Source organism: Schistocerca cancellata, chromosome 1, assembly GCF_023864275.1.
Source record: "Schistocerca cancellata isolate TAMUIC-IGC-003103 chromosome 1, iqSchCanc2.1, whole genome shotgun sequence".
Lineage (NCBI taxonomy): Eukaryota > Metazoa > Arthropoda > Insecta > Orthoptera > Acrididae > Schistocerca > Schistocerca cancellata.
In genome coordinates, this window is record NC_064626.1 from 1,285,025,659 (window position 1) to 1,285,155,677 (window position 130,019).

General features: G+C 44.6%; 1 protein-coding gene and 1 pseudogene across 1 annotated transcript; both read right to left on the reverse strand.

Annotated features, from left to right (window-relative positions):
• Nucleotides 1-36,761: 36,761 nt before the first annotated feature.
• Nucleotides 36,762-121,483, reverse strand: LOC126147741 (skin secretory protein xP2-like). The gene is made up of 5 exons (XM_049915716.1): nt 121,415-121,483; nt 64,988-65,136; nt 50,232-50,407; nt 41,219-41,277; nt 36,762-37,112 (listed from the first exon to the last, which is right to left on the reverse strand). The coding sequence occupies exons 1-5, from the start codon at nt 121,481-121,483 to the stop codon at nt 36,762-36,764; spliced, it is 804 nt and encodes a 267-aa protein (XP_049771673.1).
• LOC126099682 (5S ribosomal RNA) lies at nt 91,069-91,186 on the reverse strand (annotated as a pseudogene).
• Nucleotides 121,484-130,019: the final 8,536 nt, after the last annotated feature.

Here is a 130,019-nt window from a genome sequence, read left to right on the forward strand (position 1 = left end):
GATACATAAAGATAGTATGTGACAAAGTAAGCTCTCATTACAGATTAACTGACTAGCTTGAAAGCGACAACAAGGATGATACGAGTAATTTAAGCTAACAGACGGTGATTATGAATACAAGAATGGTACCAAGAATCAAGACACGCACGATGTTTTTTATCTCTATCATAAGAAACATAGTACACAAAATTAAACTTTTACAAAAATTTACAAAGTGTGAGTAATAAAATAAACGAAGAATAGAAAATTTACACTTATGTAGAAAATACCATCGACAAAAAAGATATACATTCAAAATGACACATAAGCAGAATAAAATTTCCAGAACAGTTATATAAACTCAAACCTTCATACAAAATAACATAAATAAAACAAGTGAACGAAAACAATTTAATACGGTATAAGAAACATAATTAGTAAAAGCAATGGTCTCAAACCCTCACAAGATTACGTGAGGGAGATAGTGCAAGTAAAACTCGTTGAAGACAAAATAAATAGTGTACTAACAAAAGATCTTAGGAACGCAATGGAAGCATTGGGCCATGCTGTAACAACACCCTATTCGGTATATGAGCATTACATGTAAAGGACGCATAGTACTCGAATCCTCAAGAAATACATACAACAAAAGTGATAAGGATGGGAAACAGCAGTTGTGCCGTACGGTCACTGTCTTCCTGCGTCACTTTGTCACAATTACAAGCATTAGACGCTACCATTCTGTACATGTACACATACCAGATTTGGCTATTGTTCAAATGGTTCAAATGGCTCTGAGCACTATGGGACTCAACTGCTCTGGTCATAAGTCCCATAGAACTTAGAACTACTTAAACCTAAGTAACCTAAGGACAGCACACAACACCCAGCCATCACGAGGCAGAGAAAATCCCTGGCCCCGCCGGGAATCGAACCCGGGAACCCGGGCGTGGGAAGCGAGAACGCTACCGCACGACCACGAGAGGCGGGCTTTGGCTATTGTATATGTTCGCACTGGTGGAAATATATGTTAACATTTCACGATGGCTATACTTTGACAGTGACAATACAGTCCGAAACTAGTCACCACAAATAAACATTTTTGAACGTACAAACTGTGACAGAAACTGAGAAAAATAAAAAAATGTATAACGTTCTTACTTCACCCACGAATCTCGAAGGTTTTACTCTATCTGCAGACGTTCGGTGAAAAATTTTATGCAAAGTGGAAGATGGGTGCCTACAACAGAAGAGTAGATTGTGTTTCTGGTTTGTTAGATTTAACTGACACGAAACGAATCAGAGTAAGATGTTATTGCTGTTTTGATCTTCACTGTGAGGACAGATTTGGTGCAGCTCTACCTGCTAGTTAATCCATAGCAATCTACACTGAGACGGTACATCCCGGAAATGGTTACGAGAAACTTTGAAAACAGGCGCATCCTACTGTGGCGTTAGGAACAGGCGCGGCTAAGCCTTTCAAGTGTTTTGACAGCTGAGGAGGCGGGTCGGCCGTGCAGAAACAACATTAAGACGAACGCATGCGTGAAAGCGCGCCCTCAATACGAAGTGTCTTTTTTAAGTTATTTAATGTTAAATGTCTATCATACAGGGAGCATAATTAAAGTTCCAGTGTCAAAAGGCTGTAGAAAGAGAACCATTACTCAAAAATATGTCACATTTGAACAGCATATTACTGAAATAGGAGGAAAAGTCATGAAAAAAGAAGATAATTTTACCAGTAGGTGCCGCTGTAACCCTTACTAAATTGGAGCGGCTGCAAGTGACAGATGAATCGCAATACGATAGCTACGGTTTGAGTTGTACATTACACCAGCTGTACTGTTTAATGTGCATGACTGCAAAGTTCGGCAGTCGACAGTTTTGGCACTGTTGGTTACTGTTGCCTATCCACCACGGCAAGGTCGTACCACATCGAACGGAAAAAAATCGGTTTTTAATTGTTCTGGGGCCAAAAACCGCATAAAAAGCAAAATGACATCTTTTTTTCGTGAGACTGGCGCAAGATATGTTCAGTACGCTGTCCATGGTTTTCTGCCACAGCCTGAAATGGAGAAACAGCATCTTCCATTACAGATCGGAGTGTCTCCGGGCTCGGGTTCAGAAGACGTTGCGCAATACGTGCCTCCAATTCAGCTACTTTCGTAACTGCCTGACTGAACACATCTTTCTGATAATCCGCAGCTAGAAATCACACGGATTAAGGTCAGAAGACCTCGAGGTCAGGCAGTAAGGAATGACGGTTGACAATTTAGCGTTTCCGAAATGTCTCTGCAGCAGACACATCAGCGGATGTGCGACTTTCGGAGGAGCGCCATCTTGCATAAAAACGGCTACTCGCACATTCACGCTGCTGGAGGTATGGTACGGAGAACACTCTTACAGCTTTTACCAGCGACGCTACAGGCAACGGGGACCGCAGGACTCTTCTCCTCGCAATAATACGCTTCGATAAACGATGCAATCAGCCCGCACCATAAAGCCACCTTTGCAGAATGTAGTGGTGCAAATTGATGTGCGTGCAGATTTTCTGTTGCCCATATTCTGCAGTTCTGCTTATTTGACATGTCCCTGAAGATGTAAAAAGTCACCGTCCGCCCACAGAATGTTCCATGGCCATTTGTTATACACTTCCGCGCGAGCAATAAATTCCATAGAAAACGTTTGACACGCTGGTAGGTCATAAAGCAACTCCTGAACGTGGGTAATTTTGTATAGATAGCACTGCAGGATGTTTCATAGGATTTTTTGCACCGTGATCGCACGCACGTCCAGCACTGAGGTGATTCACCGTGCACTGAACGTCTGCACATCACCGCTCGGCCCCTTCTGCACCGCTGTGGCCTCGTCTTCGACAGACATCGGATCAACTGCTTTCTTCCCTCCGCCACTTTGCACTTCAAAAGAGTCTTCTCGAATTTTTCAGTCATCTTCTCTATACTCGTAGGAAATGTCGGACAAATGCCTTTTTTCATACTCTATAGTGTCCGGAACTTTTGTAGGGCTAAGGGCACACGGTCACCGTTTTTGTACAAGAGCTTTACAAGCAGCGCGCCATCCTTTATGGAGACAGTTATGTTTGGTGTATCGGACGCAAACTGAGCAAAAGCTCTGTGTCGCATGTCCGTTGGTGCGCATAGTCTTATGCTTCCAGCGTGATCTACTGGTCGATTCTTTTTCTCTTTTTTTGTTCAACGACGTTTCCCTCTACGTCAATAACAAGCTGTTTAAATTTGACGGCATTCTGAGCAGTGGTTCTCATCTACAGCGTTCCGAAACTGCAATTTTAACTATGGACACAGTGTATATAATGATGTTTAGAAATTAATAGCTCGGTAACGCCTTAAGCGATTCTTAAAAATTTAGTGTCTAAGAAAGGTCTCAGTGAGTACTATTAAGATGTAATATTAAATTCTTTGTAAATGTTACATATTTTGAATTACAGACCAGAATGTGCATGCCACACACAAAAACATGGATTTTCTTAAAAATGATATACGGTACTTCCAAAGTAGTGGCAGAGTTGCTACGTAGGTATAATTAGGGACGTAGGAGTATAATTAGTTGAACTGTTTATAGTTATTGATAACATAATTCAGTAAAGTAGCGTTTACAAGGACAAAAATAATATTTGTGATCAAACATTTAAGTCAGAGAAGAGTTTACAAGAGAGTGAAAAACTGGTAGAAGACGACCGCGGGGAAGATCAGTTTGTATTCTGGAGAAACCAAGGAACATGAAAAGCAATACTGACCCTCGAACTTGTCCTACACTATAGGCTTAAGAAAAGCAAGTACACGTTTTTAGCATTTGTAGAGATAGAGAAAGCTTTTGACAAGGTTGACTGGAATATACTTTCTTAAATCGTGAAAGCAGGCAGGAGAAAATACAGCGAGCGAGAAGTTATTTACAACTTATACACAGACTAAGACGCGGAAATGAAAACAATGGAATCAGGCAAGTTCATCTGAAACACCACACGGGGCTGGTGCTGCATCCGCCGGATCCAGTCGTTCAGCTGATATTTCCTGTCGAACTGAAAACTGATAACTGCATGTCGTACTTTTTACAGCTACATCTTTTTGGAGGAGATTTGTGGAGGCACTAGAAAAAATTCAGCATATCTGTCTGGAATTGTTCAACAGGTATGTAGTGGATTTCATTAAGAAAGCAATAAAAGTCCGGGAGAAATAAAAAAAGGATTTTAGTTAAGTTTCTAGTTACATCGCTTGCATATAAAAGGCGCTACGCCAGAAATGACTGTGGCACACTTACCACCTTAGTTGACTAATTATTTTATGATGAATACTACACAGAATTTGCGAGAATATATCTTTCTATGATACGCGACCTGTCATGCGGAGCTGCTGGCTGGTGAACATACGCGACTCAATGCGCTGGGATCGCTGGCAGCCAAACAAACGGCAGCTTGCAGCCATTCTCCTTTTTCATGCTGTTGGAGCGTTTAATTATTTTGTAGCATCTGTTATTTTTACCAGTCCAATGGATCGTCGAAAGGGTCGCGCGTGTTTGCCCGCAAGCAGCTCCACATGATCAGTATAAAAAAGGGGCCACAAGACAACTGCTGCGCGGTGTCGACGTTTCGCTGCAAGATGACCCCATCCCTGCGTACAAGCAGTCGATTCGCTGTTGCCTACCAATCAATTACCAGAGAATCTCAGACAACAGCCGACTTCACAATCACCCCTCCGTAATGAAAATATCTCTTCACAAAACTCAGACTTCTCAGAATCGGGTTCAATGGCTTCGGTTTGACGCAAACAAGTCATGAAATTTTGAATCTTTGCTACAGCATTTTCACAAGCTATTGCATCGTTTAAGTACGTTCTTTTTAAGCGCACTCTAAAATTTTCGCAATGGCAAGAGCAGTTACAAGATCTATGGGACTCATTATTCTGGTTGGTTCATTTAGAGTTATTTTCTGCGTCAGGTTTTTCAACGAAAGCTAAAATAATTTTGAAAATCTTGCAGCGAATTACGGGTATGATTTTGCTTCTTTTGCAATATTTATTACAGAAATATCTTTTGTGGTCACCTCTAACATCGCAATATTTGGATAAATCAATTTTTCTGATTCACTAAGCGCTGAAGGAGCATCGGTGTGACGACAAAACAATATCATTTCCAAGAACTCGCAGTTCTAAAAGTCATCGTACCACGTAGTAAGTATGGTTCAAAAGGAAGTGGAAGCTTTTTGCAGTTCCTCATCAGCAGTACAACTCCGTATAAACCAAGATACTGTTGCTTTTAATTCTAAAAAAAATGTTTTGACTCTTAGTGCATTTCGCCCTGAGCCACCAAACTGAAGGTGTGCGCGAAATATGGACTGTGTTTCTTTTGACTGAACGCTAATTTAACTGCTGTAAGCTTGTTGGCTGCGTCATCGGAAAGAGTGTTAGGGTGCCGTGTGTCCCGCCCTTTAAGATAATGAAAATAATTTAAGAAAACACAACAACATAATACGAGTATGAATTAAGCGATGTACATGCTAAAGTCGTGTAATAACATGTGCAAAAAAATGGTTCAAATGGCTCTGAGCACTATGGGACTCAACATCTTAGGTCATAAGTCCCCTAGAACTTAGAACTACTTAAACCTAACTAACCTAAGGACTTCACACACACCCATGCCCGAGGCAGGATTCGAACCTGCGACCGTAGCAGTCCCGCGGTTCCGGACTGCAGCGCCAGAACCGCTAGACCACCGCGGCCGGCTAACATGTGCATTTACATGGCTGTTGAGTCTATGTGAGTCAGTTCAAGAGCACTGATGATAGCTATATTGTAGCTGAAATCTACGTCTGCAGTAAAATAAAGATTGAATGTAAACGATTACTGACTTACTTCCTGTCTGAATTACATCACAGTCGCTGTGCACAACGGTTCCAATGGAATCCAAACTGATGATACGAAAGTAGGTTTGCGCAGTCGATGCACTAATTACAGAAAAATATCGATTCATCAAATATATATAAGCGTAAATAGGGTATCAGTTCGATGCATCGATACATACAGAATGTTTTTAATACATTGATGAATATCATCCACCCCCTTTTTAGGACCTCCAGCATACTGGGGCGAAGTAGCACCGCAACATTTTCTTTAATGAAGTAAATGGTTAGAATTCCGTCGTAAGTTGCATTTATTGGTGGGAAACAGTTTAGGGCATTTTGTTCATTCTCAAACCATCCGTCTTCGTATGTAACTAAAATACAGTCACGTATGATGTTTGGAACAGCCACAGGGTACAATCAAAATGGCAATGCAGAAAGGGTAACATATACTAGACACATTACAGCGAACAGCACGAAGAGAAAATCATTCACCCCTACCAGAAGTAGCCATTAAGTTTCGGTCATCACGTCGACAAACTAAAGTAACGAATTAGTTTTATTTGCAGGCACATGGCTCCAGTCCCAATACCCGTTCAAATCTCCGCGCCGCATTATCGTAGGACACTTCTGGACGAACCAAACTGGCGCTTCCAATTGATAAAGTGAAATACCATGAGATAATTTCTGGCATTTGACGGGGACGAAGCTACAACTCAATCCATACTGAATTGGTGTAAGTGTACGGAAAAAGCGTACCATTATATGACACAGTGGTTAGGTACAGCTTCCAGTGTGGTAAAACGAGTCTGAATGACGCAGAAAGGAGAGTCCAATGGCATGCCAGAGTATGTTGGTAACAGTCAACTGGTAGCTGAAGTATGAGAGTATATAAAGAAGACCATCCACAGGATTTCATAGTTAATCACCCTGAAGAGGGCAGCTGCAAAATCGGCCAAAACGTCTATGGTATAGCTCTTTTACAGATATATAATGACAGTTTTATAATGACTAGCTATGCAGATGACGAAGAAATTGAAGAAATGTATGATGAAATAAAAGAAATTACTCAGATAGTGAAGGGAGATCACAACCTATTGGTTATGAACTGTAGATTAAAACTGAAGAAACTGCAAAAAGGTGGGAATTTAAGGAGATGGGACCTGGATAAACTGAAAGAACCAGAAGTTGTACAGAGTTTCAGGGAGCGCATAAGGGAACAATTGACAGGAATGGGGGAACGAAATACAGTAGAAGAAGAATGGGTAGCTTTGAGAGATGAAGTAGTGAAGGCAGCAGAGGACCTAGTAGGTAAAAAGACGAGGGCTAGTAGAAATCCCTGGGTAACAGAAGAAATACTGAATTTAATTGATGAAAGGAGAAAATATGAAAGTGCAATAAATGAAGTAGGCAAAAAGGAATACAAACGCCTCAAAAACGAGATCGACAGGAAGTGCAAAATGGCTAAGCAGGGATGGCTAGAGGACAAATGTAAGGATGTAGAGGGTTATCTCACTAGGGGTAATATAGATACTGCCTACAGGAAAATTAAAGAGACCTTTGGAGAAAAGAGAACCACTTGTATGAATATCAAGAGCTTAGATGGAAACCCAGTTCTAAGCAAAGAAGGGAAAGCAGAAAGGTGGAGGGAGTATATAGGGGGCCTATACAAGGGCAATGTACTTGAGGACAATATTATGGAAATGGAAGAGGATGTAAATGAAGTTGAAATGGGAGATACGATACTGCGTGAAGAGTTTGACAGAGCACTGAAAGACCCGAGTCGAAACAAGGCCCCTGGAGTAGACAACATTCCATTGGAACTACTGACGGCCTTGGGAGAGCGCGTCCTGACAAAACTCTACCATCTGGTGAGCAAGATGTATGAGACAGGCGAAATACCCTCAGACTTCAAGAAGAATATAATAATTCCGATCCCAAAGAAAGCAGGTGCTGACAGATGTGAAAATTACCGAACAATCAGTTTAATAAGTCACGGATGCAAAATACTAACGCGTATTCTCTACAGACGAATGGAAAAACTGGTAGAAGCCGACCTCGGGGAAGATCAGTTTGGATTCCGTAGAAATATTGGAACACGTGAGGCAATACTGACCCTACGACTTATTCTTAGAAGCTAGATTAAGGAAAGGCAAAACCTACGTTTCTAGCATTTGTAGACTTAGAGAAAGCTTTTGACAATGTTGACTGGCATACTCTCTTTCAAATTCTTAAGGTGGCAGGGGTAAAATACAGGGAGCGAAAGGCTGTTTACAATTTGTACAGAAACCAGATGGCAGTTATAAGAGTCGAGGCACATGAAAGGGAAGCAGTGGTTGGGAAGGGAATAAGATAGGGTTGTAGCCTCTCCCCGATGTTATTCAATCTGTATATTGAGCAAGCAGTGAAGGAAACAAAAGAAAAATTCGGAGTAGGTACTAAAATCTATGAAGAAGAAATAAAAACTTTGAGGTTCGCCGATGACATTGTAATTCTGTCGGAGACACCAAAGAACTTGGAAGAGCAGTTGAACGGAATGGACAGTGTCATGAAAGGAGGGTGTAAGATGAACATCAACAAAAGCAAAACGAGGATGATGGAATGTAGTCGAATTAAGTCGGGTGATGCTGAGGGAATTAGATTAGGAAATGAGACACTTGAAGTAGTAAAGGAGTTTTGCTATTTGGGGAGCAAAATAACTGATGATGGTCGAAGTAGAGAGGATATAAAATGTAGACTGGCAATGGCAAGGAAAGCGTTTCTGAAGAAGAGAAATTTGTTAACATCGAGTATTGATTTAAGTGTCAGGAAATCGTTTCTGAAAGTATTTGTATGGAGCGTAGCCATGTGTGGATGTGAAACATGATCTATAACTAGTTTGGACAAGAAGAGAATAGAAGCTTTCGAAATGTGGTGCTACAGAAGAATGCTGAAGATTAGATGGGTAGATCATATAACTAATGAGGAGGTATTGAATAGGGAGAAGAGAAGTTTGTGGCACAACTTGACCAGAAGAAGGGATCGGTTGTTAGGACATGTTCTGAGGCAGCAAGGGATCACCAATTTAGCATTGGAGGGCAGCGTGGAGGGTAAATATCGTAGAGGGAGACCAAGAGATGAATACACTAAACAGATTCAGAAGGATGTAGGTTGCAGTAGGTACTGGGAGATGAAGAAGCTTGAACAGGATGGAGTAGCACGGAGAGCTGCATCAAACCAGTCTCTGGACTGAAGACCATAACAACAACAATGACGTGGCTTAAAAACCAAGGTAGCTTTATTCGAATGACACTAGCCGTTGAAGCCTACGAACTTACGAGGAGACCACACAGCACTCGGATTTTTGTAGTTTTGTATACTGAATGCTAAGCGCAGCTCAGAACTCAAATATCAAAACTCCCAATGCAGTTGATGCAAGACCGAAAAAATTCTCGAGAAAATTTACTTTGCAGTTTTTCGAGCGTTTTTCACTCTCTAAAAGCAAGCAAAGTTTTCGGTAGGCTATTTGGCTCTGTGGAAGAATCCTTGCCTGTCGAGAGTGTGGCCAGGGTTCAGTTCCCGACCGTCGAAAATTTTTAAAAACGTGCATGTTCTGCTAGCATTTCCGTGAAGCCTAAAATTCGGTAGCACTCGAGACTGGCAATCACTAGATTGCTGGCTCGAGTTTCGATTTGGTCAGTTTGAATCCCTGCGACATTTAAATATAAAATTCATCAGATATGTGCTAACTAATACTTGTCTACCATTGTTTATGAAAAATGCGTCTTCTTATTTCGAATTACACGTTGCGCACAAAATACCAGTTTTAATTGCAGATACAAATTCTTCGTTTATGATCTTTTATAAAAGACTATTATTTACAAATTAAATTTTTGTGGCAAAAATTAAAAGTCAGATACTATTTATTTGTACTGTTTCCATTGTTTTGTACCACACACGTGGTCTCACACGAGTCCGTAAAACCACAGAAAACAATAATTTTCACGGCATCGAGCACACAGCACAAATGCAGCACTTTTAAAATGTTTCTCGTCAACTCACTTGCAGCTGCTATAAAATGATAATTAAATATATGTCCACTAGCGTTTGCCCGATTTATTTAACTTTAAATGACGTAGATATTCGAACTGAATGAAAAGAAAGAAACAACTAGAAAAATAATAACCGATACCAAAATCGAACCAGCGATTACTACTCTCGAGAGTTACCAATTTTTTCATTCTTTTGTATTTTCCGCTTCACGAAAGTGATCGTAGAACGTGGATCTTTGTTCAAAAATTTATGACGGCTGGTAATCGAATCAAGGACGCCTATGTATGAGGCACGCTTTCTATCACGGAGCCACGTGGTTAAGCGAAAAACTGTCTAGTTTAGTGAGCAAAACACGCTCAGAAAATTTAAAATTTGATTTCCTCAGAGTTGCATCGAACAGCTTTTTTGGGCTGATATTTGAATTCTGGACCTCACACAGCATAAATATAAAAATATACGAACATCCGATTTCAGCGTGGTCCCCTTGTTAGAAATTCGGAATTCACTGAAGAGACACACAGTGGCACCCTAACCTGGAATGACATTCACACAGCTCGTCTCCGGGGTTCCACTGCAGCACTCGGCACTGAACAAGGTGCTAACAGTGCTGCCAACCACCGCTCCTTTATTTTTTTGCGGCACTGTAGAGTAAGTCGTTTGGAGAGCGCAGTCCGCCTGTGGAGACACGGTTGGCACACCCTGGCGGCCCACCAAAGCCGTGTCGCGTCTCTGCCAGCGGGGGAGACGCAAAAAAATAAGAAGGGGAGGGAAGGAGGGAGGCCGGCCCAAAAAACCCGCGGCTACAAGCCGCCATCAGCCCGCGGCAGTGTTCCAACTCGCAGCGACCACCGCAGAGGTAGAGGTAGGCGGCCCGGAAACCCGGCGCTGCGGTTTCAACGTTGGCCATTCTCGTCCCGTTCGCAGCAGACTGCAGAGATTTAAATGCTTCTTGCCTTCATTATTCAATGAGAATTTTGGGGCCCGGATGCGTCTGGAACTGTGACGTTTCTGAAGAAAGAAAATCCCCTCTATAAAAACAAACACCAATGATATAAACAACAGACATCACGCGAAAGACAGCTCGCTTTGTTCGAATGTAAGATCCGGAACACCGTACAAAATTGTTCAAATGGCTCTGAGCACTATGGGACTTAACTTTGAGGTCATCAGTCCCCTAGAACTTAGAACTACTTAAACCTAACTAATCTAAGGACATCACACACATCCATACCCGAAGCAGGATTCGAACCTGCGACCGTAGCAGTCGCACGGTTCCAGACTGTAGAGCCTAGAACCGCTCGGCCACCCCGGCCAGCAACACCATACACTAGTGGTTCCCAATCTGGAGGAAATTACTCCCTGAGGGGTCATACGAAATTTTCTAAAGGATAAAAAAGGGGTTCAATAATGTTTGGGTCTCGAAAATGAACTATTTTCAAAAGATCATTATCATCATCATCACTATTTGGTAAACTGTAATACTGATTACATAAGTTACCATGAATTACAATTTTTATTTCAAATATAATATACATCAAAAAAATTTTTGCATCTCCCCGTTTCCGAGAACTCCTGAAGACAGACGTTGACTGCGGATACTGTATCACAGACACAGTCCCTTTGACTGTTCAGAGATGTCACTAAAACCACCCAAAGAAGTAAACAACCATGCATGAGCAGTGCGTATTAGACGGAGGGGGTCAGACAGCCGATCAGTTCCAGTCATTCCACGAGGTAGGAGGTACACGGCTCGTGTTGTCTATAGTTCAATCATGTCTAGACGGTCAATACCGCGGTTCCATCGCGTCCGCATTGTTACTTTGTGCCAGGAATGGCTCTCAACAAGGGAAGTGTCCAGACGTCTCAGAGTGAACCAAAGCGATGTAGTTCGGACATTGAGAAAATACAGAGAGACAGGAACTGTCGATAACATGACTCGCTCAGGCCGCCCAAGGCCTACTACTGCAGTCGATGACCGCTACCTACGGATTATGGCTCGGAGGAACCCTGACAGCAACGCCACCATGTTGAATAACGCTTTTCGTGCAGCTACAGGACGACGTTTTACGACTCAAACTGTGCGTAATAGGCTGCATGATGCCCTACTTCACTCTCGACGTCCATGGCGAGGTCTATCTTTCGAACCACGACACCATGCAGCGCGGTACAGATGGGCCCAACAACATGAGGTATGGACCGTTCAAGCTTGGCGTCAGGCTCTCTCTTCACCGATGAGTGTCGCATATACCTTCAACCAGACAATCGTCGGAGACGTATTTGGAGGCAACCCAGCCACACTGAACGCCTTGGACACACTGTCCAGAGAGTGCAGCAAGGTGAGGTTCCCTGCTGTTTTAGGGTGGCATTATGTGGGGCCGACGTACGCCGCTGGTGGTCATGGACGGCGCCGTAAGGGCTGTACGATACGTGAATGCCATCCTCCGACCGATAGTGCAATCATATCGGCAGTATATTGGCGAGGCATTCGGCTACATGGACGACAGTTCGCTTCTCGCATCGCGCACATTTTGTGAATGATTTCCTTCAGGATAACGACATCGCTCGACTAGAGTGGCCAGCATGTTCTGCAGACATGAACGCTATCGAACATGCCTGAGAGTGATTGGAAAGGGCTGTTTGTGGACGACGTGACCCACCAACCACTCTGAGGGATCTACGCCGAGTCGCCGATGAGTAGTGGGACAATCTGGACCAACAGTGCCTTGATGAACTGGTGGATAGTATGCCACGACGAAGACAGGCATGCATCAATGCAAGAGGACGTGCTACTGGGTATCAGAGGAACCGGTGTGTACAGCAATCTGGACCAACACCTCTAAAGGTCTCGCTGTATGGTGGTACAACATCCAATGTGTGATTTTCATGAGCAATGAAAAGGGCGGAAACGATGTTTATGTTGATCTCTATTCCAATTTTCTGTACAGGTTGCGGAACTCTCGGAACCGAGGTGATGCAAAACTTTGTTGATGTGTGTAATTTTGTAGATACATTTAGCAGCATTTGTGGATACTCTCTGCGGAATTTATTGCGAACAGAATGTGTGCTATAGATGTAATAAATTTAAACATCCTGCATGATGCGCCCGTTTTTCAGCCATCTCATTGTTTATAGCGTCACATCCCCGTAATTATGATAGGTAGGTGGCTCTTACGCCAACAGCTATTGTTGTCTGACTGAGATATGTGTAGCAAGTTTGGTAGAAATCTATCCACTGGTTTAGGAGATGTGGAACATACATACATTTTTATACTATTATACTATGCTATATATACTATGCTATATATACTATGCCCCCGACAGACACACAAGGTGTCCAATCAGGAATGATCAACATGCAGGCATGTAACAGCAACGATCATTCGCAGCACAAAAATCTAGTAAACATGGGTTACGAAATGCATCCGTTAAGAGCTACGAGTAGTTCATCTTCGCTACTGTGAAACATCTCTTCTACTAAGAACTGCTCATAGCTCGTAAGATTTATATTTTAGAGACCATGTTAATTAGACTTCTTTGCTTCGAATGATCGTTGCTGTTATATTCCAGAACATCGACCACTCCTCATGGGACATCCTGTAAACAGAGACGCAGACAACTTCAACACAGAAACGTCAAATACCTGCATCAATGGGCCTTCGTCGCCACACAATATCCTAACGCTGCAGCGAGGTGAGGTGCAGACAGAACAGAGATTTTTTCGAACAGATGCCTAAATTGAAGCAGGATCTATATGAAGTGAATGCGCACACTTTGCTCGAACTTTTATGGGATTCATCAGCTTAGTCTGGCTCGAGTAATGAGTGAATGGGCAAATATCTATTAGGAACACCACTAATGTAGGTTGTGGACATTTGGGAATGTGGGTCCCACGGGAAGCGTGCAAGCGATAAGTCCCCACAGTCGCACCATCCTCTGTGCCCTCGGTGGCTCAGACGGCACAGTAGCTCAGCGTGTTCGGTCAGAGGGTTAGCTGCCCTGTGTAATAAAATAACTCAGTTAATAGATCAACGACGAACTGAAATGGGTGTCTTGCGACGTCCACCCCGAGCAGATGCAACGAACTAAAACGAACAAAATGAGATTAAGAAAAAGAATGGATAGAGCGTCTGCCATGTAAGCAGGTGATCCCGGGTTCGAGGCCCGGCGGGGCATACATTTTCATCTGTCCGCATTGATGTATATCAACAACACCTGTCGTCAACTAATGGTTTCGATTTAATTATCATGGAATCAGGTTCTCAATTGGCAAAATGTATTGTGTGTTTTCCATATAAGAAGAAATGTTTTTCAACATGTAGTATTGCCTTACATCGACAGCATTGTAATCCGAACAACACTAACACCTAAATATAGTTTTTGCTACACAACCTTCATTACAATTTTACTGTTAAGTTGTAAAATAGTAGCCGGCCTGGGTGGCCGAGCGGTTCTGAGCGCTACAGTCTGGAACCGCGCGACCGCTAAAGTCGCATGTTCCAGTCCTGCCTGGGGCATGGATGTGTGTAATGTCCTTAGGTTGATTAGGTTTAAGTAGTTCTAAGTTGTAGGGGACTGATGACCTCAGCATTTAAGTCCCATAGTGCTCAGAGCCATTTGAACCATTTTGAACATCGTTAATACGATACAGGGTGTAACGTGTAGAAGTTCAGATATTTATGTTCACACATCAGTGTGTTGGCTTGTTTTCCTCTGCGCCGAAAAGTCTTCCAACAAACACGTCACATAAGTTAATTTTTAATTTAATTAATAATCAATGAAACAATTTAATTAATTTAGTTAATAACACACACCCATGCCCGAGGGAGGACTCGAACTTCCGCCGGGACCAGCCGCACAGTCCATGACTGCAGCGCCCTAGACTGCTCGGCTTATCCCGCGCGGCGAGTAAGAGTTCATTCACTGTTACGTAACAAGGTTCGGTCTCGACTTTATTAAACTGTCTTTTACGCTATTTAAACTCACATCGAACACCTCGCTGTATTACATATCCTCTGCAGGTATTGCTACCAGGTGCTCTGACGGTGCAGTTTTTAAAAACAGACCAAAAATACTGGAACGTTTATCGCCACTTTCTCCGAAATCTGTTTAAATGAGCTGGTTTTATAAAATTACCAGTTTGTTGACAATGATTATTTCGCACAGTATTTGTAGGCGGTAAATCTCACGACACTGTTCCCGCCTCTTTCGTCTCCATCTGCATTTCACCGCCTTCCAAGCTCGCGCTAAGCAAGTCTTTCCTCTAGGAAGATGAAGTTACTACTTGCGAGTTGGAACTTGGCCCGTTGTAAGCGGGGATGGCGGTCAGAGAGGAGAGCGCTCGGAGTAGAAACCTCAGTTTTCGAACTTCCTCGAAACAATAATGTGCCGACGTTAATGATTAGTTAACTACTTTGTGTCATCGAAACGGAGATGCTGTTTGTATTTCCATGTCAAACAACAGCCTCATCACTCATTTACGAAACAATCGCGATCAAAATAGCGCACCAAATACACAACACAGCAACATCACAGCTCAGCGACAACACAATCGACACCGGAAAATAGTATGTTGTACAGTTGGCAACGGACATCCCCAAACTACTACGGAGCGAAGCCTCCGGAGCGGTGGCGAGTGCTAACAATCGAAACTAGAAGTCCATGAGGCAAGGCTATAGTTCTCACTCATTAACGTATTTGTGATGAACGAGTGCAGCTAAAAGCAGGAAAACATATCACTTGCATCCTGAGTAGGAAGAATAGAACCTATTTCCAGAATTCAAGACAACGGGACGTGTTCTAGCTTTCAAACATCAACCTTTCCAAAAAGTGGATGTTGAAGATATTTCGAGTGAAATGATTCCTTTTTCACTTGTAGTCAGACTGAGCTTGTGGAAGAAATAACTCGATTTGAAAACGACACTTCCTTAAAGTCAGAATACAGCGAAAATAACTTTTGGGAATTAGTGATTATAAAAGCCTACCCTATCATTGTAGAAGTAGCATCGCACATTTTATCGCCTTTTTGGATCAGTTAACCTAGGTGATGCAGCGTTTTCAGCAATAAACATACTGAATTCTACGTGTAGAAATAAACTGACTGATCCGTCAGACTGTGTAATATTGTCTTTGAAAAATTATTCACCAGATATGGCGTATATTTTAAATTTTTTTTTACGCATGTAATATCTTGAAATATGAGTAGTAGGCCTACAACTTTTGTTCGATAAAAAATTATCTTTTAAGGGGGGCAGGACGTGAAACAGACCGACTTCAAGAAGGAGAGATACCACAGGACATTTTAATTTGCACTGTCTATACTTTTACAAGTAAATTCATAAAACTTTGTCAGCATGGCCAGGAAGGATTCAGGATTCACACTCATAGCAGTGGAAGTTACAAAACACGAAAAAATAATATTTTTTAAATTTGAAATTTCATGATTTTTTTCACTTACTGTTGGCTGCATTTGTTGCTATAGGTACACTTTTCTTCATAAGTAATAGAGATTCTTCGATGAATTTTGCACAGCTTACAAACTGTACTTACAGGTGTATGAAACTCTAGAATTTATTTAATCGATGGAAAAATGATGGGCTGTTACGTTTCAAACTTCGTGTTTAGAGAAAACTCGAATTTTACAGTTAATTATCTCAATTTTTTACCACAATTTTTAACAGATTTGGGAAATTCTAGAGTTTCATACACCTGTAAGTATGGTTTGTATGCTGTGCAAAATTCATCGAAGAATCACTCTTACTTATGTTGAAAACTGTACCTACAGCAACAAATGCAGCTAACACGAACAGCTGCTCGCATGAGTTTCTAAAAAGTAGATACCTTAGGGGTTGCGAAGCAACTCAAATCGCTTGATACGGGCAAGTCTTCAGGTCCAGATTGTATACCGATTAGGTTCCTTTCAGATTACGCTGATACAATAGCTCCCTACTTAGCAATCATATACAATCGCTCGCTCACCGACAGATCTGTACCTACAGATTGGAAAATTGCGCAAGTCGTACAAGTGTTTAAGAAGGGTAGTAGGAGTAATCCATCGAACTACAGACCTACATCATTGACGTCGGTTTGCAGTAGGATTTGGAGCATATACTGTATTCAAACATTATGAATCACCTCGAAGGGAACGATCTATTGATACGTAATCAGCATGGTTTCAGAAAAAATCGTTCTTGTGCAACGCAGCTAGCTCTTTATTCGCGCGAAGTAATGGCCACTATCGACAGGGGATCTCAAATTGATTCCGTATTTCAAAGATTTCCGGAAAGCTTTTGATACCGTTCCTCACAAGCGACTTCTAATCGAGCTACGGGCCTATGGGGTATCGTCTCAGTTGTACGACTGGATTCGTGATTTCCTGTCAGGAAGTTCGCAGTTCGTAGTAATAGACGGCAAATCATCTAGTAAAACTGAAGTAATATCAGGTGTTCCCCAGGGAAGCGTCCTGGGACCTCTGCTGTTCCTGATCTATATAAATGACCTGAGTGACAATCTGAACAGTTCTCTTAGGTTGTTCGCAGATGATGCTGTAATTTACCGTCTAGTAAGGTCATCCGAAGACCAGTATCAGTTGCAAAGCGATTTAGAAAGGATTGCTGTATGGTGTGGCAGGTGGCAGTTGACGCTAAATAACGAAAAGTGTGAGGTGATCCACATGAGTCCCAAAAGAAATCCGTTGGGATTCGATGACTCGATAAATAGTACAATTCTCAAGGCTGTCAATTCAACCAAGTACCTGGGTGCTGTATGGTGTGGCAGATGCAGTTGACGCTAAATAACGAAAAGTGTGAGGTGATCCACATGAGTCCCAAAAGAAATCCGTTGGGATTCGATGACTCGATAAATAGTACAATTCTCAAGGCTGTCAATTCAACCAAGTACCTGGGTGCTGTATGGTGTGGCAGATGCAGTTGACGCTAAATAACGAAAAGTGTGAGGTGATCCACATGAGTCCCAAAAGAAATCCGTTGGGATTCGATTACTCGATAAATAGTACAATTCTCAAGGCTGTCAATTCAACTAAGTACCTGGGTGTTAAAATTACGGACAACTTCAGTCGGAAAGACCACATAGATAATATTGTGGGGAAGGCGAGCCAAAGGTTGCGTTTCATTGCCAGGACACTTAGAAGATGCAACAAGTCCACTAAAGAGACAGCTTACACTACACTCGTTCGTCCTCTGTTAGAATATTGCTGCGCGGTGTGGGATCCTTACCAGGTGGGATTGACGGAGGACATCGAAAGGGTGCAAAAAAGGGTAGCTCGTTTTGTATTATCACGTAATAGGGGAGAGTGTGGCAGATATGATACTCGAGTTGGGATGGAAGTCATTAAAGCAAAGACGTCTTTCGTCGCGGCGAGATCTATTTACGAAATTTCAGTCACAACTTTCCCTTCCGAATGCGAAAATATTTTGTTGAGCCCTACCTACATAGGTAGGAATGATCATCAAAATAAACTAAGAGAAATCACAAACGTTTAGGTGTTGTTTTTCCCGCGCGCTGCTCGGGAGTGGAATGGTAGAGGGATAGTATGATTGTGGTTCGATGAACCCTCTGCCAAGCACTTAAATGTGAATTGCAGAGTAATCATGTAGATGTATCAAGTGAAAAAATGATGAAATTTCACACGTAAAAAAATTTGTTTTGTTATGTTTTTGAACTTGCTCTGCTATGAGTGTGAATCCTGACTCCTTCCTGACCATGCTGACAAAGTTTTATGAATGTATTTGTAAAAGTATAGACAGTGCAAATTAAAATGCCCTGTGCTGCCTCTCTTGCTCCAAGTAGGCCCGTTTCACGGCCTACCCCCCTTAAGTATTTTGTGTAAGTCAGATAGTTAATTTTGACTACAGTGTTGTTTTGTGTTTAAACCTTTAAGAACTTTTAAATGAGTCGATCTCTAAGAGATTATATTGCGAGTGATAGATGTCAAGCCTAAAGACGTTGAGCACGCCTACCCCCTCTCTCCCGTCAGCTGGGACCGCCCGCTCCTCGGCTGTCAGAAGCCTTCCTCGGCGGGGTCCCGCGACGCCCTCTGGGTGGCCGCCGCAGCCTGCAGCCTGCCCTACAGTGAGGGCGGCCCCCGCGTTATCGAGTACTTCCCGCCTCGCTGATGGCCCGCTTAATTAGCGACCCGGCGATTAGCGCGTGCCGTGCCGTGCCGCAGACGCTAATAGCACCGAGCTGCCGAAAAATGGACGCCGCCCACTCGAACACTGCCAGCACTCTTCCTAACTTTGCACCGTCCACTTTTCCATTTTACGTGACTTGTTCCCAGCAGCGTTCGCTATATAATTAATTGCCAAAGTCCTTTGTAAAAGGGATATAAAGACAAATAACAGTAATAAACGTCGCCAAAGTTACTCACGAGTATCACTAGTGACGCAGGACAAATGACGAAAAGTAATACATTTACCAGTGGAATTAACGCAACAAATTACTAAGTCATCATCATTTGTTGGTTTCTGTCATACAGCAATAAAGTTTTAATATCTATTTCACGTTTAATATAAGATGCACAGGTGAGTGGCCTACTCCACCAGACACCACGGCGCCTAGAGTATCAGCAACCAAACTGACAGGCTGAGGCCGCGGGTTGCCCGCCTCGCAGGCACACCGAAGCACTACACATCCGACAGGCAATATTGATGAACGGCACAGCAGCAACCACAACATCAAAAACACCACAGCAAAGACACCAGCAGCCACCAAGGGCCACTACCGGCCCACATAAACGTAAGCAAGAGGTCGCTGCAGGTCCCGGAACTATTTTCACACGTCAAACCACGTGATAGAAACTAGTTCCGAGGTACTCATCCGCCGAAGCGCTATAGAGGCCGGCGCTCGGCCGCACATCGGCAGTTCATCGACCGCCAGCAGACATGGATAGCTGCCGCCCAGGCAGCCCGGCTTGGATCTTCTCGCTGATCTCTGGATTAGGCTCGGTCTATCGGAGAAGTCTCTGGCGGAGACTAGTAGGAAATTATTTCAGTTGTTTTGTATGTTATTCTTGTAAGAGGTGTGATTCGAAGACGGATCACTGTTTTCTGTTGGTGTTATACATGGAGAATTTGTTTTGGTTAATTGAACAGTCCAATAATTTTTTTCGGTCTCTGATCGTTAGTTTCTTCTGCTTACACAGACATATCAACAGGCATGCAAGTACTCTGTTCGTGAAATTCCTTATGACTTGCCTGACGACTCCACCTACATTTTGCCAACAACAAGGCGAATTTCCTCCCGTATCTCGCGAATGGTTGGGGGTTATTGGCATACAGCAATGATTTAAGATGTAAAGTTCCACCCTCTGGTCATAGACGGACCAATCGGGCATGACTAACCACCGTGTCATCATTTGCCAATGGAGTCATCGAATGCGGTATAGATGATGATGATGAAGTTTCTTTGTGTGGGACGCTCAGTGCCTTGGTTATCAGCGCCCGTACCAATTCCCTATCTTTTCACTCTCCAGACTCGCCATTTTCCCGAATGATGGTGAAATGATGAAGACTACACAAACACCCAGTCCCCAGGTGGAGAAAATCCCCGCAAAAAAATGTTCAAATGTGTCTGAAATCTTACGGGACTTAACTGCTAAGGTCATCAGTCTCTAAGCTTACACACTATTTAACCTAAATTATCCTAGAACAAACACTCACACCCATGCCCGAGGGAGGACTCGAACCTCCGCCGGGACCAGCCGCACAGTCCACGACTGCAGCGCCCTAGACAGCTCGGCTAATCCCGCGCGGCGTAAATCCCCCACGCGAACAAGAATCGAACTTGGGACCCGTGATCCAGAGGCAGCAAGCTAACCATTAGACCACAAGCTGCGGACGTATTGCTTATGGGGGTCCTGGTGTTCAGCACAGCGCTCTCCCGACGGCTGCCGGGCTCCTCGACTTTGTAACCCCTACTGGTCGGCCAGGCTGCCTCACGAGGCTCAGAGCACCCACTACCAGCCCTCCCATCAACGGAAAAGCTCTGGCAGCTCCAGGATTCGAACCCGGGACCCCCTCATGACAGTCAGCTGCACTGACTACACAGCTACGGAAGCAGACAATGCTTTAAGATAACTCCAAAGTCGTTAAAGGCGACTTGTATAGGCAGCAAAACGGGTAAAATTTTCAGTCCCAGAGCGAAGCTACCTCGCTATTTTACGGCAATGTCGACAGGCGGCGGTCACGATGAAGACATTTCGCCATTCAGACTGGTTCAGGGCGAAAGACAACATCGGCCTTTCTGGCGAGAGAGGTAGCAATCTTCAGCAGAATGTAGTGGGTCAGAGCAGCCAAACAGGGTCACGTCACCTTCGTTATGTGAAAGGCTAACGAGAATGCAACGAACAGTACCAAGAGTTTTTTACGAACCCATTCTATACTACAACAAGCTCGTTAAGCAAGTACGGCAGAAGGAGAACTGCTGATACCTACGTAATAGCAAGCCCTATGCGGTCATGACCAGTGGTGTCGCGTAAATTAGCCACTACTTCGTTCCATAAAGACTCCAGCAGTTTAGCTCACGAGGCAGTCGGTCAGACGGATCGATAATGTACACGAAGTTCGCACTCGATTCCTCGATTGCAGCGAAGTGGCGTCTGACCCAAGTCTCTTGTAGATTTCCTGCACACTACAGATAACAGCTGCTACTGGGAGAGACTGCTACCTCGCCATAATCACCAATCGCAGAATTAGACAATTAGACACCGCAGGCTGCCTCTGGACCTGGAGGTCTTTCCTTCCCACCAGGCTCGGGACACCAGCGTTCCTGATATTCCGGCGTACTGAACAGGGGCTACCTGGACGGCACGCCAGTATCGGCGAACTTCATGGCTACAGGGCAACCGTCATTGCGGTACGACGGATAACGAAGGTCGGTGGTGAGTGGGAGGGGGCAGAGCACATCCCGAGTAGACGTGTGTGATTTCGACGCCCGCGCCGCCGTCACTCACCACCGCGGCGTCGCGGTACGCCTGTGCCCGGGCAGGAGCAAGTGGCGAACCGCCAGCGCAGCAGCTCGCTGGAATGAAGTGTGCGCCGTCAGCTGCCTCGACCGACTTGAAGACCGCTTACGACGTGACATTGAAGGACGATGCCAACCGCGAGTCAAGACGCTACCTGTATTTTTATGGAAATAAATAACTAATTCTGAATCTTCTTTCACCGTGCCTACTGGCGACCAAAAGTCACTAGCGTCCTTCGGAGGAAAACTAGAAAGAAGCGAACTGGGAGAGTACCTCCTGACACGGAACCAAATCTACTTACGCCCTCCCGACAGTCGCCCCTTGCAGGCCATTACACTGGTGCTCATTACTTGTCAGTATTACGTAGATGAGGAAATCCGGAAACGGTTCATGGAGCGACTAAATTGTTACACGGGAAGTGTCACAGATGGTACCATCCTGCTAAAATCACAACTCTCGAACGTCGGTTCCATTTGAATGATGCCACAAAAAATCTCTTATCGTGGCAGCATATTTATTTCTATTAACTGGCACTGCTCGGCCTCCTCATCTTCGAAAAGTAACGCTGGAGATACTGGCCACCCAAAAGCCACACCAAACTCACTGTCGCTGTAGATGCTCTCTCTACTCATGCAAGAATTTTTTGACTCCAAGATACGGCAGTTCCGCTTATTCAGAAATCAATTTAAGCTAAAGAGGGCGTTGTTACTAAAGATGATGTTGCTCGCAAAAAAGTCGTCTTCCTGTCCTCTTATCAGAAACGAGTCAAAAAAATATCTCCTTTTCTCAAGATCGACCTCTTTTAGGTGCTCCGCTGATTTCTGTCAGGTGGTCTGGAGATCATAGCGGAGAATCGCCGTACTGTAGAGTACGTGAGTACTTGGGCGCTGACTCCGCTGGACTAACAGCCACACTCTCACTAACCACCGCAATGTTTTGCACACGTGGGCCACAACGAGGAAGTTCAGAACTGTTCATATTCACTACTGAATTCGTGTCACTGATCTTTGCAGTAAGTCTGCTAATTGTCGATTCATTCGGTGCTTCATTGCGTCCTAGAATTGCGCGAAGACATCTCACAGTTCCTGCGTGACTCTGCGTGATTCGGTAATTGGCAGACACCTTCCAATGTCAGATACACAATTAAGGAATGTGAGAAATTCACACTGAAACAACAATGGGAATGTTCAAGGAAACCGAAGTGATACTATACGGATAATCGACAAACAAAAGTATATTATGTTGTGGGTTGGCAGGAGAGCCAACCCCGTGTTATTAGAGGAAGCCGAAAGGCACGCGTTTTAGCTCACGCAGGCTGGCGTGAAGTCTGGAACAGAACAAGGAAATTAGACTTTAGAAAAACGGACGTAGCTGGTAGAATACTTAACTTTAATCCATTAATGATGAGCGTCGCTTTTGACTGTACATGATTCAGTATCAATAGTAACTGGTAATGGCGCCTTGCCAAATCGTAGCAAATGACGTAGCTGAAGGCTATGCTAACGATCGTCTCGGCAAATGAGAGCGTATTTTGTCAGTGAACCATCGCTAGCAAAGTCGGCTGTACATCTGGGACGAGTGCTAGGGAGTGTCTCTAGACCTGCCGTCTGGCGGCGCTCGGTCTGCAATTACTGATAGTGGCGACACGCGGGTCCGACGTATACTAACGGACCGCGGCCGATTTAAAGGCTACCGTCTAGCAAGTGTGGTGTCTGGCGGTGACACCACATATTACGTGATTCAAATTCAGAGTGCTTTCTGAAGGACAAGTTACATCTCCATTCATTTTTGGCATGTTGTAACACAACGACCCTTCTTAGACACACCACGCTTAGGGAGATATAGGTGTAATCCCATGGAACCTTTCCAACAAAGAGATAAATACTTAATAATTAATAATCCATGCAATTACATATTCTGGATCCTTTCCTAATGAACAAACCATGTGTGAATTCATTTTTGAGCTGCTAATTTTACGTCTACCTTACGTAAATTTGAACTACAGTAATGCTATTTGTCTTGACCACAGCATTTTGTTGATTTTATTACAACTTATGAGTTTCGGCTTCACACCATTTTCAAAAGATCCAAAAGTGTAACAATGTTTTATGGATAGGAAAAAGCAGAATGAATCAGCCTAATATAGATACACATCATCTCGTCAAACTTGAAGTCATGACATGTAAACGCGTACATTTCTAGAGGAGTTAACCAATTACATTCCTTCCTCCTTACGTATCATTGTTACAGAAAATACCAGACACCGCACACCGTAAGGTGCCTTGCACAGCATAGATGAATAAGAAATAGGAGCCAAAATCACAAATGTAAAACAAATTTAGGTAGGCTCTACATACGAAAAGCACTTGCATTCAACCACACTTAACGTGTCACACTACGCAAATGATACAATATCTTCTAAGGGTTAAAAACAGGTCCTACTTACCTGGAAGAAAACAGAAGGGGATTCTACAGACGGTTAAGTGAACAATAGGAACGTATTCTTTTTACAAGGCGTCGATGTCTTGGAAATGTGAAGTCACATTGATAACCGGCGGCCTTCAGACCTTGCACGCACAGAATACCGGACTGTATAAACGCGGTGCGTTCCCTTTTGAGGGCGGCCATATTTGCCTACGCAACTTGTTTCTCTCCCGCCTCTGGTGATGCGGCGGCCGGCGGTCCGGGCGCTCCCCGCAGAGCCCTCTGGTCGGGGGCGGGATGAAACGCCCTGAGAGGTCCGGGCTTTATGAGGTGTCGACCCGCGACGTTTTAATAACGACGCCGCCTTTGTCGGCCCGGGGGCGGCTTTTAATAACATCGGCCTCCGTGTTGTGGCTGGCCGCGCGCCTTTGTAGGGCGCTGTTTTCCTCGACTCGCACTTAACACAAAAGACGCCTCTATTCTCGACTCCGCCACAATGCCTCACTCACTCTCGAAAGATTACGGCGCCGCTAAAGTTGAGGCACGCTCTCGTCGGAGGCGGTTTTCCCGCCCCAAACTCGGGCACTTGGGCCACGCATTCCTTTGCTGGAGCTGCTTCACCTAATTTCAATCGCGGTCGTTCAACCATTTTTAGGTTTTTTATTCGTGCCAGAAGTATCAATACAAAGAAACACGAACAGGAAATTGAAAATACACGTACATAAAACAAGTTACTTAAATTAAACGTCTTTGGGTGTGAGTACAATGGAAGATTACACCACGGATGACCAAAAATGGACCCCTGGAGAGCAAGTGGGGCCTCCTGAAGTAAATCGTACCGGGCGGTAGAGTAAGCGGACTGGACCACGGTTCACGCTTCTCCACAGTAGCGGCTGGTTGTGACATCCGGGGCCGGCCGGTGGGTCCGTGTGGTTCTAGGCGCTTCAGTCTGCAACCGCGTGACCGCTACGGTCGCAGGTTCGAATCGTGCCTCGGGCATGGATGTGTGTGATGTCCTTAGGTTAGTTAGGTTTAAGTAGTTCTACGTTGTAGGGGACTGATGACCTCAGATGTTATGTCCCATACTGCTCAGAGCCATTTGACCCATTTGACAACCGGGAGATTACTTCCGTATCTTCCGACTCCACAGCGTAGGCGACTGATATCACACCACGTATTCGAGTTCTCTTGGTGGACAGGAGGGAGAATTTCAGATGGCTGAGGCAAATGAGGATCATTTACAGCTTGAGCTCTCCACATTTCTCTTGCCTTTGGAGTCGTTCGCAAGATGTTGCTGGTTTTCATGAAGTTTTGCTGGATCTCAGTCTCGAATGGTTGGTACAGGATCATTGAAAAGTAGGCTACTATTGGGGACCATGTCCTGTTCTTTCCACACACACGTCGAATGTCTGGGGGACCAATATGTGGCGACTGCTTTGGACATCTGCTAGACGACGTATGCTCATTCTGCCACTACTAAGAGACTGATTATCACGTTGTTCGTGATGTAGATGGGTGAGAGTCACATGTACGTTTTTTTTTTTTCATTAAACCAAGTGGATGATTAGCCGCCTTTGGTAATAAGTTTTTTTTCTTTTTTCTACTAGAAGTTACACTGTGTGAGACGAAAAGAAATAACTTCAATGTCACCTTTTAAACAAGACTGAATAGTAGACTCTAGGAGAAAATGCTGTCCCTCACCGAGCCACACAAACCAGAGAGCCTCTGAGAAACTTGGGGCCTTGCAGTTCTGGAGCGTAGCAGCTACAGACGTACATTGTTATACTAATAAACCTAAATGTTTCTGAAAACTAAATACTTCACAATGAAAAGCGTTGTAAAGTGAGTGTCTCTTCTTGCTCTTAGTGTAGCCTACTATGTAAGTATATTCTAGGACAGGTTTTACATCCCTTCTTACGTACACAGATCATGAGACAGTTAATATTACTATGTTGCTACCCACGTGGCTGACATTGTATTAGTCTTAAATTTAAATTACAAAACTATGATTTTGATCTTAGTGAATCTCAGTCTGTGTTAGATTTGCGTTCTTGTTTATGCTAGTGTCAGTGCTCTTGTCCTCCATCAGCTCATTCTCTTGTGAGTCTTTTGTCTGTACCTCTGTTCTGGGTTACGGTCACATGTATTTTGCATCCACCGATCAGCCACAACATATCGACCACCGACCTACTATCGATATACTAATGACGGACGTTGTAGGCTAGGCAGACTGTTAAAACAGGACAGGCAGTGAACAGTTGTGGAACGAACAGCAGACTTCAGTGTGCAAGTGTGTCTGAACACAAAGCGCACCGAACACTCGTAACGACGGGCCTGCGCAATGGACGACCCATGCATGTCCCAATGTCAACACCACGATATCGGCAACTACGACCGAAACGGGCACGTTACCACATGCACTGGATGTTGGGGCAGTGGCAGGGCAGTGCATGGCTAATGAATCCCTGCAACCTCTTCATCATGCCGACGGGACGTCGCGAATCCGTCTTCCCGGGGACCAGCTCCTTGACATCTGTACTGCTGGCGGCGGCTCCATTCTGCGGAACATACACGTGTCATTTCATGGGTCCAGTGGAGCTCGTGCGAGGCACCATGACGGCCAAGGAGTATCGTAAACTGGTTGCAGACCACGTACACCTCTTCATGACGATCATGTCTCCCGACTGCGTCACAGGCTCGGGAGGAACACAGTGGCGACTTCCATTTGAAGAGCTGCCCCCCCTCCCCCCCCCCCCCCAACTCGCTAGATTTGAATGCGATCGAACACATCCGAGATGTGATTGACATAACGCCAGAGCTCATAGCTCCCGTCCCCGGGATTTACGGAAATTAGGTGACCTGTGTGCGCACATGTGGTGCCAGATCCCTGCAGCGGCCTACTACGGCATCGTTCCTTCCATGCGGCGAAGCATCGCCGCTGTTATCCGTGCCAAAGGCTCCTATTAGGCAGGTGTCCATAATGTTCAGGCTAATCAGTGGACGTCATATAACGTCTGTGACATAGCGTCGGCAACCTCCTTTCTTGTCTCGCTTTTTAATTCGTCCCTGACGCGAAATATCATGCCGACTCCTTGCATTGGTATTGGTCTTAAATTTACGAGTTGGTGACGGTGTAAAATTGTGTATTCCGGGGAGTCGTATTACCCACTTATACTGCTAGTTATCTTCTGTAAGGTGTTATTTAGTAACGTCAAACTAAAGGCGTAAACACAGGTACTTTCTAAGCATGTTAATGCTTGCCTCAGTCCTGTAAGCTTCAGTGGTGGCACCCCCAGAGAGCACAATATATTGAGTAATAGCGGCACGTATTCACAATGACTGTGCTACGACTGGTTTCGTTTTTAGAACATCTTCAGGTTGCCGAGTTCTGCTTATGTCATGATCTAAACGGTCTAATGGTTACACGCACTGCTAAAGGCCAAATACAGAAACCACGGTCATTGTTTTTGGCTTTGGTCTTTAACATTTCATATGACAACCACATCATTTACATCACGTTTTGCTGTGCCGACGCGCTGCAGCCAGGCAAGTCCGGAACAGTAGATCCGTGGTCGAAGACGTAAGAACTGCTCGGTTCTCCTGCATGAGTTCCTTCTTGGCGTTGCCGTGCTTGGCCTACTCCGTCTCGCAATTCACTGACAGCCCTGTTACTGCAAGCGGTTTGCCGAAACCTTAGGCCCGGCGGCTACGCATGGCTCCTTCAAGTACTGCGGACGTGACGTTTGCCCACCAACTCCCAAAAATAAATAAATAAAAATGATCGCGCTACACGTTATATGGCGATGGATCGAGCATTAGTGACGTCAGATCCAGTACTGCGGCCAGCGAAAACACTACAGTCAGCGTTTGACAATGGGCGAGGAAGGCTCACTGACGTATAGTCTCTCAACGCTGCTGGAAGCGCGAGAAGATCTTATTCGGAAGCTGCCTCTGAACGCTGGTACTCGAAATACAAAGACAGGAAGAAAACGACGCACCACGAAAGAATTATCCGAATCGGACGGATATCGGTAGATATGATCTACATGTGCATAGAAACAAATGAGTACAATTTCAGAAAAAATTGGAAGATTTAGTCAAGGGAAAGAGCTTCACAAATTGAACTAGTCAATAACGAGTTGGTGCATCTCTGTCCCCTGCAAGCAGTTATTCGGCTCGGCACTAACCGAAATGTTGGATGTCCTCCTAAGAGATATCGAGCCAAATTCTGTCCGAGTGGTGCGTTAGATCGTCAGAACAGCAAGATAACACCTGCCCGCCCACGGCGAGGCTTTCTGCTGGTTATCTTCTGGTGTGCCAAACCTTATCTCATCCTGCAAGTTTGCCGCATCCCTCCCTAATTGAGCATTACGGACAGGTCCCTCGATCCAGCTCGGGATCTCGACGATCTCGCGCACCGAGTGGGCAGAATTTGGCTCGATACCCCCAGGAAGACATCCAACAACTGTATCACTCAGTGCCAAGGCGGATAACGGCTTGCATGTGCGGCAGAGGTGGACCAATTCGTTATTGAATTCCTCAACTTGTGAAGCTTCTACTCTTGAATACATCATCCAGTTTTTCAATTTTTCTGAAATATTTATCGCTCGTTTTCTGTAAATGTATGTCACATCTACCGATTTTCGTCACATTCGGATAATTCCTTTGTGGTGCGTCGTTTCTTTCTCCTTTTTTCGCGTTAGAGTATTACAAGAACGTGTCACTTTTAAAAAGCACTCCAAATGTAGTAGATGGCGCTGTACTTTCATTTCAGCATTAATTCAAGCGTTTAACTAAGCTGCGGGAGATTAGGGTCGTCGGGGCCTTCTCTTATTTCCAGCCGCGCGGGATTAGCCGAGCGGTCTGAGGCGCTGCAGTCATGTACTGTGCGGCTGGTCCCGGCGGAGGTTCGAGTCCTCCCTCGGGCATGGGTGTGTGTGTTTGTCCTTAGGATAATTTAGGTTAAGTAGTGTGTAAGCTTAGGGACTGATGACCTTAGCAGTTAAGTCCCATAAGACTTCACACACATTTTCTTATTTCCAACCACGCATCCTTACTGAGTTAACATTATATGGATAGTACATGAAAGGTTCATAATAGTAAAGGTCCTGACAGAAACAGAAGTCCAGCAGATTCCGATCTATATTTTCTAATCGAAAGTAATTTATCTTCCCGGACTTGGCAAGTTTGTCGAAGGGTTCTTCCGCAATTTGCATTCCCCGCCCGCGACGCAGAACAGGTGGCAGCCAGTCCGGGCAGGGAACAAGGCGGGTCAGCCGGTCTTGATTAGCGGCCGCTCGCAGCTAATAACTGCGTCCCATCCCGCCCGTAAATCAGGCGCGTCTAATAAGGCCGCCCTCCCCTATAAATCTGGAGGAAGGGCGCAATAAAAGAGGTCCGCTCAGCCCTTAATTATGTGCCGGACAGCGCCTGCCGGAGCTGCGGAGATTCGCTCTTTCCGCCAATCGCTGCACCGTAATGGCCAGGAAATGGAACAGCCGGCCCCAGTGTGTGTGTGTGTACGTGGGGACCTCTGTGCCGCTGTGATGGCTGCTAGGCACCGGGACTCTAGACGTACGGCAACGGCTATCAAATGTATACGGCTGCGAGCAGCCTGCAAGTTCCTTCCCACCTAAATCGAAACCCGCCACATCATATGACGTTGGTCGGATGATGTAGTGGCACAGAAACAAGTTGCGTTGAGGGAATTACTGTCCGGATGTTCCTCTACATCTTCAAGTACATCGACGCTCCGCAGACACCCGACAGTGAGTTCCGGAGCGTACTTCTGGTCCCCGCTTCCCTGTTGTCCTCGCAAATGGTACGTGGAAAGAATGGTTGTCGGTAAGCCTCTGTATTACACTACTGGCCATTAAAATTGCTACAACAAGAAGAAATGCAGATGATAAACGGGTATTCATTTGGACAAATATATTATACTAGAACTGACATCTGATTACATTTTCGCGCAATTTGGGTGCATAGATCATGAGAAATTAGTACCCAGAACAACCACCTCTGGCCGTAATAACGGCCTTGATACGCCTGGGCATTGAGTCAAACAGAGCTTGGATGGCGTGTACAGGTACAGCTGCCCATGCAGCTGCAACACGATACCACAGTTCATCAAGAGTAGTGACTGCCGTATTGTGACGAGCCAGTTGCTCGGCCACAATTGACCAGACGTTTTCAATTGGTGAGAGATCTGGAGAAAGTGCTGGCCAGAGCAGCAGTCGAACATTTTCAGTATCCAGAAAGGCCCGTACAGGACCTGCAATATGCGGTCGTGCAATATCCTGCTGAAATGTAGGGTTTCGCAGGGATAGAATGAAGGGTAGAGCTACGGGTCGTAACACTTCTGAAATGTAACGTCCACTGTTCAAAGTGCCGTCAATGCGAACATGAGGTCACCGAGACTTGTTACCAATGGCACCCCGTATCATCACGCCAGGTGATAAAGCCAGTATGGCGATGACGAATACACGGTTCCAATGTGCGTTTACAGCGGTGTCGCCAAACACGGATGCGACCATCATGATGCTGTAAACAGAACCTGGATTCATCCGAAAAAATGACGTTTGGCCGTTCGTGCACTCGGTTCGTCGTTGAGTAGACCATCGCAGGCGCTCCTGTCTGTGACGCAGTGTCAAGGGTAGCCGCAGCAGTGGTTTCCGAGCTGATAGTCGATGCTGTAGCAAACGTCGTCGAACTGTTCGTGCAGATGGTTGTTGTCTTGCAAACTTCCACATCTAGACGTGGCTGCACGATCCGTTACAGCCATGCGGATAAGACGCCTGTCATCTCGACTGCTAGTGATACGAGGCCGTTGGGATCCAGCACGGCGTTCCGTATTACCCTCCTGCATCCACCGATTCCACATACTGCTAACAGTCATTGGATCTCGACCAACGCGAGCAGCAATGTCGCGATACGATAAACCGCAATTGCGATAGGCTAGGATCCGACCTTTATCAAAGTCGGAAACGTGATGGTACGCATTTCTCCTCCTTACACGCTGCATCACAACAACGTTTCACCAGGCAATGCCGGTCGACTGCTGTTTTTGTATGAGAAATCGGTTGGAAACTTTCCTCATGTCAGCACGTTGTAGGTGTCGCCACCGGCGCCAACCTTGTGTGAATGCTCTGAAAAGCGAATCATTTGCATATCACAGCATCTTCTTTATGTCGGTTAAATTTCGCGTCTGTAGCACGTCATCTTCGTGGTGTAGCAATTTTAGTGGCCAGTAGTGTAGCTCTAATTTATCGAATTTTCTTGTTGTGATCATTTCGCCCGACATATGTCGGAGAAGATAATACGTTGTACGACTAGTCTCGGAATGTACTCTCTGGAAATTTGGACAGTGAACGTCTCCGTGACAGACTGCGCCTCTCTTGTAACGTCTGCCACTGGAGTTTGCTGAGCACCTCTGTAACGCTCTTCCTAAGGCTAAACGATCCCGTGACGAAACGCACCGCTCTTCTTTGAATCTTCCGTATCTCTTCTATCAATCCTAAATTCAAGGGTCCCAGATTGATGAACAGCATTCAAGAATCGGTCAAACGAGCGCCCTGTAAGCCACTGGACGAATTATATTTGCTTAAGATTCTTCCTGTCAATCTCAGTAGGGCATCTGCTTTTTCTACTATTTGTTTTATGTGGTCATTCCAGTTAAGGCCGCTCCGGATAGAAACTCCGAGATATTTTACGCTGGTTACTAATTCCACCAACTTGTCAACAATGGTGCAGTTGTGCAGTAGTGAATTCCTTGTCCTATGTATGCGCAATATTTTACATTTACTTACGTCCACGGTTACCTGCCAGTTCCTGCGCCATTCATCAGTCCTCCGTAGGCCCTTCTGTAAATCGTTACTGTCTTCTGCCGTTGCTACTTTCTTACATGCAACCGCATCATCTGCGAACAGCCTTCAACACCTTCCGACGCATTCTACAAGATCATTTATATAGATTGTAAAAAGTAACTGCCCTATCACACTTCCTTTGGGTATTCGGGACTGTCGATTTTGTTCTGCAAAGAGCGACGACGTCTTGAGCTGTATCTGCAAGGAAATGTCGAATCCAGTCGCAAATGTGGTTCGATAGTGGGTAAACTCGTATTTTTTTCACTTAGCGCCAGTGCTGGGACTGTGTCAAACGCATTCCTGAAAACGAGGAACACGGCATCAGCCTGAACGCCAACGTGCTCACCGCCGCGGATCTTACGGGGTAAAACAGTTAGCTGAATTTCGCAATGTCTCTGTTGCGGAACCTGTGTTGATTTTCATATAGGAGATTGTCGTTCTCCAAAAAGGTCGTTATACATGAACATAAAACATGTTTCATAATTCTACAACACACTGACTTCAAAGATATGGGCCTATAAATAATGCATCTGTCCTGCGGCCCTTCTCGAAAACGGGAATCACCTGTACTTTTTTCCAGGTACCCACCGTTGGTCCAACGACCTACAGTTAACTAATGCTAGGAGGGGAGCAACTTCTTTCACACAGTCTCTGCAGAATGTCACAAACAGCTCCTTACTTCGCTGGTCTCGCGTGCAGGGCATGAAAAATAAACGAACAAGTGGCTTTGGCTACGAGTGCGGAATGCTATCACACGAATGACGAAAACTGATTTGTGATATAGCATGGGAGAATTTTTAGAACACCTGAACAGCATTCACGGCCACATCAAGTTTAGGATGAAAGTGGAGACAGATGGTGCACTGCCCTCCCTTGACGTCCTCGTTCGACGCAAAACCAACGCGCACCTCAGCCACAGTGTCTACAGGAAACCGACACACACACACACACACACACACACAGATCCGTATCTGCACGCTCTCAGCCACCACCGTCCGGCACAAAAACCTGGCCTTCTGAATACCCTCGTCCACCGTACTAAAATCGTCTCAGACGCAGAAAGTCTGCCACTGGAACTGAGCCACCTCCGAAAAGTCTTCAGGGAAAACGGGTACAGCCACGGACAGGTGTACAGGCTATATCTGGTGTGACACGCAACAAATACACCAACAGTGAAGAGAACACCACCGAAGAAGAAAGCAAATAACTTGTGTTTTTCCCTTTCTGTAGTACAGTGTCAGGAAATTTTTAGCCGGCTCCTGAAGAGATATAATATTTCATCGGTGTTCAGGCCCCCAGCAAAAATTCGTCAGCTCAAGAGGCCTGTGAAGGACGATCTAGGGCTTAGAATGCCTGCAGTGTACAAGATACCATGTCAGTGTGGCTGTTACTACGTCGGCCAGACAGTACGCACTGTGGAGCAACGCCGCACGGAACACGAGAGGTGCTTACGCCTACGCTATCCAGAAAAAGCAGCCGTGGCAGAACACGCCTTACAAAATGGACACCGAAATCTATTCGACGAAACATCTGTCGTTATGAGGACGAAGGGATTTAGGAATAGCGTCACAAAAGAAGCTATTGAAATAAAAACCTCTGAAAACACCATCAACAAGGACGGCGGTTTGCAGTTCAGCACAGCCTGGGACCCGGCTATCGCGATCTTAAAACGGGCGCGTCGGACGCGGGATGAAAACATTACCATATATGGCGAGGAAGAGAGCACCAGTGACGTCACAGCCAGCAGTGCGGCTGTACAGCGACGCAGTCAGTCTTACCACTTGACAATGGCCGGGGAGAGCTCGGTCGAAAGCTCGTGTGATTTTAACCACCTGACCCGGCTAGAAGCCCGACAAAATTTTATTAATTCATATCGCCGCGAAACCATGCATTCATACATAAACATTTATTCTTGGAATTAAAATTTTTTGTTCAGTCGTTTTGTTAGCAGCGACTGTACCGAAGGAATTTTTTTTTATGTCGAGTGCTTAATCTAGGGCCACTGACTCTTCTATTGGTTTCTTGAATTTTCGAGAGAATTTTTATTTAGGCGCCTTACTGCGGTGGTTCAGCCCGACACAAATAAGGACAACATAATTACTGAAGTTAAGCGCTTGGAATTGGAGGTAATCGAAAACAACATATATGTAAATTCAAAGCCTCGTTTTGAGTAAGGGATCTGCCAGAAGTGAGACCTCTGACTTATATGTTGTTCTTCTGTCCGAAGACTGGTTTCACGTAGCTCTCGATGCCAGTCCATCCCATTCCTTGATGCCCTATCCTATCGGCAGAGTCCAAGTTGCGCTATACATTTCTTCTGTTCCAATGTTATGTTATTCGATAATATTATCATTAATAACCTTTCACATTGAATTTAATTTCCACGTCCACGTTCGAGGGAAACTTAGATCCCAACGCCGCTGCAGATTGCTCGAAATTTGTCCCTCGAGCAACATTAGATTGCTTGCTCGAGAGTGGATTCACACGAGAACTAATTTAGTTTTGCTTTGAGGGGGAAAACTAAAAATATCGTTTATGTATAACCACATTTTGCTTGATATTCCTTGAGGCAGAAAAGCTACTGTCCACAAATCAGGTCGTATTTATAAGTCATCGCTATGCTCCGCTTTTTCTCAATGATAATATGCGGACCATAGATAACGGGCAATAGGCAAATTCCAAATTCCTGTATTTCTGGGACGCGTTCGGCACGGTATATTACTGTGGACTTTTAACATACGGAATAGGTTTCTATATATGTGAGTGGCTCTACGACTTTTTTTAAGAAACAGAAACCAGTACATTTTCCCGGACGGCGCGTGTTCATCAGAGACAATCGTTTCGTCATGAGTGCTCCAGGTAAATTCTGTTATTCTCTATGCACAGAAATGATATGACGGACAAGGTGAACAGCGGTCTGCAGCTGCGTGTTGATGACGCTGTTGTGTACAGGGAGATACCGTTGTTGAGTGACAGGAGGAGGATGCAGCATGCATGTATTGTTAGAATACAGTGTTAGAGGTGTGCTACCTGTTACAGTCACATCCATGAAATAGGAGGGATATTCGGAAAGCAAGTTCCGATCTGTCGCGAAATGAAAACCACTGTGAAAATCAAAACTGTTTGATTTGCAATAATTAGCTGCAAGTTACAGTTACTTCTTTAAATAGTCGCCGCTCCGACTTAGACATCTGTCGCAGTGTTGTACCAGCTTTTCAATACACTCGTCATACAAGGCAGACGCCAGTGCTTTCTGCCAGTTCTCTAGGCTCCTCTACGTCTCGTTGTCTGTGCCAGAATGCTGCCTTCATAGCCAGCGGTTCGTGTGAACAGAGATGAGACTCAGAGCCCTGATGTAAACACTGCCCATCGGAAACGCCGCAGGAGCATCTGCATTGCCCCTGCAGAGTGCGGCAGAGAATTTTCATGAACAACGAAACGCGTAACAGTTGTGTTATGTGGGTTGTACGACATCAGGCGAAATCTCACACCAGGCCCTCCTATTTGGCGAGAGACGTAATTTTCTGGGCATCTTTACTTGGTCACTGTGCCCGCAGAATTGACATGAGGGACGTCCCGCGATCGACGAGTACATTAGAAACATAACCGAACACATTTGTGCAAAATTTCATCGGGTTTTGACAGTGATTGCAATTTCGCGACCGATTGGAACGTACTTTCCGAACAGCCCTCATGTCTAAGCGTAACGTTGTGTTACTGATGCTTATCTTCTTATAACCTGTTCTGAGGGCATTATTCATTCCATACAACTGATCCTTTGCCATATCTGGAGACTTGAATTGCTATTCCAAATGTTTTTTTGTTTCTTCTTCTTGAGCCTAAATCCACTGTCCTAATGTCTCGTTAGTAGCCTTTACTGTTAGTTCAAAGTAGAGGCGAAATAGCATCTGGGATGGCTACAACCGTGCCTCACTCCCCTCTGAACTACTGCTTCCTTCTCCCCTCTTCTCCTGTCCTTCGATTCTTATATCCGTAACCCGGAGGTTGCACAAGTAATGGATAACCTTTCGAGGCGGTGTTCAGCACATAAAATGACTTATAAATGTTTTCATCACCTATGCGGGGGCTTCTTCAGAGATGAAACTCAAAGAGGCCACGAAATTTTAGGGTCGTCACTGGCTTTATAGAGAGCACCACAATTGGTAATGTCTGTATAAATCAGGGACTCCATTAGCATTCTACAGAGATTCCAGTCTTTCATCTCTGAAGATGTCGCCCTGAGACGCTGAGGAAACGAATGAATACATTAATCGACAGTAACCTCTCAGCCCAGCACTTTCAACAGAAGTAAACGTCAACCGTGAATGCGTTCACGCACTGCATTCGCTCAGCGTGTTTTACCTTTGATAAGCTTACAGTTGCAGAGAGTGAATGCGAGTCAATATCGTGAAAATCTTTTTCTTACGATCTTTTTTTACTACTTGGGAAACCCGTAATACGAGTGGCCATCTTTTCCTCTCCATTCGCCTGGCAAGTGTTTCCGACGCCGACGCCGCCGAGCTCCGCACACACCGCCTCCCGCTCGCCCGTTTCCAGACGAGACGGCGTAATGGAATGTCAATATTGGCGGCTAATCAGCGCCTCGGCGCGTTTAATTAAGAAGGCGGCCAGCTTCCAGTGCAGCCTCCAGCGGCCGTGTCCAGCACGCCCCCGCTGCCGCTGCGGCGGCAGCCACGGCCGCATGAATTATTAAACGCCAGTCCGCGGCGCTGGCGGGCGCTCTTTGTTTCGCGGGAATTAATGCGGCAGACAATGGCTCCGTCCCATTGTGGCCGTCAATGTCCTTCCGCGGGGACAGGCCGGGCCGGGCCGGGCCGTCCGCTGGCGGGTCAAAGGGCGGCGCAGTTACCACCGGCCGGGGCGCAGATAAGGGCGAAGGGCGGCCGGAACGGGAAACGGAGCTGCAGAGCTTCCTCCCGACTGGCACGCTGCTCTGGCCAGTCTATTAACGTTACTCCAAAAACAAGGCGTAAACTGCGCGATACGTGTGAGAAGAATAAAACCGAGGCTCACGTCACTGAAGTTCTAACAAGGCAACCTCCCCATCGCACCCCCTTCAGATTTAGTTATAAGTTGGCACAGTGGATAGGCCTTGAAAAACTGAACACAGGTCAATCGAGAAAACAGGAAGAAGTTGTGTGGAACTATGAAAAAATAAGCAAAGTATATAAACTGAGTAGTCCATGTGCAGGATAGGCAACATCAAGGATACTGGAAGGTTAGGAGCGCCGTGGTCCCGTGGTTAGCGTGAGCAGCTGCGGAACGAGAGGTACTTGGTTCAAATCTTCCCTCGAGTGAAAATTTTACTTTATTTATTTTCGCAAAGTTATGATCTGTCCGTTCGTTCATTGACGTCTCTGTTCACTGTAATAAGTTTAGTGTCTGTGCTTTGCGACCGCTCCGCGAAAGCGTGCGACCGTGCGATTAGTAGACGAAAGGACGTGCCTCTCCAATGGGAATGGAAAACTTTTGATTGCAAGTTCATATGTCAACCGATTCCTCCACAGGAAAGCACGTCTGATACGTTCTATACGACACTGGTGACGGCATACGCGTCACATGACAGGAATATGTTGTCGTTCCACCTAACTTGTGCACTTGGCGAATGGGTAAAAAGATTCTTCTACCTTGCCCGATTTAGGTTTTCTTGTGGACGTGATAATCACTCCCAAAAAGTGATGAAAACATAAGAAATTGTCACATAAACTGGAAATGAAGAAGTAAACTTTTCGCTCGTTCTGTAGCTGCTCACGCTAACCACGGGACCACGCCGCTCCTTCGCTCACATTGTCCTTGATGTTGCCTGTCTTGAACATGGACTACTCATTTAGTATATTTTGCTTATTTTTTCATAGTTCCACATAACTTCTTCCTGTTTTCTCGATTGATCTGTGTTCAGTTTTTCAAGGCCCATCCACTGTGCCAACTTATAACTAAATCTGAGGGGGGTGCGATGGGGAGGTTCCCTTGTAAGTACCTCAGACCAGTTAGGAAAAACGGGGTAAATACGACGGGCATTCAATAACTAACGCAACACATTTGTTTTTCTCTGAAAGCAGGTTTCTTTTATTCACGATTCCAATACACCGTACTATTCCACAGTCGTTTGGCAGCATGACCCCATTTTTCAAGATAACCTTCGTTCGATGCGACGCCCTTACGCCGCCATACTGGGAGGACCAGTACGCTCGCGCGGAACGACTCTGCTTGTCGACGTCGGAGCCGCCGTCCTGCTCCAACAGCAGCCTTTCCATCATCCACGTACTGCTACCGGCGGAGTACGCTCTTCATTCGGCCAAACAGATGCAGGTCGGAAGCTGCGAGATCCGGGCTGTAGGGTGGACGAAGGCAGTCCGCTGACGTCTCCTGGGCTCCTGTCGGGTACGGAGACGTGCGCGAGAAGTTTCGCCGTCACGCAGAAGGAGGGGTCACTCTCTCTGCGCTTTTGCGGAGAGTGTCCGCACGTTCCAACATGGCTGCGCGCGGCCGGCCGGCACGCGGGACGTCGAACAGCGAACGCGACCTTGTTACCATGGTGACGGACGCCTCGTCCAACTACAGGTCTTGCACACATTCTGCGAGTTCCTGTGAACAGCTGCGATACTCTCTGGCTTTCCGACAAAAGAAACTCAGCGACAACTCTGTGCTTGGACCGCACCTCCGTTAGAGAGGTACAGCGCCGACACGTGCCGGTACTTCTTGAAACTACGAGGCTGAAGCAGGAATATTCCACGATGCCCCACAACAGATTTTGCATTTTTTTTTCTGCCGAAATTGGCCGAGAAAAAAATGTGTTGCTTTACTTACTAACGTTTCTCGCAATTTATTAAGTGTTGAAATTCTGAAAACCGAACTACTTAATTCCGCTTTTATCCTTTTTCAATTTTACGTGTTCGAAGACATCTATTAAGAAAAAAAAATTCTAGTGAAATTGGCTCTACGAAGGCCATAGGCATATTTTAAGAAAGCGGTTTTTCATACATTCTATCCGGAAGACTAAAAACACGTCAGCATATGGATTTGGCATAATTTTCTACTTTCGTTTTCATTCCGTTAAAACTTTCTTTTACACATAATTATACACAAGACCTACACAACTAAAATACTACGCTATCTTTTAAACAAATAAGCTGTTATGTATAATCATTTACAAGAAATCATCCACCAAATCCCTTGTCAAATCACTGTGTGCCACGTTAGTGCTGTTTTTCCTCGACAGGTCTTGCACTATGTTGCAGGTCAACCTTCACGCAGTAGCATTTTCTTCTTCTTTGCGGGCAGGTAAAAGAATTGAATGGTTACATTATGTTCAGTGAAATGGTTGGGTTATGTGCAGTACAGAATAACTGCTTGTTTCGTGTTTTATCCAAATAAGTGGCAGCCGATCTCCTAGGATAATGAACTGCCTACACAAGTAAGCGAAAACATTGGACACTCGGCCATAATTTACTTTCGCTACACTTTATGATTAAAAGCATCCGGAAACCCCCCAAAAGATACGTTTTTCGTATTAGGTGCATTGTGCTGCCACCTGCTGCCACATATTCCATATCAGCGTCTTCAGTAGTCATTAGACATCGTGAGAGAGCAGAATGGGGCCCTCCACGGAACACACGGACTTGGAACGTGTTCAGGTGATTGGCTGTCACTTGTGTCATACGTCTGTACGCGAGATTTCCACACTCCTAAACATCCCTAGATCCATTGATGTGATAGTGAAGTGGAAACTTGAAGGGACACGTACAACACAAAAGCGTATAGGCCGACCTCGTCTGTTGACTGACAGAGATTGCCGACAGTTGAAGAGGGTCGTAATGTGTAATAGGCAGAGATCTAACCAGACCATCACACAGGAATTTCAAACTGCAATAGAATCCAGTGCAAGTGCTATGACAGTTGGGCGGGAGGTGAGATTTCATGGTCGAGCGGCTGCTTATAAGCCACACATCACGTCGGTATATGCCAAACGACGCCTCGCTTGCTGTAAGTAGCGTAAGCATTGGACGATTTAACAGTGGAAAAACCTTGTGTGAACTGATGAATCACGTTACACAATGTGGCGATCCGATGGTAGAATGTAGGTATGGTGAATGCCCGGTGAACGTCATCTGTCAGAGTGTGTAGTGCCAACAAAAAATTCGGAGGCGGTGGTGTTATGGCGTGGTCGTGTTTTTCACGGAGAGGGCTTGCACCCCTTGTTGTTTTGCGTGGCACTATCACAGCACAGGCCTACATTGATGTTTTAAGCACCTTCTTGTTTCCCATTGTTGAAGAGCAACTCGGGGATGGCGAATGCTTCTTTCAACACAATCGAGCACCTGTTCATCATACACGGCCTGTGGCGGAGTGGTTGCACGACAATAACATCCCTGTAATGGACCGGCCTGCACAGAGTCCTGACCTGAATCCAATGAAACATCTTTGGGATGTTATGGAACGCCGACTTCGGGCCATGCCTCACCAGCCGTCATCGATACCTCTCCTCAGTGCAGCACTCCGTGAAGAATGGGCTGTCATTTCCCAAGAAACGTTCCAGCACCTGACTGAACGTATGCCAGCGAGAGTAGAAGCTGTCATCAAGGCTAAGGGTGGGCCAACACCATACTGAATTCCAGCAGCATTACCGATCGAGGGCGCGACGAACTTGTATGTCATTTTCAGCCAGGTGTCCGGATACTTTTGATTACATAGTGTATTTTACTATTGATCGACTTACAACGTCACATCACCAATCTTCCTGTACTACTGTGAACATGCATTAAGATTTAACTAATGCGGGAAATTTAATTCTCAAATGATAGTGAAACACACTTAAGGAACACACTTGTCGTTACCATACGTTTTTAACTATCGAGCCCCTGCAGAGCACTAATATCAGTAATTCCCAGCGACGCGTGGATTTAGAGAAGCTGACAGCCATTACTTCCGCGACGGGAAGTGTCCTGAGTCGACAGACAAGTGAGGCGTCGGCTGTCCCGGCTGAGGTGTCGTCTGTCTGGTGCAGCAGCACCCTGCAGGGCTCTGGAGCGCGGCTGGAGCTCCGCTTACCTTGTTGAAGCCAAACAAAGGAAGAGAAGCACGTTGCGGTGCCGAGCAGCGACACTCACCTGCAACAGAAATGAGGAAACATCGCATAAAGCAACAGAATGGCTGCAGTGTTCAACTGCGATGTTATAAAATATTCTAAGCCACGACATACTACGAGGGGCGTTCAACACGTAACGCAACACTTTCTTTTCTAAAATCACGTTGATTTTTTAGGGATTCTAATACACCATATTGTTGCACACTCTTTGGGCTACAAAACCCAGTTTTTCAGCACAACCTCCGTTTACGACCCTCCAGCCCGCATGATACCACCATACCGACCGACGTCGGAGCCAACGTCTTGCCGCATCAATAAAGTCCACGGATTGTTGTTTCGCTTCTAGTTCGAGGTGATCCACCCATATTTCACCGCCTGTGATAATATTCGACAAAAAAACTGTCACGATCATCCTCGTAATGTGCAAGCATTTCTACACGCATGATCCTTTGTTGCTCTTTGTGGTGCTCTGTTATGAGGCGAGGAACTCTCATCTGAGCACCCCAAATGGTGGACGTGTTTCAGCACTACCAGTTGTGCGGTGAGGTTCCTGACCTGCTGATCACCTCGAATGAGAGTGCAAGCGCGCTGCAACAGTGCAGCAGCCGCAGCTGTGTGCGGCCGGCCAGCACACGGCTGACTGCACAGGTTTGCGCGACCTTGTTGCGATACTCACAACTGCCTCGCCCAACGACTCATCGTGATTTTGTTCACTGCCAAGTCTTCACATATATACAGCTAGCGTCTATGAATATCTGCGATGCTCTGGTTCTCCGCCAAAATAAACTCAATGATACCTCTCTGTTTGGAACTTAATGAAATTATAGGGGCTGAAGCGGGAATACTCCACGATGTCCCACAACAAACTACATATTTTTGAACCAAAACTGGCAGAGCGAAACAATGTGATCCATTACTTTCTGAACGCCCTGCGTACATATACTAGTTTAACGTTGGATGCCCCCACAGCCTTCATGGCCTTTTCCGCTTACGCTTACGGCTGTCAGATATTATTTTACCGTTTGTTTTACAATTTCGAGTATTGTATATTTTCAGACTTGAAAACAGTCGCTAATCACCGAGCACGCGGATAAAGGTACAACCACACAAAATGCTTCACAGTAACTTATTTCTCACAATTACGTTTGTGGCTCTCCGCCAGATTGCCGAGGAAAGGAATATGTCGAGGAAACTGACACGAAGAAGAGGAAGGACGACAGTAACATGCATTAAGATATCGAGCAGTTTCCAAGGCTGTAGAGGGCGTTCTAGAGGGTAAAACTGTAGGGGAGGAAGGAGATCGGAACATATCTCACAAATAAATAAGTACCTTGCGTGTGAGGCGAAGAGGTTAGTACAAGAAGGATGCGGGTAGGGCTGCACCAAATCAGTCAGAAGGAGGATGAAATAATAAAGAAAGTGATAAGTGTTCCTCTAGGTGCGGCCGGTGTGAACAACATGCGGTTCCGGCAGCCCAACAGGTGAGCTATGATGGTGGTTTACTGCTCGCGGGCATTGAGCCAGGAGGAATCGAAAAAAAGCTGAGGCTGCCTCCGCCATACACCAAAGCGCCATACATCGCCACCACAGGCTGCCGTTTGAATACGGAGTACGGACCGATCGCTGCTTCGCCTCTCGACTTTTCGGAGGTCGAGGCTCTAAGTCACCATGACCGTCGCTTCTACAGATGTACACGCCCCTCTTCAACGTACGCTCCACCAAATGATTCAGTTGACTCTCATAAAGTCCATCTCCGGTATCTAATTCTCCTGACAAAGCTTCATTAGCTCTTCTGAGGTCGTCTCGGCGTTATTTTATGAGGGCGTTACTATTCGTAATCCAAACGATCAATTCACCTTGTGTTTACTTTTTCTTCACAGACTTTGCCTTTCAACCAGCCCTATAGCCAGAAATCTAAAGGGATAAGGTCCAGGGACCGTGGTGATCAAGAAACCTGACCACTTCTACCGATCGATCTTCCGGGGAACGTTAGATATAAATGGATAATAATGGAAGAAGACCGTTTCGAAGAACGTCTACCTAATGGAACACCGTGACACATGAAACAATGTAGAAACGCAACAGGCCTAACCGGAGCCTACGGGCACTCAATGCCTACGGGCACTCAACGTCGAGTTCATCAGCGAGGCCTAATCAACTGATTGTCTGTCATACCACAACACACAGTACAGACTAAAATTCTTGAAAATGTGTCTCCGCAAAGTCATATGGGCTTCCGTCAGACCACCAATGTGAGTTACGAGTGATACTGACACTATCACATGTCGAAGTAACTTCATAAGTAAACAGTATTAATGGGAGAACTCGGCTGTTTACTATGAGTCAGCGACTAAATTCCAACTGTCTTCCTTCATCTCCTTCTCCAAGCTATGGAATATGCTGAAAATGATAAGAACACAGGCTGTGCGTACGTACTGTCTACGATGTTCTTGTATGTGGAACACCGATACGTATAGGAATTCCGCGCATGCTTATTGAAGGACTATGATCTACAAAATGAATAATGCCTTGTACTTTATTCAAACTACACTACTGGCCATTAAAATTGCTACACCAACAAGAAATGCAGATGATTAACGGGTATTCATTGGACAAATATATTATACTACAACTGACATGTGATTACATTTTCACGCAGTTTCGGTGCATAGATTCCGAGAAATCACTACCCAGAACAACCACCTCTCGCCGTAATACCGGCCTTGATAAGCCTGGGCATTGAGTCAAACGGAGCTTGGATGGGGTGTACAGGTACAGCTGCCCATGCAGCTTCAACACGATACCACAGTTCATCACGAGTAGTCACTGGCGTATTGTGACGAAGCAGTTGCTCGGCCACCATTGACCAGACGTTTTCAATTGGTGAGAGATCTGGAGAATGTGCTGGCCAGGGCAGCAGTCGAACATTTTCTGTGTCCAGAAAGGCCCGTACAGGACCTGCAACATGCGGTCGTGCATTATCCTGCTGAAATGTAGCGTTTCGCAGGGATCGAATGAAAGGTAGAGCCACGGGACGTAACACATCTGAACTGTAACGTCCACTGTTCAAAGTGACGTCAATGCGAACAAGAGGTCACCAAGACGTGTAACCAATGGCACCCCATACCATCACGCTGGGTGATACGCCAGTATGGCGATGACGAATACACGCTTCCAATGTGCGTTCACCGCGATGTCGCCAAACACGGATGCGACCACCATGATGCTGTAAACAAAACCTGGATTCATCCGAAAAAATGACGTTTTGCCATTCGTGCACCCAGGTTGGTCGTTGGGGCGCTCCTGTCTGTGATGCAGCGTCAAGGGTAACCACAGCCACGGCCTCCGAGCTGATAGTCCATGCTGCTGCAAACGTCGTCGAACTGTTCGTGCAGATGGTTGTTGTCTTGCAAACGTCCCCATCTGTTGACTCAGGGATGGAGACGTGGCTTCACGATTCGTTACAGCCATGCGGATAAGATGCCTGTCATCTCGACTGTTGGTGATACGAGGCCGTTGGGATCCAGCACGGCGTTCCGTAATACCCTCCTGAACCCACCGATTCCATATTCTGCTAACAGTCATTGGATCTCGACCAACGCGAGCAGCAGTGTCGCAATACGATAAATCGAAATCGCGATAGGCTACAATCCGACATTTATCACAGTCGGAAACGTGATGGTACGCATTTCTCCTCCTTAAACGAGACATCACAACAACGTTTCACCAGGCAACGCCGGTCAACTGCTGTTTGTGTATGAGAAACCGATTGGAAACTTTCCTCATGTCAGCACGTTGTAGGTGTCGCCACCGGCGCCATCCTTGTGTGAATGCTCTGAAAAGCTAATCATTCGCATATCACAGCATCTTCTTCTTGTCGCTTAACTTTCGCGTCTGTAGCACGTCATCTTCGTTGTGTAGCAATTTCAATGGCCAGTAGTGTATTAATCTGTATGTTAAGATGAAATACGACTGCCGGTCACTGCATCAGTCTCACGCAGTTACGTGGAAACACGAGTAAATACTCTTGAATCTGGTACTCTACGCTTGGGAAATCAACTACCGTATCCTCTAGAAGCACCAGTGGCTTCTCCAACACAAGTCCAGTACACACTACCGCATTGGGATGCTCTCGTTTCATAAATACGTGCGCGCTTAAACAATACAGTAGAACTCACAAGAAAAATTACAATCACAATGACAATTGAAGAACTCAATTATTTAAACGAGCCGTGCGCTATCGATTCCTCACTGACAGCGGTAGCTAAGCAAACTACTTCTTGGCGCCACGCGCGATGCCGGCCGTGGTGAATTAACACCGAGGCGCTTTGGCTCTTGGGCAGTTCCGTCTTGCCGCTAGCTGGAGGAGGAAATTCCAGAGCAGCCACAGGTCGTCATCCCGTGAGGCTGTAAGCTGACGAGCTTTTTTCAGCATTGCGATCTTTTGTGGGCGGGTCTTTTTGCTAGGCTCACTTGTCTGCCAAACATAAAGCTCGAATTCCAAACCGGCCTTGGTTCGCCTTTGCTGCTTTCTCAGTGGGTATACGGACAAAGCGGACAGCGGGACGCATTTGTTTGGTGAGTATCTCGCTTGGTCCTGTAGTGTGCTTGTGCTCAGTGGTTGAGCGTACCCACTTTCAAGTGAGATGTACCAGTAGCGGTGTTATGGGGTTATTTTGCCGACGTGCAACTGCAGCACTTGCCTTTGGCGTGTATGTGTTTAACAAGCGTCTGCCACGTGAGTGTAGTACACCTGCGTGCTCAAGTTTTCTATACTTTTTTATACGGTTGAACTGGTCTATGTTGGCCACATTTTCATATTTATGTGTGCTAGACGAGGTGAAGTGGTTTCGTTAAGCACGAGCTAGTTCAGCCAGTTGAGTGCTTCAAGCTCTAAGTTACTGGTACCCCTTTTTCGTCTGTTATTCATTTGTTTGGATATTGTTGAAATAAAAAAAAATACGTGTAAATTTTATTTGCCCAATAATTGTCACTTTCTAAATTTTTTTGGTGTAAAGTGGGCATCTGCTTGATGTTCACTATTTTCAGCACACTTGTTAGTGGTTGGTTGGTTTGGGGAAGGAGACCAGACAGCGAGGTAATAGGTCTCATCGGATGAGGGAAGAACGGGGAAGGAAATCGGCCGTGCCCTTTTGAAAGGAACCATCCCGGCATTTGCCTGGAGCGATTTAGGGAAATCACGGAAAACCTAAATCAGGATGGCCGGACGCGGGATTGAACCGTCGTCCTCCCGAATGCGAGTCCAGTGTCTAACCACTGCACACTTGTTAGTGCAGTAATTGGAGCCCCATTTTCTTAACCGCTCTTATAACCTGTATTGCGCCACTTGTACTTATAGTTAGTGGATATGTCGGCTCACTGATTGAATCGGACCGATTCTTAAACTTCTCGAATGCTGCTTCTCATCAATATATCTAACGTAACTTTTGTCTATTTGAGTATTGTCTGTTTGGTATAGATTGAACCAGGGCAACGAAGACTACAATTAATTAAATTTCATCTTTCCACACATCCTTTAATTATGTTATTGACATCTCAACGTTTTTAAATGGTTCCTCATTTGCTTCAGTACTGTTTCAATAGACAAATCTTTTTGGTATATTATTATTACTCACTAACTAGCGTTATCATCCTTTCAATTTTTTAAAGAATCATTCATCCTGTTACCGTAAGCAAGGATTTTGTAATAAGAAGCAAATTGGAGTAACTGAATTTTTATGGTATTTAATTTTAAATTATGTTTTAAAATAAATGTATTTTCTGGTGCACATGTCAAGTTTTGCTTCCTATCCACTTAGCGCTTCTAGCTCCTCGCTAGCTGCTCCATTTCAGTAAACTCAAGCACAACTTCACAACCTGCACTTCAAAACGAAAATGACAGCCGATAAATAAACCCATGGCAACTACAGTTCCACTACATGAAATAAAATCTTTTCTCTGCAATCAGGTGTGTCCCTCTAGCCAACAAATATGTTGCACATGTTACATGGAATATGTTACTCATTTTATTCTGTATTTGCTTCTCCTCCAACTGAAAAAGACGTTGCCGACCGGAGTGGCCATGAGGTTCTAGGCGCTGCAGTCTGGAACCGAGCGACCGCTACGGTCGCAGGTTCGAATCCTGCCTCGGGCATGGATGTGTGTGATGTCCTTAGGTTAGTTAGGTTTAATTAGTTCTAAGTTCTAGGCGACTGATGAGCTCGGAAGTTAAGTCGCATAGTGCTCAGAGCCAATTGAACCTTTTTTTAAAAAAAAAAACTTTATTTGAGGAGCAACCTGTTGCCAACTGCAGCGATGCCCCTGTGGCCTAAGACCATTGTTCAGATCACAATATCTGTCCAAACTTAAGGCAATATTTTTCACTCTTTGGCAAGAAATTCAGTCTATTATGAAGTTTACGTACTGTTACTTTAAATGAAGTAAATTTTTTGGGGGCAAAATAAAAATGTTTCAGCATACGTACATATTAACTTTTATGTCACTTGTTTCGTCTTCGGTACACTACATTTTAAGTTGTATCTCCAATACGTTTTCAAATCTTGAGTCAGGTACATTAGAATAGTAACTGATGGATGGATCAGCTGATCAGAATGACATAGCCACACATGACTCCCAAAATTCTTTGCCACCTCCAAGATGTATTTTCTTTCGGCAAGCTTTACTTATCACCAATAATTGTAAACTTTATTGTTTAAAGAAAGCCGTTCGTTTCTGAATGTTTAAAACGAACAATATTAACTGTGTTGTCGTACATTTTGTCCATCACGAACTGGTTGGGAATTGAGTTTACTGGCAAATAGCTTTCGTCTAGTGTGCTCGTTGCGGACAGTTTCTCTGGTTTCTCCGATTCTGTGATGAATACCACCCGATTCACTTCGACGACTTACTACGACAGGAAGAAAATCGAGTGTACAAGAAACAAACAGTGCAAGAGACGTAATTGCGTAACACTTTTCGTTACTTTTTTCTTCACATTTTTTTGAAAACCGTTTCTGTGAGAGAAAAAACGCACTAAAAAGTTCTCTGAAGGGTAAGAGTTTATGTTCTCAAGTACATTTGTAAAGTATCTTAATAATTAATTCTTGAATTTCAAGAAAACTATTGTGTTAAGGCCGCGATATACAGGGTGTTTCAAAAATGACCGGTATATTTGAAACGGCAATAAAAACGAAACGAGCAGCGATAGAAATACACCGTTTGTTGCAATATGCTTGGGACAACAGTACATTTTCAGGCAGACAAACTTTCGAAATTACAGTAGTTACAATTTTCAACAACAGATGGCGCTGCGGTCTGGGAATCTCTATAGTACGATATTTTCCACATATCTACCATGCGTAGCAATAATATGGCGTAGTCTCTGTATGAAATTACCCGAAACATTTGACAACGTGTCTGGCGGAATGGCTTCATATGCAGATGAGATGTACTGCTTCAGCTGTTCAATTGTTTCTGGATTCTGGCGGTACACCTGGTCTTTCAAGCGTCCCCACAGAAAGAAGTCACAGGGGTTCATGTCTGGCGAATAGGGAGGCCAATCCACGCCGCCTCCTGTATGTTTCGGATAGCCCAAAGCAATCACACGATCATCGAAATATTCATTCAGGAAATTAAAGACGTCGGCCGTGCGATGTGGCCGGGCACCATCTTGCATAAACCACGAGGTGTTCGCAGTGTCGTCTAAGGCAGTTTGTACCGCCACAAATTCACGAATAATGTCCAGATAGCGTGATGCAGTAATCGTTTCGGATCTGAAAAATGGGCCAATGATTCCTTTGGAAGAAATGGCTGCCCAGACCAGTACTTTTTGAGGATGCAGGGACGATGGGACTGCAACATGGGGCTTTTCGGTTCCCCATATGCGCCAGTTCTGTTTATTGACGAAGCCGTCCAGGTAAAAATAAGCTTCGTCAGTAAACCAAATGCTGCCCACATGCATATCGCCGTCATCAATCCTGTGCACTATATCGTTAGCGAATGTCTCTCGTGCAGCAATGGTAGCGGCGCTGAGGGGTTGCCGCGTTTGAATGTTGTATGGATAGAGGTGTAAACTCTGGCGCATGAGACGATACGAGGACGTTGGCGTCATTTGGACCGCAGCTGCAACACGGCGAACGGAAACCCGAGGCCGCTGTTGGATCACCTGCTGCACTAGCTGCGCGTTGCCCTCTGTGGTTGCCGTACGCGGTCGCCCTACCTTTCCAGCACGTTCGTCCGTCACGTTCCCAGTTCGATGAAATTTTTCAAACAGATCCTTAATTGTATCGCTTTTCGGTCCTTTGGTTACATTAAACCTCCGTTGAAAACTTCGTCTTGTTGCAACAACACTGTATTCTAGGCGGTGGAATTCCAACACCAGAAAAATCCTCTGTTCTAAGGAATAAACCATGTTGTCTACAGCACACTTGCACGTTGTGAACAGCACACGCTTACAGCAGAAAGACGACGTACAGAATGGCGCACCCACAGACTGCGTTGTCTTCTATATCTTTCACATCACTTGCAGCGCCATCTGTTGTTGAAAATTGTAACTACTGTAATTTCGAAAGTTTGTCCGCCTGAAAATGTACTGTTGTCCCAAGCATATTGCAACAAACGATGTATTTCTATCGCTGCTCGTTTAGTTTTTATTGCCGTTTCAAATATACCGGTCATTTTTGTAACACCCTGTATGTGTGATAAAATTTCTTACTTTCGAGTGTTAACTGTAGCTTTTAAACGTAGAGTTATGTAAGAGGTATGCCCCCGTTTCGAAAAAGTCACAGGAGTTTTTTTCGAATTGCCCTTCACTAGTATGATGATGCTCGCCGAAATCTGTGGGTCATAGGATGTGACCTCTCCTTGTACGAAGGGCAAGAGTCAGCCCCAGGCCGCAGGCCGCTAAAGCGCCTCCTGGAACCTCGCCTACTCGAGCGTTAGTGGACGGGAGGCGCCTGTCGGGCCGCGCAGACTCACTCTCGGCCGCGGGCGCTGCTTTACGGGGCGTGGCGTCGGCAGTCCGCCGTAACTCGCCCTGCCGTAATGGCACCTGCAGCCGCGTTAACAACCCGCGCGGCGCCGCCCCTAACGGCCGCGTGATACTGCCCGCCTCACTGCAGAGCACGAAGGGATGCCGCGAAGCCGCTCGCCAGCTACAAGCCGCATATTACGCTCAAAGCAGTGTCTGGCTCATTATCGGAGGCCGTTATGCCACGGTCAGGAGCATTGCGGCCCTATCGATGGCCATATCTGCTATCGCAAACGGCGGACAATACAAATAGCGCTCCATTAAGTAGCTGCTAAAGACATACCAGTTCTTGTTGTAGAGCCTCGAACAACACACCACAAAGATCTATCAGATATTCAACACAGTTATCGCAAAACAGTCTTGATTTGTACTCTTTCCATAATCGTGAATTTGTACTAAACGATGTTTCATACAATGTATTGTGAGAGATACAAAATTTGTTACGGTCACACGTGCACTACATACCTCACTTTCACTTATATTGTGTACTTCTAGATCATACACTATTCGGACGTTCAGACAGAAATAAAACGCACAAGCATATTCTTAAGTTTTCTGTAATAGTTTTAGTATAAATTCGTGACTGTGACGACAACACATATCAATACGTACATTGCTGTTATTGCCTTTCCTGTTTCAGAGAGCAATAATAATGTCCTGCATGATAGTGTCAAAGTTTTCAATCATCGTTTACGATTATCTCGTGTGTATATTTGTGATTCACAGTTGCATTTGTTGACACAGGCTTCCTTTTCGTTCTTCATTTCTGGCTACTCTCATTTCTCCAATTTCATTCACAGTCGCAGGTTTGTTACTGCTCTGAATTGTTATTTTTGGCACATTTCACATGTATCCTCCATCTAGTGGAATCTGAGATTTCCTCCCGAGTCTTTTACCACGGTAAACCAGTCGATATTAGTGTTCCAATCACGCCGGGTATTCTAACGTCACATTGCATTTTTTGAAGGACTCCTTTAAAGAAGCTTGACTTCTTAATGTCTCATTTTCGTTATGTCGATGTTAAGTTTCTATTTTAATTAAATTAATTTCTGTTTTATAATTTCCGATTCCCCCTTCACTACCTTGTATTGACTACTTGTGATTTAGAAGTGACGTTTTTGAACGCACTGGAGCAACAAAATGATGACAATAGCTCTGAAAGCAATGGAAAGAGTCCTACCACCAGCACCTTGACCGAACGCTACCGAACCGATACCCCAGTATTGCCATGCTTGTGGCACGTCTTGACTAAAGTTTCCTCCTAATTGAAGCTTATTTTCAGTACACGATGAAATTCTCGGAGGTTAAGAATGGTGCAAATAGATGAGAACTATCTGGCACATCTCACGTTACACGAACTTTTCAGGTGGAGGTCACAACACAGTATGCGCAGAGGATGTGCAGATTATCGCCGTCTTTCGGTGCCGGAAAAAGGTTGGATCATTAGCATTAAGGGCCAAGTGAGTATCATATCGATAGATCGCACAGAAAGTTGGGTGCAGATCAATGACTGAAGAAGCGATGGACTCAAAAGAACAGTGTGGCACGAAGGGTAGACGCGGATGCTTCCACAAGAACTGTACCACAGGAAGAGCGTACGATTGTTCGACTTGCTCTGATGAATAGACAGACAAAAACAGCTGAATGCCGGATACAGTTATCACCATGAAACGCGCAAACCAGGCTGCTGGAAGCTGGGTTAAGATCTCGAATAGCCTTGCGTCATCAAGTCTCGCTTCTGCCTGCTCGAAGGCGTTTTGCAGAAAGGATTTAAGAGATCCATCCCCTTCAAATCCTGGACCAGTATTGTAGGGAACTGCTGGATACGACAAAAGGACTAATTATTTAATCGTCTAACGGAGGCTGAATGTTCGCCAGTATATGGACGGAATGGTAAATCCAGTTGACAATACTTTCGTGACTAGAGTACCGAACGACATATTCCAGCAGGGTAAGTGAAGACCCCACACTTCACACCACACGCGCCTTGATAAATGTACGGAATCCTACACTAGCCTACGCGGCCTCACGATTTGCGCCCCATACAGCAAGCCTGACATGCATTGGAAAGACTTATACACAAGCTACCACATGATCGAGAATAGAACAGTGATCCACAAAGCGTAGGACAAATTCCTTTATTTCCGTCTATGATGACGAAGTTGTTAGGCCCTTACACTACCGGTTTCGGACAACAATGACCATCTTCAGATCTGTTATTAAAAAAATGTCCTAATGTAATGCAGCCATAGTGACATCGTCAAAAGATAAACATGTGCGACGATGCTAAACTGCTTTGGCGATGCCACTAGGGATCCATTATATTAGATATGCATTTACAACAGATCTGAAGATGGTCCTTGCTGACTGAAATCGGTAGTCTAAGGATCTAACAAATTTGTGATCGTAGACGGATATAAAGAAAGACGTATAGTTTCATACTAGCTTCCAGCCAGAAACCTCACGAAGTGACACTCTATGCGCTTCAGATGTTGGAAGAAATTCCCGAAGTTCACGTTCGGAGGCTGTCTGCTTCCATGCTTCATACTAATAATGATAATGATGATGATGTTGATTATGATGATGATGATGATGGAGACCATTTCCGAATAGAATGAATGTTTCATCATTTAATACCCGTTATGTGATCAACGTCTCCAGAAATGCCATGTGATATAACTCTTTTCATTTCAATCAGTGTAAATTCTGAGGCAATAATAATGAATAACGTTTATTGTGATGTACAGAGAGCCACACTTCCTTAATACAAGGCCCTCAGTTCCAACCACACTTCGCGGTCACCTTCAGGCGTTACAACAACAGACGAACAGAAATAATTAGGAAAGGCCAATCGGTTAAAATAGTACACAGAACAAAATTTACAGAACATTCAGTATATTCGTTACCGCAATAACTCACTAAATCGCAACTTGTCATGCTAAATGTACTATTTTATCCCACAGACATTCTCTGATGATTTCTCCTTGTCTGTTGCGACCGGGAAACGCGGCTAAAAACAGGACGCCTTATGTGAAGAAAGTGTAGCGATCTAGGCGTTATAGCTTTCATACTTTATTCGGTTGCCATGCTCCACAATTTAACCATGTTAAAATTCATGGAGACTTTATCTTAATTATTTAAGTAGTAAACAAAACGATCGCAAACTTCTACCGCGTTTTGACCTCTTATGTCTTAGATACAAAAACATCCTATCTACATCAACATCGGTACTCTGTAAGCTACCGTGTGGTGCATGGTGGAGAGTACTTTGTACCACTGGTAACCATTCCTCTTCCTGTTCCACTGGCAAATATAGGGAAGATAATAACGTCTGTCTATGCGCTTCTGTACGAGCCCTGATTTCTCTTATCTTATTACATCGAGTGAAGTGGCGCAGCGGTTAGTACACTATATACGCGTTTAGGAGAAGGACGGTTCAAATCCCAGTCCGTCACTCGTGTTCAGGTTTTCTGAGAGTAACGTAAATCGCTCCAGGCAAATGGTGGTTCCTTTGAAAGGGCACCGCCGATTTCCTTCTCCATCTTTTCATAATCTTTGCTTGTGCTTCGTCTGTAATAGCCCCGCTGTCGACGGGAAGTTAAGTTCTAATCTTCCTTCCTTCTTCCTTCTTACCTTCGCTATCCTCATGCGAGATGTACGGTGGTAGCAGTAGAATCATTCTGCAGTTTGTCGCAAACGCCGGTTCTTTAAAGTCTCTCAGTAGTGTTTCGGAAAAAAAGATTTTTTTTCCTTATACAGATTTACTTCGAGATAATGGAGCATTTATGTAACTGTAACTATTTGATAGAACCTAACGTTTAGAGACATAGCAGCATGCCTCTGAATTGCTTCGATGCATCCTTTAGTCCGACCAGTTGGGAATCCCAAACGCTCAAGTAGTACTCAAGAAAGAGTTGCAAATGTTTCCTGTACATGGTTTACTTTATAGATGAGTTACACTTTCTTAGAATTCGCCTAATAATCCGGAGTAGACTATTCGCCTTCCCTGACGCCGTGCTTGTTACTTTTCATGTTACTTTACCACGTTCGCCTAGAGAGATGTGAAGCAGCACATCACTAATACTGTATTCTAAAATAAGGGATTATTTTTCCCACTCATCTGTACAATTATTTTTTTTCACATTTAGGCCAAGCTGCCACTCATGGTTCCAAATAGAAATTCTACCCAAGTATACCTGTATCCGCCTAAAGTCATCCTCCCCCCCCCCCCCCTCCCCGACGAAGTTTTCCCGTACCCTAAAACGTCTTCAGCAAACAGTGGCACACTGCTCTTCACCCTGTCCACCAAATCGTTTCCGTATACAGAGAAGAAGAGCGATCTGCTCACAATCCGCTGGGGCGCTGTAACCTCGACTCTGATAAATACTCGCAGTCCAACACAACGTACTCGAGTCTGTTGCTTAAAACGTTTTCGAACCACTCATATAAGTGAGAACTTATTAGTATGCTCGGACATTTATTAACAGTCTGCAGAGTGAAATGTTTCATACGGTGTCCGGAAACAGGAATATATAACCTTTCTGTTTTGCCTACATCACTTGTTCGCAGAATGTCTTGCGAGAATACAAAAAAGTCATGGGGTACCTGATAATATCTTATCGGACCTCCTTTGCATGACCATGTCCCTTAAATGTCCGATGGGATTCATATCGGGCGATCTGGGTGGCGAAATCATTCGCTGGAAACGTCCAGGATGTTGCTGAAACCAATCGCGAATACCTGTGGGCGGTGACATGGCGCATTGTCATCCATAAAAATTCCATCGTTGTTTGGGAACGTGACGTACATTAATGGCTGCAAATGGTGTCCAAGTAGCCGAACCTAACCATTTCCAGTCAATGATTTGTTCAGACTGACCAGCCGACCCGGTCTCTCCCATACAAACACAGCCCACACCATTATGGAGTCACCACCAACTTGTGCAATGCCTAGTTCACAACTTGGGTTCGTGGATTCGTGGGGTCTGTGCCACATTCGAACCGTACGATTAGCTCTTACTCACTGAAATCGGGACTGATCTGACCGGGCCGCTGTTTTCCAGTCCTCCAGGGTCCAACTGATACGGCCACGAGCACAGGACGGGCGCTGCAGCGGACGTCGAGCTGTTAGCAAGGGGACTCGCATCAGTAGCGTGATGTCACAGCCCATTAACGCCAAATTTCGCCGCACTTTCGAAACAGATACGTTCGTCGTACGTCCCACATTGATTTCTGCGGTTAATTCACGCAGTGTTGCTGGTCTGTTAGCACTGACTACTCTACGCAAACGACGCTGCTCTCGGTCGTTAAGTGAAGGCCGTCGGTCACTGCGCTGTCACTGGTGAGAGGTGGTGCACGGAATCTGGTACCCTGGGCACACATCCTGACGATGTGGATAGTGGAGTACGGAATTCCGTAACGATTCTCGGAAAGGAGTGTCCCAAAAGTCTGGCTCCAACCACCATTTCACTTTCAGAGTCTGTCAAGTCCTGTCGTGCGGCCACAATCACGTCGGAATCTTTGTCACATAAATCACCTGAGTACAAAAGACAGGTCTGCCAATGCGCTGCTCTTTTGTACCTTGAGTACGCGATACTATCGTCATCTGTATGTGTGCACATCGCAATGCCATGACTTTTGTCACCTCAGTGTGTGTCAAGTTTACTTTCGCACGAGCGATGCTTTCTAAATCCGTCACTGCTTTTGGACAGCTTTTGATCAGAAGAACGCCACCTTTCTTGACCAGAGACGACGCCAGCGGGCTCCTAGGCGTCCAGACGTCACTCTCGCGCCGTCGAAACGCGCCGCGACCAGTGGGAAGGGTAAGAGGCAGCGGCCATCGCCAGGGCAGCATACGTCGGCACTTCGGGGCCGCTATTACCCGGGATCAGGAGGCGACACGCAGCGCTGGAAAACTTTACAGCGGCGTTCGCCAGCGCGGCTATAAACATAACAGCCGTCTCCGCGCCTTCGGGATGCACTAAAACAAAGCGGGCGGGCCCGCAGCACCGCGGGCCACACTTCCGCACACGGCTCTGCCGGCGCCGTGTTTACGGCCCGCTGCCCTGGTCGCCGGAACTGATCCGTAAAGAACGTGACGGCAGCAATTCTTCTGCAACTAGTCCAGTAAGTGCCACTTGTAAGGTAAACGTTAGCATTCGACGCCTCCGTAAAATCCAGCTAACGTTAGCCAAGAAAATACGGCCATACGATGTGTGGCACACGGTACTCTGGAAGCAAGAAGACTGTTCCACGTTTCATGGTGCGTGGGAAGATCATTTGTTGGGAAGCCTTCATATGAGTCTGAATTTCTCTGATTTTGACGGTTCAAATGGTTCAAAAATGGCTCTGAGCACTATGGGACTTAACTTCTGAGGTCATCAGTCCCCTAGAACTTAGAACTACTTAAACCTAACTAACCTAAGGACATCACACACATCCATGCCCGAGGCAGGATTCGAACCTGCGACCGTAGCTGTCGCGCAGTTCCGGACTGTAGCGCCTAAAACCGCTCGGCCACTCCGGCCGGCTTCTGATTTTGACGACACGGTCACTTAGGAAGTCACGATATACGTATAACGTACGGTTATGTGACAGGAATTAACATGTCGGCTAACTCTTTGTGGAGCGCCGTTTCTCGGAACGAGAATGCCTCTCTTGTAGCATGTGCATCAGAAGTCTGATGGTCATCTACGTTACGCTTTATCGTTTACTAAAGAATCTCGTCACGAAATGTGCCCCATTCTTTGAGTCTTTCCTATCTCCTCTGTTTATGTAAACTGGTAAAGGTCCCACACTGAAGAACAGTATTGAAGCTGTCGAAAGCGTGTTTTGTGAGCCTCTTACTTCGTAAATTAATGGCATTTTTTATACCTCTTTGAGTTATCTCTGCCTGAAAACTGCTTTCCGTACAACTAGTTTTATTTGGTCTTTCGAATTTACGTTGTTCTCGTCTACTACTCCCGGATATTTTACGATTGCTACTATTTTCTGAGATAAATCGTCAATAGTTTAAACGATAGTTTGTTTTCGTCTCTTTCTGTGTAGTACGTGACATATATCCTCTCCATATCTTCCTGCACATCACTACAATTTTCTGGCGTTCAACACACCGACCTGCCGACCCACAACACCATCGTACGGCAACAGTATCCGTGCTTTCACACTTGGTGTAAAACAACCGCGTGTACAAATTTGTAGACATTTCAAGAGTTTATAATTATTTAAATAAAACAGAATTTTGAATGTACCACTTTTTTTTTAAGTCGGACTAAAAACTGCAAAATAATTTCTCCTACTTCCATACAGAGTCATAACCCTATACAGTACTGAAAATTTGTGACTGTGAATTTTTAATATTTATGAAAATACCTCTAAGATTTAAAACGAAATCGTGGAGCACATGCAATATATGATAGCAACGAGGTGAACAATTCATGAACCAGTTAATAAATAGTGTAGTAACGAGGAGGTGAATCACTCATGCATCAGTTACGTCATGCATGAGGTCTAGGGTGTTTCGTTTGAAATTTTAGAAGTGTTTTCATGCCTAGTCAACATACACAATCACAAATTTTCAGGAGTATGTGTAGGGGGTTGTGTGTATTGGGACTAGCGGAAATTACTTTATACTTTTTAGTCAATTTAAAAAGCGGTATAATGAAAATAATTTTTATTTGAAGAAGTATTATCTATGATTTGGCCTGATGCGTGTGAAATTTTCCAGTCAGTTTCAAACACTTTGATGAGATTTTACCTGAGATAGATGGTAAATTTCAGGTCTGTTTCAGTTTCTCTTCACCTGCCACAGCCCATATATTGCTTCCTCGTACGTGTATTGCACGAAAAGACAGTGAAGGTAAAAATTAGAGATATTAGATCTCACATGGAGGTTTACCAACAATCATTCTTCCCCCGCGACTAGAATAGGAAAAGGGGAAAACAGCACTGAGTACCCTCCACCACACAGCAGGCAAGGAAGCGAATTATTATTGTACTGTGAGCCAGTTCTGAGCTATGTTGAAAGTTTCAAGTCTCTAGCTCATACGGAAGTTAGTTTAAAATCAACTGCAAATTTTGTACCAAAGAGATATACAGGAAAGCAATCTAATAAAAACGTTTACCAAAGAAAAATCGTCAAACAAATGTATGTTTTGAGAAGTTGCTATTTTACTTACACGACCAGTTCTGGCATCTCATTGACACCACCTACAGGCCCCTGTGCACTCCATGAATAGAGAATCACACATATGGAGTGCATAGGAGCCCGAAGATGGCATTAATGAGATATAGAAACTGGTCGTATAAATAAAAAACTTACGAAAACATACGGTTGTTTGGTGATCTTACTTTGACTGACCGTCCGCTGTACCGTATGCACGACGAATCAACAGAGATTAATGAAAACTTGGTAAGAGGCAAAACTTTTGTTATGTGTTATAAGTGGCAGAGGTGCAGTGTTTTCCCGCTTGGGGTCCTTGGATGGACTCACGCTGGACTTACCTTAGGGCAACTTTCATAGTTGTTCCGATCACTTCGTATGTAACACGTTGACATTGCAATCTGATTTGCAAAACATTTATATCTTTCTGCTAGGGAAGGTATGTTTTCATTCGTGATAGTACTTCCCAGGTACCTAGATCAGTAACTACAATATTATTATTATTATTATTGTTGTTACTATTACTATTAATGTCATATTGTGTCTGCGTGAAGTTTCTACTATTGTTCACAGATTCTTGAAGGCTAATTACACTCTAACCGAATTAACCGACATGCCTCTCATTTATGGAAAGGCGCAGTGTGACAGTCGAGCAAGAAGGTGTCTCCACGCAAAACGATTTCCAAGAACGTGCCTACCGACCAACGTCACATTTTAAAGGCTTGACGGCCGTGTTCCTGAAACAGCATCCCACAGGCCAGACCGATGGGGACCTCGCAGTGTGCGAACTGTTCAGAGGAAGCTGCGTTACAGCGACCCCAGCCCCAGCACACATTCCACAGCCAGGGAACCAAACATGTCCAACATCAAAGTGTGGAACGTCCTGCACCAGATGGGTAAACAAGATCTGTCAGTAGATAGCTTTCCCCAGCTTGTGAAATTCTGCCACTGGTATCTACACCAAACTGTAAGTATTTCTGACTTATAAATGTCTGTTTTGTTTGCTGACATGGCAGCTTTCACAAGAGAAGGAATACTCAAATCCATGTCTGGAAAATTCTTGGCCAACTTGTATTTTCCACGACCAACATAAATTTGCGACAAATGTGTGTGCTGATTCCTGCAGTATCTTCTGTCAAACATGCTCGATTGAAGGAAATAGCCATATCTTTCACAGGCTTTACGTTATCTGTGTCGGCAGGTGATGTTTGAAGTGACGGCTGTCTCAAAAATCTACGGATACCAGTTGTTGAGTGCTGGCCCCTATTTTGACAGGACCGAAGGTGGGAATCTTCCCACATGTCACTCAGGGGGCCTGAAAGTGGCGTAATGTATCGCTGAAATTGGTAGCCTAATAAAATAACAATTTGGAAATTTAGAAGCCTGAAACGTGCTTGATTTGACATTCTAAACGTCCAGTAGTTTTCACATTAATCTGTATGTGCCGTGATAACGTGACAGTGATCACCTTGGACCAGTCTCGGGATGAAAGCCACATTGTGATCACAGAGTCCTTCTCGGCAGCTACGGAACTGAGGCTAGCCCGCTCCCCTCGTGCTGGGCCAGAACTGTACCGGACTGCAGGGCGCAGAGTGGAGTTTGGTGTACGACAAGGCGGGGGCGCTCACGCAGCGCGTAGCGCCCCTCCGAGGCTAAGCGGCGCGCAACTCCTTCCCAGCGTCCTTCGTGTTGCCCGCATGTGACGCCGAAGGATTTTTTTTTTTTTTGTGTGTCCAGCTGCCTCTTTGGAAACCTGGAAGGCACAAATTTTCCAGAAACACCGGACATCCAAATCAGTCCCACATGAAGGCTTTGATCGAGTCTGCGACAATTTCTTGGCTGTATATTACCAAAAAGAGGGGATAATATCCAAGGCGGAAGGGTGTACGACGCCGAATGGTATGTAGGCAAGGCGGAGCATATGGCTGTGTCAGCGGCGATTGACAGACACAAACGCAATCAAAGTATCCAGAATGAGATTTTCACTCTGCAGCGGAGTGTGCGCTGATATGAAACTTCCTGGCAGATTAAAACTGTGGTCCCGAGTTCGAGTCTCGGTCGGGCACACAGTTTTAATCTGCCAGGAAGTTTCGCAATCAAAGTAGTCTGTCCTGATTACAGTGATGCGATTTACCTTGCGATCCTCCAGGGCAGATGAACTTCACCTGATTAGTAGACTCGTAAGCAACAAGGATGGCTGGCAAAGAACATGTTCGAACGGAAAAGTGACATTTTTAGGAACGTAGGTGAACCAATGGAGACCAATGGAGACGAAATAAAAAGAAAGGCAGACACAGATGACCCCCCCCCCCCCCCCCTCTTGACGTGGAGCACAGCTCACAAGAGAGTGACGTTATTCACGCCCTTCTTTCTACAGACGAATGCCTGAGCCAACCAGATGACTTCGCTCCCACAAATCTTGCTTTGTGCGTTACTGAAATAATGTTGGGCAATGCCGCGTCTTGATACTGACCCCGTCCCTCAACTCATCCCTTAGGAGTGTGCTGCGTTTAAACGCCGTGTATAGAATGCAAAATACTGACAAGAAATGTAGAAATTGTAACAAAAGTTACTAATTTACAGAGTTCCAGATTGCGAGTGACAATTGGGGCTGTACAGAAGAATATAGAGATTGAGATTCGAACACGATATGATGCTTCTACTAGTGGACGGAAAAGAGCTCTAAGAAATAGGACAGGAGGTGTCAACTACTGGAAAAGATTACGGAATTGTAATGAACCCAGAGAAAGCAAAAGAACGACAAACAGCTCGGGGTTTTTTTTTTTTTTTTTTTTTGTGGTTTTAGGGCGCAAAACTGCTAAGGTCATTAGCGCCCAAACAGCTCGGGGTGTCCAGATCATGATACATTTAGCCGGATTACGGGAAGACCGGCTCCAGGCTAAGGACCGGCCTCCGTTGCTAACCGGCGCTGGGCTTAATTATAGCGACCAGCACTAGTCCACTGTGGTGGCACGGAAATGTTAATCACGTATTTTTGTGACGCCATTCACCGAACTGTTCAGACTCAACTTGTTGAGGAGAGGGCCAGAGGAGGGGAGAACATGGCACCGGTGGTCGTGTGTTCAGTTCCGGCCAAACACCACAGACAGACCACGCCGGTGTTGGCAGACGTGACGCGACGTAACGTCACGTGACCCAGAGTTATGGGGCCGTACATTCCCAGCGGCCCTGTTCGCCCGCGCGACGGGTTTAATTATGCTGCGCAGTTCCCGCCCAGATTACGTGTTATTTAATTACGCTAGTCTGGCCGTGACGAACGTGTATCGTGAGCGCGCTGAAAAATTAACCGCGAGGTGTCAACTGTCCCCTGGCACAGAGCGGCAGACACATTCGTCAACAAATATTTAGTCCGCATTTTTATGTGAACAGAGACTCGATGCGGTATTTTTAGTATATCACCATCGTCAGAAAGATTTGCACTAATGCGAGTATACATGGAGCACGCAGGCAATTTGCCACTGCTCTGGAAAATGAGGAGACAGTAACTACGAACAGTGCCTAAACAAAGCTGGCTCGGATCTCCTTTCTCTGGTTGGCTATTAAGTTAGTTAGTTGGAGATTCGGCTGGTACAGCAAAATATGTATGGATCGTTGTGTGCAGTATTATCAGGAATTGTGGAGATAAGATGGAGTTGAATATGAAAGCTGTAGAATACGTGGCAGCAAAGTGAGCGGTCAGCAGTAAGTCGTGATGAAATAGTACGTGCGATCAAACAAATGAAGACTGGTTACGCTCCCGCCAATATCAGGATATAAGCTGGTTTAGTATAAAATCTACACCCACTGTTTCTTGTCAGCGCCTGTCAAGGGTCTCCAATCAATGTTTAAAAGGTTATCAAACGCATTATGAATGCGAAAAAGCATATACCACTTCGGCATATAACAAGTATGATTGGAGAAGATGTAAAAATTACAGAGGGATTAGTGTGATGCCTTCAGTTGCCAGATTCTATGGTGGAGTCCCAAAGAAGCGTATGTAGGAACAAATAGCAAGTAAAAACAACAGAGCAAAATGGGTATGGAGTTGAACGCTCTTGTGTTCATAGAACATTCAATTTGCGAAAATTAACAGAGAAGAGAATAGCAGGAAATCAGAATACCCATTTGATTTTCGTGGATCTAAATATAGCTTTCGACGTGGTTCCGCCCAGCCAGATGTGGAAGAGCATGTGGACGAATGCTGTCTGTAAGACTTTTGTATGAACTGTGAACGAGTTTTATATACTGGATGCACTAGTTGCGTAAAAATGAGTAAACAGGTATACGCTGAATTTAAAATCACAAAAGGTCTTCACCAAGGATGTACTTGAACTCCTAGTTTGCTCGAAATCTATTTAGAAGAATACATACAAGAATGGAAACGTAAATGATACGGTATGGTAATTCCAATTGGAAGAGAAACGCTAGGTATACATTGTTTTGCGGACGAGCAAGTGACCATTACAACGGATGTTGGAGAAGTGGAAAATGTGTTCCACAAACTCGGAGAACAGTAAGAGCAACGAGGTGCTTCAAAAAATCTTGTAAAATTGAATATCTTGCTGTGGGAGAAAAATATGCAATGGATTTGGAAACTCATGTTGGAAACATAAAAGAAAGTTAAGCTTTTACGTATCTTGGGGTAACATTAAATGTCAGTCGAAAGCGCACAGAAGAAATAAAAAATTAAGTTGGGCATGGCAAGAAGGCAAGCCGACAGTTAAATTCTGACTTATGGAATAAGAAACTACCAGCTGTAACAACCTACGGCCCAGCCACCAGCCCAGCAGGAGTGTACGGCGGGTTGCCGCTCTCCCAGTACTCCACAGAGAGAAGCACAGCTCCAGCAGTCGCCAAGGTACCAGAGCTCGCCGTATGCGGCGCTGCTGTCGTCTCCACGAGTCACGTGCCACCAGCACGCTTTACCGATACTCTTCCGGCCGGCGGCTTTATAGGACGATGTCCGGGCACTCTCCAGTCAGTGGATATCAGGAGTGCATAGTTCACCGTTCTGTAAAGTTAACGCCGACTGCGCAGTTCCAAAATCAGAGTTGCATTCGCCGAACGTGCAGTACACTCCGCAGTTTAGGCCAGTCACGTTCATGACCCACCACTCATGGCATCGCATAACGCGTCGAAATCGTCGAGTGCATCATCCGTGGACCACATTCATATATGGACATTTGGCGGCACCGTCCGTGGCTCCCTAATAGAGCAGATTTCGTGACTACGCCAGCATAAACGATATGGCTCGTACCGGCTAAGAAACTGTTACTGTGTATTTTGACATTCTCATAACAGACCCAAACGATGTTTTATCTGAGTTATTCTGAAGGGAATTTACGTTGCTTTATGTGTTGTCTTAACAGAGTGCCATTATTCTTTGGTACTTCGGCATCCATTCATTCACTGCGGGACATACCACTAACAAACAAAACCAAAACATCAATATACCATTGTCCGCGGCTCGTGGTCTTGCGGTAGCGTTCTCGCTTCCCGCGCACGGGGTCCCGGGTTCGATTCCCGGGGGGTCATGGATTTTCTCTGCCTCGAGATGACTGGGTGTTGTGTGCCTTTCAACAACATTTCATCCTTATCCACTCGCAAGTCGCCGTAGTGGCGATCAAGGAATTGTGGAGCGGCGGCCGAACCGCCTCGCGAGGTGACTCCCGGCCCGGCCACCAATGCCATACGCTCATTATCATTATTATTAACATACCATTCAATTGTGAAAAGTATTGCACGAGTGGGTTAGAAAGTTGGGAAATTAATAAAAGAGATAAACAGAGGATTCATCCAATAGACATGGACTACTAGAGGAGTAGTGCAGTATCAAGATTGGATCACTTAAGACATGAGGAAATATGGAGAAAAGTTGAAGAGATTATTATAAACACAATTGAAGCAAGAAGACTGGTTTCTGCACATAACGTAATGTAAAGTAGGGATGCGGAGTATGGAGATTGGGTGGACAACAAGCAATGGGAAGTGAGGAGGAGGACGCCTGTATTAACCCCATACACAAATACAGTTAGCGTGTTAGGGATGTAAGTCGAGATAATGTGCTCATTTTTATCTGAATACTTAAGTGTGTTAGTTGCTTATTCTCTGCGTTTAACAGTCTTCCCTCAAACTTGTTACACAACTTACTGCCTGATGGTTTCTGTACGGCCGTAACTGCACCATTAAGTGGACCACGTCTGTCAGCATAGACTAACCGTTTTGCGGCCACACTTCAGCATCTGACCCGCTGCCCAGAGGAAAATCGGTGGCTTGCTCTTGTCACACGTACTTGGAAGTACTAACCAACATAAAAATAGCTATAATTATCACTCTGCAAATAAAGTAAATACTGATGTAGTCTTGTTCAGTATACTGTCCTCAGTCACCAAAAAACAAAATATCTGCGGTTGTGCCCGGAACACTCAGTGTCTATCCTACTTACAAAGTTCCACAAACTATTAAAGAGTTTCAGTTATTTCAGCAGTGATGGCCGGCTGCTATCAGAATAACTGTGGTCTGTGTCGGCTGTTACTGGCGCTACTCGCTGGCGTCCCCGGAGGCAGGGGCGGGGGCGGGGGCGGGGGCAGGCAGTCCGCAGTAACCAGAGGCGGCTAATTCCCGCGGCCCTGGACACCGGAAGCCGCGATCACGTGGCACGGGGGCAACAGACGCCGGCGCCGGCGCCGCTCCCTCAGGGGCGGTAAGCCGCACCGGCGAGGGCGAATTAAATTCGCCGATTCATCCGAAACCTGCACATACACAGGCTTGTCGAGCGTAACTGTAACCGCACGACGACCTCTCTCCTCCGACTGGATCCCCCCCCCCCCCCTTGTTTATCCCCAGTGGAACGTATATCCACTGTACAAAATTACAGGGCTATTCCGTGTCCTTTATGTGAACGTTCCTTCCTGCACGCTGATAACCACTAACTGTCCACCCCGGGTTCTTTAAATAATCGAACTTCCGTCTATAAAACAGCTTCGAATGTCTGATTGCTTTACGAATCAGTTTCATGTTTCAAATATTTGAAGTTATGCGTGTAAAACCAGCACAGTTGAAGACGTTAAACTCTAATTATGTTGGTTTTCATAATTTCAACCAACATGGTAAGAAGGTAACAGTGATCAATTGCTTATGGTCTATTAGAAAAAAACAGTCAAAATCACAAACACCACACTACAGTATTTCGATGTTTTGTACACGTTACGCAAAGGTCCAGCCAAATAACTGGCTACAGTATTTCTGATCTTTGTATGTATTATATAAATGCTCACTTCCCTACTTAACGTACATATTTTTACAGTGCCCCTAATGTGAAGCTGGCCATTTAAATGTGTCGAACTCGGTCATTTAATACATTAGATTTTGTGCGATCCTGGCTGTTTATTTCTTATTGATTATGTACGTTTTATTTTTTCAGATCATTCACCGCTAGACAAATGAAAAAAATCAAAACCAAAAGTCGCAGTCCTAAATGTGCTAACTCCTTTATACAGGATGATTCATCTGACCCTCCTGGTTGCTTTAATGAACCTGCAATGCCTTCAAAAACCAGGTACAGGATTTTCGTATTCTCTCGCTATGCGCAAACTGTTAGTCCTACAGAAAAAATGAATACGACCACTTGGTAAGAAATTTAATGTAGTTAAATTTTGCAATGGGTTATGTTTTAGCCAGAGGCCACCGTTTTCGAGTGTGTCTCAAGGTCACTTTTGCATGTTTTTCTTTAATAATTCGAAAGCTACGGCCTCTAGCAGAAACGTATCCCAGTAGAAAATCTAACTGCTTTAAATTTACTTCAAAAAGATCCAGCTAATTTTTTCCTGTGGGACTAATAGTTTGATGTAGCGAGCGAGAGAACGTGGATATTTGCACGCAGTATTTGAAGGAACCATGGACCTTGCAATTGGTGGGGAGGCTTGCGTGCCTCAGCGATACAGATAGCTGTACCATAGGTGCAACCACAGCGGAGGGGTATCTGTTGAGAGGCCAGACAAACGTGTGCTTCCTGAAGAGGGGCAGCAGCCTTTTCAGTAGTTGCAGGGGCAACAGTCTCGATGATTGACTGATTGGCCTTCTAACACTAACCAAAACGACCTTGCTGTGCTGGTACTGCGAACGGCAAAAGCAAGGGGAAACTACAGCCATAATTTTACCCGAGGGCATGAAGCTTTACTGTATCATTCCGTAGAAATGTTGGAACACATGAGGCAATACTGACCCGACGACTTATCTTAGAAAATAGATTAAGGAAAGCCAAACCTACGTTTCTAGCATTTGTAGATGTAGAGAAAGCTTTTGACAATGTTGACTGGAATACTCTCTTCCAAATTCTGAAGGTGGAAGGGGGCAAATACAGAGAGCGAAAGGCCATTTATAATTTGTACAGAAACCAGATGGCGGTTATAAGAGTCGAGGGGCATGAGAGGGAAGCAGTCGTTGGGAAGAGAGTGAGGCAGGGTTGTAACCTATCCCCGATGTTATTCAATCTGTATATTGAGCAAGCACTAAAGGAAACAAAAGAAAAATTCGGAATAGGAATTAAAATCCATGGAGAAGAAATAAAAACTTTGAGGTTCGCCGATGACATTGTAATTGTGTCAGAGTCAGCAAAGGACCTGGAAGAGCAGCTGAACAGAATGGACAGCGTCTTGAAAGGAGGATGTAAGATGAACATGAAGAAAAGCAAAACGAGGATAATGGAATGTAGTCGAATTAAGTCGGGTGATGCTGAGGGAATTAGATTAGGAAATGACACACTTAAAGAAGTAGATGAGTTTTGCTATTTGGGGAACAAAATAACTGATGATGATCGAAGTATAGAGGATATAGAATGTAGACAATGGCAAGGAACGCGTTTCTGAAGAAGAGAAATTTGTTAACATCGATATAGATTTAAGTGTCAGGAAGTCGTTTCTCAAAGTATATGTATGGAGTGTAGCCATGTATGGAAGTGAAACATGGACAATAAATAGTTTGGACAGGAAGAGAATAGAAGCTTTCGAAATGTGGTGCTACAGAAGAATGCTGAAGATTAGATGGATCGATCACATAACTAACGAGGAGGTATTAAATAGAATTAGCGAGAAGAGAAATTTGTGGCACACCTTGACTAGAAGAAGGGATCGGTTGGTAGGACACGTTCTGAGGCATCCAGGGATCATCAATTTAGTACTGGAGGGAAGAGCAGAGGGTAAAAATCGTAGACGAAGACCAAAGTATGAGCACACTAAACGTATTCAGAAGGAGGTAGGTTGCAGTAGGTACTGGTAGATGAAGAAGCTTGCACAGGATAGTGTAGCATGGAGAGCTGCATCAAACCAGTCTCAGGACTGAAGACCATAACAACAACAACAACATTTGAAGGCGTTGCACATTGCATAGAACAAATTGGGAGGGGCAGCTGAATCACCCTGTATGTTTATGCAAGCCATTTTTAAAAACCAGTGCACAGTGTCAAACCGATTATTTTGTGCTTTAATTTTAATGCTTGAACATTTATGCAACCATTATTGCGAACTATTTACATTTTTGTGAAAAGATAGTTTCTCTCCTAAACTGTGCATTGTACTACGGATACAATTTTGTAGATATCGTAAGCAGTATATAAGAACACTACCTGCCCAATGCGTAACGAATACTGTTGATGGTAGTGAAATAATAAATTTGGACGTCATACTCCATACTACAGTTTTACTACATGAACAGCAAAAATGCAGTAACCGATAGTTTTTTTCTTTCATCATTTTGTGGGTGGTGTCAGGAAGAAAGTTTCTTTTAAGGTTCGAAATTACGTGCTAAGTTTGTTGGAAGATGCTAATTGGTCTGATTCTGAAGTACTGCGTGAATAAAGTCCGGATATTCGAGCGCTGTGAGTTCCGCTAGTTCAAGACATACACACAATTTCTAACTGCAGTACTTGTCTTACTGTGCTTAAATGGTTCAAATGGCTCTGAGCACTATGGGACTTAACATCTGAGGTCATCAGTCCCCTAGAACTTAGAACTACTGAAACCTAACTAACCTAAGGACATCACACGCATCCACGCCCGAGGCAGGATTCGAACCTGCGACCGTGGCGGTCGCGCGGTTCCAGACTGAAGTGCCTAGAACCGCTTGGCCACTACAGCCGGCTACTGTGCTTAACCCGTAGCGTAAGATTACACTTCTTAACCAGTAGATTACGACAGCATTCTGAATTTTTTAATTCGATCAATAGTGGAAGTCAAATTTTTGCTGCCCCAGAAAGCCGTTAGACGGCAACCTGCTAGTGGGACTATGCTCCTGTTTTAGTAGTTTTGTAATACAGATTTGGCTTCTTTTTCTCCTTCGTCTCAGTAAGTAGAGCGCTCGCATTCATTTCGTCACATACAGCTGGGGGGTATGTTACAAAACTTTCGTCTAGCACAAAAGTTTCGCCGGCCGCTGTGGAAGAGCGGTTCTAGGCGCTTCAGTCTGGAACCGCGCTGCTGCTACGGTCGCAGGTTCGAATCCTGCCTCGGGCATGGATGTGTGTGATGTCCTTAGGTTAGTTAGGTTTAAGTTGTTCTAAGGCTAGGGGACTGATGACCTCAGATGTTAAGTCCCGTAGTGCTTAGAGCCATTTGAATAACAAAAATTTCCATTTACCTTCCATAAACAACGTCGTCTCCACCGGACTCACGACAAATATTCAGACGATAGTCAAACTCGTCCCATACCTTTTGCACATCCTTCTCCAAACGCACACAAAAAATTTCACATACCCCGAGAGCAGGCGATTTTAAAGCCGATATTAACGCGCAAGAATTGTACCTCCCTTATCGCCGATCCATAATTGGGACATCTCACAGTAATGTTGTTACGTACAGGTACCAGTGCTGTGGTGCTCCGTTCTGTTGAGAAATTAAATTTTCGACACTTTGTTGAAACTGTGGAAAAAGCCAGATCTCAAAACTATACAGGAGAGGGATTCCTATAACTGTATTTTCCGCGAAAGAAGGCGGGTCGTAATCCTTTCTCGGGAAACGGTGCAAAACACATGAAGCCTTACAAAGTCTCGCTCACGCACGATTGGTTGGTTGTAGGTTGGTTTGGGGAAGGAGACCAGATAGCGTGGTCATCGGTCTCATCGGACTAGGGAAGGATGGGGAAGGAAGTCGGCCGTGCCCTGTCAGAGGAACCATCCCGGCATTTGCCTGGAGTGATTTAGGGAAATCACGGAAAACCTAAATCAGGATGGCCGGACGCGGGATTGAACCGTCGTCCTTCCGAATGCGAGTCCAGTGTCTAACCACTGCGCCACCTCGCTCGGTCTCACGCACGAATATGGAATGTGGGTGAGGTACTTTTATTTTTACCTTGTGACGGTTCGCTTTCCTTTTTATGGAACGTAGCCTCATCACTGAACACTAACGTGGAATGACATAATCTTGCACCTCCACGTCCAGAATGAAGTCGCAAAAGTCTAGACGTTCTTTCTCACCGTCATGATAAACCCTGTAGCAATTGAAACCTGAGAGGTCTGAAACACGAACGCCGCCGCCAGACACAAATCAAGAACAGCTGCCTCTCGGCTGGCACGACGAACCGATTGTCGTCACGTTGACTCAACGCAGATTCGAGGGCGAGCGAGCTAGCTGGCGAGCCCTACCGGAAACTCACAGTTGGAGCCAACGCAAACTTCTAGTTTCTATGCCTAACTTACAGTTCACCCCTAGTTGCTACCCTCATTTGCACAGAAGATACAGCTTTGTGATTTGAAACAAACTGCAGCAACAATCCCTCGATTCCGACTGAATTTCTCTGGACGTTTCCCTTAGTTATCAGAGAAATGACGGATTTGGAAATCTGTTCCGATATATTTCCAATACGAAAATACTTTGACCCATTCTCAGCTTTCAGGGACTTGGCAGGAAAGACAGAATGCCAAATCAAACATCTTTCAGCCGTCTAAATTTCCAAATTATTTCACTGGGCTATGAGTTTTGGCGATATATTACGCCAACTCCAGGCCCCCTGATTGACATGTAGGAAGAGTCCCACCTTTCGTCCAATCAAAATTGGGGGTCAGCATTCAAGGACTGGTATCCGTAGATTTTTGAGACAGCGGTCACTTCAGACGTGACCTGCTCACAGTCGGCAGGTGACGTTTGAAGTAATCGCTATTTCAAAAATCCACGGATATCAGTCCTTGAATGCTGGCCCCCAATTTTGATTGGACGAAAGGTGGGACTCTTCCTACATGTCAATCAGGGGACCTGAAGACAGCGTAACATATCGCTGAAATTGGTAGCCCAATAAAACGTGAATACGGAAATTTAGACGACGGAAAAGTGTTTGATTTGACATTCTGTACTGAACAGCCGAGGTCCCACAATCATCTCTGAAAAGATGGACATACAGACACTTGGCTGAAAACAGTTCTACAACCACCCTGCCCCCTTGATAAAGCATTAAATTGTGTAAATAAAAAAATGTATTTTGGAAGGAACACTATCTGTTCAAAAGTAAGGGGACAGCCCTACGTAAATAGGAAATGACGACTAGATGTCACGAGAGGCTGCAATAGGAGACCCTCCTCTAACATTACCTTATTTTTATATAGAAATAACCGATACCAAGTGTACTATCGATTGTTGTGTAGGTGAACATTATATCAGCAGTTTAAGTGAATGAATTTCAGATGATTTTTACACGATGTGTTATGTTTCGGGCTAAAATATGTACAAAGAAATCAATTTGTTAGTACTCTGTATGTACAGTTAAAATTATTCTTCTTTAAAAATATTTGAAATTGCAAAATATCTGGCATATTTAAAATTTGTACTATTAATTGCACAATTTAATGCTATTATTAAATTTAACTCTGGATTCCTTTACAAAGTAATGATAAATTTTAGCGAAGATTCATCTTTTGTCAAGAAAGTTTGTAAATTGCCGCGTGGGATTAGCCAAGCGGTCTTAGACGCTGCAGTCATGCACTGTGCGGTTGGTCCCGGCCGAGGTTCGAGTCCTCCCTCGGGCATGGGTATGTGTGTTAGTCCTTAGGATAATTTAGGTTAAGTAGTGTGTAAGCTTAGGGACTGATAACCTTAGCAGTTAAGTCCCATAACATTTCACACACTTTTTTTTTGTAAATTCTTTTGATTTGTAAATTCTCTGGAATATTGTGAGTACCGCAGAATGTAAGTTGTAGTGGGGCATACCTCTGATGGAATCAGTCGTGTTTTTGATTGTGTCACTAATAATGTAATTTGTGGTGTGATGGAAGTGGAAATTGAAAAGACGGTGTGGTACTGAAAAATGTGACAAAGAATAATACAGGCAAATCTTCATCATTTATTTAGTCATCAGGAACCCACAAAGGTATACATCAAAATTTCAGCCGCAAGAATGTAACCCTAGACGCAATACCTACAGCCAACAACAAGAAGGAAAAACGAAAATAAGTAAAAAGTTTCTCTTTTGTGTATCTTAAGCCTCTCGAAGCTTTCCAAACGTGTGCAGAAACAGAGAATTTTACTAGTGATGTGTGAGATTACAAGTAAAAGAAGGTGGCAGGTTTGCTGTCAGTAGAGAAGCCGTAACAACACATTGGATCTGTCGGAAGAGGTCACTGACTTCGAACGTGGACGAGTAATTGGTTGCCCCCTGATCAAGAGATCCATTAAGGATATCTGAACCCTTCTAAAGCTTCCCAAGTCGACTGTTTGTGATGTGATTATGAAGTGGAAACGCCAAGGAGCATCTACGTACCGTACGTTCTGACGGACGGGGGACCGTCGACCATTGCAGTGGGCGGTTATAAGGAATCGCGTGAAATCTGCGGAAGAAATCAGAGTTCCATAGTGCTACCAGCAGTATATTTAGCGCAAGGACTGTGTGACGGGTGTTAAAAATAACGGGGGAGGATGGTCGAGCAGCTCAGATGCCACACATTTCTGCAGTATAAGGGACGCTAGAGGTGGCGTGAAGAGCTGCGCCACAGGCCATTGGATGACGCAGATTTGGGGTGAAGAAGAACGCTGTATGCTGCGGTAGTCCGATGGAAGGGTCTGGCTTTGTCCGAATTCCTCGAGGACATTACCTGCCATCACGTTTAGTGCAAGCAGTGAAGTGCGGCAGAAGTGGTGTTACGGTATGAACGTGTTTCTCGTGGTTAGGGCGTGAGCCCTTTATTTTACTTAAGAAACCGCTAAATACAGCAGGATAAGAAGACATTTTACAGCACTGTATATCCGTACAGGAGATACATACATGAATACATTAATCCTTGTTCCATACATATGAATATGACATTTCGTAATGTTACGGAACGTGTCACTTTAACATAAGTTTTCTTTACACAAATTAATTAATTAATTGATTATTTTTTTATTTTTTATTTTTCTTTTACAGTTACTACTTCATATCTAAGAATTCATCTATTGAGTAGAAGTAGTTGTCATTCAGAATTTCTTTTAATTTGCTTTTAAATATTGGTTGGCTATCTGTCAGACTTTTAATACTATTTGGCAAATGACCAAAGATTTTTGTGGCAGCATAATTCACCCCTTTCTGTGCCAAAGTGAGATTTAATCTAGAATAGTGAATATCATCCTTTCTTCTAGTGTTGTAGCTATGCACTTCGCTTGTTATTTTTGAATTGGGATAGGTTATTAATAACAAATTTCATAAGTGAATATATGTATTGCTAAGATACTGTGAATATCCCGAGTTCCTTAAATAAATGTCTGAAAGATGATCTTCGGTGGGTTCCAGCGATTATTCTGATTACACGCTTTTGTGCAATGAATACTTTCTCTCCTAATAACGAATTGCCCCACAATATGATGCCAAATGAAAGCAGTGAATGAAAATAGGCATAATAGGCTAATTTACTTATATGTTTACCTCCAAAATTTGCAATAACCCTAATAGCATAAGTAGCTGAACGTAAACGTTTCAGCAGATCGTCGATGTGTTTCTTCCAATTCAATTTCTCATCAGTGCACACATCCAGAAATTTTGAGTATTCTGCCTAAACGACAGACTTCCGTTCATAGTGTATATTTATCAATCGTGTTATGCAATTTACTGTACAGAATGGAATAAACTGTGGTTTCTCAGAATTTTGTGAGAGTCCATTTGCAGAGAATCACTTAATAATTTTCTGAAAGACATTATTTGCAATTTCCTCAGCCGATTTTTATTTGTTGGGTGTGATTGCTATACTTGTATCATCAGCAAAAAGAACTAACTTTGCATCTTCACGAATATAGAGTGGCAAGTCGTTAATATATATTAAGAACAATAAGGGACGCAAGACTGAACCCTGTGGAACACCATTCTTGATACCTCCCCGGTTAGAGGACTCTGGTGGTTTTTGTAGACTATCTGTACTGCTAATTTCAACCTCTGCATTCTTCCAGTTAAGTATGAATGAAACCATTTGTGCACTGTCCCACTCAAACCACAATACTTAAGCTTATCTAGAAGAATTTCATGATTCTCACAATCAAAAGCCTCCAGGAACAATTGTGAGATTATGACTGTATCGGGGTGGCAAAGAACTTTGGTTTAGTGGACAGAAATATCCCTGAATGGAGTGACTCGCCCGGAGTCCCGACCTGAACCCAATGGAACACCTTGCGTGTGAGTCAGAAAGTCTACTCCGCACCAAATCCCAGCGTAGAACTTTCTCTTGTTTCGGTTGTTGAGGAAGAACGAGCTGCTTACACAGACTTTCACATCTCAATGAAAATGTCCCCAGCAGAATTGAACCCGAAATACAGGTGGCCATACCCCACACTAATGTGCACTAACAGATGTCCGGATACTTTTGAGAAGGTAGTGTAGGATGTGTTCCGCACTTACGCGACGCCTTAAGGGGAGCACGTGACGGCGCTACGGACCGCGGACCGGGCAGCCTGTGGAAGGCTGTTTGCAGACGAGGAGTGCCCCGTATTAATTATGGAGAGCGTGTAAAATATCCGGCCGAGGTCTGGAATAATTGATCGCGCATTAGGGGCGCGGGCAGGCAGGCATGCGGGCGCTCACAGCTGACCACTTCCCGTGGCGCCCTGGCGCCGCTCCAGCCCTCCTACTGGATAACACCTCTCGCCGGCTGCCGTGTCATCCACGTCGCAAACCGTGTCCTACCTGTGGGCTTTGTCGGCGTATGCTCGTAGTGAAAAACTCTTGAGCTTCCAATCTGCTAACGACACACCTCCAACTTACATCTACTCAAATAATGGAAAATTCAGGACGGAATAATGATAATATTGTGAAAAGGATAGGCTGCTACTCACTAAATAGCGGAGATGTTGAGTCGTAGATAGTCACAACAAAAAGACTGCTAAACAAGTAAGCTTCCGGCCTCCTGCCTTCTTCCGATATTGACAACGTACACACACACACACACACACACACACACATACACGGAAAGGCATCACACACACACACACACACACGACCACTGTCTCTGGCTGCCAGGGCAGACTCCATAAACACTTGCAAAATCATTACGTATATAAACAGAAAGTAAAAATGTAATAAAAACGAGAACTGAATTTATTAAACTTGTTTTGAAACAATTTTCTTGAGAACAGGTCGTTACTTTAAGAGAAAACAGTACTTTTGTCATTGAGGCAGTGCGGATTGTGTAGATGTTCGCAGTGTGATGGTACAATTCCTTTCGCATTTATTAGTGTTGTAGTAGTGTAATATTTACACAATGGTTTAGCAATCTCGGTATGCCTATAGAAATGCTAATTTCCATAACTCTAGTTATAAATAGTATAAGATGGTATTACATTAAATAAATTGATAAAAGACTTGAGTATAGCTGCAGAGTAGGTTTGCCGTAAACATTTAAATTAAAATGTCCACTTAATATTATGATCCATCGTGCTGATTAGAACGAAGAAACTTTAATAATGCAACTAGTTTTTCATAAGTATCACCACATGAGGCGCAGTATAACGTGATAACTTCCCAAGAATACCACGTTAACAGCAGATACTTCAGTCAGAGCTATTATACAGTATTTATACTTATATATGGTAACTCCGGCTTCAACCTCACTTATCAGAGTGGTATGTGCTCCCTGAACAACTATAAATTGTAACAGCAGTTTTTACTGAATGAGGGCAAACAGAAAGGAAAGTAAACCACACAACCACACTTAATAGCTCGACAAAAGTGTTGCAGTTAAGCAGCCGCATTACATCTTATGCAATTGATCAGATTGCTGATCAGCGGTCGATCTTCGGGGTCAGCAGTACGCAGACGCATCGCACGTTGAGGTGAGGCATCGCTGCGATATATCTCGGCTCGGACTCCCGTCCAGCAGCGAGGTTTAATTTCTCAGGACTAGGACAGAGTGGTGGTAATATTGGTAAAAAAAAGCACCCTCTCCCATGCACTGTACAATGATTTGTAGGTACAGATAGCAGTCCCCATGTCTCTCTCTCTCTCTCTCTCTCTCTCTCTGTGTGTGTGTGTGTGCGTGTGTGTGTGTTTCAAAGTGTCTACCCCGTCGTAGGGCGTCCATTATTTCCATTATCTGGCAACTGTTTATTTTATTTCAACTTCTGTTTTCGGATGTCCTTTCTGTCGACATAGCGGTCAATTCACCTCATCGAGGGAACTCGTATGCTCTATCCGTGTGTGAATTGTGTAACGTTTTGTCTATACGTTATCGTCTTTTAACGTTTCTATATGTGAGGTGTACACTGCGGACAAATTAGTTCCGGAATATAAAACCCAATTATTGCGGCAGCAGTGTACACCTGCCTTCATGATATTTCCACTGACGCCCTCGTCTGACATGAATGCAAGGACTGATTCAACAAGCGGTTTTCCTTCACAGTTTACATCATCTTAGCAAAGGGCGCGAAAACTGTACTGTGTTCAATAGAAATCACACAATACCGCCATTTTATGCTGCCTCAAAACAAAAGGTGAAGCTCCCACAACGGTGGGATGAAATGAAACGAAACGAAACGGGGTCGAGAGCCTGTATGACATTATTTCAGTGATTAAAAAATGGAATCAGATTTTCAAAGAACTCGACAGTATGAGCCCACTTATCAGTTCAACATTGGACGCCCTCTTATCTGGATGCATAGACTGATTTGGTTCGGAAGGGTATCGTAAAGTTTTTGTATCTACACCAATGATCAACCACCTCCGGTGAACACACGTTTTCTTCATGCCGATGATCTGGCACTTGCGAGTCAAGGGAAGTCTTTTGAAAATGTTGAAGCCCATCTGCCGGACGCGTTTAGGGAGCTGAGTGCAAACCCAGCTAAAACGCAACTGTGTGCGTTTATCTTAAGCACAACCAAGAACGTCGTCACAAGGCAAGAGATACAGGTAGTTAGTATAACTCATCCAAAATATCTGGGAGTCGCTCGGAATCGTACTCTGACCTACAAGCAGCATTGCGACAGTATTAAAATGGAGGTCGAAGCCAAAATAATATTTTTCGCAAGATAAGTGATAGCTTTCGATCACAAACCCTGAGAACTAGCAACATGTTACAGATACGTTTGGCAGAAATCCATTCACGTATACGTGCGGGTACGGGACAAGGTGCAAAATGAACGTGTAAGCTTATTACAGTTTGTCTGAAACCCAGACTATTAGAAAAACTCTGCTAACACACAGGAATATCGACAGCAGATCATTGCTGTGAAGTAGCTCCTAGCACGGTGATAATAAATAAGGCCCATAAGGAAAACCAACTGGTACGTTCCAGCAGCCCCAAAGTTGAGGTCCAAAAGAAGTTTGCTGAAGAACACTTACTTCAGTGCTGCAAACAACAGCAGCTACAGCAAAAAAACAATTGTGGATCACTGGACTTGAGAATAATTCTGCCTGGTATTTCCCTCTGTACACCCTGCCACCTGGATATTGTGGAGGTCACTAAACTGTCTTCGTTCTGGAGCTGGGAGATCTGGGAGTAGCCTCCAGAAATGGCACTTGCCAGTGGACACCACCAGCTGTGACACACCATAGAACACCCACTGCGTTCTCAACTATGCCCCGCATGTTGCACAGAAGATCAGCTTGCGACACTGCGTGCAACCGAAGTTGCAAGATTTTTGACAATAGCAGTGTAGCTGGATAATTCTTTCTTTCATTTGTTTGTAATGGTAACTACCATGTACTGTAATTGTTTTCTTATTTGAATAAATAAATCATTGAATCCTATCATGAGTAAAGCTTCCTCAAAAATTGTAACTCGTGAGTGACATCCCGGATACTGCCATTGAGACAGAAATAACATCCGACGTGGGCCCACACGTTTATTTATTTATTTGCACGTCACGTTTCGGAAGACCAAATTGAGGAGCAAATCTCCAAGCTCATGGAACGTGTCAGTAGATGAAATTACAACGCAAAAGTAATAACAGTTAAAAATAAAATGTTTATGAATCCAAAAAAAGTCAAACCTGACGTTTAAGTAAAACGCAATCAACAATACAACATGAATCAGCTTAATTTTTCAAGGAACTCCTCGACGGAATAGAAGGAGTGACCCATGAGAAAATGCTTCAGTTTCGATTTGAAAGCACGTGCATTAATGCTAAGATTTTTGAATTCGAGCGGTAGCTTATTGAAAATGGCTGCAGCAGTATACTGCAAATGCAGGTTTGGTTTCTGCCGAGTATTAACCGAGTGAAAGCTGCTTATTCTTCGGACTAATCTAATAGTGTTAACAAGAAATGACAGTAAGGAATATACATATATTGAGAAGCCAATGTCAAAATACCCAGACTCGTGAACAGGGGTCGACAAGAGGTTCGTGAACTTACCCCACTTACTGCCCGAACCGCCCGTTTCTGAGCCAAAATATCCTTTTAGAATGGGAAGAGCTACCCCAAAATAGAACACCGTACGACATACGCGAATGAAAATAAGCAAAGTAGGCTAATTTCCGAGTCGAACGGCCACTCACTTCAGATAATTCGAACAGTAAAAATGGCAGTATTAAGTCTTTGAACAAGATCCCGAACGTGGGCTTTCCACGACAGCTTACTATCTATCTGAACACCTAGAAATTTGAACTGTTCAGTTTCACTAACCATATGCCCGTTCCGTGAAATTAAAACGGCGGGTTTAGTTGTATTGTGTGTTAGAAACTGTAAAAACCGAGTCTTGCTGTGATTTAGCGTTAGTTTATTTCCTACAAGTCATGAACTTAGGTCATGTACTGCACTATTTGAAACCGAGCCAATGTTGCACACAACATCCTTTGCTACCAAGCTAGTGTCATCAGCAAACAGAAATATTTTAGACTTACCCATAATACTAGAGGGCATATCACTTATATAAATAAGGAACAGGAGTGGTCCCAACACTGATGCCTGGGGCACCTCAACCCCCCCCCCCCCCCACTTGAATGTACCCCACGCAGACCCCACATCACAGTCATTCCCAACAGTGTGTATAATGACAATAATGACCTTCTGCCGTGTGTTGCTGAAGTAAGAGGTCAACCAATTGTGAGCTACTCCCCGTATTCCGTAATGGGTCCAACTTCTGGAGCAATATTTTGTGATCAACACAATCAAACGCCTTACTTAAATAAAAAAGAATATGCCTATCGTTCGAAACCTTTTGTTTCACCCATCCAGTACCTCAGTACAGAAAATATAGCATTTTCAGTTGTTAAACGACTTCTAAAGCCTAACTGTTCATTTGATAGCAAATTGTGTGATATAAAATGATCAATTATCCTTACATACACAGCCTTTTCAATAATTTAGCATACACTGGTGGAATAGAAATAGGTCTAAAATTGTCAACATGTTCTGTCTGGATCAGATCTGGGGAAATTTTTACGACGATAGTATCTCAAAATTACGTAGTGCATAGACGCAAGCGAGATGTGTGGGTGAGCACTGTCTGATCAAAAATGGCTCTATGATACTGTCGCATGAGAGGTGATGCATGAGGATGCGGAATGTCGGTGGCGTACCGTTGTGCAGTCATAGTTCCTTCAGTCACAACCAGCTGTGCCCTGAAGTCAAACCCGATCGCTACCCACCCCGGGAGCCAGGAGCAACAAAGCTTTGCATTAGGCATTACGCATCGTCAGAGCTAAAAGGCGAAACGTGAGGTTTAAGAACTCTACTTTTCGTGTTAATTCGTCCGTTTTCAAGAGTTTCAAGCAGATAAAGATGGATTATGTAGACATAGCTAGCAGCTCACCTACTTTCTATTTTTATTGTAAACTAAGAATGAATTTTTGAGTCTTAAGTTATCTTCTTAGATGATGTCGTAAGTTAGTTGTGGCTCCCACCGTTCGTAGCCTTTTAAAGCAAACAGAGCATTTTACTGAATTGGTACGGGACTTTGTAAGATACTTTTAGACTAGCGATGGTGTCACTCTGTGATGCAACCGGTGTCCAGCGACGACGGCGAGGAACTACCGTGCAGACCACGAGGCGCTAGTCTTGCGCACAACGTCTACTCGTGAACCATCCAACAGGCCGTGCCACGTGGTAGCAGGTACATCACTGTTTCACTAATACTGTGCCAGTTCTCATACCATGAATCTGTTGCTCGTTTCGGTCGGAATTTTTATTAAAATACAACTGATCGCTTTTCCCATTTTCTATAATAACGCAATATTTCAAAGCAAAAGAAGATTACGAATAAAAATGACGCAAACATAAAAACGTTTCATTTAAAAACCAAAACAATTAGCACTGCTGCTATGGCTAAACGTGATTTCCGCTTTTAACCAGTGATCAGTAAAAAAATGAAAAACACCTGTCATAACCAAGAGCAAAGAAAGACCGAGAAATACCGGTTATTCAAAACTAAAATACCGGTTATTAGAGTACTGGCCATTAAAATTGCTACACCACGAAGATGACGTGCTACAGACGCGAAATTTAACCGACAGGAAGAAGATGCTGTGATATGCAAATGATTAGCTTTTCAGAGCATTCACACAAGACTGGCGTCGGTGGCGACACCTACAACGTGCTGACATGAGGAAAGTTTCCAACCGATTTCTCATACACAAACAGCAGTTGACCGGCGGAGGAGAAATGTGTACCATCACGTTTCCGACTTTGATAAAGGTCGGATTGTAGCCTATCGCGATTCCGGTTTATCGTATCGCGACACTGCTGCTCGCGTTGGTCGAGATCCAATGACTGTTAGCAGAATATGGAATCGGTGGGTGCAGGAGGGTAATACGGAACGCCGTGCTGGATCCCAACGGCCTCGTATCACTAGCAGTCGAGATGACAGGCATCTTATCCGCATGGACGGATTGTGCAGCCACGTTTCGATCCCTGAGTCGACAGATGGGGATGTTTGCAAGACAACAACCATCTGTACGAACAGTTCCACGACGTTTGCAGCAGCATGGACTGTCAGCTCGGAGACCATGGCTGCGGTTACCCTTGACGCTGCATCACAGACAGGAGCGCCTACGGTGGTGTACTCAACGACGAACCTGAGTGCACGAATGGGAAAACGTCATTTTTTCGGATGAATCCAGGTTCTGTTTACAGCATCATAACGTTTGCATCCGTGTTTGGTGACATCGCGGTGAACGCACATTGGAAGCGTGTATTCGTCATCGCCATACTGGCGTATCACCTGGCGTGATAGTAAGGGGTGCCATTGCTTACACGTCTCGGTCACCTCTCGTTCGCATTGATGGCACCCTGAACAGTGGACGTTACATTTCAGATGTATTACGATCCGTAGCTCTACCCTTCATTCGATCCCTGCGAAACCCTACATTTCAGCAGGATAATGCACGACCGCATGTTGCAGGTCCTGTACGGGCCTTTCTGGATACAGAAAATGTTCGACTGCTGCCCTGGCCAGGTCATTCTCCAGATCTGTCACCAATTGAAAACGTCCGGTCAATTGTGGCCGAGCAACTGGCTCGTCACAATACGCCAGTCACTACTATTGATGAACTGTGGTATCGTGTTGAAGCTGCATTGGCAGCTGTGCCTGTACACGGCATCCAAGCACTGTTTGACTCAATGCCCAGGCGTATCAAGGCCGTTATCACGGCCAGAGATGGTTGTTCTGGATACTGATTTCTCAGGATCTATGCACCGAAACTGCGTGAAAATGTAATCACCTGTCAGTTCTAGTATAATATATTTGTCCAATGAATACCCGTTTATCATCTGCATTTCTTCTTCGTGTAGCAATATTAATGGCCAGTAGTGTAGATTTAACCGGTCGGCTTTTCCCATCCGTAGTTCCACCTGTCACAGAGAATTGCAACTGTAATTTTTACATACCTTCCGATTGTGTATACGCGTTAAATCGCCGCAAGTGCTGTACGAGCAGGTCACCAGTTCCCTCACTCGAAGCTAAGAATGGTCGCGGCAGTGTGGTTGCCCCTTCTCGACATTTTCGTCTTCGGAGGGTTTTTTCCGATCACTACGCCTACCGCGATTTTCGGTCCTCGTCATTTCTTGGAGTAAACGAACGCCATTTCCTGTAGCTCGTGTAGCACGCGGGCAGGTTCTGGAGAGCGCGTGTGGTCCGTGCGCGCCCGTACACACCTGCCGTGCTCGTGACGTCACTCACCCTTCTGCTCGGATTACGCGGCAACAAATTAGCGTTGGCCGAACGAGTGGCGGGTGGCAGAGCAGACCGGACCAGAGCAGAACCGTAAACGTTAATCCGAGGCGCCCCCCCGCTGCTAATGAGGCGGCCGCCGAATGAACTTCCAGCCCGATGGCCGCCGACTGATTCACAGCGCCGGGCCTCGCCACACCAGCCGGCTTAATTAACCGCCGCCGCTAATTTCCTCTTCTTTTGTCCGCCTGGGGTGGAAGGGCGAGGCGGCAGTTATTATCTTTCATAAAGATGTCCGCCATTAGTTCCGCGCAGGAGCAGAACCCATCGCCGCAAATTTCACAGTTGTGACTGAATTCCTCCCATCGCGGCTGGGGTCCAGCGTAAAACTTTTTCCCGCCCCGTACGAAGCTGGGTCATTATGACGGGACTTCTGTGCGTTGTGAGGCCTTAGGTCACTACACGGTCTGGCCTTTCCCGTTTTACCGTTCGTGCAGGATCCTGTTTGTACCGTTACAGTGATGCATTACTAGTGAACGTGGAATCATTGCATCTAAAGTTTTTAGCGTAACCGAGTATTAAGGCAATTACACTCTGTCTTCTACCGCTCAGTTTGCAGATAATCGTATGCTGTATGTATTTTACAGGCGTAAGATTATTGGCAATGTTATTTGTGTGGTTGCTTTTAAATGGCTTGTATCTACGGTTGAATAACAAGTAGACTGGTTCCTATCTGCTACGTGCCGCGTGAGGACGCAGCCGCGCGACGAGGGCACCATCTTTGGTGCAGCCACCAGGTGGACAACTGACCGCTATTGTTCACCAGGCGAAGGCCATCGTGCGCTAGAACACCCTATCCAGACGGCGTGTGTTTTCGCCCTCTCATTGAAATCAGATAAATGTATATAACAAACAACTACAAGTGGACGATCAAACAAACAAAAGTACACGATCAACGGGTAAAGGAAAATGTAATGGTTGTTAGTTCAGTTCTTGTCTTGACCGCTTAAACTCAACATCGATGTTATTTTAAGGACAACGTGCAAATAAAGCACATCGTTGAAAGTGAATAATGATCTATTACCGATCAAGAAAGATGAAATAATTGCATTTGTATGAAAGTTACTTGAATTCTAATCTGGTTTTATTACAAGAAGACCGATTTTTTTTTTCAAGACTGAGTTTTGTTGAGAATGCGGGAATTACTCGAGTTTGATGTGAAATCGACAATTAAAAGCGAGAGCAGAAATACTACCCCAGATGCCAACTTCGGAGAAGCCACGAAATTTTTATGAAGCTGATGTTATGCGACTGATTCAATATTTACCGCCCTCTACTTTCAAGCTTGTAGAAAGTTAACTTAACCAATTCACTAAAGTAATCCAAATTCGTTCTGGTGCCTCTGTGGATAATAAGTCTGAAGCGGTTAAGCTGAATTATTATACCTAACTGTTTGAAAGTTTTGTCAACTCGGTCTTAGGTACGATTTCTACTGACTTTGTCTGTTTAAATAATAAAAATTTATGTTTAAGATTTACAGCTGTTAGCGGACACAAAGCCTTATATTAGGTACTTTCTGGCTTACTTGTTGAGTGCAAAATTAACTCGAGACTACTTTGCAGCGACTTGGTTTGAGAAAACGCAGATAGATCCGGAAAAGTCCTGACCGAATGAAATGCGGCCGGATGACGGAAATTCAAAAACTGAAAAAGGTGAACTCGAAGGATTGGAGATTAATTGAGGAGTTATACGCAAGGCATAAAGTAACCACGAAGCTGTGAAACGGTTTAGCGCACAGGTTTGAAAACACAAGAGTAGCAAGCGCTCCTGTCCTTTGTCAACACTATTTACCACATACAGAGTGTTAAAGTTAAGGTGGTTTCCCTTATAACTTACAGAATAATAAGTGAAAGGAATACTTATTTCGACAGCTAGATGTAAGAAACGTTTTCCTTTCAATAAAGGTATGACAATATCGCGGTACTGTAACATTTTTCCTATCACATAGCTCATGTATTTAAACCGACTCTGTGCAAATCGATTTAAATCAAACGTCTGTCAATTTTCATGAGCACGCTACTAGGGGGCGTTCAGTGAATAATGCAACACATTCTTTTTCTGGGCCAATTTAGGTTGAGAAAAATGAGACATTTTTTGTGGGATATGGTACAATATTCCGCTTACGACCCTGTAGTTTCACGAAGTTCCGATAGGTAGCGGCCCTATACGTAGCCTTCAAAATGGCGTCTGTAACAGGGGTGCGTTCCACGCAGAGGGCTGTCATTGTCTTTTGGCGCAAAACCAGAGCGTCTCAAATATTCGATGGCGGTTGCAGAATGTCTACGAAGATCTGGCTGTGGGGAAAAGTACGGTTAGCGTTTGGGCGAGGCGTCCGTCATGAGCACAACAACGTGGCCATACAGACCCTCCTAGTAAGTTGCCGTTACGCGGTCCCATTGAACGAAGATTATGTCGAAAAATAGCGTTTTGTAGTCAAAGCCGTGAGAAATAAAATAGTGTATTGAAATCCTGAATAAAACCAATCTTCTTTAAAAAAAAAGTGTTACATTACTTACTGAATGCCCCTCGTGGAATCATTCAGAGTTGACGCAGCATGTTGTACATATTTGACTGTGTTCAGATGAATGCTCTGGTGGCGGAATGTTCATGTGGGCGCACGTTTACCTGAATACACAACTCGGTGCACCTCCTAAGACACCTGCGCACAAGCCGTAAAATTGATGGTGCACGAAGCAACACGCTTCTTCGATGTACTGTTTGAAATCTGTGGCTTTTGGGTTTTTCTGTTTCTTAGTGTATTCAGATCTGCCCTGTACACGACATCAAATAGTTGAACGAGGAAGCCTGTAGATCCGTGACAGCAGCAACTTCACACGACGTCCGCTGGTTGTTTAGAAGGCGCTATGAGTTCTGCATGTAAGTAAATGGACACTCGCCTGAATACCACAGTTAAATGAACATCCCGTTGCCAGAAACTGATCCGAGCACAGCCAGTTATGCACAACATGTTGCATCCACCACTTTAATTCTGAAAATGTTTTGAAGGCCACGAGCTGTTACTATTTTTTATGCATGACACGTAGCTGTTTTGTAGTTTAATATTATAGCTACCGGTTTCCATCACAAAATTAACATTTACAAAACATCAAACGACGATCATACGTCACAGCACATCATATGAATATGGCAGCAGCACCCTAATTGAAATGCGATACATCTACAGAACCGAACACATACACTGAGACAAAAGGTGGTCACTGCCACAAGTGGTCATCTGCTAGGTGTAAACATGTCAAAAACTTGTTTATTGTCTATACCTACATGCGAATCTATATTATTCTTACGATGGTTCTCAGATGTTACTATTTTCGTTTTCCAGTACACCCTTGAACAACAGAGTATCTTATAGTAAAAAATTTTCTTTTGTTCTTGCTTCTAGAGTCATTGTTTCATGCAACATGTTTTGATAACTTTGAACACTGAAACCACGATGGTGTGAGCATTAGTTATAACTTTGCTTTGGTTCGTTCCTCATAAGCATCTATGGTTCGATACTCTTTGCAAGTTTAAATTCAAAGACTGGAAATATTTTTATTTGTCCCACAAGCAATAATTCGAATAAAATATGTGACACTATTTTAATAGAAATGATGTAAAAAGGAATGAAGAGGTCCTGCAACAAGTCAATGATAAAAAATGTTTGATGTACAACTTAAAGAAGCGGAAAGATCATATGGATAGGCAGTGAGAACTGTAGCTAAAGGTGGGGACGGGGAAAGGAGGGGGGGAGGGGAAAGGGGGGATGCAAGGGCGCGAGACACTTTGCTGAAATGAACAGTTAGAAAGGATAACTACAGCAAATCAGCGTTAGAGACAAAAAGACTAAAAACATAACATTTCTACGTAATGATCGCAGAATAGGCCGGTCATATGTAGAACAAACAGTGTGTCAAACATCGTGTCAACCAGGCAGATGTGTTTCACCCTTACAGCGAGACGAAGCTCAAAAACTACGAACAAGTTGCACATGATTAGCTTATATCCAGAAAGTCGTTGTACATCTTTATGATAGCTACCGTCGTTATCACCTACGAAGCTAGGAAAACACACGAAATGAAAATATTCCTGTCATACCCACTTGGAAGGCTTAAGCTCCGGTAAGAGTTCGAGACACGATGAAGAACTTGTGGGTACCCTGCCATGCGCCATATCGATTCTGACAGCCAATGAAAAACAACGAGATGTGATTTCTTTATTTCATAGCGCCTTTGTTCCAGTTATTAAACTTTAAAACTGAAGAGGGTGGAAAGTTCTAGCGAATATGAAGTCTTTGGAAACTAATTTCTGCTCGGTTAACGAACGATTTTCTTCGGAAAAGTTTGCGAAGGGTAACGGGCCAGCCCGTAGCAATCGCTCTCCTGTTTTAAGATGCAAACTGGAATCGAAAAATTCATAGAATATTTAGAACCTTTTCCCCTTAAATGAAAGTGTTTGCAATTCATTCGAAACATTGGAAAGGCTAAACTTCTGCCACCCCAGTGGCCTGAACGTAATCAAGAACATTCTTTCCTACAGCGCTAGGCACCTACGCATTTAGAAAGCGTCGACTTTTGAGGACGAATTGCATCAAATAGCAAATTAGCACCCTGTTCCATAGATTATATCGGCCACATCTCGATACGATGTGGAAAATTATGAGGTACCCCTGGTTACTAGGGACCATCGCGTTACTGAAGGTCGAAAACAGGATACAGACTGTGCGGTTTCAGTTAGTTAAATACACACTTTGAAAGCATCTCTTCATCCACAAAACGCGTACAGTTTGATTAAAATTAGTTGACAGGTGAGGTCTGTTACTTGCCGCTGCAGTGTTGCCACATCGGTTGTTCGCTACCGCTCGCTAATAGGCGAAACACAAATGCTGCTAATGTGTAACGCTGACCAATGTCGGAAGCGGTCGCCGCGAGGTATGATACGGAAATTCGACGTGCTCTGCCAACAACTGAGCAATGAGTGAACTGCAGCATGCGAATCGATTTGTGGCCCTCAATTTAAACTCAAGTAATAACCTTACCACAACTTCGTGATGTGCAATATATCCGAGAAAACGGCGGTCAACAACATGGGTCGGGACCAAAGTCACGATCGCTTTCCTCACGGTGATTAAAGCTAACCTCATCGAACAAACTCAGGATGGAAAATTTTCAGTTTTAGCGCTAAAAGCAAAGTGTAATTTCTCGCTCTCATTGCACATCGGGAAACTATGCTCACACCGGCTATACGAGTTGCCACGTTACCAAAAGATGGGCAGTACTGGTTGGCGCTTGGTTTCGGATTACAGACGACAAAGGCGGCTCCCAAACGAAAAACGAATGATAGGAAGCAAAATATGACCGAATAAAAAAATCAGTATGTTGACGAAAATGACGCAGCAAAGGACTAGAAATGAAGAAATACATTTAAAACAATTAACTGAATAAAAATAGTAATCAAAGTATTTTGATTAGATTTATAAATAAAATAGTTGGTGCATTTGACGAGACTCGAACCTACGACTTTCTTCACGTCAAGTCAGTACCCTAACCGCTGCGCTACGCCACTACATTATGCTACTTTTATGATTATGGTGATGCGGTCGCAACACTGAGTTGCTGTCTTCAAAAATTTCGGCTTCATGCAGTGTCGTACGAAACTTACCTAAACTAAGCCGATCGCCGTGTTTATAATATCTGTATATGTGACGCTGGATCGCGTCTTGCGCTGAAGGATCCGGTACTGTTCCGTTAGTGCTATGTATGAAACGTGTATATGTTGTTGGCATCTCTGCGCATGTGTGTCGTTTTTTTGTGTTGTTATCGTATGTGATAAAATACGAAATAAAAGGGCCAGACCCATTATTCTGGATACAAACACACCAAGAAAGAAAACCGGACGAGAAACTGGAAGTGAGGTAATTGTTGTGACAGTCTGGCAGCGGAGAACGGTTCGGGCTTGACGTTGAGCGCTCTGATTGGATGAAACCAGCTACAACGCGTGAAGTGTGAACCACCAAGTAATTTTAATCGGATTGTATTTGTAACTGTGACCAAAATCGGACTATATTTGTAACCGTCGCCAATCATCGTTGTCTCAAAACCACTGCATCCAAAACAAACACACACACATTATACCAAGCAGAACATAGCTTTACGATGGCATCTTTAACTCTAAATTCTTCGCACGAACTACATGTTCACGCCGAAAAGAAATTCATAGTTACAGCAGTGTACAGCTGGCGTCTGTTGTCACATAAACCATCCTAAGATTCTATTAATGGGATCCCAATTTATTAAGAAATTACTGCTTGTTGAGCTACGTGCTACATGAAAATATTTCCGCACGTAGCAATAAATCAAAGCCCGTCGTTTGAACTACGCAAAAGTGGGCGTATGTGCGCCTTCCACTTAATGCCTCTACATTCTGTTGCTCCCGAATACACGTATGGCGTGGCTGATGTTAGCTGCGACTCACATAATCCGTATTCAAAAGATACACGGTAATGGTGCCTCGCGTACAGCTTTGCACCTCTCTATACTATGCGCTAGTTGTCATTCTCAGCACGAAGCTGATATTGCGTCCAGATCTGATTATTACTGCAATTTGTGCCCTACAGAATTTCCTCGTACACGACTGTACCATCTGCGAAAAGCTTGGGATTGAAACTAACACTACGAAGTCAGCAAAGTATAGAATAAACAGAACGGTCGTATGACGCCAATCTGAGGCTCACCAGATACAACTTCAGTGGTTCAAATGGCTCTGAGCACTATGGGACTCAACTTCTGAGGTCATCAGTCCCTTAGAACTTAGAACTACGTAAACCTAACTAACCTAGGGACATCACACACAGCGATGCCCGAGGCAGGATTCGAACCTGCGACCGTAGCGGTCTCGCGGCTCCAGACTGTAGCGCCTAGAACCGCACGGCCAACAAATTCAGTGACTGTAGGTGATTCTCCGTTCAGCATAGCGTGCTGCGTTCCGCGTGGCAGGAAATTTCGGGTTTACCTGGTTGGGTAACCGATAGGAACACGTTTCTCTAAACGGCGTCAATGCAGTACTAACTAACAAGTTTTTCTAAAGTCTAGGAACACCGGATCAATCTGGTTTCAGCTATCCACAACATTAAAAAAAAAGTATGGAAAGGTGAGTTTCGCATTATGACTATTTCGGAACCCATCCTGTTTCTACGTACAATAGGAGGGGCTTTCAATAAGTACTCGAACATTTTTTTTTTCGGCCAGTTGCGGCTGAAAAACACGCGGAATTTGTTGTCGGACATCGGGAAGTATACCCACTTCAGTCCCTATAGTTCCATGAAGTTCCGATAGGTGGCAGCCCTATAGGTACCCTTCAAAATGGCGTCTGTATCGGAGGGGGTCTTCCAAGCAGAGAGCTGTCATTGAGTTTCTTTTGGCGGAAAACCAGAGCTTCACAAACATTGACAGGCGCTTGTAGTATGTCCACGAAGACCTGGCAGTGAACAAAAGCACAGCGAGTCGTCGGGCGGGGCGCCCACCATCGTCAACACAGCGAGGTCGTGCAAACCTGTGTGATCTCCTGCGAGCCGGCCGGTCGCACACAGTTGTGACTCCTGCACGGTTGGAACCTGCCGGGCACTCCCATTAGTGGTGATCCACGCATCACAGTCAAACACCACGCTGCACACCTGGACGTCTCTGTCGGTAGTGCTAACACACGTCCACCGGTTGGGGTACTGAGACGTGTGTCACCGCTGGGTTCCACGCCGCCTAGCGGAAGCCCGTAAAGACCGACGAAGGATTAACTGTGCGGAACTGCTTGGGCGTTAAGAGGCTGATCGCGACGGTTTTTTGTGCACATCGCCACCGGCGACGAAACATTGGGCTGTTCTTCCTCATTCTGTATGACCCAATGGAGGATGCACTCCGCGGGAGGCAGTACGTAGGTAGTCGAGAGGTTACTGGTGCAGCAAGGCGTCGACCAATAGCGTGGTACTTTGCGGGCATACAGTAAAGTAGCGCAAGTCGTACATTGACCGGAGGTTAATGTCGAAAAATAGTATTTTGTAGCCAAAAGAGTGAGGAATAAGATGGTGTATTGGAATGCTAAATAAAACCAACCAGCTTTCAGGAAAAAGTGTGTTGCATTACTTATCTAACCCACCTATATTAAGTTCCAGGGAGGTCACAGCTTTTGAGCTCAGAATCTGCAGAGGAATCTGCTATAAATAGATGTGAGTGACTTACGGCGGTAGTTCTACATTATGTATAGATGAATGAGACGTGTGCTCTTTTCTAGTCACGGGGAATATTTCTCTTCTCAAGGGGTTTACAAAATATTCTGGTCATGGATTTCGTAGGTGCCTGACGGTCATTTATTTCATACAATCAACTGATTTCTGCGATGTACCGTTTCCAAGTGCTTACTCCTATCCCCGTGATTTTACACGTTCATTTCAATTCCAGCAGCTACATACTTAAGTATTTGTGGATGAGGCTTATGATATCTCCAAAAGCACTCACAGTCAGTCACTGGTTTTTGTGCCTTGTGCTACCCGCGGCTCCAGCCATCGTGCTCTATACTGGTTGTGCAATGCTAGATCCTGTTACGAGTATTTGCATGTTTGAAGTGATCGTCCTACATCGTGGCTGTCACCAGTACAGCTTCTGTCTCTCTGGTACCAGTGTATTGTTCAACGGAGGAGGAGGACATTAATAGTTAACATCCCGTCGACACGGTGGTCATTTCAGGCGGAGCACAAGCTCGGATTAGGGAAGGCAGAAACCATCTCGGCATTTGCCTTCAGCGATTAAGGGAAATCACTAAAAACTAAACTCCTCCCGAACAGGCCATGAAGTCCCAACGGAACCGACCGGCCGCCGTGTCATCCTCAGCACACAGGCGTCACTGGATGCGGATGTGCAGGGGCACGTGGTCAGCACACCGCTGTCCCGGCCGTAGGTCAGTTTCCGAGACCGGAGCCGCCACCTCCCAGTCAAGTAGCTCCTCATTTCGCCTCACACGGGCAGAGTGCATTCCGCTTGCCAACAGCACTCGGCAGACCGTATGGTCACCCATCCAAGTGCTAGCCCAGCCCGACAGCGCTTAACTTCGGTGATCTGAAGGGAACCGGTGCTACCTCTGCGGCAAGCCCGTCTGCTTGGGAAATCACTCAAGACCTAAATCTGAGTGGTCGGACGTAATTTTGAACCGTCGTTCTCTAGAATGCGAGTCAAGCGTACTAACCAATGTGCTACCGCGCTCGGTGGAATAATTCAAAATTGTTCGGTACCGTTCTCGTGCTTTTGAGGATAATTTAGAACGTTAACGAACGTTTTCTATGTTCTAAAATACAACTTGGAAACGGTACGAGTCGCAGTGATCATAATTGTCTTAACCGATGAGTTGTGCATCGTGGTAAACACAGAGAAACAACTCATCGAAAGAAATTATTTCCTGATCGGGAGAAACTTAATGAACCAAGAGTGGCTTTGCGAGCGAAGAATGTACAACACACAGACACACACACACGCACTCACACACACACACACACACACATACAAACACACACACCCTAATGTCGTAGCTCAACAAACAAATCAGCGAGTCAGAACATGATACCACGGGAAGAAAAAATATTTGGAACCAGAGATGCAACGAATAACCAATTCGTAATTTTTCTCTGTATTCCCTGTATGCCCTCATACAAAGGCCTCTACACAGGGTCACTGAAATGGAACTTAAGAAAAAGTAAGACGGTATTCATACCACGAATTCCACTCCTCACCTAACTTACAGTTCAGATTTATTTAAAGGCTCCAGTTCCCGGTAAGATTAGCGTACACTAGGACTGCCAATAAAGCGCAAGGGCAAATATTCCAACGCTGCCGAGTGAATCTAAAACAATCGTTCTCTCCCACAGACACCTACTAGTAGCGTGTCCACGTTGCTCGTCTTTGCACCTGAAAACTAAACTTCCAACATAATTTGTAAGACAATATTTTGAATATGTTAGATGCAAACAAATGACGAGATTAACTGAATTTTTTTTTCCAATTCAGAAACAAACGGAAAAAAGATCAAGGGAAGCGAATGTTTTCCAGCTACTACACACATATTTGAATGTACGTATTATTATTATTATTATTAATTTGTTATTATTATTATCAGTTTGAGGGCGCTGCTGCAGCGCGCATGCAACTTACGACAGCGCGACTCCGATAAGGGTGTGTAGGAAAGGTATTAGTGTGGCATTCGTGTCTTCACGACGTGCGCAGCCGCGCGGGGTAACCGCGCGGTCAGGGCGTCTTGTCACGGTTCGCGTGGCTCCCCCCTGTCGGAGGTTCGAGTCCTCCCTCGGGCATGGGTGTGTGTGTTGTCCTTAGCATAAGTTTGTTTAAGTTAGATGAAGGAGTGCATAAGCTTAGACACCGACGACTTCAGCAGTCTGTTCCCATACTCCTTACCACAAATTTCCATTACGACGTGCGTACGGTAAATACGGAAAAGTGAACTATGGCGACGTTATTACCAAATAAGTCCAAACAAAAACCACGGCTATTATTCTTTTATTGAATGCCGAAGGACAAACATCGGTAGACATCCGTCCGAGAATGAAGAAGTAGCATAGCAGGTCGGATTCTGGGACAGATGAACGTCGGGCGACTCATAATTTACAGTCATATGACAACGGCATAATTGACAAGAAGTAATTTATCAGTGCGTGTACGAGCTACGATCCGTCTATAACCTATTTCTTATTGAAGATCACTGATAAGGACTTTCCGTGTTAGTTCCGTTGTTATCATATCCCTGGAAGTGAAGTGTCGCCCGATGTTTACCCGTCTCAAAGCCCACCCTGCTGCCCTACTTCAGGAATGCGTATGGGTCAGTATGCCTGAAGAAAACCACTGTTGTGCAACGCACGTTCTCACATCGCAAATGTCGAAACACAAACGTTCCACCAGCTGAAGTGGGAGAGACTGGAGCACCCGCCTTATAGTCCCGATCTCTCCCCGGGCGATTATCGCGCCTTCTGTCCCTAAAAAAAAAGGCCTTCAAGGGCGACGACTCCTGTCGTACGAGCACGTGCAGCGAGCAGTTACGGACTTCTTCGCGCAGCAGTACACTGTGTTTTACCAAACGGGTATCTTCAATCCAGCGCGACGGTGTGATGAATGCTTCTGTGTTCATGGAGATTTTACCTCGTCGGCATACCGATTTTGGACTGTACGGCCTTCGATCTGAAACTTTTTCATCGCCCCTTGTATTATTTATGTTAATCAGTATTCCACGGCTCTTTCCAGCGCCAGGTCAAGTATTCATGGACGCACACGTCTCACTAACCCGTCCCTTCTCGTAAAAATCTTGGGTAGGCTTCTTTCCTCACCTACTCTCTTCAGTACATCTTCATTTCGAACTTCAACCGTCCACTTAATTTTTGAAGTTATCTGACAGCAGTACATTTCAAACGTTTGCAGTTTCTTCTTTCACTCAAGAAAGCTTCCTTCGCCAGTGGCAATCTACTGCTGTTATGTCCCTTCCTTCAGCTGTCCTGTGTAATCTCACTACGTAGGTAGGAGAATTTTTTCATTTTTTCCATTAATGCCTCGATGCTGATATTTGCAGTAAGATTTTCCTTCCTACTATTCTTCAAATGTTCAAATGTGTGTGAAATCTTATGGGACTTAACTGCTAAGGTCATCAGTCCCTAAGCTTATACACTACTTAACCTAAATTATCCTAAGGACAAACACACACACCCATGCCCCAGGGACGACTCGATCCTACGCCGGAACCAGCCGCACAGTCCATGACTGCAGCGGCTTAGACTGCTACTACTATTCTTCATCGTCAAATGGAACTACATGGTTCCAGAGATATTTTCAAGTCTAGTTCACGTTTCATTCCAATGCAGTTGGAGAGCGTCTGCAATGCTGTTCTAATTTACGGCGACTACCAAGTGGGCTGAACAGTGAATGGGAATTTGGACTGAGGAGAGAAGCGTGCTAGGGTAGTCCGTGCAGTTGCGCAAAGCCAGAGTGGCAGGGTGGCGTAGTAGTTGGCGCATCTGCCTAGTGATCAGGAGATCCGAGTTCGAATCCCAGCCTTGGTACAAATTTTCATTCTTCGCGTAAGTCTGCATGTATACATCATATTCTTCACCACTCTGAATCACATTATATGCTAACTACACCCTCCATTCCTCTCAATGAGCCTTCTAATTCCTTGTTACACAGAACCAGAGGGGCAAAGTGATCTGCGAGCCTTATCGTTGGAGTGCAGTTTGTGATTTGCCGCGCGGGATTAGCCGAGCGGTCTAAGGGGCTGCAGTCGTGGACTGTGCGGCTGGTCCCAGCGGAGGTTCGAGTCCTCCCTCGGGCATGGATGTGTGTGTTTGTCCTTAGGATAATTTAGGTTAAGTAGTGTGTAAGTTTAGGGACTGATGACCTTAGTAGTTACGTCCCATAAGATTCCACCCACATTTGAACATTTTTTTGTGATTTGCCAACGGCGCAAACAAAGACAACTGTCCTTTTGTCTAGTAATGAACACCACTCAACACTTACTTACGTCGAGAGTTGGTTGCACAGTCTGCGGAAGAAGCTGGAAGCAGTTACGGCAGAAGTGTGTGGCTGTATCGTACTGCAGACTGTGCTGCTGCGCGCACGTACAGCAAACACAATTCCGGGTGAGGATAATTCGGGGCGTGGCGGCTGCTCGGAATGCAGATGGCGCCCCTCCCCCGGCCTGTATCTGTTCCCGGCCGTCCCCAATACCTCACTTGCCGTCGGCTGATCCGCCGCGCAGCTCCTGAATACGAAACCCCGCCCCGCGAAACGCACTTTATTGCCCGGGGCAGCGCTTCTCGTCCCACCCGGCTCGCGGCATGAATATGAAGCGGAGGAAAGAGCCCACAAACACGTCCCACTCAAGTGCGGAGCTGTTTTCTTTAACGAGAGTGTGCTACCGCTTCGTGCCTACGTAGGTTAACAACGCCGCCTGCAAATCACCACTGGAATATTTCTGAGAGCTACAACTCTGTTAAGACTTCGACTGCAGCTGAGCGGTCAGCGTGCGAGACTGCCATAACGTGGGCCCGGGTTTAATTCCTGTTACTGCCAGCAGTTTTCCCCTCGTGGGATGTCCTGTATCGCGACCGTGAAAGTGTGACGTAAGTATGGAGCTCGTTCGGGAGACAGACATGACAACACAGTGTCACCGCTGAGACAGACGTATGTGTGGATCTGGTTACGGAAGGCGCCGAAAGCAACACGCAGGATGCCTCCAACGTGGCGTTACTTCCCACACTATAGGAACACAGCCACGAGGGTGTGGCCGATCTCCACGTGATCTCCAGGTCACGCTCGCAGCGACACGTGACCTGGGCGATCACGCTCGTCCAGGGCTGTATATAAGACCGCCACCTCGTCCGTTGTTTTGCGATGGGATAGCCCTGGCGGATGGCGTCTGCTGGCGATCAGTGGGAGACGAAATCGACGGTAACTCCTTTGCGAATAGGTGGAGACTTAAAGATCACTGTCTCGTGCAAAGAACGTAGCTCAGTATAACAGAAATAAATGTTACGAGCTGCGCGTTAAAGATGAAAAGATCATTTTTCTTTGAAACTCTTTCACTGGTCCGTGTTTGCATTAATACAACAAAATGGAATTGTGGGTCCGATTTGATGCAAATGACTTTTTTTTATTTATTTCCTCCCAAACCAATTTCAGTGACAATATCGCCATCATCAGTGGGTTCTTTTATTCTTATTTACTTTACGTCACCGATCGAGGTGGCGCAGTGGTTAGACACTGGACTCGCATTCGGGAAGACGACGGTTCAATCCCGCATCCTGATTTACGTTTTCCGTGATTTCCCTAAATCGCTCCAGGCAAATGCCGGGACGGTTCCTTTCAAAGGGGACGGCCGACTTCCTTCCCCGTCCTTCCCTAATCCGATGAGACCGATGACCTCGCTGTCTGGTCTCCTTCCCCGAAACAACCAACCAACTTTACGTCATAGCACGGTTTTTACAATTGTTGCCGCAGATTTCGGTGGTTTTTTTTTTTTTTTTTTTTTTTGCTGTTTTCTCGGCGTAAATTATGTCATCTGTAAGTTCTTAATGTTTTCGATTACGAACAAGATGCAAACGTTATGTTTTTCTGTTTATAATAGCAGCTGCAAGCCGTTCAGCGACCTCGCAGATGACATGATGTATGCCGAAAAAAAACCGAAAATATGCTGGAAACAGCGGCAACAATCGTAAAAACGATGCTGCGACGTAAAGTAAATAAGAATTAAAGAACCAACTGATGATGGTGATAATGGCTCTGAAACTTGTTTGGGAATAAATAAATAAATAAGGAACAAAAATGTTTTACATCAACGCGGACCCACAATTCCACGTTGATGAAAAGGTCAGATATCGTTTGAGACCACGACCAGCCATCAGTCACTAGAATCAGTACCCACCTGGAACGATTACGTCATCTAGGTGAGGGACGAAGGTGCCACACTCAGATCTTTTGGAAGCGTCCTCAAGTCGTCGGCACATTGGACGAGCCGGCCGCTGTGGCCGAGCGGTTCTAGGCGCTTCAGTCCGGAACCGCGCTGCTGCTACGGTCGCAGGTTCGAATCCTGCCTCGGGCATGGATGTGTGTGATGTCCTTAGGTTAGTTAGGTTTAAGTAGTTTAAGTCTAGGGAACTGATGACCTCAGATGTTAAGTCCCATAGTGCTTAGAGCCATTTGAACCATTTTTGAACATTGGACGACTTAGTTAACGTTGACATTGCGCTCTACGAGTTTTGAGACGTCATTTCCAGCTACTTCTCTTTGAGGAGCCATTTCGTCACGCGAAACATAAAATAAGATCTGTGATGCTTCGGCAACATGCCTCCTAAAGTGGAACCAATAGGAAGCAAGAATGCTCTCTCCGTCACAAGCAGAAAGTAAGACGCTTGTATTTATCGTGTTCAGTAGAAGTCCATATTCGGTGGGTTTTATGTTCTACGTTACACCATAAGAATATATGCCGATTCCAAGCATCAGAACAATCAATGTCTCCAGAACGATTAGTACGATTTATTGTAATAAAATGACGGGAAACGTCCGTCGTATTGGTGGTTACAGAATTTTCATGTTTATTTATTCCACGTTATAGCTCGCGTGATACGAGAGTAAGCCGATTTAAGGCAACGACCCCCTGAAGATTCATGAAAACGTGTCGTTCTTGTTAGGATTTGATGTACCTGACCGTCAGTAACATTTCAGCAATTAAAGTCATTTGATGATTGTAACATGAAAGCAGACAGAACTTACGTTTTGACATATCGTAGATGAATGAGGCACCACTATCCGGAACCGCCAGTGGATCGAAAAAGAATCCGCGTATCTCTGTATCCAATTATTTTTTCCATCTTCGCATTTTGTAAAATGTTGTTGGAGTTTCTTATTATAGCAGGAGTGAGTTTATTCGAATCGGTGAACTTATATAAACTGATGTTCTTCCTGACTGGACATGTATCTTTCATCTTTGTCTTATTACACGATCACGGATACTGAATTTTTTATGTATACCACAGACAGAAAAACATGAATAGCTTATGGTCCAGAAAGGAAATGTGCGTTTTAGCAGAAATAACGCAGGAATTTAACAAAATGGACGGTTTGGGATCAAAGTAAAGTCGACAATTGCTGCTCGTGAGCTCTGAAAGAGCAAAATCACGTCGAGCAACTCGTGGCGTGTGCCGACGATGCCGTGTCTCGAGACGTGGGATAGCGCGCTTGCGTGAACGTCTGGCTTATCTGCCTCGTCCCGTGTGACGAAGGCTCCACAAAGAGTAATTCACGCACGGAGGAGGCAGCTTCGTTGTTCGTCACTGTTGGACTGAGAATATCGCTTAACGCAAGCAGGACTGATTCAAAGAAAGGCTGCACGGTTCTTCGTGCGTTTTTTGCTCAGCGATAGAGTGCCACAGACTTGCATAAGAAAACGCAGTTATACACTGTAGAAGTAAGGTGGTGTGCATCGCTTGGATCGTTACTTGTGAAATCCGTTCTTGCTGCCCACCAATGGCGAATAGAAACCGAGAGGAGGAAATGATAGAAGTTCCAGAAGTATCCTCCGCCACACACTATCGGCGGGCTTGCGGATTACAAATGAATACTTGGCGAGCGCCAACGGCCTTGCCGCAGTGGTAACACCGGTTCCCGTCAGACCACCGAAGTTAAGCGCTGCAAGGCTTTTGGGCTCGGTTAGCACGTGAATGTGTGACAGTCCGCATCTGCCGAGCGCTGTCTGCAAGCGGGGTGCACTCAGCCCTTGTGAGGCAAACTCTGGAGCCTGCTTGATTTAGAAGTAGCGGCTACGGTCACGAAAACAGACAACGGCCGGGACAGTGGTGTGCTGACCACACGCCCCTCCGTATCCGCATCCAGTGACGCCTGTGGGCTGAGGATGACACGGCGACCGGTCGGTACCGTAGGCCCATCCGAGGTCTCTTCGGACGGAGTTCAGTTTACTTAGTGAGAGGCTAATTCCGCTTCCAAGAAACGTGATAGTTGGCCTTCTATTCCGTGCTCTCTCGACAACCGATTCTATAATATCTTCGTTCCCAAATAGCGCACAGATTCCAACAACTTTGCAAAATGTTATCGACAGCTGCTCTAATTTCTGAACTACAAGAAGTGAGCGTTGCGTCAAGTTTGCACCTACTATAACTCACCAAGTATCACGGCCGTGCACATCCATAATACGCAAACATTTTCAAACTTCATGAACATTTTCTCTGCCTCGTGATGACTGGGTGTTGTGTGATGTCCTTAGGTTAGTTAGGTTTAAGTAGTTCCAAGTCCTAGGGAACTGATGACCATAGATGTTAAGTCCCATAGTGCTCAGAGCCATTTCAACCATTTTTTCATGAACATTGCTGCTGTCCGACTCTTTAACAGCAAGTAACTCACTCCGTGCCCGCAAACAACTTACACAGTAGGACTGCATTGTGGCTGGGGTAATATTTTACAGAACAGTAAACAAATAACTTTAAACTAAAGTTGCTGAATCTCTTCTTCATTTCTGGATCTGATTTGCAACACACGTTACCAGCTGCCTCTCATAACGGAAGCAATTGACGACCAAAACGATATATTTATTATGAAATGCATGGTATAAACTTCGTTTTTATGTGAAAAGGTTTTGAAGTTAAGGTCACTAGCAAGTTCGACAATAACGTTACTTTGTGATGAATGCATACAGTACACATCCTATTAAATGAGAAAACTAAATTACCTCGATGTGTTCGTTACTTACTTCTCATAACGGAAGCAATTGACGACCAAAACAATATATTTATTATGAAATGCATGGTATAAACTTCGTTTTTATGTGAAAAGGTTTTGAAGTTAAGGTCACTAGCAAGTTCAACAATAACGTTACTTTGTGATGAATGCATACAGTACACATCCTATTAAATGAGAAAACTAAATTACCTCGATGTGTTCGTTACTTGTAGTAACTACAAATGCCAACCCCCACTGCGACACTTATCTTCCGTTACTGGGTGTTGCACGTATTGCCAATTTTAGACGGTTGTCATTTAAGATGAGGTACTTTTAGTGTAGCCTCAACAGGTCAGTCTTGAGAACGAATCAGTCCGTTCGAAACTAGGCGACAAAATATCTGTACTGCAACTGTGACAGACTTATAATAAACACTTCATAAAATAAAAGAGTTCCAGGTCCTATATCAATAAAATGTTGAAATTGCAAAATAAAGCTACAGCCAAAAGCGGAAAATTACATCTTTTAAAGACGATCTAGTAGTAACAACAGCCCTACCATCTGAGTAGCACAAATATCAGCTCAGAGTGTATTTTTAGGTGGCAGTAGAAGGAGACCGCGCTGGAAGCAAGCAGGAGAACAGGCAGGTAGAACAGCAGAGTGAGTGTGACGTCACGCTACGCGGTACAGTTTCGCCGGCGCTGGCTTCCTGCAACGCCCCGCGTCGCGTGGAGACCTTGGCTACACAAAGCGGACATCACACACACACACACACACACACACACACACACACAAATGGTTCAAATGGCTCTGAACACTACGGGACTTAACATCTGAGGTCATCAGTCCCCTAGAACTTAGAACTACTTAAACCTAACCAACCTAAGGACATCACACACATCCATGCCCGAGGCAGGATTCGAACCTGCGACCGAAGCAGCAGCGCGGTTCCAGACTGAAGCGCCTAGAACCGCTTGGTCACCGCGGCCTGCACACACACACACACACACACACACACACACACACACACACACACACATATATATATATATATATATATATATATATATATATATATATATACCAACACCGTGAAGCCCCTGATTCGTCCGGGAGCGAAGTGACGCGGGTGTTGCACAACTCTGTTTATCACGCAGTCACAGAACGTAGCATGGCAACAAATGTCGTGGGCGTTTTCTTCGTCTTTCTATGTCGCTTCAGATATATGGATTCGGAAGATGGCAACCGTATGCCCGAAATCAAAAATGTTTGCATATGTGACTGCGTATGAAAGAAATAAAAAGAAATCTGCAGTAAGTCACGTCATTTTTCCCATAGGCAAAGCGTAGTTTTTTCCACACACTGTTAACACGCCATGAGGAATGCTAACAGCTCATTAGCAGGTCTTTAGAAGGATATTTATCTGTTTATACACACTTGCAAGACTGCGGCTACAAGACCCTATTTACGTATAAGCAGGCTTTCCCCATATCTCACATATAACTCGTCATGACACGTATATTTAACAGCCGTTATATCCAGGACTGCACTTACTCTGCATGCTATCTAAGTGCCCGCATCACAAGAATTTAAAAGAATTTCTTCGTCTTAGTTCTGTAACAATAACTACGTCTTTTAGGGTTATACGGGGTCCGCACCACAGAATGCGCTTATTCGGCAGATTTTTTCAGTGAATCGAATTAAGTCAGCGTGCATCTCTCAGTCCCTTCTCTCCGTCGCACCTAATTCCCAGCGGATCCTACACAAAAGCACGGAACCTTAGTTGGTTAAACTGCTAACACTTTCTAAAAAAAAATGACAACCTTATAGGTAGACCGACCACAGCTATGAGTAATCATCTCGGTTATTAATAAACCGCTTCATCTCATCTTTATTGTTAGCTCACTACCGGTTTCATAGCACTAAAAACCACATCTTCAAGTGAATATATGTTTCAGTTTTATGTTCACCTGAACACGTGGGATTTAGTGTCATGAAGCCAGTAGTGATCTAAAAACAAAGGACTAAATACAGCTAAAGGTACTGTCGATTTGTCTGTTTTTCCTAGTCGGCAGAGACTTTTGCGTTCCTTTAGCCGTATATTCACGCTTCTCTTGGTTAGTCCAATATAAACTTTACCACACGTACACAGAGTTTTGTACGCCACTGGCTAGCAAAGCAGGGCGTTTATCCTTTACAGATCGGAGTGCATGATCAATTTTCTTTCTTGGTCTAAAAGCGAGTCTAATGTCATCTTCCTGAAAAATCTTTCGTATATGATCTGTTACCTTTTAATAAAAAAAATAAATAAAATAAAAAAAATAAAAAAATAACATAGTAAGGCCGGCCGGTGTGGCCGAGCGGTTCTAGGCGCTTCAGTCTGGAACCGCGAGACTGCTACGGTCGCAGGTTCGAATCCTGCCTCGAGCGTGGATGTGTTTGATGTCCTTAGGTTAGTTAGCTTTAAGTAGTTCTAAGTTCTAGGGGACTGATGACCTCAGATGTTAAGTCCCATAGTGCTAAGAGCCATTTGAACCATTTTGAATCATAGTCTTCCAATGTTGTTTTCCATGCTCGTCCTCCGGTCTTCCGTTGTTTACTTCTTTCCCAGAATAGTCATTTTTCTCTAAAGTCTATTTCAGACATTTTTATTCGGAGTCCAGGTATTCCGGCGTGCAGATCCTTGGATCTGTCAAAAAGACGTCAGGAACAGTAGAGTTTCGTTGACCACGACCTTATACCCCGAAAGTCTTTCAGCAGCAAAGACATACAGTGTCATGTTGATTCCGAGCCACAGTGCAACTTGGCATTTTAGGTTGCCGGTGGTGAAAGAAGTAATAAGTAACAGAGTAGAATCATACGACTGACCGTGACTGGAATCCGAGATCCTTGGATTTGGAGTCTCGTACTCACGACTGAGCCACCGAGCCACTACCACACTGTATACACACAGAGACTGAAATTTAGTTGTCCTTTTTAAATTTTATTGTGCAGATCTAGATTTCGGATAGAAGCTAGCCATTCTCAATGCACTATTATTTTCTCTCAATGCATTTTAAAAGGACGACTGATCGCTGGAATCTATAATTTACAAGTCAATCTATCAGTCGCTAAGTGCAACAGTTTTCTGAATGGAAGGTAACCTGATGAAATTTAGTTTTTAGGTTTCCGTACCGCAAAACGGAAACCTTATAGAAACATTTAATTGTCCATTATCTTTTCGTATTTTTGGCCCATCGTCATGTAGTAATGTCTGAATGATATTCCCGCCCACTTGACTGTACAAACTTCTTTATTTCTTATTATTATCATGATTTCGGCCCTAAGCCATTATCAAGTATAACAATGTTGGGTGTAATTAGTCTTCGCCATACATTTCAGAGAGTTTGTAATTATCGACACGCTGGGCCAGCCAGTTCAGTAGGTTCTGACGATGACTTCACTTAAGAAAGTCTAATTATACCAAAAACTCTTCTACTTGAGAACGGCTTAAGGCCGAAATCATGACAGTATTATGAAATAAATAATTTTGTACACTCAATTGGCGGAAATATAATTGAAACACATCACTGCCCATCGGTCCGACTGTTAAGAATCCTTTTTCTCAGGAGCGGGTGGAGATATCGAGTTGAAGTTAATGCTACATACTAGGGTCTACGGTCACTTGGCGACGTATAAACTGGAAACCTCTAAGTCAATGCAATCAAAAGATACGTCTATTTAAGTTACATATTTTGATACTGGCAAACTCCATCAAAACCTACGCTGTAATTCCCGTTGACCTAGAATCGTGAATTTTGGCAAGTACCAAGGTTTGGCAGTACAAGTAATGGAAAAAATCCGAAGATCGGTAATTTGTAATTATCTTACACGAAAAAATATTTTTTTTTTGCCATTTATTGTCCGACTGTGTGTCCGTCGGTATGTTCAGATCCTTTTTTTGTCACAAACGGGTAGATGTACCAACTGAAATTTATGTCATATAGTAAAGTTTCTGGTTCCTTGGAAGTGTTAAAAACTGAAGCTTCTAAGGCACTGAAATTAAAAGATACGCCGATTATGTCCTATATTTTGATACTCGCAAAGTCACTCAGCCGAATGTATAGATTACTACCTGTTCACCTAGAAGTATGAAAATTGATAAGAAACGAGATACAAGGTTTTCCCAGAAAGTAATGCACACGATATTTTTCTCATCCGAAAACAACGCTACGATTTCGAAACGTTACGTATGTATTATCTGAAGTCTTCTGAGTGAGCGCGCCAAGTTTCCGTCACTTGCGACAGATAGGGTAGCTGCAGGCCAGTTTCAAAGTGGCGTTTGTAGGCGATGTACGTTACAAGCAACGTGCCGTCATTGAATATCTCACTGCAATGAAAGAAATAGTGGGGAATATTCACAAACGCTTGTGCAAAGTCTATGGAGCATCTGCCGTCGACAGAAGTACAATTAGTCTCTGGGCACGAAAGGTAAGGTTATCAGAAGGCGGTTCGACGGAGCTCCACGATTTGTAGCGTTCGGGGAGACCCATCCACGGCTGTCAGACCTGACACATCTGACCTAACCCCTCAGACTTTCACTTGTTTGGGCTATTAAAGGGGGTAGGACATCAAACGGGCTGACTTGGAGCGGGAGAGGCATCACAGGATATTTTAATTTCCACTGTCTATTCTTTTACAAATAAATTCATTAAACTTTGAAAGCATGATCAGGAAGGATTCAGGATTCATACTAGTAGCAGTGGAAGCTCAAAAACGTAACAAAATACATTTTTTTACATGTTAAATTTCATCATTTTTTTTACTTACTACTGGCTGTATTTGTTGCTATAGGTACAGTTTTCTTGCTAAGTAAGAGAGATTCTTCGATGAATTTTGCACAGCATACAAACTATAGTTACATGTGTATGAAACTCTAGACTTTATTTAATTTATGAAAAAATGAATGAACTGTTACATTTTAAACTTCATGTTAAGAAAAAACTCAAATTTTATGGTTAATTATCTCAATTTTTACCACAGTTTTTAATAGATTTAGAAAATTCTAGAGTTTCATACATCTGTAAGTACTGCTTGTATGGTGTGCAAAATTCATCGAAGAATCTCTCTTAGGAAGAAAAGTGTACCTACAGAAACAAATGCAGCCAGTAGTAAGTGGAAAAATGATGAAATTTCACATGTAAAAGAAAAGGTATTTTGCTGCGTTTTTTAAAACTTCCACTGCTGTGAGTGTGAGTCCTCAATCCTTCCTGGTCATGCTGACAAGTTTTATGAATTTATTTGTAAAAGTATAGACAGTAGAAATTAAAATGTCCTGTGGTGCCTCTCCTGTTCCAAGTCGGCCCGTTTGATGTCGTTCCCCCCTTAAAGGACGCCATTCGTGGAAGACAGTTTTAAAAGAATGAGGAGGTGATTCACACAGTGAAGCAGTGGCTCCGCCATCAGGACGAGGATTGGTACCGACAGGGCATACACGCCCTTGTTTCCCGCCGGAGGAAGGCCATAGAACGGGATGCGGTGCATTACTTTCTGGGGAACCCTCGTATAGTAGGAAAAATAGAGGAAACTATCCGAAAATTACAAATTTTTAATTATATCACATGATTTTCTTGTTATTTGTTGTCCGATTGTCTGTCCGCGTGTTAAGACCCCTTTTCTTCACGAACGGGCAGCTGCGCCAATCGAAATTTACGTCTCCTACTAAGGCTTGCGCTTCCTTCAAAGTGTTAAAAATTGAAGCTGCTAAGTCAATGCAATTAAAAGACATGGCCGATTATGTCATATATTTTGATATTTGCAAACTCATTCATAAAAATCTAAGTAATGTTTGACGGTAGAAATGAAGGAAAAACGCAATGAATCGTTAATTTGTAATTATGTCACACAAATTTATTTTTTTGTCATTTGTTATTCAAATAACTTTGAGCACTATGGGACTTAACTTCTGAGGTCATTAGTCCCCTAAAACGTAGAACTACTTAAACCTAAGTAACCTAAGCACATCACACACATCAATGCTCGAGGGAGGATTAGAACCTGCGACCGGCGGTTGATGTGGCCGAGCGGTTCTAGGCGCTTCAGTCCGGAACTGCGCGACCGCTACGGTCGCAGGTTCGAATCCTGCCTCGGGCATGGATGTGTGTGATGCCCTTAGGTTAGTTAGGTTTAAGTAGTTCTAAGTTCTAGGGGACTGATGACCTCAGATTTAAGTCCCATAGTGGCCCCGCGGTTCCAGACTGTAGCGTCTAGAACCGCTCGGCCACCACGGCCGGCCAAACTTAAAATTAAAACATTCCCGAAAATTTTGGAATTCCCAGGACGCATATCTGGGCAGTATCAATGTCAGTAACGAGCAAAAATCGTCGAGATTCTTGATTTCTGGGATGGATGAACTCGCTACATACATAATTAAGTTATGAGGAAACTCAGAGTGCGATCCCTACTCGCATGTGACCAGGGTTCTCTATTCTTCCTGTTGTTGCAATTTCAATGACCCGACTTGTTTTCCGCTGTAAGGCAAATGGATGAGTGTGGGATCCTCGGTTGGGAGGGTTGAAGCAGAGGGCGCCAGAGGTCTCGGGCTGCCCTCCGTGCGACCGCCGCAGGTGCACGGCCCTGCTGCCCACCTGGGCGACCACTCCAGCTGATAAACCCAGGCTGGCGCGGTGACTCGTTCGCTATTCCACAGACGAACCTCGGCGAAATTGAAACCGGGCTCCGGTGGCAGACCAAAGTTACGCCAACAAGATACCGCCGCCCTGCGAAACTTTTCTCGTTTACTGCGGCACTGGCCGCGGCACAAAAAAACAAAAGCCCCGCAAATCATTAGGCGCCGTGTACTCGCTCCACGTCCGTCGGTTCCTCCGTCTTCCGCCTGCTTCCTGCAGCGAACGCCCTTCTGGGGGCGACGGCGCAAAATCGGCGTAAACACTCGGCAATTAAGTCTAATTGGCAGGGGGAGGGGTATTCCGGGAACGCCAGCCCGCGGCAGCAGTCGCTCCCCGAGGCTCGGAGCTGGCGGCCGAATTACGCCAACTCTGATCGCCTCGGAGGGCAATCTACTTCTGCGGGCCGGCGGGGTTTTCCCTGCCGGGCAAAACACAGCCGCGCCGCGCCGCGCCGCGCGCAGGGACCGGCTCCGGCGAGGACTTCCGTGACGTGTGACGTCATCTGGTCCTGCTGCCACAGCCAACCGCCGTTGACTGCGTAGCCGAGGAATGTGCCGCAAGCCGGCTATGCGGTGGCGCTCGCCTCGGTGGTTGCCAGTTCGAATCTTAGTGAGACGTCATTACGAAGCAGTTCAGCAGAATTTTACTGCACGTGGCTAACACCGACAGATGGTCCAGAAATGGCTACAAATCGATGAAAAAAACAGTGACACTTTGATAAATCACTGAAATCGGTAACTAGCTGCAGAAGCAGCATATGCCAAAATTAGATACAGTTCCCCACAGTCATTTAATGAACAAAATAAGAGCATATGGACTATCAGATCAATTGTGTAATTGGATTGAAGAGTTACTAGGAAACAGAACGCAGCATGTGATTCTCAATGGAGAGAAGTCTTCAGAAGTAAGAGTGATTTCAGGTGTGCCGCAGGGCAGTGTCGTTGGACCGTTGCTATTCACAATATACATAAATGACCTTATGGATGACATCGGAAGTTCACTGAGGCTTTTTGCGGATGATGCTGTGGTATATCGAGAGGTTGTAACAATGGAAAATTGTACTGAAATGCAGGAGACTCTGCAGCGAACTGACGCATGGTGCAGGGAATGCCAACTGTAATGTGCTGCGAATACACAGAAAGAAAGATTCCTTATCATTTAGCTACAATATAACAGGTCAGCAACTGGAAGCAGTTAATGCCATAAATTATCCGGGAGTACGCATTAGGAGTGATTTAAAATGGAATGGTTCAAATGGCTCTGAGCAGTATGGGACTTAACAGCTGTGGTCATCAGTCCCCTAGAACGTAGAACTACTTAAACCTAACTAACCTAAGGACATCACACACATCCATGCCAAAGGCAGGATTCGAATAAAATGGAATGATCATATAAAGTTGATCGTCGGTAAAGCAGATGCCAGACTGAGATTCATTGGAAGAATCCTAAGAAATGCAATCCGAAAACAAAGGAAGTAGCTTCTAGTACGCTTGTTCGCCCACTGCCTGAATACTGCTCATCAGTATGGAATCCGTACCAGATAGGGTTGATAGAAGAAATAGAGAAGATCCAATGGAGAGCGGCGCGCTTCGTTACAGGATCATTTAGTAATCGCGAAAGCGTTACGGAGATGATAGATAAACTCCAGTGGAAGACTCTGCAGGAGAGACGCTCAGTAGCTCGGTACGGGCTTTTGTTGAAGTTTCGAGAACATACCTTCACCGAGCCGGCCGGAGTGGCCGTGCGGTTATAGGCGCTACAGTCTGGAACCGCGTGACCGCTATGGTCGCAGGTTCGAATCCTGCCTCGGGCATGCATGTGTGTGATGTCCTTAGGTTAGTTAGGTTTAAGTAGTTCTAAGTTCTAGGGGACTGATGACCACAGTAGTTAAGTCCCATAGTGCTCAGAGCCATTTGAACCATACCTTCACCGAGGAGTCAAGCGGTATATTGCTCCCTCCTACGTATATCTCGCGAAAAGACCATGAGGATAAAATCAGAGAGATTAGAGCCGACACAGAGACATACCGACAATCCTTCTTTCCACGAACAATACGAGACTGGAATGGAAGGGAGAACCGATAGAGGTACTCAAGGTACCCTCCGCCACACACCGTCAGGTGGCTTGCGGAGTATGGATGTAGATGTAGATGTAGAGAATCAGTGTGAGAATAATACGAAAATGTAATTCGCCCATGAAAAGTAGTGGCTTGCAAAACACTCTTTCGATCGATTCTTGCTTACTTCTCGTCGATCTGAGTCCTCTATCAGCTTGAGGAAACATAAGGGTAGACGAGAAGAGCAGTACATCTCGTCACAGGTTCGTTGGTTCGCGCGAAAGCGGGACGGGAGACTACACATGCAAATTCTGCAGCAGACACTGCAGTAGGGGCGTCGTGCAACACGTTCAGGTTTGCTGTGGAAACTGAGACAGCGTACCGTTTAAATACAGCAGGTAACGTGTTACTGCAGCACACATTTTTAAAACTGACCTGACGTGAAAATGTAAGTGAAATTAGAAAGTGGTTCTTCGGACTCATCGATCACAAAGGTAAACCTTTTGTGTCCACGACTCCCTTGACCTTAACATAAAATCCGTGCCTCTTTTGCACATGACACACTCTGCGTTTGGGGTAAATAAAGTTGAGTTTCGAAAAAAAAGAGTACGCATGGTCGTAGCTTTATAACAGTTAATATAACACATTTCAATGGAAATGGAGATGAGCGTTTGGCCGCGAGGCCCCTTGCTGGGCAGGTCCGGCCGCCTCGGTGCAGCCCTTAACACAGTCGACGCCACACTGGGCGACCTGCGCGCCGGATGGGGATGAAATGATGATGAAGACAACACAACACCCAGTCCTTGAGCGGAGAAAATCTCCGACCCAGGCTGGAATCGAACCCGGGCCCGTGGGACGGCAATTCATCACGCTGACCACTCAGCTATCTTTTTTTTTTATTGTTGATCGTTGTGTTTAGTCGTTGCGGACGTCAAACCACATCCGTACAAGTTCGTTTGTTGATCCTTCCCATCGGTTTTTTTATTACAGACGCTGACCAGCTCTGACCGAACACGCTGAGCTACCGTGCCGGCTATCGGGGCGCACACACATTTAAATCATCTTTAATGACACCACATGTTCCTCTTTCAACGACATCAACGAGAAGGATGAGATTATTTCTTCATTATCAGTTCTTCAATTATCAGTGCCATATTGAAAATAGTGGCTCGCACCTCTATTTAAACTGTCATTCCCGATCCGAATTTCTTGTTGATGTCTGCTTATACTGAAAAATCTACCTCGCGTAAGCAGGATGTTGCAAAAGCTTTCGAAACTCGTAGGGTCCTGTTACTTACTTGCGGGTGCTCCTGCTTCTCCAAACTCCGAAAGTCAAGCAGTGATAATCAAACGAACATCGACTTCAACGTGGGATCTGAAGAAATATCAGCAAGTTTCTCTTGATAAGTGTTGATGGCAGTTCTGTTGTGAAAGGATATTTGAGCCAGATGTGTTGGTAGCTTCCTGTGGAAAACATTTCAGAAAGTAATCAATAAGAGCAGTTAAATCATCCACAAACGCAGACTTCATTGTCTTCCAAAACCCCGTGAAGAGCAGATAAAATGTGATTAATGTTTTGATCATCCAACTATTTCCTCCACAATAGTAGTTTCTTCTTGAAACCTCAAATTTTGTATGGCAGTTGCTGGATATTAGTCTTATTTCCTTGAAGGTATACATTCAGTGCATCGACGTTTTAGGATGTCACAAAGATACGCCAGCTTCAGAACACTCACAGTCAACGAAATTCTCTGAACGCAAATGTTTCCCTCGAACAAGGCAAGAGAAAATATTATAACTTTTCAACTCACTGCCATGTGAAACGAAGCGAGAGTTGCTGAAATAAATTGGGAAAACGGGTTTAGACGCCACATCAACACACATTTGTTGAAAATATTTCGACTTAATTGGCCGACTTTTAATTAAGTTTAGCACTTAAATTACTTATTGAAAAACCTCATGAAGGACAGAGTTCATCCTCTTTCATGTCAATGCTACTCGGTGAATAAAACGGTGAGACCAAAATGCGTGAGGAATCCCTTTACTGATCAGAGCTTGCAATATGCCGTAACAGCCAACCATACTGCAGCCTCCATCTGTAAATCCGCCTCCACAGTACTCTCAATTAATGTTACTATCTTCCGTAAAAGGGTACAACATTTAAAAGAGGGCTGATGCTTTTGTTGCGAGAGTAATTTTCCTGCAGAAAATATCTTCATGAAATGCATTGCAATGAGTAAACCGCACGAAACATATTAAAAGCGGATTATTGTACACTGTGTCCAAAATTAAAGCAACAAACCGCTGTTTCCCCGTCCTGAGGCTAATTACCGATATAATTATACAAACTGTCAACAGATGTCCGCCGCGAGGGATTAGCCGAGCCATCTAAGGGCGCTGCAGTCATGGACTGTGCGGCTGGTCCCGGAGGAGGTTCGAGTCCTCCCTCGGGCATGGGTGTGTGTGTTTGTCCTTAGGGTAATGTAGGTTACGTAGTGTATAAGCTTAGGGACTGATAACCTTAGCAGTTAAGTGCCATAAGATTTCACACACATTTGAACATTTTTTTGAACAGGTCCGTACGATCCTGTCCTGCACGGAAGGCGGCACTCCGGTCAATGGACAACCACACCAACGTTGACGTCAGGGCACCTGTCAAACGGGGTGGTGTTTGCTGGGTGGTGCTGCAGCCACAACCGCTGTGCACACAGTCACAGACGGTGCAGTATGGTGCAGAGAAGACGCCCACCAGACTCTCTCAGGTGGCGGGCCGAAAGAAGAACGGAAGCAGGGCAGTTGCAAGCTGATGTGGCCCGGTGGCTTAACGTGAATCATTCTGTTGTTTCTCTGATGTGGCGACAGTTTAGGGAGACAGAAACCGTATCATAAAGGCCAGTGCAGGGCCGACCACGTGTGACGTCAGAATGAAAGGACCGTTATTTAGCTGTCACCAGCATCGTATTACAAACTGACGAGACCTGGACTCAGCAGGTAGCATTTCCATTCCGTACTTTCAGAGTGCATCTAAGATTTAATACGGTCGCAGGTTCGAGTCCTGCCTCGGGCATGGATGTGTGTGATGTCCTTAGGTTAGTTAGGTTTAGGTAGTTCTAAGTCTAGGGGACTGATGACCTCAGATGTTAAGTCCCATAGTGCTCAGAGCCATTTGAACCATTCTGTATGATCCGGCCGTTGTGGCCGAGTAGTTCTACGCGCTTCAGTCTGGAACCGCGCTGCTGCTAAGGTTGCAGGTTCGAATCCTGCCTCGGGAATGGATGTGTGTGATGTCCTTAGGTTTAAGTAGTTCTAAGTCTAGGGGACTGATGACCTCAGATGTTAACTCCCATAGTGCTCAGAGTCATTTGAACCATTCTGTATAAGCCGGCCGCTGTGGCCGAGTAGTTCTAGGCGCTTCAGTCTGGAACCGCGCTGCTGCTAAGGTTGCAGGTTCGAATCCTGCCTCGGGAATGGATGTGTGTGATGTCCTTAGGTTTAAGTAGTTCTAAGTCTAGGGGACTGATGACCTCAGATGTTAAGTCCCATAGTGCTCAGAGCCATTTGAACCATTCTGTATAAGCCGGCCGCTGTGGCCGAGTAGTTCTAGGCGCTTCAGTCTGGAACCGCGCTGCTGCTAAGGTTGCAGGTTCGAATCCTGCCTCGGGAATGGATGTGTGTGATGTCCTTAGGTTTAAGTAGTTCTAAGTCTAGGGGACTGATGACCTCAGATGTTAACTCCCATAGTGCTCAGAGCCATTTGAACCATTCTGTATAAGCCGGCCGCTGTGGCCGAGTAGTTCTAGGCGCTTCAGTCTGGAACCGCGCTGCTGCTAAGGTTGCAGGTTCGAATCCTGCCTCGGGAATGGATGTGTGTGATGTCCTTAGGTTTAAGTAGTTCTAAGTCTAGGGGACTGATGACCTCAGATGTTAAGTCTCATAGTGCTCAGAGCCATTTGAAGCATTTTTGTCTGTATGAAATTGTCTCCCTGAACGTGGAAGTAATGCATGCGCATCGAGCCAGCACGAGACTTGGAGGACATAATTTTCGATCCAAACATGACTAGTGGCGTTTTTGTGGATGAACCGTATCGTTGCTGTGTTTTCGCTGGCTGTTTGCTCTTTCACACATTGCAATATGGGCTTGTACACTCCCCAGAGTTCCTCAAAATTTGTGAAGCTTCACACGTATCCCATATATGTCTGTTCGAATGTAAGACTTTTGCATAAATTTTAGTTTAGCCATGTGTAGTAGTAATTCTGACCAAGTCTTTATTTATTTTGTTCAAGTTATTTTTATGCCTCTGACGACACGATCCTGCAGTTAAATTCGCTGAAATGTATGTCATTTGACTTTTAGACGTTGATCATGTCATATGCAGTTCTATTTGAAATGTAAATTAACGGATATTAATATCGTTTACACTGGCACAAGACAAAGATCCGCGTAAGAGTCAAAGATTATCGTTGTGCATACGGAATTCACATTTGCGAAAATAAGTTGTAAAGTCATTTGGCGGTAATACCAAATGCAATTAATATATTTACGTTTGTTGTATTCTAATTAGTGATGTATTTGCAGGTTGTGCCCGTTACCATTATGATCATAATTAACCTTTATTAGGGATACCATTACATGGAGATTCCTCCACACGTGAGGAAGATAAGATACGTGACAACAGTTTTTCACTGTGGCAGAGATGGATAAAAATTTTTATGTGCATTTCTGACTTTATTTTTCTATTCTTCAAGTTATTATAACTTTCGACATTTCTTTCATAACCAGGTAGCTTGAAAATGTCCATGCGGGCGAAATTAGCTAATAGCGCAATAGTATGAAATAAAGTACTTATTTAAAAAATACAAACATCCTACGTAGGACAATGAATTCCCTCAATGTATTACTATTGATCTCTAACACTTATTCGTTGTGGTTTAATACGAATATTAAGTGACATTAGATAAATCAGTATTAGAAATCGTACTTATTTAACTGTGAATGTTTAATTACTTCAACAATTAGTGTGCAGCATGAATTTTGAAGGCATGTCTAGTTTTCGGTACTATTAGCTAGGACACCATTCTTCTGATGTCACTCAGACTATGCTAGTCTTCTTTCAACATCCATAGAATTATGTTATGCCACTCATATTATAGTTGGGAGTTAACTAAGTAGTACTGCTGTTAATTCTTCAAGGAAAAGATGATTAAATTAAACAAAATTTTATTAAAAATGGTTCAAATGGCTCTGAGCACTATGGAACTTAACTTCTGAGGTCATCAGTCCCCTATAACTTAGAACTACTTAAACCTAACTAACCTAAGGACATCATATACATCCATACCCGAGGCAGGATTCGAACCTGCGACCGTAGTGGTGGGTATTATTCAGACGTAGAGGACTTCATTCTCTCGTTGTGGATCGTTGCCATCCGTTAATGGGCTGCTGATTCTGTCACTTTTGTTTACTATCTAATTTCACCATGCATTTCTATGGAGAATATAGTTCCTGCCACTAACTTTCGTCCTGGCACTGCCACAGTGCAGTTTGTATGTCAGCACCCTGTCCAGCGTGACACTCACGTATTTGCGGTTGGGACAGTGCTTTGTTCCTCTCAGAGTAGTCTGGAGCCGTCTGGATGCAAAACTGTTGCAGGAACGAAAGGCGCCAACGTGGAAATACAGATGGCAGTCCCAGATAGAACTGTTCTGCAGGGCTTTAACGAGCCTCTCTTCAACTCCTCAGACACACTGCTTTGGACGTCCACAACTCGACCATCAGTCCACAAGAAGTTCGAGATGCCAGTGGGTAGTGGTTAATTTTTTTATCAAACCCCGCACGGATCGAGTGACATCACACGAAAGCCTCCGGTAGCGAAAGTGGGGCAGCGAGTGTTTGGCGCCCTGAAGGAAAGAGAGCCATTGGGGGTCGCTCACGTGGACTCGCACGTGTGCCTCAGGAAGAGCACGCGACCCCTGGCAGTGACAAATGACGGCAAATGGCGTCCTCCAGGTCTGGCCGTTACTCACGAGACGGCAATCAATATGGCGCCAGCTGACGGCCGACAGACGGCTGGTTTTACATTCCGGCGCGGAAACACTTGGCTCCGCCGCCTCAGACAATTTATGGGGCCCGGCATGCGTCAACACATCAGGCCGGCGAGAGAAATTAATACTGACGACGACGATTTATCGCCGCGCCACGCCGTCCATTATACGGGCGCATTTCTCCCGGTCCGATACGTACAGGAAATCGAGTTAGAGCCCATAATATATATATATCAGTATATATACACATAAGTCAATATGACTCACAGCTCACTGAGCACAACGTTCCGGATTCCTCCATTACGCCGCACAGCTCTCAATGAGACAAGCGATGTGGGGTGATAAATGCGACACATAGCGTGTAACGGCGCCTGCCTCGACATGGACGGTACAACGTCTTCCGTAGAGGCGTCAGTTGTGGGATCTGAACATTGTCAGTCCATTACTACCGTGCCTAACCGCCGTATTTCCCTTTTTTTATCTTAGCGGAAGAAGTGTGCCGACGTCGAATATTTGGTCGGATATAACAAAGGATCAGAAGCGGTTTATCCGTCAGTGACAGCTCCTGTTAAAAGCAGAAGAGGAGCTGCAATGATTGGCATTTCTCAATGGAAAAAAAAACATTCTACAGTTGACATCTTGGGTTGTCGGGTGTTCTGCCGGATATCAGCGTCGTACTTGCACGATATTTCGGTCATGTAGCTCGAGACCTTCATCAGGTGCGAACTGAGACTGCTCCTCGAGTGGACCTGGTCCAGTATTTATGCCTATGTCATTAGATCGCCGGGAAAGCCTGAAGAGTTACATTCTACAGTTCTTCTTACAGATGACAGAGGACCGTTTCCAGAACAGCAGAATCAACAAAAATAAAAAATAAAAATCGAAAGGCAGCAAGTCTTTGAGATACAGTAACTTAATTACTGAAGTACGCAGGAGCTAAAGTAGTTGCAGCACTTTTAACTATAAAATGGTTCAAAGAGATGAAGCACCCCAAGAATGGAAGATACCATACCCAGGGTAGTTATAATTAAAGTACAACTGCTCACAGAGGTCCGTTGTGGGCTGCAGTTCCCGTATGACAGCGAAACTTGGTAGATATTCTGACTAGTTAATACGGGACTGATTTACGCTAGAAAAGAGTTTGTTTCAATTTTGGCCACGAGGTGCAAAACTGGCGTTCTGCAGCATCTCGTCCATGCTCCGGTGATCAGGCTGGACAGACTGTGCAAGCGGCAGTTAATAATAACATCAATATTATGCCTTTCCCACTTGATTGACCTCCTCTCTCCACGTTCTGCTCCTAATCCATTATATAGGGAAACATATCTATACGTCTTTCTTGCATTCACAGCGCCAGATTTGGCGAAAATCGGAACTAACTTTTTCTCAGCGTAAATCGGTTGCGCATTAACGTGTTGTAATATCTACCAAGTACCACTGCCATACGATAACTACAGTCCCTGTTGGACCTTTGTGAGTAGCTGCACTTTAATTATAATTACCGTGCATTAACGCCAGATATAAGTAAGGAAGCAGGAGAGAGCCGACTAATTACAGGGGTAATGTCTTTCGTGAGTAGGTTATTAAGTGCTGCAGTAACAAAACGTTGTAAAAGATAGCGCATGTCGTAGTATTGAAGGAACAGTCGGGTTTCACTGCTGGGAATAGTTGTGTTGATCTTTTGTGTACGCCAGATGCGTCAGAAAATCAGTATCTCCATTTGGTGTTTGTTGATTTAGAAAAGGCCTGTGGTTCTGTGCCAAGGAAGTTACTATGGACAGCCCTGGAAGTGGTTGGAGTGAGTGGCGCATTAATAGATTCTGTGAAAAGGCTGTACCACCAAGGAGGAGCAATTGTAAAGGTTGTTGGTAAGATATCCGAAAGTTCTAAAAATGGCTCTGAGCACTATGCGACATAACTTCTGAGGTCATCAGTCGCCTAGAACTTAGAACTAATTAAACCTAACTAACCTAAGGACATCACACACATCCATGCCCGAGGCAGGATTCGAACCTGCGACCGTAGCGGTCGCTCGGTTCCAGACTGTAGCGCCTAGAACCGCACGGCCACTCCGGCCGGCGAAAATTTTAAAACAAGTTAGGGATTAAGACAAGAATGTTATATGTCAACATTATTTAACCACCTTGAGGCTGAAGCTTTTTTTGTGTGTTTGCTTTAACAATACTTATGTTTCTGGATGGGATCCGCCTTTAGCTAAACACAATTTTGTTTTTTATCCCAAATATGTTTCACTGCAGTTGCAGCATTATTATTTTATGGCTGTTAAACATAAAGAGTGCTCTTTACTATTTGTATATATGTAAATATTAGTCTTTAGAATTGTAAGTACAGATTTTAGATGAACACATAAAATTCTGGATTCATATCTTTTAACCACATTTTGCCTACATTAAGCTGTATATGATTGCAGAAGACAAACTGTGAAAGAAAACAGGCCCTATAAAAACATAATACATCAGGAAAACAACACCATGATATGAATACATGATTTCATGTGTTCGTCAAACATCTGTAATTACGAGTTTAAAAACTAATACCAGTAGAGAACATTCTTTATGTTTAACAATCACAAAATAAAAGCCCATTGCATCTGCAGTGAAACAAGTTTGGGATGAAAAACAAAATTGTGTGTTGCTAAAGGTGGACCCCGTCCAAAAACATAAGTAACGTTTCCAGAATGAGATTTTCACTCTGCAGCGGAGTGTGCGCTGATATGAAACTTCCTGGCAGATTAAAACTGTGTGCCCGACCGAGACTCGAACTCAGGACCTTTGCCTTTCGCGGGCAAGTGCTCTACCAACTAAGCTACCGAAGCACGACTCACGACCGGTACTCACAGCTTTACTTCTGCCAGTACCTCGTCTCCTACCTTCCAAACTTTACAGAAGCTCTCCTGCGAACCTTGCAGAACTAGCACTCCTGAAAGAAAGGATATTGCGGAGACATGGCTTAGCCACAGCCTGGGGGATGTTTCCAGAATGAGATTTTCACTCTGCAGCGGAGTGTGCACTGATATGAAACTTCCTGGCAGATTAAAACTGTGTGCCCGACCGAGACTCGAACTCGGGACCTTTGCCTTTCGCGGGCAAGTGCTCTACCAGAGTGAAAATCTCATTCTGGAAACATTCCCCAGGCTGTGGCTAAGCCATGTCTCCGCAATATCCTTTCTTTCAGGAGTGCTAGTTCTGCAAGGTTCGCAGGAGAGCTTCTGTAAAGTTTGGAAGGTAGGAGACGAGGTACTGGCAGAAGTAAAGCTGTGAGTACCGGACGTGAGTCGTGCTTCGGTAGCTCAGTTGGTAGAGCACTTGCCCGCGAAAGGCAAAGGTCCCGAGTTCGAGTCTCGGTCGGGCACACAGTTTTAATCTGCCAGGAAGTTTCATAAGTAACGTTATTTAAGTTGTATTCAGAAGTTGTTCTTGGTTATACGTATAGGCAGTGCACAAGTTTACATCCATTACTGTTTACCGACGATCAAGAATTTAGAACTTAGGATGACAATGATGCCCTGCATCACATGAGAAAGTTAATGGATGCTAATAAACAATGGGAAGTAAGGGCCAATACGAATAAATCAGAATATCTTGTTGTTGGAAGAGGGCAAGTTGAGGATTGGGACTCTGAGTATAGGCGAGTAAGAAATGTGGAAGTGTTCAAGTATCTGGGTTCACTATTCGATAAGACTGATCAGTGTAAGAGGATATATAGCCCATAGGATAAGTGACGCGAGGGTAGCTATTATATCATTAAATCGTTTCTTCTGGAATCGGAATACATCCAGACGAACAAAGACAGCAACAGCAGTATGTCGGATAATGGACGAGAGACAAAGTCGCTACTCTTACAGTAAATTAAGAAGCACTACAACGCACTTACTGGGTAGTAAACTAATAATTACTGGAAACTTATATTTTGGTGAGTCGTACAGGTAACTTGCAGAAGTCAGGCAGACGTAGAACAACACGAGAAATGTATTTTGAACGTAGGGAGTACAAAACACGAAGTGAATGTAAACTAAAAAGCACTATTTTTTCTAACAACACACTTAAATCGACGCTGTTAGTAATAACATAAAACAGTGTAATGACTCAAATAAAAAAGTAACGATTAGACGGCGGGCAGACGTTAAAACTGCCTTGTATAAACACCATCGACATGCACTGAACATAGGGTGTAAATCACGGAAGACACGAAACGAATTAAAACTCTAAAAAGCGCGTTATTTGCGACAACAGTATTAGACAGACACTGTCCGGAAATTATGGAGAGCACTGCAGTGTGTCCAAAACAACTCGTACCGCTCCGCCACTACAGCTTATCTGCTAAGTAAGTATTTCTTCAAAAGACGTTCCAAGATGAGTATCAACAAAAGTGAAACAAGGCTAGTGGAATGAGGTCGAATTGAATCTGGGGATAACGAGGGAATTAGATTAAGGGATGGAAAACGAAAAGTAAGTGACGAGTTTTGCTACATGAGCAGCAAATTAACTGTCGATGGCCGATGTAGAGACGATCTACAGTGCAGACTGGGAATAACAGGAAAATTTACTAACTTTGAATATAAATTTAAGTCAAGAAGTATTTCCCGGAAGTATTTGTGTGGAAGTAACCGCGTATGGGAGTGAAATATGGACGATCCACCGTACAGACAACAAGCGAACAGAACATTATGAAATGCGGTACTACGTGAGGATGTCGAAGAAGAGGTGGGTAACTGAGGAGGAGGAGAATCGAACAGGGGAGAAAAGAAATGTGTTTCACAACTCGGGATCGGCTGATAGATCATATCCTGAGACATCAAACAATCGTCCATCTCGTATTGTAGGGGAGACTGCAGGGTTGAAACTGTTGTGGGTGACCAAGGGTTGACTAGAGCGGGCAGTTTCGACTCGATGTAGGTTGCGGTAGTTATTCAGAGGTGAAAAGGCTTGCGCAGGGCAGACTAGGGTGAAGAGCTGCGTCGAGCCAGTCCTCGGACTGTCTAGTATTTTCGATACGTGCTGCTCTACCAATTGTTATACACAGAGAGTTTGTGAATTAGTTACAAAAAAGTAATATTTAATTGTGAAAAAGGTAGATAACATACAGAAATGTTTGCTACAGCATTGAATGCAGTATATCGCCATGTTTTATTTACAAATGTTCTACATCTACAACTACACATATACTCCACTAGCCACCAAGCGGTGTGTGGCGGAGGGCATAATTGGCGCCAAAGTCATATTTCCCCCCTTCTGTCCCACTCGCGGATCGCGCGAGGGAATAACGACTGTCTGAACGCCTCAGTACGAGCTCTAATTTCCCTTATCTTTGAATGGTGATTATTGCGCGATTTGAAAGTTGGTGGTAATAATATATGCTCTACATCCTCGGCGAAGATCGGATTTCGGAATTTAGTGAGCAGCCCCTTCCGTTTAGCGAGCCGTCTATCTGCAAGTGTGTCCCACTTCAAACTTTCTATGAGATTTGTAACGCTCTCGCGATGGCTAAATGAACCAGTCACGAATGTTGCCGCTCTTCTTTGGAGCTTCTCAATCTTTTGAATCAGACCCAACTGGTGACGGTCTCATACAGACGAACAATACTTTGCGACTGGACGAACTAACGTATTGTAAGCAATTTACTTTGTTAAAGGACTCCATTGCTTCAGGATTCTACCAATAAGCCGCAATCTAGAGTTCGCCTTGCCCGATACTTGTATGATCTCATCATTCCATTTGAGACCATTTCGAAGAGATACGTGACGGATGTTACCGCTTCCAAAGACTGGGCATTTATTTTGTACTGGTACATTAATGGGGATTTTCGCCTTGTTATACGCAGCAGATTACACTTACTAGTATTGAGAGATAACTGCCAGCACAGGCTTACATTCATGTTTTAAGCATCTTCTTGCTTCCCACTGTTGAAGATCAATTAGGGGGTGGCGATTGCATCTTTCAACACGATAGAGCATCTGTTCATAATGCACCACCTGTGTTTACACGACAATAACATCGCTGTAATGGCCTGCACAGAGTTCTGACCTGAATCCTATAGATGTTTTGGAGCGACGAGTTCGTGCCAGGCTTCACTGACCGACGTCGATACCTTTCCTCAACGCAGAACGCCGTGAAGAATGGGCTGCCATTCCCCAAGAAAACTTGCAGAACCTGATTGAACGTATGCCTGTGAGAGGTGAAGCTGTCATCAAAGCTAAGGGTGGGCCAACACCATATTGAATTCCACCATTACCGATGGAGGGCGCCACGAACTTGTAAGTCATTTTCAGCCAGGTGTCCGGATACTTTTGATCACATAGTGTAGGTGCCCCACGGAAGTGTTATAGCACTGCTGTTATTTCCTATACACATAAATTGTGTGGCGGACAGGTAAGCAGCAGTCTGCTGATGCTGTGATGTATGGGACGTTGTTGCAGGTGAGTAACTGTAGGAGGACACAAGATGACCTGTGCAAAATTTCTAGTTGGTTTGATGAATGGCAGCTAGCTCTCAATGCAGAAAAATGTAAGTTAATGCGGGCGAGTAGGAAAAACGAAGCCATAATGGTGGACACATTCTTGAATACTGTTCGAGTGTTTGGGATCTGCACCCAATCGGATTAAACGAAAACTTCGAAGCAATTCGTACGCGGTCTGCTAGATTTGTTACGGTAGGTTCGAACAGCGCGCAAGTATTACGGAAATACTTCGGAAACTCAAATCGGAATCACTAGAGGTAAGGCTACATTCTTTTCGAGGAGCACTAGTGTGAAAGTTCCAAGAATCGGCATTTGAGGCTGATTGCAGAGCAATTCTACTGTCGCCAACACACATTTCGCTTAAGGATCATGAAGATTAGAAAGATGAGGGGTAGTATGGAGGCATAGAGACAGTCGTTTTTCCCTCGATGAATTTGTGAGTGGAACAGAAAAGAAAATGACTGGTGGTGGTACAGGGTACCTACTGCCACGCAACAGACGATGGTTTACGGAGTATATATGTAGATATAAACATAGGTTCCGTTTTTCCGATTACGTTCAAGCTTCAGACATCGCCCAAGAAGAAACTTTGCGGCTGATTAGTACTACCTGACTGAGCGAGACTCGAACCGGGCACCTTTGCCATTCGTGGACAATGTTTTTAGCGACTAAGCTACAGAGGCACGACTCGCGGCCCACCCTCACAGCTTTGCCTGCGCCGGTAACTCCCCCCCCCCCCCCCCCTCCATCCCAATTCTAAAACTTCGTAGAAGCTCTCCGGCATATGTGGGATTAGCACTTCTGGAATAAAAGCGTAGATGTTCTCATAGCAGACAGCTCTAGCCACAGACTGGATGCCTTACCTGGTGTCTGCAGAAGCGGTGGCAGATGATGCAGCGGGGGTCCGCGTGGAACAGCGGCAGCTGCGTCATTGGCGGTCGCCGGTTCACAACCCTGTCGAGTCCCTGTGTATATCCAATAGGCGTGGAGTGTATTTCACCTATAGCGGCGACGTTTCAAGCGGTGGAAAGGATCAACACGCGCTACGGCACTACAGCCTCACGGGATCGTATCACGGTCTTATCTGTAAACACTGATACGAGGGAAGAAGTAGTAACACTGTTCACAAACTGTGGCACGTGGTGCAGTGTTTAGCGAGCCCGCCCTACTCCTGCAGTGACAGCTGTTGGTGTTGCGGGCACGGCTGCAGTACACACGGCTGCCCTCGACTGACACCTCGGGCCCGCCTTTGGAGACGCCTAACGCAGACCACTGTGCGCTTTCGGTGCGCGCAGACAGATCGCTTCTTTCCGTGACATCCCTTTCGCTGACAACGCGTTTTCAGCAAAAGCGGACGGGCGCGTTCGGTGATCCGTCAAACGGTTTAATCAGGGCTCTATATGTCAATTGTCAGGCGCGGTGAGCGGTGCGTGAATATCTGTAATGTGACAGGCGTGTGGCGTAGCGTTTCCATCAGCGGGGCCGCCGCGGTAATTGTCGCTCGTATCACTCTGGCTGGCTGGCTGGCTGATGCGGCGCCGAAAACTCCGAAAAAAGAAGGAAAAAAGTCTGGCCGGCAGAATAATGGCGCTATCTCGACACTGTCGATTGTTACGTCACTGGGTTCGATTCTCGGATTCACTGGATGTCATTACAGAAGCATTACTACACACGCGTCTTAAGCACGGGAATGATACGCCACTCACAGCCCGTTTTTAAAGTGTGTGTCATAAAGAATACAATGGCAAAATCAAGAATGAAATCTGATGAAATGTTAACGAATTTAGTACGTCTGGCACAAGAAATGGAAAAAGAAGAAGAAGTAAAAAAAAGAGCTCTTCTGGTAGAATACGCACATGGGGAAATGAGGAAGAAGTTTATGAAAGTGTGCATGTTGAACGCAGTATTTTATAGAAGCTAGATGTGGCCCAGCGGAAGTTCGGAGGATAAACACAGGGCATCTGTAATGTGGTGAGATGGAACAATGCTAAAAATTAGGCGGACTGATAGAGGGTCGTACTAACAAGTAATAAAAAGAGCATACGAGGAAAAAACGTGTCTCGAGTACATTTGTCAAAAGAAGGGACAGGTTAGTGTGGTGCTTTCTACGGCATCTAGGAATAAACCAAGTGACGTTGCGACGGAGCAGGAGAAAGGAAAAGTAGAATATGAGAAAGAGACAGGTCAGATTGCTGTGGGTAATACGTACGTAGAGAGTAATATGTTATCACAAGCTAGGAAAAGGTGCAGTACAACAGGAATGTAGTGCAAGATGAGACAAACGAGGAAAGGAAAAAAGAAAAGGGATTGAGTGGAGCACCAATAGCAAATTTACAACATGCCATCTTGCAGTTTCTTGTTAAAATAAGAAGGTAGATACGTTACTGGAGAGGAGACGATACAAATGCTCACCGGCCTCTCGGGAGATACACCTTCCAATACAGCTTCATTAAATAAAATGCACGAATAATTACAGCTGTGCCAATACTTCCGTACCACTGAAGTGTTTGCCTTACGGCGTTCTTGGCAAGTCATAGGGTCGACGGCAATAAGCTGGCACATTCAGAAATGCAGACGAATTAGAGACACATCCCACGAGAAATGACAATCGCAGAACACGTTAAGAAGCGAGATAGAGAGTCGCGAGAGAAGAATACTATCGTTAAGATTAGGAAACGCAAAGTGTTGTCTGTCAAACAGTCGCTCGTTGCACATTCAGATGAAGACGAGAGAACACGCAGACGAAGAGAAGGACCTGGATGCTGACCGGCACCAAGTGAATCACTGTCGCTCACGTCTGCGCCTGTGTGAGGTGCGCGAGGCTCAAGGCGGGAGGCCTGGCGCAGTATGGCGCACACGGCGGCGATTACGGCCGGAAACCAGAGAAGAGGAGCGGCTGCAGCGGCCTGACTGCCACGGAGAGCCCAGGCGGCTGCCTGACAAGCACTGGGTCTCCGAGCACGCCACACAGAGAGAGAGAGAGAGCTACGGTCCGCCGCCTGTCTACCTGCTCAGTGTGGGTGTCAGGTTGGGTGGTTGCGGTAGGTGGGGCGAGGAATGACTGTGTGGGGGGGGGGGGGGGAGAGGGGCGCTTTCGGGTTGAGACTGGAGACTCTGTAGAGATCTCATGCCTACTGGCGCCAAAGGACTACAGTTTGTGCTCTCCACCCACGCAACCAACGTTTTTTTTCAGTTCGCACCTTTCACAGTTAGAGACCTTTTACTAAGTATTCTTGAAACAAATCGTATGTTTTACAATTTTCATCTAATAATAACAATTCTTCCACGTTACAAGCATGAGTTACTTTCAGTAAATGTTTTTATACAAATTGAAAATGGTTCAAATGGCTCTGAGCACTATGGGACTTAACATCTGAGGTCATCAGTCCTCTAGAACTTAGAACTACTTAAACCTAACTAACCTAAGGACATCACACACATCCATGCCCGAAGCAGGATTCCAACCTGCGACCATAGCGGTCGCGCGCTTCCAGACTGTAGCGCCTAGAACCGCTCGTACAAATTCAACACATTAATTTAATAATACGGCTTAAGTTCAGAAGAGCCCTATCGGAAGATTTAAGATCAAGACCTGTGTTAACCTGGGAGACGTTTTGTCACCAATTTTCTTCAGGATAGCACTGGACGAAGTGATCAGACTGGAGAGAAATAAACATTGCAATGATAATACTAAAGATATACGTGGTGAACACAAAGGTCAATAAGGCACAAGTTGTTTGCCTAGGATGACACAGTAATAGTAAACGAGACAGAATAAAACGCAAAGAAACAATACGACAGCCTAAGCAAGACAGCCACAAGAGAGGGACTGAGGGCTCTCTGCAGTAAGACAAAGACACTGAATATTGAGTGGGGGTTTGGAAATCACCAGAAGGCAACGTGCCAGAGGTGGACAAATTTAGATACCTGGGGAAATAAGTTACAGGAAGGAACAGGAGTAATGAGGTAACAAGTTGAAGAAGATGCCGACAGTCTTCTGTATCACAGGAGATACGAACACTTAAAAAAAAGTCTCTATATCTACATCTACACGATTACTCTAAAGTTCACAATTACGAGTCTGACAGACGGTTTACAGATGCAAAGACAAGGCAATGATGAGGAAAGTGATATATAAGCGGCTGAGTCTTTAATACTAGGAAGATATGGTGCAGAATAACTAGGGAAGGAAGAGACCAAAATAGTGAGGAAAATACCGGGGCTAAATGAGATGGTGAGAGATGGCTGCGAAGACCTGGGGCATAACTGCATCGGAGCACCAGTGTAATATCAGCAGAAATCATAAAAAGGGTACATTTTGGTTGACGTGTTATTGCGTTGAATTCGCATAGGATGACGGAAAGAGTACAGCAGACAACGGACAGGACGAAAAGAAAGACAGGAGCCAAGTGGGTCGTTGAACTCAGCAAGGACTGGGAGGAATTGGGGAACAAGGTGGGAAGGGATGTTGGCTGGTTGATTTGGGGGAGGGAGCCAAACAGCGAGGTCCTCGGTCCCATTGAATTAGGAAAGGATGGGGAAGGAAATGGGCCGCGCCCTTTCAGAGAAAACATCCCGCCATTTGCCTGAAGCGATTTAGGGAAATAACGGACGCGAGTTTGAATTGTCGTCGTCCCGGAGGCGAGTCCAGTGTTATAACTACTGCGCCACCTCTGTTGATAGGGAAGGGAAGGAAAATTGCAAAAGCAAGTACACACCGGCCTATGCGCCAGGGATTAAAGACAAAAGAGGGTTCACAAGGAGATTAAAAACCTAACAATGGAGCAGACAAGAGAAGACACTGAAAATGTCTGTTTCAACCGCATTGATTCTTGCAATTACATTGTTTATTTCTGAGTGAAAGGTGTAGCTGAATTCTATCCAACGAATACATACATGTGACTGCATCGTGGGCACACAAGGACAAAAAATTGCAATCTGTCTTTATAGGTGGTTGCAAGGCGGTGGAACGGGGGTGGTGTACGTGGATGCGGATATAATTCTTTGTGTCATCATTAAAATTTTGTTATTATGGAATGACACGTCTCGAAACTGAAGAACTTATTTATATTATAAAAATGTTAATTTTATAATCCTGCAGACCCCCCCCCCCCCAACCCACTGATTGCTAACGATCATGCCATGCTTCTGCAGGTCTGAGAAACGTAACAACATTACACGGCTGTATTGCAGTCTTATTGAAAATTTTCTCTACGTAATTACGAGAGCGCACGCATAACTTCGATATGCATCTAATTTGATGTTTGTAAGCATACAATGCCTACAACATTGCGCTATTGTTCGGCAAGCAAGGCCTATTGCAGATCATGCTGTGCGTCAGCTTTCCATACACAGGACGCGTTTTTGTAATTATTCGGTAGACCTATAGCGGCAATAACGTTTCATACATACCGTATCGCGTGGAACATGTCGCAGTTTTGACAGGAGCTGCAAACGGCTCACTGAAATTTATGGTTGACAGCGTGTGATCTATTTACAGAGAGACTGGAACAATAAAACTAGATATGAACGTACGCGACAAGCCCGCACACACACACATACACACACACACACACACACACACACACACACGCACACACACAAACACACACACAATTGTAATATAAATGTAGGCGAACCCTGTGGAACTGTTAGAGAAGACAGAACGACCCATTAATTGAAGACCTCAGCTGTAAACAATGGACAATGGTACGGGACAGTTGATGAGAAAAAAAGGTATTGCATGTAAAACATGGTACGTGGTTTGCTTTATTCGTATTGGTCGATAGCGCCACGATAAACCGAGAAATAGAAGCTGTATCTCTAATTTCAAATTCTCCCTAAGGGGAACTATGTCAGCATGCGTGCATGCGAACAGCGGTAAGTGCGTAAAACACGGCTGCTAATAGTAATAACATGTGCGGTGTTCGTTACAGAAATGTGATTTTCACGGATCATTTCTACAAATCGGAGGATGATGATGGAGAACTGCGACTAAGATTAAAATCTTAAAGGCAAATACGCTTCATAAGCTGTTGCTAATCAGGTAAATAACTGTTCAAGCTATTAAACAGTTCGATTCCCGGCGGGGTCAGGGATTTTCTCTGCCTCGTGATGACTGGGTGTTGTGTGATGTCCTTAGGTTAGTTAGGTTTACGTAGTTCTAAGTTCTAGGGGACTGATGACCATAGATGTTAAGTCCCATAGTGGTCAGAGCCATTTGAACCATTATTAAACAGTGTTTACGTCAATTTGTGTACTGGCAGAAATGTTAAGGCCCATACTTAACATTCGGCTGAATCATAGATTAATTCCTAAGATTGTTGTACTTCATTATCTTAAAAAGTGGAATTGAAAATCTCAGTATCATAAACTAATTCATGAGGATCTTATAAATTTGTAGTTTTGAGAGGTCCCACAGTAAAGTTGAGTAAACTCGCGCAGAAAGTAAACAGCGGTAAGTGAACGGTAAATGATGTTAAGTGCACTCAGTTTGCAAGTAAACAATGTTAAGTAATCACTGATACATTGTTAAGAACGAAATTTTGAATAGAATTTACGATTTTTAGAAAGATGCTGTTACTCAAAATAATGACTTATCTGAATAAAACAAGCATAACGGATGTACCACTTGTCTGTAACTAAAGTGCAGCTGTATACGGATGTTGAGTGTGGGCTTTAACTCTCGTATGACAGCAAAACTTGGTAGATACGCTAATGCACTGATGTAGAACCGATTTACGCTAGAAAAAACTATTTCTAATGTTGGTCACCAGGCGCCAATCTGGCGCTGTACACTGTTTGTATGACGGCACGACATCCACGCTGTCATTTGACAAGCCACAACGTGAGTGAGCGGTGTGGCTGCCGAGAAGAGAGATCGTGTGCTCTTAGTGAACGGCAGCTATTACAGTACCGCACTGAGAGAGTAACGCCGTCTGATTTGTCTGAAGAGAGACCCGATGTCATTAACAGCTTTAAAGACGGTAATAATGAATTTCGGAAACATCGGTGAGCTTTGTGTATTATCTGGAAGAGAAAGGAGTCCTGTCGCAGTGGATGTTATCGACGACGTTCTACATCTGCATCTACATCTACATGGATACTCTGCAAATCACATTTAAGTGCCTGGCAGAGGGTTCATCGAACCACCGTCACAATTCTCTGTTGTTCCAATCTCGTATAGCGCGCGGGAAGAATGAACACCTATATCTTTCAGTACGAGCTCTGAGTTCCCTTATTTTATCTTGATGATCGTTCCTCCCTATGTAAGTCGGTGTCACCAGAATATTTTCGCATTCGGAGGAGAAAGTTGGTGTTTGGAATTTGGTGAGAAGATTCCGTCGCAACGAAAATCGCCTTTCTTTTAATGATGTCAAGCCCAAATCCTGTATCATTTCTGCTGCCTTTCTTTGAACTTTCTCGATGTATTCCGTCAGTCCTATCTGGTAAGGAACCCACACCACGCAGCAGTATTCTAAAAGAGGACCTCCTTAGTAGGTCTGTTACATTTTCTAAGTCTCCTGTCAATAAAACGCAGTCTTTGGTTAGCCTTCCCCACAACATTTTCTATGTGTTCCTTCCAATTTAAGTTGTTCGTAATTGTAATACCTAGGTATTTAGTTGAATTTACGGCTTTCAGATTAGACTCATTTATCGTGTAACCGAAGTTTAACGCGTTCCTTTTAGCACTTATGTGGATGACCTCACACTTTTCGTTATTTAAGGTCAACTGTCACTTTTCGCACCATTCCGATATTTCTTCTAAATCGTTTTGCAGTTTGTTTTGACCTTCTGCTGACTTTATTAGTAGATAAACGACTGCGCCATCTGCAAACAACCGAAGACGGCTGCTCAGATTGTATCCCAAATCGCCGGCCGGTGTGGCCGAGCGGTTCTAGGCGCTTCAGTCTGGAACCGCGCGACGGCAACGGTCGCAGGTTCGAATCCTGCCTCGGGCATGGATGTGAATGATGTCCTTAGGTTAGTTAGATTTAAGTAGGTCTAAGTTCTAGGGGACTGATGACCTCAGATGTTGAGTCCCATGGTGCTCAGAGCCATTTGAACCATTTTGTCTCCCAAATCGTTTATGTAGATAAGGAACAGCAAAGGGCCTCTAACACTATCTTGGGGAACACCAGAAATCACTTCTGTTTTACTCGATGACTTTCCGTCAATTACAACGAACTGTGACCTCCCTGACAGGAAATCACAGATCCAGTCACATAACTGAGACGGTATTTCGTAAGCACGCGATTTCACTACGAGCCGCTTGTGTGGTACAGTGTCAAAAGCCTTCAGGAAATCGAGAAATACGGAATCGATCTGAAATCCCATGTCAGTAGCACTCAGCACTTCATGTGAATAAAGAGCTAGTTGTGTTTCACAGGAACCATGTTTTCTAAACCCATGTTGACTGTGTGTCAATAGACCGTTTTCTTCGAGGTAATTCATAATGGTCGAACACAATATATGTTGTAAAATGCTGCTGTTGCTGTAGCTGACCACGCAGCACGTGCCCCTGGCAGTGCTGGTGCTCGCGCAGTGCCACCAGAATTGTCCGTCCCGCGGTCAACAGCGCAGAAAGTGCTGCCGTCTGTATCACGCTGGTGCACACGTACAAGATCCAGACTGGGCAGCGACTGAAGCCTCGCGATGAGCAGCAACGTTCTGAATTTGCTCTTCGGTTTCTGGCACAGATCGCAGTTAATGATGTGTGGCCGGGCAAAATTCTACGGAGTGACGAGGCACATTTTACATTGCAGGGTTCAGTGAATACACAGAACTGCCGAATTTGAGGTACTGCTAAACAGCGTGTTGTGTACGAAGAGCCATTGCACTCGCCGTATGTAACCGTGCGGTGCAGATCCACAAGCAGCTTTTTCCTCGGTCTGTTTTTTATTTGAAGAGTCAACACCCAGAGGGCCTGTCAGACGTACCGTGACGTCTACACGCTATCCAGACTACCTTGTACAGCATGTGAATCTTGCTCTGAAACAGAGCAGCTGTGTGGAAACCACTATTGCCATGCGAGATGGTTAATAACAAAATCATCATTATGGCTTCCGCACTTGTCTGAACTTTCCTGCCGACATCTCGTTCCTAACGCTTTGTATACGGAATCAATTCGACACGACTTTCTTGCATTCACAGCGCAAGATTAGTGCGTGGTGGCCAAAATTGGAACTAATTTTTTTCTGTCGTAAATCGGTTCCAAATTGACGCATTAGCATATCTACCAAGTTTCGCTGCCACACGATAATTACAGTCCGGCCTGACCCTCCAGGAGCAGCTGCCTTCGGTTATAACCACCCGATACTTGAAGTATCTGATGAGAACTTACTGACACTTTACTGTGCAATTTGTCCATAAAATCAACTTGTCGCTTACCACCGTATACAGCCGAGGTCTTTTGCATGTACGAGGGTTATTCGGAAAGTAAGGAACGATAGGTCGCGAAATGGAAAA

Excerpts from the sequence above, each read along its gene's own strand:
- LOC126147741 (XM_049915716.1), bottom strand. The coding sequence starts at position 121,483 with ATGACGCAGCTGCCGCTGTTCCACGCGGACCCCCGCTGCATCATCTGC. Across the intron at positions 65,137-121,414 it reads ACCGCTTCTGCAGACACCAG|GGAGCGGCGCCGGCGCCGGC; the intron begins GTAAGGCATCCA and ends ACCGCCCCTGAG. Across the intron at positions 41,278-50,231 it reads AGCAGCGCCCGCGGCCGAGA|GTGAGTGTCGCTGCTCGGCA; the intron begins GTGAGTCTGCGC and ends TTTCTGTTGCAG.